Raw genomic sequence first — 111,671 nt, forward strand, 5'->3', positions numbered from 1 at the left:
CACGTCACAAGGGGAACAGGATGTGATGTTTTTAATTGATTGTGTGAAATGAATAAAACCAGAGGGGAAAATGGCTTGTAACAAAGAGGACCACAGGAGATTGTCACACAATGTCCCACACTCCTGCAAACATAGGACGGCAGAAGAGCGTGAATAATTAGCTACAATGAAAAAAGACCATACTGTGGTCTTGAAAAACAAATACATATGGTTAAGGCCTAACATTCAGGTTTTTTATGCAGTTTTTGAAGCCAAACCAGGTGTGGATAAAAAAACAATCTGTTTGGATTGTTTTGGTGGATATTCTCACGGCACCCCCGCTAATCAGCTGTTTGAAGAGAAGGCAGCGCTCATAAGAGTGCGGCCTTCTCTGCTCTGTTTTGCAATTGCTGTGGCGAGGAGGTGTAATTACAAGTATGGCGTCCCTATTTACTTCTATTGGACAGAGCTGTCATCAACAGTAACAAGTAGACAACCCCTTTAATGCTTTCTTCCTTTTTATGATCCACTTCAGATTTTGGCTTCAAAAACATGAACATATGGTCGTATCCTAAGGGCTCATACATATGATCTTATTTTGCATCCATGCCTAAGCTGCATTTTTTTTGCAGATTGTACATGGACCCATTTATTTCTATTGGTCCACAAAAATATACAATGTCTTTTATCTGTGCCTCCCTTTATGTATAGTGCCTCTTCTCTGTCCCCTCTTTATGTATAGTGCCTGTGCCCCCTTGATGTATAATGCCTCTTCTCTGTCACCTCTTTATTTATAGATTCTATTATCTATGCCCCTTTATATATAGTGCCACTTATTTGTGCCCCCTTGGTGCATAGTGCCTCTTCTCTGGGCCACCTTTTTGTATAGTGCCTCTTCTCTGTCCCCTCTTTATGTATAGTGCCTCTTACCTGTGCCCCCTTGATGTATAGTGCCTCTTCTCTGTCCCCTCTTTATGTATAGTGCCTATTATGTATGCCCCCTTCATATATAGTGCCACTTGTCTCTGCCCTCTTTATGCAAGGTGCCTCTTCTCCTGGCCCACGTTTTGTATAGTCCGTATTCTCTGTCCCCTCTTTATGTATAGTGCCTCTTCTCTGTGCCTCCTTTATGCATAGTGCCTCTTATCTGTGCCTCATTTATGTATAGTGCCTCTTCTCTGTGCCTCCTTTATGCATAGTGCCTCTTATCTGTGCCTCATTTATGTATAGTGCCTCTTCTCTGTGCCTCCTTTATGCATAGTGCCTCTTATCTGTGCCTCATTTATGTATAGTGCCTCTTCTCTGTGCCTCCTTTATGCATAGTGCCTCTTATCTGTGCCTCCTTTATGTATAGTGCCTCTTCTCTGTCACCTCTTTATGTATAGATCCTATTATGTGTGCCCCCTTTATATATAGTGCCATTTTGCATGCTGCCTCTTCTGTGGGCCCCCTTTTTTTCTTCTCTGTCCCCACTTTACGTATAGTGACTCTTCTCTGTCTCCTATGTATAGTGCCTCTTATTTGTGCCCCCTGGATGTATAGTACCTCTTATCTGTGCCCCCTTTATGTATATTGCCTCTTCTCTGTCCCCTCTTTATGTATAGTGCCTCTTATTTGTGCCCACTTAATGTATTGTGCCTCTTATCTGTGCCCCCTTGATGTATAGTGCCTCTTCTCTGTCACCTCTTTATGTATAGTGCCTATTATCTGTGCCTCCTTTATATATAGTGCAACTTATCTGTGCCCCTTTTGTATAATCTCTCTTCTCTGTCCCCTCTTTATGTATAGTGCCTCTTCTATGTCCCATCTTTATGTATAGTGCCTCTTATCTGTGTCTCCTTTATGCATAGTGCATCTTATATATGCGCCCTTTATGTATAGTGCCTCTTCCCTGTGCCCCCTGTATGTATACTATCTTTTTTCTGTACCCCCATCATGTATCATACCTCTTATCTGTGCCCTCTTTATGTATAGTGCCCTTTATCTGTGTCCCCTTTATATATATAGTGCCTCTTCTAATAGACTTCAATACTAATGCGTTGGAGTCTATGAGAGAAGCAATCTAATGATTGCTTGTTATAGTTCCCTAAGGAAACTATTAAAAATTGTAAAAATAAAAATAAAAAATTTAAATATTTTAAAAAATATATAAAAATTCAAATCATTCCTCTTTCCCCAAAATTAAAATTAAAATACATAACAACGAAACGGGGGGGGGAATCAAAAGTCGATTTGCTGTGTTTTGGTCACTTTGCCTCCCACAAAAAATTTAATGAAAAGTGATCAAAAAGTCATACACACCACAGAATCAATGAAAACTACAGATCAGCGCACAAAAAAATTAGCCCTCAAACAATTCCGTACACTTAAAATAAAAAATGTTATGGAGGTAAGTATATGGTGATGCAAATCAAAAATTCTTTTTTTTCCAGTATTAAAACAAAAGAAAAACTATACAAATGTGGTTGTACTGACCCGTAGAATAAAAGTAACAGTTCAGTTTTACCACATAGGAAATGCTGTAAAAACCAAACCCATAAAACTGTGGCAGAATTGTGTTTCTTTAATAATTCCACTCCATTTGGAATTTTTTTACCCTGCTTCCCACTACTCTATATGCAACCGTAAATGGAGTCATCAGAAATACAACTTGTCCTGCAAAAAACAAGTCATACATTTATTTGAATGGAAAAATAAAAAAAATGATGGCTTTCGGAAGGCTGGTAGTAAAAAATGTAAATGAAAAAATTTAAAATTGTTAGGTCTTATAGGGTTAAGCATATCCTCCACCAACACAAAGGGGAAACAAGACTGTCTTAAAAAGCCAGCCTTTGTAAATGACCCCCAATCGCTATTAGAATTTGGCTGGGGAGGTGATCAGCTGTTTGCCCCAGGTCCTGCTTCTGACAAACCCAGCAAGCAACTGGTTTTGCAGGGGAAAGCCATGACTGAGTGGCCATCCATGTAATGCAAGGATAGTTTAAGTCCACCAGAAGGCTAGCCTCTAATACTTACAGTATTTATAATAGAAAAAAGTTCACAAAGCCCAGCTTACAGAAATATAAAATCCAGCTTTTATTGTTCGAAGACGTAAAATCCAATTTGCAAAAGAAGTCTATGCGTTTCCGGTCAGACGGCGACCCTTAATCATGTTTTGCCGTGATTAAAGGTCGCTGTCTGACCCGAAAGGCATAGACTTTTTTTGCTATTTGGATTTTACATATTGGAACAATAAAAGCTGGATTTTATATTTCTGTAAGCTGGGCTTTGTGAACTTTTTTCTATTGGATCAGTGCTTCGTTCCTGGCACCGCCCGTGCTCTCAGTTTGGATTCAGGTGAGCGCAGCCTTCTTCTCTTAGGCTGGGTTCACACTTGAGCGTTGCGCAAACGCGCATTTTTATGCGCGTTTTTGTAATAGTAAACGCGCGTTTGACGCGCGTTTGTGTGATTCACTACAGTGTCCTATGGCCACAAACGCCCCAAAAGTCGCTCATGTACTTTTTGGAGCGTCAGGCGTTTTACAGCGCGATCGTACGCGCTGTAAAACGCCCAAGTGTGAACCATTCCCATAGGGAATCATTGGTTTCTCCTTGTTGAGCGTTTTACAGCGCGTAGGAACGCGCTGTAAAACGCTCAGGTGTGAACCCAGCCTTAGGCCACGTGCAGACGAGTGTTCCTCCCGCAGCGAGTCCGCATGCATCGCAGCACCCGGCCTGACCTCCCAGTACTGACAGGGTTCGCATAGCATTATATTGATTTATGATGATATGTAACCCTTACAGTTCTGGAATGTGTTGTTCTTGAACGCTCAGCATACATGTTGCATCTGAACTTCTGTAGTACCTCAAGTCCCAGCAGAAGCGCAACTACATTGACTATTGCTTGGTCACTATTTACAGAACCTTCAGCATACATGTTGCATTGGGATATACTACATTAGAAAGGAGGATACAATTAGAGACGATTTAGTGACTGCAATTTGCAGATCCACAATTTACAGACCGCAAAACACGGCACGTTCGTGTGAACAAGCCCTTTGTGAGCAAAAACCAGGAGTGGAGACTACTCAGAGATAAGGTATAATAGAAAGATCTGTACTTGTTCTGTTTTTCTGGCCCACACTTGATTTTGGGTCACAATAACCGATGATCAAACACTGATATGTGAAAAAGGCTTTAGGGAAACAAGTTCAGGTAAGATCCTGCCACCTGGTGGTAAAATATATGAAATGACTAGGTTTAGAAATTAACTAGTCCCTTATGAAAATGTTTGTAAATTGGTGCTATATAGCACCACCATGTGGTAAAGATGTGAAATTCAGGCTGCTGTACGCCATAAATAAAGGCATAAAAGTACAGTAAAAAATTATACTTATAAACAGTTCTACAAAAAAAAAAATCTCTCCGATAGAAGTCAATGCGGTCCCCTCCTGACCATTGTGTCTATAGACCATGTGACTGCCGTAAAGTGTATCTTGAACAATAGCTTGGGCAAGATAGCTGCATTCCACCCCCCCCCCCCCCCACCTAAATCATATCCAGGAAATAGAATTAAAAAATCTACAATCGGAAAATAAAAACAGATTACAAAAAAGGATAAGTGTCGCCATAAAAAACCTTAACCCATATGGAGAACGGCGTAACGGAAAAAAAATTGAAATGGCCAATTCCAAATTTTTTCATCAATTTACTTAATAAAAAAATTGAATAAAATTGATTTTAAAAAAATGATGCACTTCCAAAATGATATTAGCAACAATGAAAGATCGTCCCGCACAAAATGAGCCCCCACTCATATCTGTGAACCTAACTATAAAAAAGTTATGGGGTCACAATACAGTGATGACAACAAAAAATAATTTTTTTCACCATTTTTTTTTTTCAATATTAAAATGCCAGAAATATTATACATATGTGGTATTACCATAATTGTACTGACTTGGAGAATGAAGAGCATAACTCAGTTTTATGGCATAGTGAACGCTGTAAAAACAAAACCCCTACAACTGTGGTAGAATTGCATTTTTTTTTTTTTTAAATCCACCCCATTTGGATTTTTTTTCCTCTACTATAATGTAGGCAATATTAAATGGTGGTATTACAAAAGTACAACTTGGCCCGCAAAAAACAAGCCCTCAAACAGCTATGTCAGCAGAAAAATAAAAAAGCTCCGGGAAGGCTGGGAACGAAAAACAAAACAGGAAAATCGCTGCGTCAGGAAGGGGTTAAAAAACCTCTTTCATGCACAAAGATTTGATTTGTTACAGACTTTTTAGTGAAAAATCCATTATTTTCATCTGCTTGGAGTTGCACCTGCAGCAGTCCATGGATTTCATCACATCCCGTTCAATTCTGTAACATACACCTAAGGGCTCATTCACACGGCCATAGGTGGTCCCCAATGCATGGGCAACCTCCGTACGGCCCCCGGGATGAATCCAGACCTATTCAACTTGAATGGATCTGCATTCGTCCGTTCCGCAAAAAGATAGAGCAAGTTCTATCTTTTTGCGGAACGTAAGTACGGAACAGAACCTCACGGAAGCACTCCGCAGTGCTCCGTTCCATATCTCCGGACCCATTGAAGTGAATGGGTCCGCATCCGAGAAGCGGAATGCACACGGAACGGTGCCCGAGTATTGCGGATCCGCAAACGCGGGCCGCAATACGGCAATGGTCGTAAGGCTCCGCTCACACAGCATTATATTTTCACAGTAGTACCTGGAGTATTAAAGGGGTTTTCTGATACTGATGATCTACCCTGAGAACAAGCCATCAGCATTACACCTTACCTACAGCTGTGGGGAAACTACAACTCCCAGCATGCTCCATTCACGTCTATGATTGTTCTTAGAACAGCCAAGCCAGTGTGCATGCTGGGAGTCCTAGTTTCACCACACCTGGAGCGTACAGTGCAAAAGTCTAAGCACCAGGAACGCAGTTTAAGAGACAAAATGTTTTAATTTTATTAAGTCATAAAATAACACCGCTACAGGGCAAGGAGCCCCTCAGGAAGGGTAACAACATGGCCGCCTGAGTCTGGCCGTGGCCGAGCGCTCACACCGGCCGCCTCACCGAACTCAAGTTATTTCACCTTTCACACTGCGGGGGGCGGAGCAGCAGCAGAGTCACGTGGTGGCGCGACTTTAAATGGAGGGGGCGGAGCAAGCGGGAGGTCTGGAGAGAAGATGGATTTCCAGGGCGGGCCGGTGGAGGACCTGGAGCTGCGGGAGGCGCAGAGGGAGTACCTCGACTTCCTGGATGATGATGTGCGCGGCATTAGGCTTTAGTGAACTTGGCAGCGCCACCTGCTGGTGACTGCATGCTATTATCTAGCAGATGCTGCTGATACTGTCTGGTTCGTGCAGTCCTCGGTGTGGCAGCAGTGCACCGTTGCTGCACTGCTTTCAGCTCCAGGATAGACATGGACTGCCTGTGTATGCCTTCAGTTATCATACAGCTTTCCCAGGCTCCTGAATGGCATTAGGCTATGAGGCAGAGATGTATTTCTACATGAATGCTCCCTAGTTACAGAAGCTTCTTGGCTGTATCTTTCTAGGAGTTTAGTATGTAAATTAGGAACTATACATACGTTTCTATGGCCTGTCCTCGGGATAGGTCATTAAAGGGGTTGTTCAGGATTAGAAAAACATGGTGGCTTTCTTTGAGAAACCGCACCGGTCAGTCCATAGGTTGTGTCTGGTCTGAGCTGCAATACCACACACGACCTGTGGCCTAATGTAGTGCTGCTTTTGGAAGAAAACAGCCATGTTTCTCTAATCGCTGGGGTGTGTGACTCCCAGCACATCGGTCACCTGTATGTGTGCCGCTCCTTTCCATTCAAGGTAATGGCCTTAGGCTACATTCACGCTTGCGTTGCTGTTTTCTGGTATTGAGATTTGGCAGAGGATCTCAATATTTGTTTGGTCCTCATGCATTCTGAAAGGAAAGGGATCCGTTCAGGATGTCTACTGTTTCATCAGCTTTCCATTTTGTGACCGGACCTAAAACCGCTGCAAGCTGTGGTTTTGTCCAGTCCAAAAAACGGACCAGTCGTTGAAAACAATGTCCCAAAAATTTTTGGAGCCTGAAAAACCTGATCCATCACCCATTGACTTTCAATGTATTTAGTGACCTGTTTTTTGTTTTTTTTTTTCTTCCCAGTTTTGATTTCACACAACCGCATCCTAATGTGCAAAATCAAAAAGGATCTGTTTAACTCCGGTATTGAGATCCTCTGCTGAATCTCAATACCAGAATTAACAACACAAGTGTGAAGCAGGCTTGGGCTGCAATACTAGGCACAGCCTCTTTACAATGGATGGCGCTGTGCTTGGTAAGCCGTAGGGAAGCTACAGTACTCATCGGAGCTCCATGGGCTCTTCAAACAGCTGATCAGTGTGGGGGTGCTGGATGTTGGACCCCCACTGGTCAGATATTGATGAGCTATCCTGAGGATAGGTCATAAGTGTTCTGCGCCTGGAAGACCCCATGAAATCTCCAGCCTATCCCACACCACACATGGTCCTCTGCTGGTCCCAGGCTATACTGCTGCAATAAACACTTTTTTTTTTTAAAGCTGTAAATGCGCTTTAAAAGGATATTGCCACCTTAGGAGTGACCACAGGATTTGCCATACATTAAAGGGATTCTGTCACCTCTTTTTACCCTATAGCAGTGATGGTGAACCTATGGCACGGGTGCCAGAGGCGGCACTCAGAGCCCTCTCTGTTGGCACCCGCACTGTGAAAAGTCTATGGTGTACCAATATGCCTTAGACTTTTCCTGCCATTCATCAGCGCAGGGCGCACTATGAACAGCACAGGCAGCGCACTGAATGTAGGCAGGCTTTAATCACTAAATGATAAAGTACATGGAATATATACTATATTGAACTATAGTATTCAGGTTAAATTGCCGCGTTGGCACTTTACGATAAATAGGTGGGTTTTGGGTTGCAGTTTGGGCACTTGGCCTCTAAAAGGTTCGACATCAATGCCCTAAAGAGATGCGCGGCTAGATCTCCGCTAGCATGTCCGCAATATACCTGTCCCATAGCTCTGTGTGGTTTTATTGAGTGTAAAAAATGGTTTTATATATATGTAAATGACCCTGGTAAGGAGCCCAAGGGGCTGCACTAACCGTTCTGGAGCCCAGCCGCGCCCCCTGTGAAGGAGACGAGCACCACCTGTATCCACAAATCTCCTCCACGAAGTCAGATCGCCGTAATCTCGCAATGTGCAGTGACGGCATAGTGTCCTTCCCTGTGCTGACATCAGCCTCAGGGAAGGAACTGCGCATGCGCTGCGAGATTACGGCAATCTTACTGTTGGGGAAGATTCCTGGATACAGGGCGCGGTGCTGGGCTCCAGAACGGTTAGTGCAGCCCCTTGGGCTCCTTACCAGGCTGATTTACATATATATAAAATAATTTTTTACACTCAATAAAACCACTCCGATATAAGACAGGTGTATTGCGGAGATTTATCCGTGCTTGTCTGCATCTCTATAGGGTAAAAATAAGTGACAGAATCCCTTTAATGATGGATGCCCACCTCATGCTTGGGTGTTTTTTCGCGGTTCCCATAGAAGTGAATAGATAGTGCCGTGAACATGTGCGGTCACCTCCTCAATCTATTCCCCACCCGGATGTGGCGTCCTGCAGCCACCTCACCATGGTTATGGACATGCTGGACCCAGAGGTGGCAACCAATCCTAACGGACATTCATGGCATAACCTGTAGATATCTCGTACATGTGCTTGACAGGTGGTGGTGATAACTGTGACAACTATCGTGGTGACCAAATTGTGTATAATTTGATCATCTAAAAATGAAGTAATGGCTGAATCCAACTTGACAGCCGCAGATACTTCAAGGGCTTATGAGTTTGAAGTCTGCAGATATTCCATTGTGATTGCAGCCTTGCAGCTTCCGTGGGGTGTAATATTACTTTAGCTCACATGTGGTTACTGAATGCTACTCGTACATCAGACATAGCGTACCGTATGAGAAGGTTTCACCGGCTCGGGGGAGACAACTATTAACTAGGAAGCTGATAAAACTCTCGTCACAGCATATAGCAGCGTCAGTCTGGTGAACGTTCTGCTTCATTTTCTGAGACCAGTGGTAAGCTTTGTTCACATTTTGTCTTGTGTGAACGGATCTTAAAGGGGTTTTCCAAGACTCTTGCACTGGTGCCATCAGCATATGAGATTACCAGAACTTGATACTAAAGTCACAGTTTTACTGATAAGTGTGGCGCCATTTTATGATATGGCACCTGCAAACATTAGAGATCACAGGTTTAGACACTTTCCACACTGTAATGTAATCTATGACTCCGGAGCAAAACAAGCCCCCTCTGGGAGAAAAATAAAAAAATAATTAGATATAGATAGATCCAGCGCCACATATCCCAGCCACAAGAAACAGATAACTAGACTGAAGAAGGTCCATTTTGAACCGAAATGGCCGGTCAGCACGGTTATCAAAAGTGGCTACTGTATTGTACGATGTAACTGGATCATGATTCATATGATGTCACACTAATAAATTATATAAACTTCAAATGAAGAACCTGTGTGCCACAATCTTCTCTTCCCCCTTCCTATTCAGCCCTCGTATCATCAAGCCCCCATGGCAGCCATGCCTCATGACATAAAATATAAAATCCACTTACCTCTCCTGCTTCGAACGCCGCCGCTCACCTTGTGTTCTTCCTGCAGTCAGTTGTGCACAGCGAGAGGTCACAGAGCACCTTCACGCTGTGCACAGCTGACAGCAGAGGACCAGGAAGCGGCGAGTACAGAGCCCGGGGAGCGCTGCATTCACCGCTTCCCCATCCTCTGGTACCCTTATGGAAGCGCTCATTAGTATTCTCCACATAAGACACAGTAGCATTTTCCCCCACGTTGGGGGTGGGAAAGTGCATTTTATAGGGTGAAAACTACAGTGTGTGTAGGTAACTTACAAACAAGAATAATCTTCTTGGCTATTGTGCTTGCAGCAAGATCAAGGTGTTTACCATGGAAAAGTAAGGGACATGATCGGTGCGAGTGAGCATCGCTTAATTGTCAACCTGAATGACCTGAGGCGTAAGAATGAGCGCCGAGCTAATGTGTAAGTATTAATGTATGCAATATTTATGCAGCTTTCAGTTGTTTACATGTAAGCTTTTCCATTGTAGGCCCAATCTGTCTGTTAGGCTGCCTCTATAAACAGTATTTTAGGTTGATCTTGCAGTTATTTAAAGAGGTTTTCTGAGTTTTTTTTGAACTGATGACCTTTCCTCCAGGTCAGTCATCAGTATCTGATCGGTGGAGGTCTGACACCTGGGACCCCCGCTGATCAGTTTGAGGAGGCGCTAGCAGAAGCACCGTAGCCTTCTCTCAGCTCGCCAAGCACAGTGCAGTACATTGTATAGCGGCTGTGCTTGGTATCAGGCTGAGCCCCATTCACTTCAATGGGACTGAGCTGTGCCTAGGTCATAGGACTGAATGTGTCGTCACTGGTCTAGGAAAAGCTGAGAGGAGGCCACAGTGCTCACAGGAGTGCCGGTGCCTTCTCAAACAGCTGATTGACTGGGGTCCAACACCTAGGACCCTGCCAATCAGAAACTGATGACCTGTCCTGAGGAGAGATCATCAGTACATAAATCTCAGAAAACCCTTTAAAGGGGCTTTCCAGAAGTAGTCTGTGAATCGGTTAAATGAAGTCACTTGCCAGTGGTGACCTCACTCACTGATGCAGCCATTGTAAGAGCTTCATGTACTACTTCTACTTTTTTTTTTTTTTTTTTTTTTTACTTTTTGCCGAAGTCCCTTAAGAGTATGTTCTCATGCGGCAAGTCTGTTTTGGATTTTCCGCAGAAGAAAGTCTGCAGTGATCTTGCCCAAATCTGCACCAAATGATGTGCTCTTCTTGTGGATTTCATTGCAGAATCACTGCAGATTTGCCACAGACTTCACCCTCGGCATTGCAAGGGATGAAATCTTAAGCGGATGTCCACAGTATGTCAACTTAGTTTTTTTTCCCAGGAATTTTATTATGATTGCCTATCCTCGGGATATGTCATCAATATGAGATCGGTGGGGGTCTAACTCCTGGCACCCCATTAATCAGTTGTTTGAGGAAGCTAGAGGCCTGGTGAGGGCCGCAACATTCTTGCAGCTTACCATTGGATAGTGGCTGTGCTTGGTATTGTAGCTCAGCCCCATTCACATGACCACAACGTCACATGGCCTAGGAAGTGACAAAGTGCCACTGCCTCTTCATACAGTTGACATGCATGTGTACCCCCTCCGATCTCCTATTGATGACCTATCCTCAGGAAAGGCCATCAATAGGAAAATTTCGGAAAACCCATTCAAAATCTGCACCACATGTCAGGTTGTGTGCGGAGTCCACATTATTTTTTTAAACTCTCTTCTAATTCGTTGCCACTGTGCAATGCTGCAGATTTGCAGAGGCAAAACCCTCAGCGGACTCTCCACTTGTGAACATGCCTTGAATCCGTGGCCAACTTTACAGTAGGGATCCAATAGAAAGACTGTAATGAGACATTTCAACCACACAGCCAGTAAAATAGGAATGCGTTTCTAGAGTGTACTTCTCCCTTCATCAGGTCCAACAATTCATCTTACAGCAGTATACTACCATGGTTCTTTCAGACTGGAGAATTGCAGTAAGGCAAGGGCTACATGGCGACACTTGTTGCGGCCAGGATCGTTGAGCCGCGGAGATTCCATAGAAATGAATGGGATCGCCACGTCAGTCTCAAGAGATCCAGCTGTGTTGCCGTGGTCATCTTATTAAGTTCTATGGGATCACTGCTGCTCAGCGATCCTGGCCGCGACAGGTGTTGTGCAGCCAGTGTCGCCGTATAGGCCTTGCCTAGTGCTTCATAATGAATGGAGCTAACAGAGGACACTGCTTTCAGCAGCTTTGTGTGCATGGCGTTCCTAAAATCCTGTCTAACTTCTGACTGTGCTCATTGTCAGTTTTGACCCTGGGTTCACACCTGAGCGTTTTACAGCGAGTTCCTAAGCGCTGTAAAACGCTCAACAAGGAGAAACCAATGCTGCCCTATGGGCATGGTTCTCACCAGGGCGTTTTGCAGCGCATACGATCGCGCTGTAAAACGCCCGACGCCCCAAGAAGTACATGAGCTTCTTTGGGGCGTCTTGTCGCGCGTTCCCATACATAGACTTTCGGGAACGCGCGACAATGGGCGTTCGCTTGTCTCTGTATGCGCGATTGCAAACGTCGGTACAATCGCGCATACAGAGCGCTCCATCGCAAACGCTCAGGTGTGAACCCAGCGTGAGTGTTCAATGACTACATCAGCCAGACCTCAGAGAAGAGCGTACATCTGGTTACTAGCATGAAGATTGATGTTATCCGTTTCTGTGATACTTTGCAACTAACTGGTGTCCTCATTGCAGATTGCTGAGTAATGCCTTTTTGGAGGTCATTGCATTCCAAAAAGCCTTAAAGGATTTGGTAGCTTCCATTGATGCTACATATGCCAAGCAGTTTGAAGAGTTCAGCGTTGGATTTGAAGGCAGTTTTGGAGCTAAGCATGTCTCCCCTCGCACTCTGATCGCAGGTTTCTTGGGAAATCTGGTCTGTGTTGAAGGCATTGTTACAAAATGTAAATGCAGCTTATTTTACTATTTGGGTGACATTAGACCGTGTATTGACATTCATACTGTTAGTGATGGTGCCAGTAGAACATTCTACTCTTGTGTATATCCTTACATTGGAGCCACATTGTAATCTGACAGATGGTGAAGTATGTGGATCTGTATGAAAACCTAGTCACAGTTGGGAAGTTCACCCGACCATGTTGATTCAAAGGCTAAAAACGCCTTTGAGGTAGTTTCCATTTGCTAGATAACGGAGGAGAAATTGGTGCTGATTCTAGTATGGCCAATGGAGTAAATCCCTGTTTCGAAAGCGCTCCTCAAACAATCTTCTATAGGTCATCTGTAACATGTTGTAAAGAGCATGCAAGATGAAGCGATCCAGCACTCCAGCTTCTCGATAAAGTCCACAGGCTTCATTGAAGAGATAAAATGACACTATGTAGCGCAACAACGCATGTCTGACGGCCAGGCAATTCTGCATGGTGTCATTTTATCAGAAGCTAGTGCTGGATCGCTTACATGTTCACCTGCTCCACTCGGGATTTCCATGCACCTAGTGGTCTGGGTGAAGCAACATAGGTGAGCTGAACTTGTCTTTGGATTATCTCTTAAAGAGGACCTGTCACCTCTCCTGACATGTCTATTTTAGCAGCTACTTGCATCCCCATGTAATAACAATTCTGGAGCCTTTATTCTTATGACTCTATGATGTGCCATTCCTTTATTATTCCTTGTACAACTTATGATTAAATTGATAGCAGTTCTAAAGAAGGTCCAGATGGGTGTTACCAGTTGGGAGTGTCCCTGCACAATTTGACACTATCCAATCAGTGCTGCCATTGTTAGTGTGCAGGGACACACCACCAACTGGTAACATCCATCTGGATCTTCATTGCAAAATGCTGGCAATTCATTCATAACTTGCATAACATACAGTCATAAGAATAGATGCTCCAGAATTATTACAAGGGAGGCATAGTAGTTTCTAAAACAGACATGTCGGGAGAAGTAACAGGTCCTCTTGAAAAGTGAGCTCTAAAGAACTACTAAAATGAAATGTACTATGGTTTCGGTGTATGGGTCTCGGCACTTGGACCTCTGCTGATCATGGTTTTATAGTTCATGTGGAATACAAGTGTTTATTGGGAGAAACGCCTTTAAATTGTGAGGTGCGAAGCACTGACTGGGTCACATAACAGTATATTGATTTATAATGGTGTGTAAACCTTAGAGGTCTGGAATGTATGTCAGTGTTATCCATTACATTCCAGAACTGGAAGGGCTTTCACACGAGCGGATAATCTACTGTGTGAAAGAGCCAAGCCCCGTTCCAGACACCAGAGGCACAGGATTACCATGACTGATAATGCTCTTTGCCTCTCTGTGATCTTTTTACTACAAACGTTTTCATTGTGATTTGGTAGTAAAAAGGTCAGAGAGGCAAAGAACATTATTAATCATGTTAATGCTCCATGTCTCTGTTGTCCGGAACGGTGCTTGGCTCTTTCACGCAGCGGATTCCACGCACGGGATCTGCTTGTGTGAAAGAGCTCTAAGGGTTACATAGCATCATTAATCAATATAATGCTATGCAACCCTGTCAATGCTGGGAGGTCAGTATGGGACCTCTCCATGACGCACTCTGCGAGTCCAGTGTGTGGAACTTGCTCGTGTGAAACCAGCCTTAAAGTGCAAAAATATAACAAAAAATAAAAAAAATCAGATAACACTTTGAACGGTGAGTCTTTAGCACACATGGTTGGTTTATTTCTTAATTTTAAAATGCTTTTTACCGCTTTCCTTTATAGGTTCCTTGGTCCGACCTAAGGTAATGCGTAGTGTCCATTACTGTCCAGCTACAAAGAAGACCTTGGAAAGGAAATATACTGATCTCACAACGCTAGAGGCGTTTCCTTCCAGTGCAATTTACCCCACCAAGGTAAGTGTTGTAGTGTGCCCTGTATGCTGTACTGCTACTTTGTATTGTCACTGACGATTACTGTTCTAAACTGTCTCAGGATGAAGAAAACAATCCTCTTGAGACAGAATACGGGCTGAGCACGTACAAAGATCATCAAACTCTGAGCATACAAGAAATGCCTGAGAGAGCCCCCGCCGGACAGCTGCCTCGTTCTGTTGATATCATCGCAGATGATGATCTGGTAGACAAATGTAAACCTGGAGACAGAGTCCAGATAGTGGGGATATACCGCTGTTTACCATCTAAGCAGGGCGGATTCACATCTGGCACATTCAGGTATAAGAGGGATAAAGGTGTCTCTTGTTATGTTTGTGTACGTCAAGAAAGCTTCTGACCTGTGTGCTAGTCGTCTACATAGTAACTTTATCAGATGGAGGCTAAAGCAGCGTCCTTTGACCTCTGTCGTGTGTGTGTGTGTCTCGTGTATATATATTTTGTGCTGCTTTTGTCGTCAGGAGCAGTGAGAATGTGAACTTTTGTTCTGCTCCTTAAAGAGGTTCTCTGGGAATCCTTTAAAATGACTGCCAGCAACTTGTGTTAGGATGTGAGCAGGAATGGTTGCCTCCACTTAGTTCTGCCTAGGGGGTGAGGGGACAGAGGATCAATACCCAGTACAATAGATTATGATAATGTGATCCTACCTATATGCCATCATGGCTGAACAGCGGAGCAGGAAAGCTCACCAATGTGTAGTATATTTAAGTGCCAGAGCGTATGTGTAGCGAGGCCTCACCTCCCCCCCCCTTCCCTCCAGGCAGTTCTGCAAATGGAGGCAACTAGTCTGGCCCACATTATAAGACAGGTTGCTTTTAAATCATTCCTGGAGACCGCTTTTAAGTGCACTGGAGGTGGAAGTTCACTGTAAAGGGATCTTTGCATTGAGCTGCTTCACAGCCCCTCCCCTCTGCTGTGAGTGACAGCTGTAACATCCAGCCAGGAGGCAGCTACAGATGTCACTGAAAGCTAAGAGGGGCTGTGAAGAGCAGAGTACTGCACAACAGTGAAGAATCACCTCAGTGTACTGAGAACCTGGCAGAATGAAACTTCATATTCACTCTAATCCTGATCATGTAATATCCGCAAAAGGTATGTTTGTCCTCCACTCAGGAGTGCAATGTTGTGAATGGTCAAAACTGCTGATAGTCATATAATTTTGTAAAATGGGGACCTATGAATTTAATTGACTAGTCATAAGCTTTTTTCCTCGGCGCCTCCACAACGGCACTCACAGGAGGGTGTGCCCGCCTCCCCAGGACAGGAAACAACGTAGAAGCTCAGGTTTAAAAGGCCCTCTCCCTTTACCTGCTTCACTTGTTTCCGGTCCTCAAGGGATCGCGTGGAAGCCGCTCCTGCAGTGTTGGGAGTACAAGTGAAGTTTTGCACAGCCTGTCAGTTTGCCCCATTCGGGAGCGTCTGTGCAGGGGATGGGGATTGAAGAAGGCCTGGCGCCTCTGTCCCGTTCCTTTGGCGTAAGCCTGTCAGTGAAGACTGTCCTGGGCATCGGCTTCCCCAGTGACGGTACCTGGGGAAGTGAAGGATAGCGTGTGCATGCGCCTAACAGGCTGGAACTTCTGGGCAGAGTTCCCCTTCTCTGCTCGTCACTTCCGCCAGCACATGACTTCAGAGACCTGGCTTATATCGGAGGAATGTCGGGAGCAGGGAATGCAGTAGACGGTGTCCTACACATGCAGCATGTCCTCTATCTTGGAAGTTCCTGACATGTCCTGCAGACATGTGGATCCTTCTGCCACCCAGAGGCCGGTAAGCCTCCTAACAGTTATCTCACATGTTACCTCTATTTGGGGGAAGAGGGAGCACAGTTATATTGTTTCTCTCTTCCACTGGTGTTGGTGCTGGCCTTCATTTTTGGGCTGAACTAGCAAATAAGAATTTTTGCTAATTCAGCCCAAAAATGTATCTTGCTTTATAGGGCAGGGAGGCCAGGACTATAAAGACCTCTGGTGGAGATTCGGCGCAGAGAAAATGTGCAAAAAATCCCTGCTGTCTACGTCTAAAAGACGCTCTGTCCTATGTGTACAGACAAAGTAGTAACTGAAGCATCACCGTCCTTCCTAGAATCCATAAGAAATATGATCAAGGAGGAAGTAAACGAGGTGATAGATGCAAGATTGCCACCAGGTTCCCCCCCCCCCCCCCAACTGTTAACCTCACAGATCAGATAGCAGAATTCGCATGTGATTCGGATGAGGGTGAAAGATTTTCATAGGCAGAGTCCAAATCTTCTGAGGACTAATCAGGGAAGCCTTTTTGTATTCCCGAAGATGGGGAAAATGTATTAAAAACAATAAGAGCTACTATGAACATTGAGGACATAAAGGAATCTGTCAGTTCAGGATAAAATGTTTCAAGGATTGGGTGAAAAGGAAAGTCTTCCCCGTCCATAATAACATTAAAATGTTCATTGCTAAATGGAAGAATCCAGAAAAGTGAAATACAATTCTGAATACCTTTTAAAAGAAAATGCCCCTTTGCAGAATCAGACTCATCCTCGTGGGATAAAGTTCCCAAGATCGACGCTCCAGATGCCCACTTCTTTACCTATGGATAAGAAATGTGAGGGTCTTTTCAAGCGGGCATAGGAGACAAACACAGCTATGCTGAGGCCTAGTATAGTGGCTACCGGTACATCCAGATCATTCTCTGGTTAACCCAGCTGGAGGAACACCTGGCAGCAGGTACCCTGAAAGGAGATCCTGGCCTTTTTCCCCATTTTGAAGCGGGCCTGAAATTTTGTCAATGTCCTGGCTGCTCTAGTAAGGTTCTTGGCTAGGTCTGCTGCCTTATAAAATGCCACTCGTAGAGTTGTATGGCTCAGATCCTGTTCTGGGTATGCTACCTCGAAGAGTCGTCTGTGCTCCATTCCGTGTGAGGGGGGGTAAAGTTGTTTAGTTCAGCCTTAAACGACATTTTGGAGAAGGCATCAAATGGGGAAGAAAGGCTTCCCTTCAGACTGTCCTTTTCAGAACCAAAAAAGGACCAGATCAGAGGAGGAAAGACATCTCTGGAAGATGGCAATCCTCAAGTGGAAAGGTTTTTAGTTCACCCCAGAAACCACTGTAAAGTCTTCACAATGACTCCATATTTCAGGTAGGAGGCAGATTAAAAAGATTTGCCTCGGCCTGGGAAAACCTTTTTACTTCCCCTTGGGTAAGACATGCCATAAGAGAAGGTTACAAGCTAGAGTTCGCTACTCTTCCCTGAGGAAAAACAGCAGGCTCTGGAATCGCATATTATTGATGCTACAAAAACATGTCCTAACTCCGGTACCAAAAGATCAGGAGGGAACAGGGTTTTATTCTCCGGTCTTTTTAGTTTGAAAACCAAACAACTTTTACAGAGTAATAATAAACCTGAAAAGTTTGAACAAGACCATAGCCTACAAAAATTCAGGATGTAGAAAATCAGGTCAACAGTAAATCTCCTGACTCAAGACTCCTACATGGTAACTCTTGACCTTTCCAATGCATATTCACAAAAAAATCTCAGATTGGCGATATTTCTGAAAGGAGAGAAGTGTCACTTTCAGTTTCAGGCCCTTCCCTTCGGGTTGTCCTCAGCCCCCAGAATTTTTTCAAAGATCATGGCAGAAGTGACAAGTCGCCTTCAACTTCAGGGTATCTTAATCGTTCTGTATCTGGACAATTTTTTTTGATTGCATCTCCGTCCCTCCAAATTCTCCAGTTATATCTACAGATGTTTCAAAAGAAGTTGCCGGAATTGGGCTGGTTAATAAACAGAAAAGTCAGACTTAGTTGCTAGCAGAGAAAATATTTTTGGGGGTCAAGTTAAACTCGCACAATCTCATGTCATTTATTTTATTTTTTTCCCATCTAGAAAAACAGGATTTCTCCATCTTAAAAGGTCTGTTTTGCAAGTCCAGAACCGTATCCTTCAGAGACATGACGCTTTTAGGCCATTTGACGTCCACGATTCCAGCAGTGCGGTGTGCCCAACACCACACAAGGCCACTACAATAATTTCTCCTGGAGAACTGGGATGGAAATCAGAATACCCTAGACAAGAGGATAAAAATTCCTTTAAAGGTAAAGTCTCTCCTGTGGTGGAAAATAATAAAAAAATCTTCAGTCGGGAGTATTTTGGCGACACTCAAATCAAGTTATTTCTACTGACGCTGGCAATTGCAGATTGGGAGTCCACATCAAAGATCAGGTAATACAAGGTGTTTGGAGTCAAAAAATGGCAGAAGCATCATCAAATCTAAAAGAGCTAATGGCAGTCTTCAAAACACTCCTCTCTCTCAAATCAACTGTAAAATCCCAACATGTAAAAACTCTGTCCGACAATTCTACCGCTGTGGCCTATTTAAACCGGCAAAGAGGGACAAAGCAGAGCTCTGCGAAATCTGTTGGGGGAGATATTTCGCTCGGCAGAAAAGAACCTGAATACTTTAACGGTTGTCCATCTCAAAGGCAATGAAAACATAGTAGCGGACCATCTCAGCAGAGAGAATTTAAGAGGGAGAATGGTCATTAGACCCCGATATGTTTGATCAATTATCGAAAAAGTGGGGGACCCCTGTCATAGAGCTGTTTGCAAACCAAAAGAATAAATTAGTAGAAAAATTCCGCTCCCTCTCCTTAAAGGATCAGGAGTTGTTTGTGGACGCTCTATCCACCCCATGGCCAGAGGGCCTCCTCTCTGCATTTCCACCTTTCAGTTTAATACGAAGAGTGCTTAACACGTTATCTTGAGACAAAAGCCGTTAAAAAGCAATTGAAGGTGTTTGCTTAAATTAGATAACACAACCCAAATCTCAGAAAACAGAAGTGTTAACTCAACTCCATCCGTAATTATGTGATAATGTATTATCTGAATATTTAAACACACGTTTGCATTACTATTGAGTCCTATGTCATTAACAGAAGCAGGTAAAGGGAGGGGGCCTTTTAAACTTGAGCTTCTACGTTATTTCCTGTCCTGTGGAGGCGGGGACATCATCCTGTGAGTGCCGTTGTGGAGGCTATTGGAAAATCCAATTACTGGTAAGAGTAATTTAATAATGCCATTAGACCCTATGGATATCCGATGTGTTTAATAGATGCCTAAGAGCATTTGTCACCCATAGGCCATTATGGCAACTCTTAACCCCTTAGTGACCAAGCCTGTTTGGACCTTAATGACCAAGCCAGATTTTGGAAATCTGACGTGTCACTTTAGCAGAGAATAACTTTGTAAAAGTTTTGCACACCAAAGTAATTCTGACATTGTTTTCTCGTGACATATTGTACTTTGGTGGTAAAATTTTACCAATTAAAATATGCATATCTTTATTAAAAACTAAAGAATCTATGAAAATTTGTAAAAATTGGCCTATTTTCAACTGCAGTATTTTAAATACATAAATACTATTCAATATTTTTATCAGAAATATATTTCCACATCTTTACTTTATTTTGACTGCACTTACAAAAAACTTTATTTTTTTTTTTAAGAGACTTCCATTTTAACATGAATTCATATTTTTTTTTTCTGCAACAAGCTAAGTTTGTAGAGTCTGTGTCAGAATAATAACCCCCCCCCCCTTGCGTATTCATCGATGGGTGTACAGTTTGTTTTTGGCCCTCTAGTTTTTTAAAGAAATTTAATGCTAAGAATGAAAAAAAATAATTCTGAATTTACACAAGTGTCAATTTAAAGATATATTTTTTTTTTTTTTTTTTTTTTTTTACAAAGCATACGAAAAGTACACCCCAAAATGGATCACCCCATTCTGGCCCTAATCTTATGATTGAGACACGGCAGGGCCCAAACATAAAGGAGCACCTGGGGCCTTTCAGATAATAAACTGAAAATGGTTCAGGCCCCATTGATAATATATTTTTAGGTGGGTAACCCTGTTACCGTCTTAGAAATTTGCCACATTCTAATCTTTGTGGCGCATACAGATGAGAAGTGATGTTGTGAGCAGCGTTCTGGTCTGACCTATACGGTAATTACTTATTGCAGGAAAAAAAAAACTGAACTGTAGTGAAAAGCAACATGTCCAAGAAAACGGAGCAAAATGTCTCCAAATATGTTGCAAATTTCAGTTTGTTCACAAGATACAAGAACACTGATAGGGCTGTAATGATAAGCTGGCATTCAAGGACAGTGACTGGTCGTACAACGTCTCTTTTAACCCCATTAATCCCTATATGAGAGACAAACTTGCTAAGTGATGTGGTGCACCATAACAGGCCCCTGCCTGACAAGGTCGAAATCACCCCCCCCCAAAAAAATTGTAAGGGGTAAAATTGGTGATGTCCACATTAATTTGGGGAGTAGATAAAAATTGGGGTACTTGGGGGGTGGTGAGATGAAGTAGCAGGAACCCACGTAGTAGAAGGGACAGGAACAACTTCTGCCACCATAGTGCTATGGGGTCTGGGGATGGAAACGGAGCTAAAGTCCCCGCTATTAAAAAATAGTTCCGCCTCTGAAGTGGTGTCGGATTCAGAGTTTTTCAAAGCGTAGAAATTCACATGCCTGCTCTGCACTGAATAATCTTCGAGCCATTTTATTTACTAGAAAGCTCAAAGAAAACGGATATATCCATCTCCACCACCATAAAAATTAAGTTTTCACTAGCGTCTGTAGTGGTGTGTCCACTGACCGATAATTATGGACAGACCCTAACAGATACCCACTGACTAACAGATTGACTCTGACCGTCAGTAACAGATGGACACAGGGTCCCTAATCTAAGTAACTGACCATCCCTAATAGACTCCTAATGACGGACGCCCACTACCCTCCAGTTACGGATGGAAAGTTTATAAATAGATTTTTGTTTTTGGACAGTAAATCGCACATTCTCTCTAGAGAGGGAGACAGAGAAGCAAAGCTCATGTCCTGGCTGTGTTAGTAAATATAATGGATGTGATCTCCATGATAGGTTTATCATGGAGACCACATGATCAGGGACCATTATTATTGGTCCCTGATCATGGGTCCCTCATGTTACATGAGGAGGGAGAAATTTTACTGCTGGAAGTGGCGAGCTACCTCTGGTAGCTTCGGGCAGGGAGCTCCTGCGCTTTTTGTACTGCTAGCTTGGGCCAGTGTGAAGTGCCACCGTAAAAACTTGGTTAAAACATACTTTTGGTATCTTTTCCCGGTGTTTACATTAAAGGGTATGCCTGGGACTTCTATATTATTGGCCTATATTCAGCATAGGTCATCAATATCAGATTGGCAGGGGTTCAATGCCTGGCACCACTAAGCTGTTTGAGGTCATTGCACCCTGTGAGCAATGTGTCCTCCTCACACCTTACCTAGCACAGTGCCATCTGTTGGATAGTGGCTGTGCTTGGTATTGCAGCTCAGCCCCTTTCGCTAGAATGGGAGTAAGCTGTGCCTAGCCCTTGTGACAGTGGTGATGTCACTGGCCTAGGAAAAGGATACAGCGTTCACTGGCGTGCAGCTGCTTATTCAAGCAGTTGATGGAAGGGGTGCTGACTCAGACCCCTGCTGATCTCATATTGATGACCTATCTTGGGAGTAGACTATCAACATCAAAATCTCAGACAGCACCTTTAAACTGAGGACAAAAGAAAAATGTGAACATAGTAATATTTTTATTTAAAAAAAAAACATTGGCTGTTTGAGTGGAAAACACAAGTTTGTGAAACCTAACCCAGTGTATCAGCTTTGATTTACATTGAAAAGAGGCAGTATTTTCCATAGCCCTACTGGAATCCATTCTAGTGAGGTTACATTGTAATGAGTCACTTGTGTTCTGTTGAAAACACTTCAGTGACCAGTTCCATAGAGGGAACCAATGAACCTGCAGATAAAAGGTTTGCTCCTGGGAAAACCTGCGTTGAAGTAGATGGACTATATAGGAGGAAAAATATATATGTATACTTTCTTCAAATTTAGGACAATACTGTTGGCCAGTAATATCAAACGGATGAGCAAAGAAATTTCCCCAACGTTTTCTGCTGATGATGTTGCCAAAATCAAGAAATTTTGCAAAGTTCATAGTAAGGTAAGTTTTAATTGGATTGTTAAAATTAAGAACAGATGTTTTATCTGCATGTTGATTCTTTTTCCCTCTTCTATTAGGATATTTTTGAGCAGCTGAGCAAGTCATTAGCACCAACTATTCATGGTCATGATTATATTAAGAAAGCCATTTTATGCATGCTCCTTGGTGGTAATGAGAAGATCCTTGATAATGGAACTCGTATAAGAGGAGATATTAATCTTCTCCTAATAGGTAAAGACTATTTAAAAATTGTGTGTCAATTTCTCCATTTGGGTATAAATATTTTATATTTCCTTTTCCAGGAGACCCATCTGTCGCCAAGTCCCAACTGCTGCGCTATGTATTGCACACAGCTCCAAGAGCCATTACCACCACTGGTAGGGGGTCCTCTGGAGTTGGGTTAACAGCCGCTGTGACAACTGATCAAGAAACAGGCAAGTAAATCCTGTTGTGCACAATGGTGAAGCCAAGTTAACAGAATCTGATCCCTCCATGATCCATCGGCCCTGGGTTTAATGTACTGCAAATGCCTTATAATTTTTTTTAATTTTTTTCGATGCTAGGGGAGAGGCGTCTTGAGGCTGGTGCCATGGTACTTGCTGACAGAGGTGTTGTGTGTATTGATGAGTTTGACAAAATGTCTGACATGGACAGGACAGCTATACACGAAGTGATGGAACAAGGTCGTGTGACAATAGCGAAGGCTGGGATCCAAGCAAGATTAAATGCCCGGTGCAGTGTTTTAGCTGCAGCAAATCCTGTTTATGGAAGGGTATGTGTTAGGAAAATGTCTGAAACATGGTGTGTGTATATCGGTAGTACATACATGAAACCAATGCAACATGTGCCATATGGATTGTCTGTTAGTGATTCTAAGACATGACCCTTTGAAAATCTTTTATTGTCAGTAGTACTGAAGAATCCCTGGTTTGTCTTTTTTGCAAGTACATGTTATGTACCTAATCAGGTGTTTCTAAAATGTATGCATTCATGTAAAAATACTGTTCGCGTGGTTGTCTAGGGTCTTTTTTGCTGTTATTCCCCTGATGAAAAGCTGCAATATATTCTTCTACAGTGGCTAACTAGGAAATAAAGGCATGCTGACACATACCAGCTCGGTTTATGCCAAAATGACACCATTTTGGCATACACCAAATGAATGGGGTGCCCATGTATGCATTAGGAGGTCTTATTAGTACTTATTGAGTAAGTTCCAGTCAATGATTGTGTTTAACACTTTGCACAATCTGGCTTGCATTTCTCCCTATATTTTCAGTTTATTCTTTGGTGTAATTGGTGTAATATATGATGACAGTAACTTTCTTCCTGTTCTGCATTTTACAGTATGATCAGTATAGGACACCAATGGAAAATATCGGCTTACAAGACTCTCTGCTTTCAAGATTTGATTTGCTTTTTATTGTTTTGGATCAAACGGATGCAGACAGTGATCGTGAAATTGCAGACCATGTGTTGAGAATACACAGATATCGAACTCCTGGGGAGCAGGATGGCTATGGTATGCGGTGATGGCTGCATGCTTAGTGTTTCCTGTGTTAAGTATGGTGTGATTGTAACAGTAAGTCATGTTTAAAAGAAATATGTTAAAAATCTGTTAGTGTCCGGGTCAAGCGTGGCCAAATGTCATTGATGTGTGGTGAGCAAAGGGTATTGCTTGTCTGTTTCAAGCCCACAGGAGACACTGTACCACAGATTATCGAATAATGCTGACTACAATAGGTGTCCAAAAACCCAAGTGCAATGCTACTTTGCGCAGACCCACTGAATGCTCAGAGTGCCAATGCTGACCCCTGCCTGTTTTTGTAAGCACCTGCAATCTGCATGTGACCAGCAGAACCGGACCATGGAGCAATGGAAGCTGGCCTGGTCTGATGGCTAATGTGTCCATTTTACGTGGGTGTGTGTGTGGATAGCCAGGTGCATGTCTGTAGCTTACCTGGGGAAAAAGTGGCACTTGTGATCGCTTGGGGTACCGGTGGTTTGACTCCCACCAATCAGATACTTGTCCCCTAACCCCAGGATAATGATGGTTTTTATCTTGGCACAAACCCTTTAACTGCATTGTGTATTGCATTTAGCCAAATATGCCTGTTATTTCATGAGAGCCGGATACCAGAAGTGAAATCGGTTGACACTTGTAGCCATTGCCTTTGACTAAAATGCTCTTGACGTCTGTTTGCTTTTTTTTTTTTTTTTTTTTTTTTTTTTCCCTCTTTATATTCACAGCAATGCCTTTTGGATGCAGTGTTGAGATTTTTGCAACTGATGATCCGAATGCTACTGATGTCACTGATCAAGAGTTGCAGATTTATGAGAAACATGATAATCTCCTGCATGGACCACGGAAAAAGTTTGTAGCTTTATGTAATGCTTTTCTGTCTAGAATCTATGCTCCAGCATTGGGGAGACGCCTTGCAAACGTCATAATCTGTATACTTTTATGTAGTCTAAATATTAAGCTGTATTAAGGATATCTATACATTAAAATCCTTTTTTTTTTTTTTTTTTTTTTTTTCAAAGCAAATCTAAAATTGTAAGCATGCAATTCATACGAAAATATATCCATGTTGCTAAACTGATAAAGCCTACTCTAACTCAAGAAGCAGCTGATTACATCTGTCAGGAATATGCCAAAATACGGAGCCATGATGAGATGAACAATGATCGGGCTAGGGTATGTACATTTTTAATGACTAATACAATTGAGCTACATTATTATGACCACCAGCTGATATCCAGAGTAACTGCCGTTTGCAGCACAGACAACAGCTAGACGGGCTGGGAGTGGCTCAATAAGGTCCTGCTAGGTTGTCACAGATACCTGGAGCCATGCTGACTGGAGGGTACGGGGGGGATATATAGAGCGAACACAATGATTTGAGCTAGTCCCACAGATGCTCAATTGGGATCAAATCTGGGAAATTGGGGGCCAGACTAGTACTTGGAAGTCTTGGTCATGCTCTTCCAACCAATGTCGGACATTTCTAGCTGTGTGACATGTCGCTGGAAGGTCTCATCTGCCCTAGGGAAGACAATAGGCATGTATGGGATGCACATGATTTGCAAGGATTGATTTCATACCCAAATCAGTTGTGTGCCTTTTTATATGGATGAGTAGGCCCAGAGTGCCACAAACATTCCCCAGACCATGACCCTGCCACCATCAGCTTGTGTTCTTCCAGCAATGGTTTTGGGGTGTTTAAGCAGAGAATCAATAGAGGTCCAATTCCAATGCTGCAGTGAGAGTGGACATCTTTTCTGCTGATGCAGCTTGGTTAGCAGAGGTTAACTGGCCATCGTCTGCTTCAGCGCCCCATATGCAGAAGGGTTCACTGATCTGTTTTAGACACATCTGTTAGCTCCTTGGTTCATTTTGGTGGTGAGCTGCTCCGCTGTAGTCTGTCCGCCCTTGCGCACCTTCGTAACCCATGTTTACCTCAATCAGTGGCATGTGGTGCTCCGCAGTTTCCACAACTCTTATTCACAATGATGCCATTTGTCCACTCATGATACATGTTCACCGCAGCAGCAGAACAGCTTACTGCGCTGTTTCAGAAATACTGCCACCCTTGGCCGAAAGCCAATCATCCTTTCTTGCAACTCTGATAAATTACCCCTTTTACCTATGACCGCAACAAGATTGTGTGCAGACAGCCTATCGTACACTTTATACCCTCCAAGAAAACACACTACATGTGACTTCCATCAGGAGCTACACACTGCTGACTTATGAAGTGATCATATGTAATCTTCACAGTGGAGTCACATTAATACATACTGCGTTTTTTTTTTTTGTTTTTTTTTGATTTTCTGAACCAGTTTTTGGAAAGTTATAGGTGAAATGTTATGTAAAAAGTCCTTCTGGCAAGTTTGTACAATGATTTTCATTCATTTTGCAATGTTTGTAGCCTTTATAGGTTATTTTGACGCAGTGTTCTGGTCCAGTTTCAGATCAGGACTAAAATTTGAGCTGAAGTTTATCAGGAATAAGTTTAGGATAATGTAAATTTAGTTCTTGTCTAAGGATATGCATGTGCACATTTTACATTAGTTTTCTGATTGCACACAGGATCAGTTTGTACTGAAGCACTTATCAGTTAGTTCTGGAAGTTATCTTGCAGTTCTACCTTTGACTCCTGCTAAAAGAACAGATACAGTTGTCAAGTGTATTTAAATACTATGCCTCACGTTTACTAATGTAATTGTCAAGATTTTAACATGAACTGCATCAACGTTTGGCACGTTTCAGACCCATAATGCCATAATAAAGTTTTGGACCAACTTATGAAGTAAATGTGCCAAAAGAAAACCACTGCGTGGCTTGATAAGTGGACATGGCTTAAAGTCCATTTACACGGGACGATATTGCAGCATACTGTTCCTTCCCGACAATCTGCTGCTCACTAGCGAGGAGACCAGTGCATTTACATACAGCAATCTCCTCCAGCTGCCTCAGAGTATGGGGAGGAGCGATCGCTAATGCCATCGCTCTTTCCCATACAGACTTGTTGTTTCCCGGCAGCACGATCTGACACTGGGAAAGAAGGATTTCTCATTAATGGCATTGGGGGACACAGCACCATGGGTATATGCCAAGCTACCACGAAGAGGCAGGTGGGCTATATCCTCTCCACAGCACTAGGCTATTCAGTTTGACTAGTATTCCGTAGGAGGCAGACATGACCTACTCGGGTACCTCGCCGGTCACCCAGTCCCCATTGACTGCATCTGCAGTGGCATGCCGGCATTCCCACAGTCCCAGTGTTGAGTCTGCCGATGGGGTTACCCTGCTGCGCCCGAAGACATCGGACAGTGAGTATTTCCCCTATGTCACTGTCCCAGAGTTAGTGGGGGTCCTGGGTTCGGGGGTTCGGGGTGCTACCCCCCCCCCCCCCCCCTTTAACACCTTTTTCCCCCAGGCGGGGAGGTGTTTCTCCCTCTGGGAGAGGAAGGGGGGGGCCCTTTCTCTTTTTCCCCCTCCCTCCTTTCTTTTCCCCCTGGGGTCCTTTTCTCCTCTTCCTGGTCACCCCGCTTTCTTTGCGGCCTCTCCCTGGCCTCCATCTACTTTGGTCCCCGGGTTCTGCCGGGACTAGGCCGCGTTTTCTCTGGCCTGCCCCAGGTGCTCCTTTTGCCCTGCTTTTCCCCTCCCTGAGCGTCTCTCCTTCTCAGGAGCCCCCTCACCTGTTCTCTCCCACCCCCCTTCCCTCGCTTCCCGGGCTTTTGCTGGCCCCTCCCCACTCCTCTTGGCTTCTGGAGGGGTTCCCCTCCTCCTATGCCAGCCAAGCGCAGGCTTTAACCCTGTGGGTGCTGTGTTCTACAAGAAATGGCCTCCATCTTGCCAGCAGGGGGGTACTTTCTGAGATTCTGCAGCTGCTGCAGCACCTCTTTGGGGATTCGGCCCCTGGGATCCAGTAGACAGCCTTTGGCTGGCTGCTTTCTTTTTCAGGCTCCCTCTCAGGCCTAATGTCCTCTTTCTGAGGACTACCATTCCCAGCCCCTCACGGGTCGCATGTGTTTGGGTGCGCCCGTTGCGATAAATGGTTGCCACATGGTCAGCCTGTCCCTGTTTGTGCACAGTAGCTCCCAGGCCTTCTCAGGAAACCCTGACCTACTTCTGTCGGTCTCTCCTGACTGGGCCTCTTCCCTGTTCTAAGCCATGGGGAGTCCTGTCCGACTGCCTGACCAAAAATTGCGGCCACCTCTGCCCTCCCAGGGACCCTCGAGACTACCTCGAGTTGTCACAACTATTTCCCGCTCCACCTCGGCGTCCTCGGGTCACTCCCAGGACAAGTCTGAGACTGGTGACAAACCCTTCCCTGCCATTCCATCCGCTGCCTTGGGGGGCACTTCTGCTCAGATTTTCTCTCAGTAACAGAGCATCAGGCAGTCTTCCACCATACAGATTCTCTCTGGGTGGTTAAAGACAGATGTCCACTGAGGAACCTCTCCTTTCCAGGGTTGGCATCCCCTCTAGTGGACTTTCGGATGGCGCTCCCCTGGCTGCACAAGGGTCAGCCCGCTACGTGGTTAGCTTGCTGGCACACCTATGGGGTGTTCCAGGTACGTATGTCTTCCCCCCCCCCCCCCCCCTTAACCGGAGAGTGTTCCCTGTAGCCATATCCATGGCTCTGATCTGTGATAGGCAATCATGTGGGCCCCCCCCCCCCCCAAGTCACCTGGAGTGATGTTTTCATCTCCTGATGCTGTATTCATCACTCCCCTCCCCCCCGCTTTTTAGCATACATGGCATACCTGGTATCCTTAGGTCCCCCTCCCCCCCCCCCCCCCCCCCCCCTCCTGGGCGGAGTAAAGTTGCTTTTAGTTTCAGTATATTGCTGGCTTGTTCAGATCTGACACCAGCTGCAATTCCTCCTGAACCAGGCCCTCTAGTCTTCTCTTTGCCTCTGTACTAGGAATGAATTTTACTTCATTGCCTGACTCACTATTAAACAAGACTTCCAGTCCTGTTATGCACCAGACAACCGCTCTCCCTCCGTGGGCAGGTTGTTGGCTGGCATGCTAGGTTTGTTTTTTGTCAACCCTGTAAAGTACTACTGCATGCTGCACAGCCGCATTACCCCATTTCATGATGGAGTATTCATGTTATTACTGCTCCTCTTCTTTCTTTTCAGAGTTACATGGCACAGTCCTGGCAGAGTACCGGGATCACCACTGGATGTTCTATCCTGCAAGATTACCCAGTGTTGTTAGCACCATCCGCTACTGCAGTTTTGGGTCATCGCTGGATGTCCTCCACCATACAGAATCCTTCTGGGTGGTCGGACGAGAGTCTTCGCTGGACGTCCTCTCTGATATGGCTGTGACAGGACTGAGTGCCACACACCTGCCAGTGGGTGGACTTTTCCGCGGCTTGCTCTGGTATCTGACATGGTCTGGGTGTTCTTGGTACTCCCTTAGGTTTTCTGATTAGTTGTGCTACATGACAGAAGGGCCATTCCCTTGGGCCTGGCTGTTGTCTGCACCTGTCAGTTCCTTCCCTGGGGGGTTTCATTGTGCTCTGCTGGCAGCTGGTTTCTATATATCTGTGTAGTCTCTCCCAGCTTCCCCTGCTGACTTCTGTATCCTTTCTGACATATAGATACTTGTTGATTTTTTTTTATCAAATCCAGGCTGCTGTACTTGCCTCTTCTGGGACAGTGTTATACAGTTGGCTGGTCACTACATTTGGGATGGTTGGTCACCCATGGCCGATATTGTTTCCTTGGTTTTCTGGCTATTGTGGTCCGGTTCTTTGGACCCTTCTTGAGCCCCTGTCTGTGTAATCCTGCTTGGAGTCCCTGACCCCACGCTTTCTTAGACCATCTAGCTGGCCGCTGCCTTCTAGGGAAGCTACTCGTGGCATTTTGACTGCACATGCTCTGTATGACAGCTGCTTCTTTGGGCCTGGTTTGGGACTTTTTCCCTTCTGGGTCCTCATAGGTTGTTTCCTTCTTGGGTTTCTGACCTCTCTTCCCATCCCGCCAGGTCAAGTACCTGGTACCTAGTTGTTTAGTGCTATGGTTTGCAGTTTACATTGTATTGGTCACTTTTGGGACTGAGCTTTCCCTCGTTTGGAGAACTGTTCCTCCTTAGGCTGTTTGGAGTCCTCTCCTACTCCAATATCTCTCAGACCAGTGGGTCTCCGCTTGTAATACCAGGGCCTGCGACTGGTTACTCTTTTCCCTGTGACTTTATATGGCCAGGGATATTTCTGGTCTTGCATTTCACAGCAATATTATGTTTTTGAGAGGCTTGTTCCTCGCCTCCTCTGTATGGGAAGCAGGTCTTTACGTTCCCTTCTCCTGACCATTACCTAAGACCCCCCCCCCTTCCTCCGGGGGTTGGCTGTTTTCTCTGGCAGAAAGAGGTTTTCACCTTCTCATAGGGTTTCTCTTTCCCCCATTCCTTGCTGTGAATGGAGGCTCGCTCCCTTCCCTTGTGAGTTATGATTTCTCTCAAGCATTTAGCCTCCAGTGCTTCTTTGTTTCCTCTCTACCCTGGCCTTTTACATGTGGTTGGCCACGGACAGGCCATGTTTTGGTCTGAGGCGACTTAGTTTTAGTCTTTGGTTGAGGACTGCTTCCGTCCTTTTTTCCAGGCATTTTCTCCTGCCAGGCACCTTTTTATAGTCTATTTTGTCTTGTTGGGTCTGTCCTCTTAGGGCTTCTCCTCCTGGAGCTTCCTTGTATATGCAGAACACTAGGTTGTTATCAACTTATGTCTTTCCATATGCAGAGCGCTAGGTTGCTACCAACAGATGTTGCTGTGCTACTCTCCTGTTTCCTCAGAGGGAGCCCTGGTTCTTCTAGAACCTTCCTCGGGCTCTCTAGTGCACTCTTGGTCAACTCTTGATTCTCGCGCAGGACAACTCGCCCTTTCCCTTATCCTCTAGCGCTTTTATTTTTTATTTTTTCCCACCTTGGGTGGAGCTGGGTGTTTCCCTTTGTTCCTTCTTGCAGGCCTTGTTTCCCAGGCACCTGTCCTTGGGATCCTGTCTCCCATTTTATTTATTTATTTTTTCTTTTGGATCCATTTCATGCTAGGGTCTCTCCTGGTCCTGTTGGGTCACATGCTGCTTTTGCACCTGTGCACCCTTCTTTTTGCATGAGATTTCAATCCCACCCTTGAGGACTGCTTTAGGACCTCCTATGGTGCATTGTCCCCCAATGCCATTAATGAGAATTTTATTTTTGTGCTGACCGTAAAATCAGTTTCTCGTTCAATGCATTGGGGGATACAGATCCCACCCTCTGTTTTTACTTGCTCTCCCTGTCACCAGGCTGCTGCTCTTTTTCTTTCCTGGTCCAGGACATGTTGGTTCTTCGCTTTTATTTCTCTCTCCTACTGCTGTTGGTACAAACTGAATAGCCTAGTGCTGTGGAGAGGGTATAGCCCACCTGAGCGGAGACGACCTTTTTTTTTAATCTAGTGCCTCCTAGTGGTAGCTTGGCATATACCCATGGTGCGGTGTCCCCCAATGCATTGAATGAGAAACGGATTTTACGGTAAGTACAAAAATCTAAATGTTTTTTTTTTTTTTGGGGTGATACACAAACATTCCAGTTACCCGATGAATAAGCATGCAGCTCTTTCATCTGGTAATCAACTGCATTTACACTGCCAGATCATTGCTAACAAGCGTTACTATGAATGCTCATTAGCAATGATCTTTTCAATTCTCAGGGCTTTAGTGGGGGAGGGACGTGGTTTAGAGGGAATAGACATTGCCTGAGATACAATAAGGCATGCCAAATTTGGCCACAGTTTTTAGCACAGAGCCAACTAACAGTCTATCAATGCACCATATTTCTCATCCAGCTTGAGCCACTGAGATACATTTACCATCTAGTTACATGTTAAACAGGATTAGCAAGTCTGTACCCTGTGGGGGAACTTTTTGGCTCTTGTGCGTCCTTTTTCTGGCATGCAAAACATTACAATTTTGTGACTTATGTTAATTTTGCACCTTGCTTGACCCTTGTCAGTTGTGGGTGGTGCAGCACATATATTATAAAGTATGTAAATTATACCTGCAAACTATGCCAGTTCTGGTCCATGGGTGGCCTGACATGTGGCACAATTAAGAGGTGTGCTCCTCTTAATTGTCACATCTGACACCAGCAGAACAGATTAAAGGGGGTTCACCAGGCATTTAGTCTAATTGGTGAGGGGGGAGCTTTTACATAGGACTTGTGCCCTTGATGCTGCCTTCTGCACCATTATGCTCTGCAGGCTCTTCTGCCTGGCTCCTGACTGGATGTGCCTGCTTCTTTCCTGTTTGGCTGCATTATTGGCAACTTCCAATTAGTTTGAATAACCTTTTTTCTAATCTTCCTCTAGACTATGCCGGTGACTGCTAGAGCTCTGGAAACTATGATACGGCTGGCCACTGCCCATGCTAAAGTCAGAATGAGTAAAACCATTGATAGCCAGGATGCAGAAACTGCACTTGAACTTGTTCAGTTTGCATATTTTAAGAAGGTTAGTAGACTTCAGTTTGAGATGCAAAACAAATTTAATGCATTTAAACAGGTTGTCTGGGTTCAGAGCAGAACCTGGACATATCCCCCCCCCCCCTCCCCTTCTTCAACCAGGCAGCCCCTCTGAGATGAGCATTTGCGCATTTCATGCTGCATTGCTCTCCCTTACCCTGCTCTGAATCGTGCAGGACAGGGGCTTTTCCTGCAGATCTGGTGACTTACTGGGTCTCTGCTAGGTGGAGGCTTCTGCCGAGCAGTGTTCCCAGTGACTTCACCGGCGCTAATGGGTGGGCTTTAGCGCTGCCCTAGTCTGTAAAACTCTGCCTAGCAGTGTGACAGTGTAAACAGAAAAGCCCTTGCATTAAATGCTCATCAGAGAGGCAGCCTGGGTAAAAAGGGATCGACAACACCTTTTAAATGGGATATAATACTTAATATCAAGATTAATCCTTAGCAGTGATGGCCAGTTTGCAGTGTTCGCCCGCGGACACATGCGATCTGCCATCTTAACTGACAAGTCCGGCGAGGCACAGGTAAGTCCTTACCTGTGCCTGTGTGTGAGCCAGTCTGAAATGAAATGCTGTCTGCGGGAGCAGGCAGTTCCAAGAACTGCCCCTGGAGGCTGTTCTCGGAACTGCCTGTACCTGGAGACAGCATTTTATTTCAGACTGGCTCGCGCACAGGTAAGGACTTGCCTGTGCCTCGCCGGACTTGTCAGTTAAGATGGCAGATCGCATGTGTTCACGGGCGAACACTGTGAACTGGCCATCTCTAATCCTTAGACTTCCTGTCCTACCAAACACTGTGAAAGTCTATATAATATAATATTTACCTCTCTAGGGTATGATCACACAATGTAATATTTTTAGATGTGTATTTTCTGCAGTAAAAATATAATGCATATTTCCAGCTCATCCCTTATGACAGCACAACAGGAGGTTGTTACCCTTTTGACCTTCTTGGGACAGGAAACAGAGGTTAAAAGGTCTCGCACACCTCCACCCACTAAGTGTTCTTCCTGTCCCTACAGGGGATAGATGCAGAGAGGTTCCCTGCTCTAGGGTTGAAGAGATTCTACAAGAACTTTTGGGGCCTAAGGCTGGGACTAGGATCAGGGGGTGTCCGGCCTCTCCTTCCAGGTCTCGAATAGCCTTGCTAACGCCTCTCAGGGTAGAGGTACCTTAGCAGCCCGATTGTTGGGTTTATCCTCATCCTTCCTACCCTATAAGTGGCCGTGCCAGTACCTCTTGTGTGGAGGTCCCCTGGCTTGCTCCTAACCCTGATGAAGTGGGTAATGCAGCTGGTGGTTACCTCACTATGGATGGCTATGGGTTCATGGTGCTTAGAATCCGCTGTTCCTTAATGGAGTTTAGCAGGATCGTTCAAGTGCACTTGAAACAGTCAGCAGCTGGAATGGGGCCTTTTTTCTTTTCTCCTTACCAACGCTCCGTATGTAAGTGTTGGCAGAAGCTGCATGACATTATTGGTGCTTGCTTTGACAGCACATACTCCATGATTGGTAAGTAAACCATGCAAACTTTGTCAGGTAAGAAAACCATGCATGTGTTTAACCAGCTGGATTGCCTCAACAGTTCTAATTACTTTAATTGAGAATCTGTGTGTGGATCTAAATGGGAATAGAAGTATCACCTGTTTTCTTTAATGAGGACTGAATGTGGATTTACATTTTCAGATCTGGGCATGGGTCGGCTGACGCTTGCCGCCGGGCAGGGGTCATTTGGGGAGTGGAGAAGCCTACAGTGCCTATTCATGATCTACAGTTTAGCGCAAAGCTGTATTTGGAACCGCTTTCCTCTATGGACAATGTGGACAATATTAACGGAAATTGTATGTAATTCAAGGAGTGCAAGACATGTGTACCAGCCATTTGATTTATAGGGTATAGTATACTCTACAGCTGGAGATAGTATGGGTCAGCCTGAAGTTAAAGGCACATTACCAGACCAGAACACTGACATTATAGTAAAGATCCTACCTAGACCTGTGATAATGGGAGGCAGCACCATCCTGGCTGGGAATTCATCTTGTATGGGTTATAGCTATCCCTTCTATGGCAATAAATTGGTATCTACCTCAAGACAAGTGATTTTCAGTAAATGTCAACTTATGCCCAACTAAACTGTTCTGTTCTATCTATTTGCACCTAAGGGTGCTGATGTCATTGCACTTAATACCCATGACCTCAAGGGCACCTCTGTCGCCTCCGGGAAGGAGACTCCACTCACTGCACGCCAACCCAGAGAGCTACAAAACGGCAATAGAGACTGTGTGCATTTTTCTGTCCACATTCACCCTTACAGCCATGCTCACACATATATGCTGTGGCTATGTATGCTGCACAGGTCCTGTAACCTTTTGCCACTCCTCAGTCCCTGTGTATCCTGGCTACTGCCATGTAAAGATCTTGTGAAACCCTTAAGACTGCCTCTGACATTGAAACGATGCGGGCAGGTGGATTCTTGGTTGGCCTGGTTTTGTCGGCAAGGTTCTTTCTCCTTCTCCCTGGAGTTCATACCAACACCTCCTGGTATGGGATCCCAAGCTTGTCCTGGACCGGTATGAAGTTAATGGTACAGTTTGGTTACCTCATCGTTTATGTCCATGCCTGCCGTGTGCCAGTGCTGTCAGCTTGGCTAGGTTTCTTACATATACCTTGTAGACATTCCGGAGTTAGTTAATCATATTATGATTTAAGCTCTTGGGAATGAACTGCAATGGGGATCTACAGTAAATTTTTACTTTGTGTAGTGGTTATATATGTTAAAATATTTTATCTGGCTTTAGAGCGAATCGCTTTTACGCAATATTACTTACCATATAGACTAGGCTTAGAGGTAAAGGTATCTTTTTGATGGCCAATGTCTAATAAGACCATTTATTCCTCCTCTAAGTATTTAAGTCTATAAACTGAGGTAGGTCTGCTGATCAAGGATGCAGATTCAGACATTTCAGAGTTATGACTGGGTTCACAAATTCTGTCAAGATCTAGTTTTCTGGCAGAATCAAAAGTTTCTGTCTCAAGTTTATTCCTGATTCTATGAAATGGTATTTTTATCTACTGATAAATATCTGAGATGTTGTCCTTGGACTTGGTCCTCCCCTAAACTATAATTTGGTACATCTCCTGTTGTGCTGTCATGAGGGATGAGCTGAAAAATAGGAATTAGACTTACTGGTAATTTGGTTTCCAGAGATTCCCTCTTACTAACTACTAGGTAATTATTGCATGTAAGATTTTCTTATGATTTTAATAAATTGGTTGCATCCATCCTGGTGTAGTAATCTGGAAAAACACTGGTGGGTGGAGGTCGGAGGGACCTGCCCCAAGAAGGTCAAAGGGGAACAACCTCCTGTTGTGCTGTCATGAGGAAGTCTTTTTGAATTTGCAGTTTAGTGTGGCAGTGTTGGCCCTATTTGTCATTTAAAAATCACTGGCTAATTTAGTTTCTGCTTAATATTATGCCTCTTGCATTCTTTGTGGAATATCACTTGAATATATGTAAACAGTTGCAGAACCCCAATAATATGCATGGAATACTAATTGCACATGGATTTTGGTGCGGGAATTGCACCAAAATCCATGTGAAAATTTTACCATATGAACATGGACATTTGGCTATTAAGATTATTGCATAGCTGCACTAACTTATCTTCTATTGGAGCTCCCATCCTAGAACATGTAACATTTTACCCCCGTCCTATTAGACCTGTTTTAATATCTAAGGCATGACTGTTGACTCGCAAAGTATGTATGCGTTTCTAGAGTGGTTACATCTTAACACATTACTTCATAGGTATTGCCAAAGGAAAAGAGAGTGGAAAAAGATCCAGATTTAAGTCAAGAGACACCAAGCCAAGAAGGAATAAGGTACATATGTGAAGCACTGCTTATTCTCTTTGTAAGATGCCAAGGGCTGTCTGTAAAGTCCATGAAGAATGAATTTTGTTGCAATGTGATTTTTCAGAAAAAGACGTGCAGAGAAAATATCTGACACTCAAGATTCAGTGGATCCTTATGCTTTTAGCCAGGATGTCAGTCAGAATGAATGTAAGTACATGCTTCACATACTTGTATTACTAAAATGGTAAAACTGATGAACATGCTTTGCTCATGAAAACCAAGAATGTTTTCAGGCCATCATCGGTCCACTTGTATCTAATTATCTAATATATAAAGCTGTGTGTGTATGAATATGAAAAAATATATATATAATTAATTACTATCCGCTAAAGGAATCCGCACCGTCGCATTTACAATCGTGAAATTTGGCACACAGGTACACCAGGTGTCCGGGAAGGTTTTAGACTGGCTCTCTAGCACATACCATTCCTGAGAGTTTTCCAAAAAATGCATCAGCCAATAGAAGCTTGCAGGTCCTCCAGCCTCCACATACAGTTTTACTCCAGGATTCCATAACAACCCAGACATTTATCTTCACTGCTGTAGGAGAGCTTTAAAGGAAATCTGTCACCAGGATAATCTCTATTGAAGTAAAGCCATGGCCTAATAGCACTTAGTACCTTATTTCCAGATGCACCTTTGTTCCAGCAATAGATGTGTTTATCCTCTGAAAATCCAGTTTATTTGGTATGCAAATGAGCTAGTAAGGTGCACAGAGGCGTCACTCTTGCAGGAAGGAGCTCAGACACTGCCCCTGCCACAATGTGTCCACCCTCAAAAGACTTAAGGTACCTGGGGGCAGGGTTTTATCTGGTTAGGACATGGCACCCCCCCCCCCCCCCACTCCTGAGCCGACAGGGATTGAAAAAATGAAGTAAAAATCAACTTCTGTCAGCTGCAGGGGTGGGAAGGAGGGGGACTTTCTCCCTGCAGATCACACTCAGCCAGTACAGTCCCTCTGTCTTAGAGTGAGCTGTTCAAAAGGACACGCCCCTGATCCAGTAAAGGCCACTGTTAAGGGGGCGGGCGCCTGTGGAGGTCACTGTTAAGGGGGTGGTATGCTGTGAAAGTCACTGTTGAAGGGGAAGGCTGCTGTAACGGTCAAAGTTAAGGGGGTGGGCTGCTGTGGAGGTCCAATTTTAAGGGACAGGGCACAGGGGGGGTCAGTGTTGAGGGGTGGGGGGCTGTGGAGGTCACTGTTTTGGGGGCAGGGTGCTGTGGATGTCACTGTTATAGTGGATAGTGTTATCTTTTAACGACCCGCACAAACATTAAATGAAATAGATTAAATATACCTGTGCGAAGCCGGGTCCTTTAGCTAGTCTATAATAAATATGCTTACCTGCTCAATACAATGTATCAAAGGGGCTTGAATTCCTCTTTATTTAAACCATGTTGGACCAAGTTCATGGACTCTAACCATTTGGAAGAAGTTTGGATTTCATTACTCAAGCTTTTGAGATAAAAATGTGTGTTCATTTGAGGTGGTGCTATCAGCTTATAATTCTGCAGCCTCCATTCTTGTAGAGTGTGCGTGTGTATAGTTGGTATACAAATATTAAGTATTTAACACGTTCCCGACCTATGACGAGTATACTTGTCATGGAGCAATGCTACTTAGCGCTCCATGACGAGTATACACGTCATGGCATTAAACTGTCACCACAGCTGTTACACACAGCCAGGCACCTTGGGTCAATGCCGAGGCGGGTCCTGTGACCCCCCCCCCCCTGTATCAGCAATCTGTAGTTTTGGGGCGGGTGGTGCAGGGGGAAGTTGCAGGTGTTGCGGCAGGAGGGATCGCGATCCCCCGCCAGCCTCCTTGTGTGATTTCCCCCGCCCGTCTCCTTGAATATTCATTGGCGTCCAGTGGGTATACCAAAGTGTCAGCACATTGCTGACACTCTGATATAAACGGCTGACATCTGTGCTGTGATGTCAGCCGTTTAACCCTTTCCATACCGTGGTCCGTATGGACCGCTGTATGGAAAAGGTTAACTGTCAGGGAGCTCCCTCCCTCTCCCATTGGGGGGCTGCTGTCAGGATGGTGTCAGAGGGAGGGAGCCCCCCTCCTTTACCGTCTGCTCAGTTGTGGCAGACGGGGAAGGTTCCCATGGCAAGAGGATGCCTTCTCAGGCATCCTGCTGTCCATGGTGCTGAACAGATCTGTGCTAAAGGCATAGATCTGTTCAAAGTGTAAGTAAAATACAGTACAATACACTATATAGTGTACTGTATTATACAGACATCAGACCCACTGGATCTTCAAGAACCAAGTGGGTCTGGATCAAAAAAATGTAAAAAAAGATGAAAAAAACACTTATCACTGAATAAAAATTAAAATACACTACACATATTGGGTATCCATATTATCCGTAACGACCTGATCTATAAAACGGTCATGTTATTTTTTTTATTTTTATGGCGTTCACCATGCGGGAAAAGTAAGAACTATGATGAAATTGAAATTTTGCCCACCTTACTTCCAAAAAAAGATAAGTGATCAAAAAAGTCGCATGTACGCCAAAATGGTACCAATCAAACAGTCACCTCATCCCACAAAAAATGAGCCCCTCCATGAGACAATGGCCCAAAATAAACAACTATGGGTCTCAGACTATGGAGACCCTAAAACATATATTTTTTTAAAAATTTTTTCAAAAATGATATTGTGTAAAACTTTCATAAATAAAAGTATACATATTGGGTATCGCCGTGTCCGTATCGACCAGCTCTATAATATCACATGACCTAACCCCTCAGATGAACACCGTAAAAAAATAAAAACTGTGCTAAATAAACATTTTTTTTTTTGTCACCTTACATCACAAAGTGTAATAGCAAGCAATCAGTCATCATATGTACCCCAAAATGGTGCCAATCAAACAGTCATCTCATCCCGCAAAAATCATACCCTACCCAAGATAACCGCCCAAAAACTGAAAAAAACTATGGCTTAGACCAGGCATGTCTAAACTGCGGCCCTCCAGCTGTTGCAAAACTCCCAGCATGCAATAATATCTATAAGCTATCCAGGCATGCTGGGAGTTGTAGTTTTGCAAAAGCTGGAGGGCTGCAGTTTGGACATGCCTGGCTTAGACTATGGAGACACTAAAACATGACTTTTCATTTTTTAAACAAAAATAAAATAAAAATCAATCATTGTGTAAAACGTACATAAAAAAAATTGTATACATATTAGGTATCGCCGCGTCCGTGACAACCTGCTCTATAAAAACACCACATGATCTAACCTGTCAGATGAATTTTGTAAATAACAAAAAAGAAAGTGCCAAAAAGCTATTTCTTGTTCCTTGCCTCGCAAAAAGTGTAATATAGAGCAACCAAAAATCATATGTACTCTAAACTAGTACCAACAAAACTTCCACCCTATCCGATAGTTTCTAAAATGGGGTCACTTTTTTGGGAGTTTCTAGGGGTGCATCAGGGGGGCTTCAAATGGGACATGGTGTCCAAAAAAAGCAGTCTAGCAAAATCTGCCTTCCAAAAACCATATGGCATTCCTTTCCTTGTGTGCCCGTACAGCAGTTTACGACCACATATGGGGTGTTTCTGTAAACTATAGAATCGGTGACATAAATATTGAGTTTTGTTTGGCTGTTAACCCTTGCTTTGTAACTGGAAAATCTGCCAAAAAAGTGAAATTTTTAAATTGTATCTCTAGTTTCCATTAATTCTTGTGAAACACCTAAAGGGTTAACAACGTTTGTAAAATCAGTTTTGAATGCCCTGAGGGGTGTAGTTTCTAGAATGGGGTCATTTTTGTGTGGTTTCTATCATGTAATGTGACTTCAGACCTGAACTGGTCCTTTTTTAAAGTTGGTTTTTGAAAATTTCTGAGAAATTTTAAGATTTACTTCTAAGCCTTGTAACATCCCCCAAAAATAAAATGTAATTCCCAAAATGATCCTAACATGAAGACATATGGGAAATGTAAAGTAATACATATTAATACCTACAAAAACTGTTATTATAGAAGTAGAGAATTTGAAACTTGGAAATTTTGCACATTTTGTATTTTTTTTTAATAAATAAAATTATTATTATTATTTTTTTTTTATTTTTTTTTTACTCCATTTCACCAGTGTCCATGAAGTACAATATGTGAAGAAAAAACTATTTTCAGAATGGCCTGGTAAAGTTATCACCAAATAAAGTGACACTGGTCAGATTTGCTGAAAATGAGCCCGATCCTTAAGGGGTTAAAGGACTATTGTGTTTTTATAGGGCTGTTCCCGTTCAACAACAAATTCCTTTTTATTACAATCCAAAAAGCATATTTGGTTTTAGAGGGGCTTGATCACAAGACGTCCAGAAAGTTCTAATTTTGTTTATTTTTCACCCCATAGCTCTTTCTCAGAGAGTGAGAACTCCAAAGAAGACTTCTGAAAGTCAGGTTGAGATCGACACCAAGAGATCATTGAGTCAAAAGAGGTAGGAGACTTATTTTTATATATATATATTTTTTTTCTTCACTGAGCTAGTGTGTAGTGCCTCATGGCCAAAATAAATAGGAAAAGTATGTTTATCTGCAAACCATAGTTACTGAAAGCATTTAGGCTAGGGTTACATGGCGACCTGAAGATCTCAATGTCACATTTTAATATCTATTGTCTTAAATTATGGTTCCTAAAAAAATCGGGGTCTGATTTCAGTTTACTGATGCCAAATGTAATTTGTGTAGGAGAGGAGGAAATGAAGAATAAGTAAGCTTATACCAAAGGATATCAAACCTGATGCAATGGTCCATGAAACATTCAACAAAAAGAATAATCAATAAAGCCTTGATGGCTGAATTGAAAATATTTATGGATATACAGTGTTATATAACATAGCATTGGCTAAAATTAATTCCCTTCCTGACCAGGTGATCCTTATTTTAGAATCTTTGTATTTTTTTTATTTATTTTTTTACCGGGGGGGGGGGGGAATTTTTATAAAAGGGGGAAAAATGGTCAATTTTTCAATACAGAATGCCCAGGAGCAGAGCAGGAAGCAATGCACAATATCCATGCAGCTGCCAAGGAGATTCAGAAACATCCTTGCAGAGTTAAAGGGGTTGTCCGCTTTATTTATATTGATGACCTGTTCTCAGGATAGGTCCTCAATATTGGCGGTGGGTTGACTCCCGACACCCCCACCGATCAGCTGTTTGAAATAAAAGCAGCACTTGGCTGCAGGTTGGGCATCCCTGTTCTAAGTATTCTAGAACAGTGTTTCCCAACCAGTGTGCCTCCAGCACACTGGTTGGGAAAAGGCTGTCTGGGCATGCTGGGAGTTGTAGTTTTGCAACAGCTGGAGGCACACTGGTTGGGAAACACTGTTCTAGACTATGCCTCACTTACAATAATAAAGATGGAGTAGCACATGGAACTCATTATGCAGTAAGGGTCCTTCTTTCACATGCGCAGATTTCTGGTTGTAACTACTGGCCAAATTATTATATTGATGTTCATTTGAAAGACCTTTTTTATGTGGGCAGATAATGTCCTGAATGAAAGTAATTAGCTTGGCCAGTAATTTTGCCCGTGTACAAAAATTTTGACTTGCTATGCAGAACCCGCTTTTTGGCTTTCGGAGCAAGGCCTTTAACTGATGTGCAGTAATGGCACCACATGTTGGAACTACACTGTGTATCTCTTGCATTTTATTAATTTTTATGTTGCTATGGTGTTTTTAATGGGATATTTAAATCGCTCATACTAAAATATTTTTAATTTTTTTTTCTACTTTAACCTTGCCGAACAGGAGTCGTTCTGACAATGTTGGTTACAGTAATTACTTGATCAGCTTAAAGGTCCAGATAAACTTGGCATACAAAATGCAGTATTATATAAATTGCTCTTACAGACAAATATTATACTAATTAGAACTAAGGGGATTAAATTTTTTTTTTTTTTTTTCAGGGTTTAACGGTTACTTGTCACCTTTCCTGAGGATAGGTCATTTTCTGATGGAGGGTCTGACTATGGGCACCTATGGTGGATCAGCTGTTTGAAGAGCATGTGGCGCACTGATACATCACATGCCTAGGAAGAGGCTGCGACATAACTTTCATCGGTCACGTGACCATTGTGCAGCACACTTCCATTCAATTGGGGTGCCATACCAAACATAGCCACTATACATTGTATAGCACTGTGCTTGGTTGAGTATAAAGAGTCTGCAGCACTTCTCTAAGTGCTGAGGCCCCTTCAGATAGCTGATCGAGGGGGGTGACACGAGTATTGCTGACCAATCCTGAGGATAAATAATCAATATTTAAATCCTGTGCGTTAACTTTTTTTTAATTTTTTTTTTTATATAGGATAAAAGAATTTAAAGCCGCTCTATTAAAAGCATTTAAGGCAACACGCTCCCAGTCTGTTGCTGTTACTCAATTGCTTGAACTAATCAATAAAGGAAATCATGACCCATTTGAACTTTCAGAAGTAAAGGAAACTCTGGACTACATGCAAAATGACAACCAAGTCATGTTGGCAGATGATGTGGTCTTCTTGATTTAAACAAGTTCACATTTTGTGTAAGTCTCTTAAAACATGTTACTAATAAAACATTTTTGTTTGTAAATTTATATATTTGGTTTGTTCATGTATTTTGTATTAATAAAATGTGAATGCTGCTGATTAAGTATTTTGTGTTTACTACTCATTTGACAAGCTCTAAAATGCATGACAAAACAACAAAAATCGACCACATTTCTGCTCCTGATCCACATCAATTCTTCTAAGACCTTCCTCCGGTGGTTAGTCTTCCAAATGGCTCGTAATGTCTGCACACTTATCTTCCCCTATATGCCAAAGACATAACATAGCCTAACAGCTTTTTGTCAACACAGTGGATACCCTGGAAATCTGCAGTGGAAAAAACTCGCCAAATGGTGCATTTTTTGTTGCAGACTTTTTTTGAGATTCTGCTGATTTAATACAAATTTCACTCTTTGGATTGCAAAGGGTTAAAACTGCAATGAAAATCTGCAGTATTAATTATAAATATACATTTTCAGCTTTTTTTTTTTTTTCTGCATGTGTTGCTGTGGATTTTTCTTCTGTATAGCTGTACTGGTAGTTTAAAATATGTATTTGAAATCTGCAGTATGTCAACTTTACTGCAGATTTCACCCTTTGCAATGGAGAGGGTGAAATCCACAGCCATTTCCATAGCAAAAACGGCATGTAATACATGAGGTTTTTCCCATGGCTTTTGCTGCCTTTTACCTGCTGTGGCCAGTGAGTTGCTGAGCTATCATTTCCACATTGTTGAGGGAGTAGGAAGTAGAGACTATCAGGAGAACCAATAAGAGGCACGAGTGATCAACCAGATGAATATTATATTTAAAAAATTCAATTAAAAAACATTCTGAGCCTTTTTTTTTTTTTTTTTTTTTTTCTACTGGCTAAACAACCTATAAAAATTTTGAGTTCTCCAATATCTGGAAATCTAGTAAGCGTCTGTCCTCCTGTCTTCACCATCTTTGCCTATGTCATAGCAGTACATTGTTTTGTCAGTGAGTGCAAGATATGTGGCTGTGGGACCGGACTCCTACAGGCTGGGTTTCTCATGGACAAAATGTGCCACTGATTCAGCAGTGGAAGATGGGCGTTTTCCGCTGCATAATAAACACTCAAATTAAAAAGAAAACTGATTATGTTTTAAGTCAATGGGAAAGGCGAAAAAACCTCAACAATGTGCACACCTTGTTAGACAAAAAGTGCAATGCAACAGCTCACTGCAAACCAAATAAAGTACAAAATTGCATCATAATTGCAAATGCTATACTAATAAGTTAGAGATGCTTGGCAAATCGTTTTGTCCCAAATTATTTGAGCCAGTCTGCCACACGTCAAGGCAATCTCTAGTTAGACTGGTTCCTAACACTAAATTTTACCTGTTATGTGCCATGACGGCTATCATGTGCACACCTTGTGCTTGACAAAAAATGTTCAGCAGCTGATGAAAAATATTTGAACTGACATGTTACAACATTTGATTTGATGGTCTCTTTCAGTAGAAGTCAATAGAAAACGGTAGTACCTCACACAAACTCATTTTACAGGTGTTTTAAAAGTCACCAAATGACAAATCTGTTTTTGGCTATTGATCTGCATAAAAAAAACATGAATGTAAACCCTGTGTGTGTGTAATATATAACACACACACACACACACACACACACACACACACACACACACACACACACACACACACACACACACACACACACACACACACACACACACACACACAATATAAAGTCACCCCTGTTTAAAGAGGACCTTTCACTGATTATTACACTGTGAACTAAGTATACAGACATGTAGAGCAGCGCCCAGGGATATCACGGCACTTACTATTATCCCTGGGCGCAGCTCCGTTCTCCTGCTATTCCCTCCGGTATCTCCGCTCACTAAGTTAGAGTAGGCGGAGTCTGCCCTTGTTCTTCTGTAGCGCTGGCCAATCGCATTGCAGAGCTCACAGCTTGGGAGAAAATAACCTCCCAGGCTGTGAGCTCTGCACTGTGATTGGCCAGCGCTGGAGCAGAACAAGGGAAGACTCCGCCTACTATAACTTAGTGGCCGGAGATATCGGAGGGAATAGCAGGAGAATGGAGCGGCGTCCAGGCATAATAAGTGCAGGGAGATCCCCGGGCGCCGCTCTACATGTCTGTATACTTGGTTCACATTGTAATAATCGGTGAAAGGTCCTCTTTAAAATGTCATGTTTCTGTGCTGTAAAAAAAATGAGACAAAGATAAATCATTTCAGAACTTTTTCCACCTTTTTTTAATGTGACCTATAAACTGTACCATTTAATTGAAAAACAAACAAATCTTTTAGGTGGAGGGAAGAAAACAAAAACTAAAATGGTGTGGTTGCATAAGTGTGCACACCTTCGTATAACTGGGGATGTAGCTGTGTTCAGAATTAAGCAATCACATTCAAAATCATGTTAAATAGGAGTCGGCATACACCGGCCATCATTTAAAGTGCCTCTAATTAACCCCAAATAAAGTTCAGCTGCTCTAGTTGGTCTTTCCTGAAACTTTCTTGGTCACATCCCACAGCAAAAGCCATGGTCCACAGAGAGCTTCCAAAGCATCAGAGGGATCTCATTGTTAAAAGGTATCAGTCAGGAGAAGGGTACAAAAGAATTTCCAAGGCATTAGATATACCATGGAACACAGTGAAGACAGCCATCATCAAGTGGAGAAAATATGGCACAACAGTGACATTACCAAGAACTGGACATCCCTTAAATTGATAAAGACGAATAGAAAACTGGTCTGGAAGGCTACCAAGAGGCTTACAGCAACATTAAAGGAGCTTCAGGAATATCTGGCAAGTACTGGCTGTGTGGTACATGTGACAACCATCTCCCATATTCTTCATATGTCTGTGCTATGAGGTAGTGGCAAGACTAAAGCCTTTTCTTACGAAGAAAACATCCAAGCCAGGCTACATAAAAAAACACACATCTGAAGTCTCCCATGCATGTGGGAAAGGGTGTTCTGGTGTAACGGTCAGCAGAGGAAGAGACCGTAGAGCAGGACTCCAGTACAGTGCAGCAGACAAGGAGGCTGAAGTAGAAACCGGCTTTATTAAAAGAGAACTCTAACTGCCGGAGAAGCAGATTTACAATATGAACAGCTTGGGAATTCACAATAAAGATAATGGAAGTTTGCATAAAGAACACAAATGAATCACAAACACAAGTACAGACAATAGCAGGCTACTCTCTTCTAGGTAGTCCTATCTGTCCCCGCTACCCGGGGTGCACCTCTACGGTGCACTAAACTAAATCCTATTCCACTATGCCCTAGCTCAGGTTAGCATCAGTGCACTCACAGTTCGGTGTCCGCACATGCAGGCAGGTACAGTCTGGGTCCCGATCTGGTTGCTTGCTTGCTTCAGCGTGGCTCAGCTCTGGCCTCTCTTTGTAGTCTCTGTAACTCTGGTTAGAGATAATCAGCAGCTCTGGACGTGTAATCAGGCAGGGCCTGGAATTCACTCACAGTTCCTCTGGTAAGTGCCTCACACTACAGCAGTCTCTCTTCTACACCAGGACACATCAGCTCAGTCAGAGAGCAAACACACTCTAATGTCCCAGATACTGTGTCAGCAGGCAGGGAGCAATCACTCTAATCTTCCCTGTGGATCTCCCTCTCAGTGCACAGCGTCCTTCTTCCTGTGTACTCAGACACCTTCAGCCCAGGCTCTCTGCTCAGCCCGGGAAAAACACTTAACTCCTTGTCCTCTGGAAACAACTCCTCTCACTGTCCTACTCAGCCACAGTGGCCTCTGGTGGCTGGAGGGAAACATGACAGTCTGCTATATATATATGTGTTGGAAATGTTGCTGGATGATCAGGGCTGCCTCTTACATGCCTCCCCACTTAAAGGTGGCCGTCCTCGGCCTTGCTATATAGTCCATAGAAATAATGGTTAATGTAACTTTTTATACAGCAGTACAACATTGTCCACAATGCATACAGGTGGACCAAATGAACTCATCAGCAGCGTACCTGTTTGGTGGAACCCCTGCAGTAAGCCTACTGGATCTCCGGAGGTCCTGGCTATCTGTTACGACCTGACTCTCTCCACTAGGAACTGCCAGTCTGGATTCATCCACCACAATAGGAGGTTCGGTTGTGTCCGAGGGCCCCTCTCCATTACGGGCTGGCAATGGTTCTGTGACAGTGCCTTCATCACCTGTAACCTGGGAGGCTTCTTCAGTGCTGGGAGCAGTCCACCAGTCTTCACCATAATCTCCATCAGAGATAACAAGTTCTGAGTATGGGGCAGGAGGAGGTGTCCTCTGAACAGGTGCGGGATCTTTGGACCGGCATGGCCGTAACATATTCCTATGTAGAGTCCGTGAAGCAAATTCCTCATTCTCAACCTGCACTTCGTAGACCGGACCATTAGGGTACACTCTCTTGATCACTTTATACGGCTGTACTTCCCAACGCTCACTCAACTTGCCTCTGGGACGTTTCTCTCGTACCAGTACCCGATCCCCAGGCTGCAATGGAACCTCCTGAACTGGAGGACGGTCTGTATGAGCTCTCTCCTGTAACCGCTGACCTGCCAACCGGCGAATGGTCTGGAGACGCCGACGGTGTTCTTTCACCCATGAGGTGGTTGATCGCTCTATTAGGTCTTCTGGCTGTTCTAGGTTTAATTCCACGATCTCTCGACCAGCCCTACCGAACAGTAACATGTATGGGGTGTAACCGGTGGTGGTGTGGACACGATTATTGTAAGCCCAGACTAATTCTGGCAGGTAGTCAGGCCAGTGTGCCCTCTTGTCTTCCTCTAGTGTCCTCAGCATTTGCAGCAATGTGCGGTTAAAGCGCTCACAGGCTCCGTTTCCTTGGGGATGATAAGGAGTTGTCCTGGATTTTTCAATGCCGTACAGTCGATGTAGCTCTTCCATCACTTTTCCTTGAAAGCACGCCCCTTGATCTGAATGGATCCGCTTTGGACACCCATAGACCCGAATGAAGTCTTGACAAATGGCTCGTGCAGCGGACTCGGCCGTCTGGTCCCGAGTTGGGGTGACTACTGCAAACTTGGAGAAGTGGTCGATCATGACCAGGCAATACTGTGGACCTCTTGACGATTGTCCCACAAGAAGATAGTCTATCATCAACACTTCCAGCGGTTCTGTGGTCTGGATGGACTGTAGGGGTGCTCTCTGTTCTGTACTCTTCGTGAGTTCACACACTCGACACTGTCGGCAAACTTCTTCAACTGTGGCCTCCAGTCGCGGACAATACACATAACGCTGCAGCCACTGGTATGTCTTGACTGGCCCGAAGTGAGCTCCAAACTCATGAGCCTCTTTGGCTATCTCCCGTGCCATTCTTCTGGGTATCACTACCTGCCACCTCGCCTCTAGGTCGGCAGGCTGTTGCCACTTGCGGAACAAAACAGCTCCATGCACTTCCAGTCTGTCCCATTGATGTAGAACGGACTTCATCTCGGCATCCAGATCAGTCCTTTCTTCTTTGTTGGGTTTCCTGCACTGGGTTACCCAGCTTTTCATTTGCTGCAGTCCAATGTCTTCATCTTGCAATCTGCCCCATTCTTCATTAGTTCTCCCCAATGCTTTGGGTAGCTTACGGGCCTCCCCACTTGTCTGGGCCGCGACTGTTGGGGGAGCGAACTTGCGGAAGTCAGGAGTTTCATCTTCTTCCTTTTGTTCATCCATATCCCCTACTGGAGTTTCAAAAGTAACCCTCGAGAGAGACCATCAGCATTAGTGTTCTCTGTAGCGGAGCGGTAGCGAATTGAGAAGTCATACTTTGCGAGGCGAGCCGCCCAGCGTTGCTCCAGGGCTCCCAACTTGGCCGTACCCAGATGGGCCAGGGGATTGTTATCCGTCCGTACGAAGATCTTAGCTCCTGTCAGATATCCTGCAAATTTCTCCGTCATAGCCCACACCAGGGCAAGGAGTTCCAGCCGGAAGGAACTGTAGTTATGGGGGTTTCGCTCCGTATCTCGCAAGGATCTACTGGCATAAGCGATCACTCTCTCATGTCCATCCTGTACCTGCGACAGTACTGCCCCAAGTCCGTAGAGGCTGCCATCAGTAGCTAAGATGAATGGTTTATCAAAATCGGCATAAGCCAAGATGGGGGCCGATGTCAGGGCTTCTTTCAGGGCCTGGAAGGCCTCTTCCTGTTTCTGTCCCCAGGGGATACTTTGGCCCTTGGGTTGCCCAGCCGTTCCTCTCAACAACTCATTCAGAGGGCCCGCTATTTTTGCGTAGTCTTTGATGAACCGCCGGTAGTACCCAGTCAGTCCCAGGAAGGCCTTCAACTCACGCAGTGTTCTCGGCACTAGCCATTGTCGTATTGCAGCCACTTTGTCTTGGGACGGTAGCACTCCGTCTTGGGACACCCTATGGCCCAGGTACTCGATCTCCCTCTTGAAGAGATGACACTTCTTTGGCTTTACCTTCAGGCCATGGGATCGCAGTCGCTCGAGTACCTGCCCTAGCCGATTCAAGTGTTCTTGAAAAGTAGCAGAGTATACGATGATATCGTCTAGGTATATCAGAGTGGCTTCAAAATTCAGGTCTCCCAGGCATCTCTCCATCAGCCGCTGGAAGGTTCCAGGGGCATTAGTCAGTCCGAATGGCATCCTGTTGAATTCAAATAACCCCATGGGGAGTATGAATGCTGTCTTTGCCTTGTCCTGCTCAGCCACTGGTACTTGCCAGTACTCACTTGCTAGATCCAGGGTGGAGAAGTATTTGGCTCGTCCTAGAGCCGTCAGAGACTCCTCGATGCGTGGCAGAGGATATGAGTCTCGCGCAGTGCAAGCATTCAACCGCCGGTAATCCACACAAAATCGAATAGTGCCGTCCTTCTTCTTGACAAGCACCACTGGGGCTGCCCAAGGGCTCTGGCTTCCTCGCACCACTCCGGAATCTATCATCTGTTTCAATAGCGTCTTCACTTCCTGGTACAACTTGGGCGGAATCTGTCGATATCTCTCCCGAATTGGTGGAGTGTCCCCCGTCGGTATCTCATGTGTGATAGCATTCGTGCAGCCAAAGTCATCGGCGTGGCGGGCAAACGCAGCCCGATTCTCCCACAGCATGGTTTCAACTGCTCGCTGTTGGTCTAAACTGAGAGCCTTAACATCTATCTCCATTTGATCCAAGATGGTTCCCCCATTCCATTCTGGGGTCGGCGCCTCTTCTGCACTGGCAGTAACTGCCAGGGTCCAACCAGCATCCCCTACCGGAGCTAGAGTCACTTCTCTCTGACCCAGGATTTCTCCCTGATGTAGGTACACACGAGCCAGTTCCACCCCTGGCGTCAAGGGAACTTCTAGATATCCCACATTCACAGCTCTTATGGGTACTCGTCCATTCTGGACCACTCCCAGTGTCCGGGCCACCAGGACGTCCTGACCCAGCTCTCCTAGGCCTGTTGGTTCAACGAACACCTCCATGCCTTCAAGATTACGGAAAGTTCCCACGGGTAACGTCAGCACGGTCTCCCGACCAGGGGGAAGGGTGAAGGTAGCCTTTCCTGGCGCTCGGATCGTTCCCACCGCCTGGTGTGCTGGTACACTTTTCTGTGTTCCACAAAAACGGATTAGCCGTTGAAATGCTTTCTGGGTAGGTTTGTGCGGGGTGGCTTGTTTCCAGTAACCCGGCCCCCGTTTGGTGAACATGATCTGATCCAATTCTCGCAGGATATTCATGCCCATTATCACCGGCACATCTTCTTTGAACGTTTCTGGGACCAACAAGATACCTTTCCGCCCCACTTCCTGTCCACACAGCCGTACATTCATCCACACGACCCCTGTGACAGGAATCTGTTGTTGGTTAGCCGCTGTAACCCGGACCAGTGTCTCTCGTTCTGGCTTGGCCAGCGCTTGAAAGTAACGGTAGAAGAATGACTCGGGCATAGTTGTCACCTGAGACCCAGTATCCACTAAGCAGTCGACAGGAACACCTTCGAACTCAGCTCGTATAGTGGGGCACCCCGCGACCAGGTGTTCGGAGCTTTGCTGGGTAACTTGGCTCTCCACCTCCCCTGCAGTACGCCCCACTACTGCAGGGGTCGGTAGTTTAACGGCGGCTCTTGGCGTCCAGCTGGATTATTCCGACACTCTCTGGCGAAATGTCCTAGATCTCCACACCGCCAACACTGTGCCCCTTGACGGCCCACTTTTAGCCTGCGAGTGGGAGGTGCCCTCAGAGCTTGGCTGGATGGCCCCACTGAAGGGTAATGAGGGGCTTGATGGTATGGTAAACTAGCATAAGGGCATTCGGGTGTAGGAACCCACGGAGTCGCCTGATAGGTTTGTTGTCGGGCTGGATAGGCAGCCTCAGTAGTATGGCGCGACTCTATCCGTTTCTCCAGGTGTGTCAACTTTTCGTGCATGGCACTCAGGGAGCTCTGCAAGTCTTGTACCACTCTGACCAGGGCTTCCTCATTTCTTGTAACCCCGGGGGGTGTAACGGTCTGGGTCCGTATTACTCCAGAAGCATAGCCGTCTTCTTTGTTTCGCGTCACGGCCTCTGCCAAAATTTGTCGAAAGGTTAGGGTAGGGTCTACTCTGACTCGTTCCCGCAGAGCCTGTTTCAGGGGATTGCTGTAGAGCCCCAGAATAAATTGTTCCCGCAGTATCCGGTCTATGGGTCCCATGCCAGTAACCCCATCTGCCTCTTTTTTTTGTACCTCGGCCAACACTTCCTGTAGGGCTGTAGCGTACTGAGAGACACCTTCGTCTTCCCGTTGAATCCGGTAAAAAAACTTCGCCCGGAGGTGCCCTGCACTGGCTGTTTCCCCATATATTTGTTCCAGGAATCTCACCATCTCTTGCAATGTATTGCGCGTGGCTTCTGGTTGTAGGAGAACATTTCTTCGGGCCTCACCCTCGAGAGCGGCCAAAGCAATTTCTACTTGTAGTTCTGGGCTGACATTGTAAATCCTAACAGCACTCTGTAACCTTGTCACCCAGTCTGACAGGGTCATGTTCTGGCCATCAAATTTGGGTAGCAAGTTGAACAACGTGCCAATAGGAAGGGCCCTTGCAAGGGTTCCACCATTGCCTGAGGTACTCACATTAACATCATGCACATTGCCTTCAGCCGCCTCCATCTCTGTGACTGTACCCTGCTCGCAGCGCCACTTGTAACGGTCAGCAGAGGAAGAGACCGTAGAGCAGGACTCAAGTACAGTGCAGCAGACAAGGAGGCTGAAGTAGAAACCGGCTTTATTAAAAGAGAACTCTAACTGCCGGAGAAGCAGATTTACAATATGAACAGCTTGGGAATTCACAATAAAGATAATGGAAGTTTGCATAAAGAACACAAATGAATCACAAACACAAGTACAGACAATAGCAGGCTACTCTCTTCTAGGTAGTCCTATCTGTCCCCGCTACCCGGGGTGCACCTCTACGGTGCACTAAACTAAATCCTATTCCACTATGCCCTAGCTCAGGTTAGCATCAGTGCACTCACAGTTCGGTGTCCGCACATGCAGGCAGGTACAGTCTGGGTCCCGATCTGGTTGCTTGCTTGCTTGCTTGCTTCAGCGTGGCTCAGCTCTGGCCTCTCTTTGTAGTCTCTGTAACTCTGGTTAGAGATAATCAGCAGCTCTGGACGTGTAATCAGGCAGGGCCTGGAATTCACTCACAGTTCCTCTGGTAAGTGCCTCACACTACAGCAGTCTCTCTTCTACACCAGGACACATCAGCTCAGTCAGAGAGCAAACACACTCTAATGTCCCAGATACTGTGTCAGCAGGCAGGGAGCAATCACTCTAATCTTCCCTGTGGATCTCCCTCTCAGTGCACAGCGTCCTTCTTCCTGTGTACTCAGACACCTTCAGCCCAGGCTCTCTGCTCAGCCCGGGAAAAACACTTAACTCCTTGTCCTCTGGAAACAACTCCTCTCACTGTCCTACTCAGCCACAGTGGCCTCTGGTGGCTGGAGGGAAACATGACAGTCTGCTATATATATATGTGTTGGAAATGTTGCTGGATGATCAGGGCTGCCTCTTACACTGGTCTGATGAAACCAAGGTTGAACTTTTTGGCCATAATTCCAAAAGATATGTTTGGCACAAAAACAACACTGCACATCGCCAAAAGAACACCATACCCACAGTGAAGCATGGTGGCGGCATCATGCTTTGGGGCTGTTTTCTTCAGCTGGAACTGGGTCCTTAGTTAAGCTAGAGGGAATTATGAACAGTTCTAAATACCAGTCAATATTGGCACAAAACCTTCAGGCTTCTGCTAGAAAGCTGAACATGAAGAGGAACTTTACTTTCAGCATGACAATGACCTAAAGCATACATCCAAATCAACAAGGGAATGGCTTCACCAGAAGATTAAAGTTTTGGAATGGCCCAGCCAGAGCCCACACCTGAATCTTATTGAAATTCTGTGGGGTGATCTGAAGAGGGCTGTGCACAGGAGATGCCCTCGCAATCTGACAGATTTGGAGTGTCTTTGCAAAGAAGAGTGGGCAAATCTTGCCAAGTCAAAATGTGCCATGCTGATATACCCAAAAAAGACTGAGTCTGAGTGCTGTAATAAAATCAAAAGTTGCTTCAACAAAGTATTAGTTTAAGGGTGTGCACACTTATAAAAATAAAATAATTGTTGCATATTTTTTATTCCCTCTACCTAAGATTTTAGTTTGTTTTTCAATTGAGTTGTACAGTTTATAGGTCACATTAAAGATAGACAAAGATAAATCATTTCAGAACTTTTTTCCAATTTTTTTACATCATAGAAACCTGACATTTTAACAGGGGTGTGTAGACTTTTTATATCCACTGTATATTCCAAAAATGGCAGCACTGACAAAAAAGCTACAGCAGCGGGTGCCAAGCCCACCGAGCATAAGCAATTACCCAAAATACAAATGGAAAAAAGTGCAGCACTCCAAAAATAAAAATGAAATAACTTTTATTCACCCATGTGGTATAGCGACGTTTCAGCTCAACAAATCGAGCCTTTCTCGAGCTTGAGAGGCTCTATTGAGCTGAAATGTCGCTGTACCACATGGGTGAATACATTTATTTTTTATTTTTGGAGTGCTGCCCTTTTATATCTCTCGATCTCTCTATCTCTATATACAGTTGTAAGAAAAAGTATGTGAACCCTTTGGCATGATATGGATTTCTGCACAAATTGGTCATAAAATGTGATCTGATTTTCATCTAAGTCACAACAATAGACAATCACAGTCTGCTTAAACGAATAACACAAATAATTAAATGTTACCATCTTTACATGGTGTGTTCAATAAAAACATTCACAGTGCAGGTGAAAAAAGTATGTGAACCCTTAGATTTAATAACTGGTTGAACCTCCTTTGGCAGCAATAACGTCAACCAAACGTTTCCTGTAGTTGCAGATCAGACGTGCACAACGGTCAGGAGTAAGTCTTGACCATTCCTCTTTACAGAACTGTTTCAGTTCAGCAATATTCTTGGGATGTCTGGTGTAAATCGCTTTCTTGAGGTCATGCCACAGCATCTCAATCGGGTTAAGGTCAGGACTCTGGGCCACTCCAGAAGGCGTATTTTCTTCTGTTTAAGCCATTCTGTTGTTGATTTACTTCTATGCTTTGGGTCGTTGTCCTGTTGCAACACCCATCTTCTGTTGAGCTTTAGCTGGTGGACAGATGGCCTTAAGTTCTCCTGCAAAATGTCTTTATAAACTTGGGAATTCATTTTTCCTTCGATGATGGCAATCTGTCCAGGCCCTGACGCAGCAAAGCAGCCCCAAACCATGATGCCCCGACCACCATACTTCACAGTTGGGATGAGGTTTTGATGTTGGTGTGCCGTGCCTCTTTTTCTCCACACATAGGCCCCTTTCACACGGGCGAGTGCAATGAGTGAGTTGAACGCATTGCACCCGCACTGAATCCTGACCCATTCATTTCTATGGGGCTGTTCACATGAGCTGTGATTTTCACGCATCACTTGTGCGTTGCGTAAAAATCGCATCATGTTCTATATTGTGCATTTTCCACGCAATGCAGGCCCCATAGAAGTGAATGGGGCTGCGTGAAAATCGCAAGCATCCGCAAGCAAGTGCGGATGCGGTGCGATTTTCACGCTCGGTTGCAAGGAGACGATCCGGATGGAGACCCGATAATTTTATTATTTTCCCTTATAACATAGTGCTTGAGGGGTTAAAAAATAATAATAATTTAACTCTCCTTAATGCACTTGCTTGCACAGCTGGCACCTTTTCTGTCTTTCTTTGCTGATTGCAGTCAAAGGACCTGTGGTGATGTCACTCTGGTCATCACATGATCCATCACCATGGTAAAAGATCATGTGATGGACCATGTGATGACTGGAGTGCCGTCACCACAGGTCCTTTGACTGCAATCAGCAAAGAAAGACAGAAGAGATGCCAGCAACGCGAGCAACTGGATTTAGGGGAGTTTAAATAAAATAAAATAAAAATGTAACCCCTCCAGCGCTATTGTACTATACATTCTGTATTCAGAATGCTATTATTTTCCCTTATAACCATGTTATAAGGGAAAATAATACAATCTACAGAGCACTGATCCCAAGCCCGAACTTCTGTGAAGAAGTTCGGGTTTGGGTACCAAACATGCCGATTTTTCTCACACGTGTGCAAAACGCATTACAATGTCTTGCACTCGCGTGGAAAAATCTTGCATGTTCCTGCAACGCACCCGCAACGACCATGTGAAACCAGCCATAGTGTTGTGTGTTTCTTCCAAATAACTCAACTTTGGTTTCAACTGTCCACAGAATATTTTGCCAGTACTGCTGTGGAACATCCAGGTGCTCTTGTGCCAACTGCAATGATTTTTTTTTGGACGGCAGTGGCTTCCTCTGTGGTATCCTCCCTTGAAATCCATTCTTGTTTAGTGCTTTACGTATCGTATATTCGCCAACAGGGATGTCGGCATATGCCAGAGACTTTTGTAAGTCTTTAGCTGACACTCTAGGATTCTTCACCTCATTGAGCAGTCTGCGCTGTGTTCTTGCAGTCATCTTTACAGGATGGCCACTCCTAGGGAGATTAGCAGCAGTGCTGAACTTTCTCCATTTATAGACAATTTGTCCTACCGGGGACTGAACAGCAAGGCTTTTGGAGATACTTTTATAACCCTTTCCAGCTTTATGCAAGTCAACAATTCTTAAGCGTAGGTCTTCTGAAAGCTCTTTTGTGCAAGGCATCATTCACATCAGGCAATGCTTCTTGTGAAAAGCAAACCCAGAACTGGTGTGTTTTTTTTTTTTTTTTTTTTTTTTATAGGGCAGGGCAGCTGTAACCTACACCTCCAATCTCATCTCATTGATTGGACTCCAGTTGGCTGACACCTGACTCCAATTAGCTCTTGGAGATGTCATTAGTCTAGTGGTTCACATACTTTTCCCACCTGCACTGTGAATGTTTACATGGTGTGTTCAATAAAAACATGGTAACATTTAATTATTTGTGTGTTATTAGTTTAAGCAGACTGTGATTGTCTATTGTTGTGACTTAAATTAAGATCAGATCACATTTTTATGACCAATTTGTGCAGAAATCCGTATCATTCCAAAGGGTTCACATACTTTTTCTTGCAACTGTATATCTCTATCTATATATCATCTCTCATAATGTCCTCTATCTCTCGTATCATCTCATCTATATCTCTTATCTCCTCCTCTATATCTCTCTTATCTTATAGATAAGATGAGAGAGATATCTTAACTTTTATGGTGGCCATGGGTTACTTTAGCACATTCCTTGATTTTATGGTAGTTTATGCTAAAGTGCTTATTTCATTTTATTTTATTAATCTAAATTAAATTCAAATTTTCATTTTATAGCCTCTTAATTGGTGCATCAGCAACATAATCTGTTACCACCAGATTACCTTGACTTCACTAAGCAGTAAAACTCGGCAGTTGCCACTAGAGGGCGCTAACTGCATTTGGTTTTGTACAGCTCCTAGGGATCTCAATTCACTGCTCATACCTATCTGTTCCCAGTGTAAAAGAATGGATGTTGCTGAAGGACAGGAGTGGTCACATGACCCTCCAGCAGTCTTTGAGAGAGCAGCACCTGGAACAAGTAAGGGTGAGTTCACACTTAAATTATTGATCAGTTAATGTGACCCAAAACCAGCCATGAAGTCTACAGAGATCAGGTATAAGGACAAGATATGCACCTGTTCTGTGTTTTTGACACCTTGTTTTGGCTGTCAATAACAAATGAAAATAGATGACCAAATAACTAAAGTGTGAACTCGGCTTAAGCAGACCTGCATGTAAACATAAATTGGGCATATTAAACCATCAGACATCTGCACCAGCTGTTTAATAGTGCCTATTACTAGCTGCATGCATGTGCTGTTTCCAATACATGTGCAGCAAGTAATATATAGTGACCAACCCTTTTAAGGTTCTGCCTATTAAACATCCATTTGCAGGCTGGAGGAGGACTGGGAAAATCTGAAAAAGTGATGGCCGCTTCACTGTTATTTATGCACTAAATGACTGGTATTTGTGGTACATATTATGTACTATAGTAGACTTTCAGTATCATGCACATTATTGTAATAGGACACCATAGGCTTCCAAATTGCTGTATGGTATTTCAGGGATTTAGAGGATTTTTATTTCTAAATGGTTTTATATATTGCCTCCAACATGTGGTACCCAACTGGCCACGAACAGGTGACGTGGTCCCAGCAGTAATGTGACCCCAGGACATTGTTGTGCAGACTCCTGCATGTGTGGCCTTATTATTGTACAACCATGAATCTATCAATGTCTTGTTACATATCTATTCATAGTTACCGTATAATCTGAAACAAAGAAATGAACAAAGACAATATATGCAACCATGACATCAAAATCTGTTCTTTTAGAAAATCGTGTCAAGGGCGTTGGAGAGTGGGGGAAAAAAAAAATAGGTTATAAAAGGACCTTGATTATACCCATCCCTGGCCAACTCCAGAACAAGAGTTCACAGAAGGAAAATGCTCTTTCTCCTGCAAGTGAACGGTCTCCAGAGGACTGGCAGACAGACTGCTGGAGAGGGATCTATCATTTTTAATGTAATATGTAGTGCAAATTTTTCCCCATCAAAACAGAATCCTTTATGGAACTCCTATCGAAGATGTGAGCATAGCCTTAGAAAACCTGTGCAAATACTGCATTTTAACTGAGTCCTCGTTATCTGCTTATTTGTAGACCTTCTCTTGGCCATGGATGAATTTTATGGCTGATGTAGTCAAGAACAATATTTTAAAAACTACTGGTACATGAATAAGCATGGGAGACATTTATGATTCTAATGTTTATTTTATTGATGAACTAAGGATGCAGCAAAGTGGGACTGTTATGATTCCGATCCTTTGTTCAAAACTGGGATTTCTGTATGAGAGAAAGTAATAGAAATAGTCAGTACAAGATATTTGCACTATGTGCATCCTACAAGTATTATGTGTCAAGAACATCATTATGTTTTAGAGCCTTAGATTAAACCTTGTTTCACACCAGCGCTAAAATGTTCCGGCAGAGGAACAGCTTGCTGGAGTTCATCACAGCCAGAAACTGCCGCTGCACCGCCAGGCCCCATTGACTATAATGGGAACTAGCGGGCACCCAACCTGTTTCCGGCATTAGTGCCAAGATTAGGCCAGACAAATACTGCTTGAATTTCCAGCACTAATGCCAGAAACAGGCCGGATACCCAAAAGTCCCATTATAGTCAATGGGCTCCGGCAAGGAAAGGTAGCATCTAGCTATGCTGTATACAATGTACTCCAACAGGCTGTTCCTTTGCCATAACAGCCTGCCAGAACATTTTAGCACCCGCGTAATACTAGCCTTACTATTGTACTATTTCTTTTCATAAATCAATAGGACAAGCAAAGACCAGCTTTGCAGTATATCTTAGAGAAAAATACCTCTTTCTCCACTTATCAGACTCCTCTTCTAGATAAGACAAGGCAAGGAGACACAGAGACGCTGTTGCAGTATCTGTCTGGAAGCTGCTCTATCTTGCCTCAGAACTTGATTCACAGCTGTACTGCTATATAATGTGTTTCCTGCTGCTGCTTCCTAGGCAGTGCTACAGAAACTGAGAAGAGTAGGATATCCTCTTTCCTATGTGCGCTGTGCATTGGAGACTACATAGCAGCTAGTCTCCACCCACTCTGGTGCTGAGCTTAAGGAAAAATGGCAGAGATGGAACTTGCAGAGCGGGAAACTTTAAACCTATACTATTTTAAATGTACAGAATTTGATCTTATTTCAGCTACACCAGTTTTCTAGCACAACTGCAGTAAAATAAAACAGAGTTCAACATAAGGGTCCGTTCATGGACACGGTCATCTGAATGGATCCTACTACTGTATATTGTTATAGGTAAAGGGGGGGGGGGGTACATGCTGTGCTGTTTTATGTCATCATTGCCCAATAAACTAAGGCACAATAACCCATTCCTCATTTTTTTTTAAACTGGCTTTCCATTCCTTTAACATAATTAGGGTGGTATAACTGTCTGGCATGTGAATCCAGCCTATCATCCTGACACATTCACCAATCCGACAGTAAATATCCCTTTTTAAGCAAACTACAAGATCATTGTATCATCCGGAATTAATGAACCACATTTGTGTGGCGGAAAGCAACACTAAACATAAACTATACTGAACATGTAAAAACTATACGACAATTCTATTCTGCCAGTTTATAGTTGAGCCCCTGCATTAAGATGTTCACATTTGGATACTTACATTATTAGTAAAATTCATTTTATCGGAGGCATTTATTTGCTTTTTGTGCTTCTTCTTAAGGCAGAACACAGTAACAAGGGTGATTATTAACATTACTACAAAAATAGTCACTGATGATGATACGGCAATCACAACTGTGTCTTGGCTGGAAACTTTGGTTTCACAATTGTCTCCAACATACCACCAGTCTTTAGTTACTTTGCATCTATAGAGAGAGAGAATTTATTAATTATATTGCATTGTTTTAAAAATTTGTCATTATATCCATCACAGGTAGTTTAAAGAGAACTTGTCTAACAAGTTAGGCATTAACTACCGTAATTCCTTTTTATTCCACACAATACTGCCATACCTTGATTGAATCATATAGCTATATGGTGGCTTTGCAAGACTCATTTCAATCCACATTCTGAAAATCTGTTGTCCTGTATGGTTTTTTAAATATTTTTTTTTTTATTAAAGTACATTTTTCTGACAACTTTCATAGTTGTTGAAAGTAATATGTTCAGGGATAGAGAGGACTGTGAGTCTCAGATTGAACAGCTGCACAGTTTTCTCAATGATGATTTATAGTGTTTTCTGAGAACTCTGCACAGTAAGTAAGAGGAGCCTGAGGATTTATATAAGGGCCTTTGTCAGTTAAAGGGCTGGCAATCTGGTCAAATGCACCCCTTGCTTGTCCCCAGAAACAACTCTAGTATCCATTATTTATTGTGCAGCTTTTAGTATACAGAAAAACGGTACCTACTCTTAAAGGCTATAGACAACTTCTGGTCAATTTTATTTTTTTCTGATTGCATTTAAATTATTTTTGGTTAAAAATAATTTCTTAATTAGTCCTCATGAAAAATTTCTAGCAGTTTTTGCAAACTGTCCCTCTTGCATTAGTCAGAGGATCTTATGACCTCATAAACACGAATTATAGCTAAATTCTTATCAAACTGATGAATGAAAACGTATGAGTAAAATGCAATCATAAAAAAAAAAAAAAAAATTGCCCTGAAGAGACACTTCCATCAGACAGGGGAATTTTTTGTTAAACCCAATATTCATAGAAAACTTTCATTTCTTGACTTTTCTATTTTGATAAAAAAAATCAGTGAAAAATAATAATGCACCAAGATTAACATACTGTAGGTTTCATATTGCTGCAAAACTTGGTATGCAGTTACCAGTATGTCTTAGTTAGATATGTAAATAATGACAGATGTGGTCTGTTTGGACACTGGATCTGCCATGAGGGGTAAAATTACTTCCCACACAGCCCTATAAAAATCAGAGGCTACTTTTGGGTAGTGTACCTCTTGGGGAGATTGTTGACTGCTAAATATGCCTCTATGAGGCATTCAGAGACATTTTGCCCAGCTGATAGACTTTTAGAGGGGGCACCTCATTGGACTAAGAAAAACAGGATGGTCATTTCAACCAATTGTCCACCATCTAAGCTGTTCTGACCTAACTGTTAGGAGGTGTAGGGAGCAATGGCTACATGAGGGCAAATCAGACCAGAGGTAGCACCTTCATTACACACCCTTTTCTCTGCCTGGACCATTTCCAGGCGCTTAGCAGAAAGAACATTTGTGTTGCGTCGGCTATTACATGTCCTGCCATCGAGCAGTCATTGCCTTTGATTGCAGTGGTGTTGTGGATGAGAAATCTGAACTGCAATGGACTAGAACCATACCATCTTTAGCCACAAATTAAGGTTCTATTTGGGACCCAGCAACAGTCTCATTCAAGCATTTCATTTGTGCTTTTGCTGTGGAGCTTCACACTGCCCCAACCGATGGTGTGATGATCTGTGGAGCTATCACATATGACAGTCGGGCACCCTTAGTAGTGATATGAGGGACACTAACAGCTCAGAAATGTGCTGCCTTTCATGGAAGGGCTTCTAATTGGTATTTTTTTTTAAACAAAACAATGGCTGATCTTAGGGAGACCAGCTACAGAAAACACTGTGGGGCCTCATTTAAGAGTCTCGACATCCAAAGTGCAAAGCTCCCTGGGAAACAGTAATATGCAAAATAACTGTGGAGCCCCAGTTATGGGTCTTCAACGCAACATTCAATTGGTATTTTTTAGCAGGATAACGCTCAGCCACACACAAGGGTTTCCCAGGAATGTCTTGACCAGATTACAACACTTCCTTGGCCTGCCCAGTCACCATATTTATTACCAATCAAGCATTTATGGGACCAGCTGAGATGCCTGCTTTGGCAACCTACAAGCCCAGCTGCAACATCTGTGAGCAAAAGTGTCACAAGATACCATACAGAACCTGTAAGCCTCCATGCCCAACCATATGTCATCTTGTATCCAGGCTAAAGGCGGCCCATAAAGGTACTAGAGCCTCCTTTCAATTGTACAGTTTTCCCTAATAATCTTGTCCTTTTGCTCTAATATTGTAATAACTTACATAGATCATTGTCACATGCACACATAGAAAGTTTCTTTCAATTCCAGCATCTCCTTCTTGGTGCATTATTATTTTTTTTGTCAATGAGCGCACATGCAGAAAATACTTTAACTTTGTTGTACCTGCAAATTGGCTTATTTTCTTCGGTGACACAGACACCATCATTTTTACAGTCATGGTTAACACAGGGTTCAGTCCCTGGCTTAACTGTTGTCAATGTAATCCCTGATACCGTTATTGTGTTTGTCCTAGTTGTAGATGCTGTTGGGTTTGTCCCAGTTGTAGATGTTGTTGGGTTTGTCCCAGTTGTAGATGTTGTTGGGTTTGTCCCAGTTGTAGATGTTATTGGTGGAGAAGTGGCTGGAGGTATTGGCTGAGTGGTATTTAGATATGTGACATCTAGGGAAATATGAATACACATTATATATATTTGGTATTGCATACATAAAAATCAATAGTTCAGATCAACGTTTCAATATCATATTTTCTTACATTAGGCTAGATATGGAAAATGCCTTATGACATAGAAAACAAGCATAGTTGTAATCACAGGTTTTCTACAGATTTTATCCTGTGTAAACGAACATTGCCAGTGGTGTAACGATTGCAGGCGCAGGGGATGCAACTGTGACCAGGCGCAGGGGGAGGGGCATCCGGGCCTGCCCAGTTCTATTTTCAACTGTTTCCACAACTTCAAGACTGGCTGCCTTAGGCCTGGGGCTTATCAGATGACCAGAGGTTGAGCTCCCAGGGGGTTGGGAGCATGCAGAAGATGTCAGGTATCGCAATGTTGTCACTACATTGTTCCTTTTTTGCCAGGCAGTTCACAGCGAGCGAGAGGAAGTGGCTGCTCATAGTAGGAACAGGGATAGGTGAGTTTTTTTTATTTTTGCGAATAGCACACAGTGCGAGTCATTATTATATGACAGGGCACAGTGGGGTTCATTATTATATAACAGGTCACAGTTGCAGAGATTACTATATAACAGGACAAAGTGGGAATCATTACTATTATAACAGGGCACAGTGGGGGCATTACTAGTCTTACAGAGAACAGTGGTGGGCATTAACCTATTTAGGAGGACCTGGTGATTTTCCATCTTCACATTTTCATTTTTTACACTCAGCCTTCCCAAAGCCATATGAGGCTGTTTTGTACTTCCTAATGGCACTATTCAATGATGCATACAATGTAATCGGAAGCTGCCACAAATTCCAACTGGGTGGAATTGGAAAACCCCCCCACAATCTTGAATCTCTGAATCTCAGCGCGTGGGAAGTATTCTGGCCCCAGGAGCACAGGGTATCCATAGAAAGCTATCTCAGATGCCTTGGTAGCAATTGGCCATGGCATCTGAGGGGTTAAATGCCTGTGATCAGCATTATTGCCAATCACTGACATTAGCGCCAGGTGTCTGCTGTTTAAAACAGCAGAAACCACGTGGCTATGGTGCCCACTCAGCTTCTGAGCGGATGCCATGATTAAAATGTTACATGTACAGTGGAGGTTGGGAAGAGGATCAACTTTTAAATGTGATGTGAAGTTCAACTCACCTTCAAGTGATAACAACATAAATGCATCTCCCCCTTTGAGAAAATCTCTGCTTTGAACTCTGCCATGTGTGATATATGCTGAAGTTCCAAGTCCTGGTCCACGGTAATACTGTGTTCCATTAGGAAAGGTAACACGATTCCCAACAATCTCAGGTTTATCCCAGAAATATCTATCACCAGCTGTAATAACAAAAATACATATTGGGCATTTTTTCTGTTTCTGTCATACAGTAATATCTACATTAATAATGGTATAAATGTATCAACGTGTATTGTTTTAGAACCACATTTAAATGGTCAGTGTTGTTTTACACAACTTTGCATAATATATAGTATGGGTTAATATAAGAAAAGGTGTTGTATAGCTAAAAAAAAAAATGTCTTGTTACCAGCTTTCTCCCCCCTCACTTTCCCAAACTAACATTCTCTCTGAATTCTGTGAAAAGTCTATATTGTTAAAATCAGATCAGGCTGAAGGACTGAAGGATCAGATTACATCATCCTATAGAAGTCGGAGCAGGAGGTATAGAGGAGCACTGAACAGCAGAGTGAAAAAGAGAGACATACACCTGATTCAGCAACTAATAGTAAGTGTTATATCTCAATCCAAGTGCTTTATTATTATTTATCTATATTGCTCAGTACTTCTCTGTCTGTCCTATATGGTTTTTTTGGGTGATTCTGAGTGGGAGAAAATTATAGAGCAGAAGCTGTCTCTATGTGTAGTCTATGGGAAGACATGATAGCAACTAGTCTTTACCCACCAGCTCATGTCCAATTGGGAATTAGATATAAAGCCTACAGCCTGCAAAACTAAAAAAAAAAAAATGCCAGTTATAAGTCCTATATTGGTCAGATATGGTGATACTCATGGCAGCTTATTCTGAAGTAATCTGAAATTTCAAGTAAGCTTTAAAGACAATGTGTCACTAGTGACCTCCCTCTCAAACTGTTTGCATAGAAAAATAGCTGTGGTTCACCTGATTTAAACTCTAAACTCTGTTTTTCTTTTGTTGATCAGAGACTCTATTCCTGAGTTATGATACATTTTCCTAATATTCAAATTAGACCTTTGGTGCAATGAGGGTATCACCTTTGCTCTTGTTGTACCCAGGCTCCAGTTCTTTCTGTAGTCAGTCCATTTCTCACTTATTTGCCATTGCCTGGATCTGTCAAGAAAAGTAACCAGGGATGGCTAGGCCACAAAAATAGTGGAGCTTGGGTGCAACAAGAGCAATGGTGACACCCTCACCAAAGACCAAATTGAATATTAAGAAAAAGTATCATAACTCAGGAACAGAACCCCGGAACAACAAAAGAAAAACAGTGTTAGCATCAGGTGAAAAACAGCTATGTGCCCTTGCAAACAGTTGGATAGGGAAGCTGCTGGTGACAGATTGCTTTTAACATTCTGTTCACATCTGTGTTGGAGGTTCCATCAGAACCCTTCACCGCAGATCCCATGAAAAATGCTGGACAAAATAGCACACCATTATTTTGTCTATAAAACAACAGACACTGTGACGGACACCATTTATACTTAATGGTGGTGTGTCAGGCAACACTGGTGTTCATCATGAGATTTTTTCCTTCTATGACAAAGTAGAAATCCTGGGCCAACGCGCCCAAAACAGTGGTAAAAAGTGAACCGCCATTGTATCATTATTGTCTGTTATATGAGCATGAAGTCGTAGTGACCAATGCCTTAGATAAAAAAAAAAAAAGGCAAAATCGCTTGAACTTTGTAGTTATCACTTTCACCTATAGGTTCAGAATAAACCAGTAATGCTTCTTTTACTAGAACTTACTTGTGAGGCGATAGGGATCTGTTGTAATGCTCCTCAGATTTGACATGCGCTTTCGAATATCTGGGTTTTGATCCATGAGTGTCATTGTTGCCTGTCTGAGAGAACATGGCCATTGCAGTCTGTTGTCATTCTCCCCAGAGATAAGATGGAAATATATCCCTAGGTCATAGAGCAGGGCTCCTGAGCTGTTTGCTACAAGTTGTACTTGAAAGGCATAACCATCCTTGGAATAGTATGGTGGACTGAAAAGAACCTTATTTTCACTGTTCAGCTGGTTAGTGAAGTTTCTGATATGCCAGATATGATGTGGACACTTTGCCTCTGAGAAATTGATGTCATCGATTGAAATTCCTCCATTCGAGGTTCCAATGCCTTTGACTCCTTCAAAGACTACACGGAACTTGTTACTGGTTGATAAAGAGACATGATACAGCTGCCAGTAGTCGGCTGGCTGACCTGCAAAGAGGAATCAATCATTTAAAATAAATCTTAACCTATATAGCCATTTGGGCTAGCAGCACATGGCTGTATTATGACTCCATTCAGGTTGTATGGAGCCATAATGAATATATTGAAGTCTTTAATGCTATACAGTACAAATGTTCAAATAGAGACAGATATGAAATCGGTGAGAAGAAAAAATATGCTACTGTCTGTGCCATCAGATGCCAGATCATGAAGAAAATTGTGGAGGAATACAGTACCTTCATAATATGGTGCCATATAGAAGCACCACATGAAATTGAAGACAAACAGAGGTACAAAATAGCCCCACAGACTTTTAGAATTATTTTATATAGAACTGAAAGATGTTCATAAGCAAGGGGTTTTTCAAGAGTTAAAAATAAAACCTGCAAGCATGTAATAAAATTAAAAAGACACATTATGCACAGGTAAGTCACCGGCCACTGCTGTTTCATTTTCTTACACTAGGTGGTGGAGGTGCCCATGTTATTTTGCTATGGGGCCTTATGAATTATAATTACACCCTATGGTGTTGCAATCTTTATCCATTAAAGATTTGGCATAGTAAATGTTAAACTTACAGCAAATCTATGAAACATCATGCAACAGTTGATAAATTTGCCACAAATTATCGTAATGCAGACTTCTGCACAACTGACTTTAAAGGGGTTATGCAGGTAAATATAATGATTACCTATCCTCAGGATTAGGGTTGAGCGAATACATTTGTTTAAAACACTAACACGAACTCTGCCTAACGAAGCCAAGTTCAGTTTGTATTTTGATACAGTAATTTATGGCAATAAATGAAGCGAGTCTTGTGATATTTGCAGAAACTTCGCAAAGACCTCCGTGGAAGACATACATTTTACAGTATGACGGAGCCCATATTATTAAGGACCTATCCCTACTCAGGATAGGTCATCATTAATACATCGGCGGGGGTCTGAGTCCCAGCACCCCTGCCGATCTCTACCAGGTTGCCGCCACGCTAACAGCGCCATACAAAAAATTCCTAAAAAAACTGCACAAATATGTTCATGTGGTATGCAAAAAAAGCAAGCAGTTTTAATGTTGGGTTCTTTTAGCCGGCAAAAAGGCAGACAAAATTTGTCTGTGAAAAAAGCCTAATGCCGTCATGTGGAAGTGACTTAAAGGGGATGAGTCATTCTCATAGATTGTAAGCCTTCACCGGCAGAGCCCTCTCTTCTGTACCAGTCTGTAACTCGTCTTGTTCATGCTTAGTGCAATTGTCTGTATTATGTATGTGCACACTTATCATATGTACAGCGCCATGGAATTAATGGCCCTTTAAAGGGATTCTGTCACCACATTTGAGCATATTAGACTGATCAAATAGCGTTATATGTGCCACCGAGAACTTAAAAACTGTACCTTTGTTGTATCTAATGGAGTTTTCTTTCAGCCAAAAATGAACTTTTAAGATTCTGTAAATGCGCCCTCTCAAGTGCCCAGGGTGGCGTCTCAATCGTCCGAGCCCCAGGTAGCACCTCTTCAACGGCTCATAACCCCGCCCTCCGTGTGCTTTACTCTCCTCCTCTCTCCTTTTCCACTGCGCTCGCTACAAATTTGACCGCGCAGCCGCAGTGGAAAAGGAGAGAGGAGGAGAGTAAACGGGCGGGCAGAGGCCCATGGAGGGCGGGGTTATGAGCCGTTGAGGAGGTGCTGTCTGGGGCTCGGACAATTGAGACGCCGCCCTGGGCACTTGAGAGGGCGGATTTACAGAATCTTAAAAGTTAATTTTTGGCTGAAAGAAAACTCCATTAGATACAACAAAGGTACCGTTTTTAAGTTCTCGGTGGCACATATAACGCTATTTGATCAGTCTAATATGCTCAAATGTGGTGACAGACTCCCTTTAATAGTAAATAATAATCATCATCACAAAATGACCTATTATTCACATTTGTTATTATTCATTACAGGCAGAATTACAATGACAAGTAACACATCTATGTAGAGAACACAGAATCCACCGTTCACAGTTGGTGATATCACAGATTTATCTACTCATCCCTGACCTCTGCACAGGTCACAGAGCGTGCCTAGAAAAACGGGATCAGTCCTTGTCCATTGTGTCTATAGCCCATGTATCTGTTTTCAATAGACAGGAAGTCTTCACTAATTTTTGGCCTAGTGGGCAGTGCGAAAACTGCACGATTTTATGATTTAAAAAAAAATATAGATTGTGACATGGAAAATTAAAACAGAATTCACTGGAAATTTAAAAAAAAAATATGTTTAACATAAAAATGTAGTTCAAACAATAGGTCGTTTTCTGATGGAAACACAATGGGAGAGATTTATCAAGATTGGTGCAAAGGAAAAGTGACTTGGTTGCCCGTAGCAACCAATCAGATTGATTCTTTCATTTCATAAAGGAGTTCTGAAAAATGAAAGCTGGAATCTGACTGGTTAATATGGGCAACAAGCCATTTCTACTTTGCACCCGTTTTGATAATTCTCATTGCCTTTAAAAGGAGGTTAGGGCAGAAAAGCACATAAAATGCTGCACCAATTAATCTCCTTGAGCAACACAATTTAATGCTGCACCTTTGTAACCTTTGCTCTTGTCACATAACAGAGCTGCTCTATGTATGTGTTTACAGATGCCATACATTTTTAGGTGTAATAAACCGTTAAACAGTGAAAAAGTTCAGTGTCATTCTAGAACACTTAAGTGGATTTAGACGGGCAGATTTCCTGGAACAAACATTCCTGTGAACACTCATTTCCGACAATCTGCCCATCTAAAGGTGCCGCCAATCACCTGCGCCAATCACAACGCTTGTTTATCGGGTGGTCCTGTCGTTTGTGCAGGCACCTACATTATTGTTTCTGGGCAGCAGATCGTGCTGTCTAAACTGTGATCTGCTGCCCATAAGAACGAGGGATTGCAATAGCAGTGGAGGTGATCAATGCAGCCCATTGGCAACGCTTCCTTCCCAACCATTGGCTTCTCCTCTGCGCATGCGCCTTTAGCGGGTTGTCCAGAATTTTCAGATTGGTGACCTAGCCTCAGGATAGGCTGTTAATATCAGATTGGTGGGGGGGTTCAACCCTCTCATCCCCGCCAATTAGAGGTTATCCTGTAGCTCCAGCTTTGAAAATCAGCGCCAAAAATACATGGCTCCATCTATTGTGTAGTGGACTTTGCTGGTAACTGCTGTGCTCTTCCCATTCACTACAACTGGAGCAGTGCTGCTGTTACCAGCTCTGTCCACTACACAGGGCGACTTCCTGCACTGGAACTACAAGGTAAAAAATGATCGGTGGGTGTGAGGGGTGTCTGATGGCCTATCAATTTGAAAATCCTGGAAACCCCTTTAAAGGGATTGTATCATCAGAAAATGACTGGTTTAAATCAAGTTATTTATGTTAAACATATTTTGTTGGAGATTATTTCAATTTTTTTCATGTAACTATAATAAAGAAAAATATACATAAATGCCAATATAAAATATGTTACTATGTCGACGTCACTAACCATTAACAGTGGTGATGTATGTCAAAGTGCCATTTGGTGAGGTTTCTGTGTATTCACGGATCCAGATTTTGAGTTGGTCACTTTCATGCCCATTGTGGTAATAAAAGAATTCCAAGCACTGAAATCCTCTCTTTGGGTAAAAAAGTCGGCTTTCAAGCAATGCGCTACCCCCAGCATTCAGTGAGCTTGGATTAAAGTGCATAAAATGACCGCTATCTGTGGGAAAACAATTAAAACCGATAATTTATAGAAATATCAAATATCTTACTTTTTAGGCAAAAAATGTAAAACCTTTAAAACCAAGACTGGGTGAAACTCAAGAGTACTTGAATCCAAAAGTCCCTAATAGATGCTTAAAGAGGTTTTCTGAATTTTAATATTTATAGCATCTTTTTACAATGGGTAATTAATATCAGATTGGTGAAAGAACTACTCCCAGTACCCCCCAAAAACCAGATGGGAGTCCTACTCCCAGTCTCTCCACAGACCAGCTGTTTGAAGGGGCTGCGGTGCTTGGGCTTGTGCCCCTTCGTTGCTAGGCAAAGTGCCGTACATTCTGTAGTGGCTGTGCCTGGTACTGCACATACATTAGCCCTGTGCCACTCACTTGAATAGGATGGGGTGGCAAGAAACTGCAGAATCATGCACTGATGCTACAAAATGTGCAGCTCTGTGGTGCCCCAGCCTCTTCAAACAAATGATCTGCAGAGGTGGTGAGAGTCACTGATCTAATAATGATAGCCTATCCTAAGGGTAGGTCATCAATATTAAATCGCTTTCATTCCTTAAAGGGAACATGTCACCTGGATTTTGGGTATAGTGCTGAGGACATGGGCTGCTAAATGGCCGCTAGCACATCCGCAATACCCAGTCCCCATAGCTCTGTGTGCTTTTATTGTGTAAAAAACCCGATTTGATACATATGCAAATTAACCTGAGATGAGTCAGAGCTATGAAAATATGACTCTACTCTGGTCACACAAGTAAGATATGACTCTTTTATGTTAAGTTGCATAAAAGGCGGGAAGTACAAAAATGCATAGTATTTATTGAATTCGTCTTTTTTTAATTACATGTTTGTCTTTTACGCCCTATTTAGGTCCAAAATTCTATGCTGGAAGATGCTCCATTTTTTCTAATACAGAACTCCAAATAGACCGAGAGTTAAAAGATACTATTCTGCCTCCCTGCACTTACCACTAGAGGGAGCCTAAGAGCTTACTGTATATTCACTGAGCATCCATTCTTCTTAAAGGGAACCTGTCACCTGGATTTAGTGTATAGAGCTGAGGACATGGGATGCTAGATGGCTGCTAGCACATCCGCAATACCCAGTCCCCATAGCTCTGTGTGCTTTTATTGTGTAAAAAAAAACGATTTAATACATATGCAAATTAACCTGAGATGAGTCCTGTCCCTGACTCATCTCATGTACAGGACTCATCTCAGGTTAATTTGCATATGTATCAAATAGTTGTTTTTTTACACAATAAAAGCACACAGAGCTATGGGGACTGGGTATTGCAGATGTGCTAGCGGCCATCTAGCAACCCATGTCCTCAGCACTATACCCAAAATCCAGGTGACAGGTTCCCTTTAAGACCCCTTTACATGCCTGATGTATGGGAAGATTATTGCCAATGAGTGTTCTTACAAATGCTTGTTGGCAATAATCTGCCAGTGTAAAGGTGCTGCTGATTACCCGAACAAGCACCAGCAGATTATCGCTAATGAGCACTTGTAGAAACTTTGAAGTGGTCACCTAAATCATCGTTTGTCGGCAGCAGATCATGTGGTCTAAACAGCACTCTGCTGCAAGCAAACAATGATTCTGTATGGGAACAAGCGATGGCATTAGTGATCCCTATACTGTGGAGGAGATCGCTACATTCAAATGCAGAGGTCACTTCTACTGATGAGCAGGTGATTACCGTAAAGGAATGCCTCCATCCCAACAATCGTCTGTTCCATCGCTCCACTTAAAGGGACCGTAAAGTGGTTATCCAAACTACAAAACATGCCCCCCAATGCCTGGGCCCCTTATATAGGTTATACTTACCCCACTCCCTGGCACCTTGCATCTCCTTGTCGCGCGGGGGGTTTGCTCGGGTAGCCAATAGCAGGCTGCGAGCATCACCCTTTAAGTGCACAGTATAAACTGATCTAATCTAATCTTAATATTTATCCAATCTTCTTACTTAGTACAAACTGGAGTTTTATAAATGGTATTTCTATAAGAGCGGTTTATCAATAGAGTCATCAACTTTCTTCCTGTTTGGTGTAATGAACACAGTAGGCGTCAGGTTTAATTTGGTAGTTGCACTTCTGCAGGCTTGATGTGCATTGTCCTGAAGATAAACCCTATTGCCACCCTTTGAACCAATGACTGATATTATGACACCTGTGTATGTGTTTTGTGTAATTTGAGCACATCATATCCTTAAGTCAACCATAAAGTCAAATACTGCTGCAATAAAACATAGTAGATAAGAAGTTGCTTACCTTGGCAGTCCCCCATGTTTGTGTGATCAGAGCTAGGACCATTAGACACTTGAAGAACATGCTGCCAGTCACCATTATCTCCTGTACCTTGTATCATTCCACAGATGTTGTTATACTCAAAATCACATGTGTCCAAGAAACTGATGAAGTTAGCTAAAAAAGGAAGGTACAATAAAGTTAGTGCCGTGTCATGTCAGCCTTACAGATTTCGCTTCTATGTGTGTGCCAGGAGCTCAGCCACCCCCTATCCCCCAACTCCTTCTCACAATTCAGTGTCTGGCTGTGAGGCAAGTGTCTGCAGTAGGAGTTAAACCCCACGCAATGGCTAAACCTCAACCCTTTGCTGCCTGCCTGAAGACAATGGAAGGGATCAGGAGGAAATTAAAGGGGTTTCTATGATTTTAAATTGATAGCCTATTCTCAGGGTAGGTCATCAATATATGAATGGTAGGTGTCCAACTCCTGGTACATTGATGATCAGCTGGTGCTCTGGTGAGTGCCACTTCTTAGGCCAATGGCCTAGCTCCATCTCAGGCAAATGGGCCTCAGCTGCAACACCAGGCGCTGTAAAATGTACAGTGCTATGCTTTGTAAGCTGTGAGGAGCCCGCAGCATTCACAGGAGCGGGGTGGCCTCTTTAAACAGTTGATCGGAGATGGTGCCAGAGGATAGATCATCAGTATAGGAGTTCCCAGAAAACCCCTTTAAAGGGAATCTGTCAGTTTTTATGCCTCTTTTGTGCATCCTGAGAACGCAGTAGTTTTACACTACCTGCGGTACTATGGTAAACCACAGGTAAGCCTACTTTCACATCTGCGTGGTTAAAACTGGAATTAAACGGATCTGTGCCATTTAGTACCATCCATATGCATCAGTTTTGGTTGGATCCAGTTGTATTAAATCAAAAGTGAACAAACCGGATCAGGCACGAAAATCATTGTAAGTTGATGGGTGCCGAATCTGTTTTTTTCTCCCCCCCCCCCCAAAAAAAATGATCCTGCTGGTTTTGAGCTGTTCACCAGAGCATGTGCAGTAGTTAAAGCGATGCAGTGCCCACAATGGGCATCGCAGTGCGCATGCTCCGGCCCGGCGAGGCAGTGCACAGTCGTGGGATCTCGGCCAGACCTTAGGATGACGCAAGGGAATAGGAGGGCGGGCATATGCAGAGGCTGGGGCAGGGGGAACAATGAAAAAAGGCAGGGCAGCCTGGGCACCAACACACTGAGAGCCGCCCCTGGGCACTTGCGAGTTCTCATTTGCATATCAATCAAAGTTTGTTTTTCCAGCTTCTGCAAGTCTAAAGACAAAGACAAAGGTACCATAACATTCATGCATAGGTGTGCTATAGGGAAATGTAAGCACTGTATATGGCCATATGGAGGTGACAGACTCCCTTTAACTCGTTAACCATCAAGTTTAGCTCTTTTGTATCTGTACCATGAAATCATGATGATTTTTAATAGGTGCCAACCTCTGCTCAACTTTATTTGCAGTCCCTTTACAGGTTATTTTGTAGAGATATTCTATGCCCATAATCCTTAGACAATAGTGTAAGCCAGGATCCCTTCCTAGCTGGTCTGGACCTATGAAACAACCTGGATGTATCACTGATCAGAAATTAATTTAGGTAAGCAGAACTTTTAGACATGGTAGAATCTGTACTTGATTGTTACAGGCAATGGAAATTTGTGAAATAACTAAATAAAAAGCACAATGAATATTCACATAAATGATGGACTGCTGTGCTGTGTCTTGGAGTATTGTTACTACTACCAAAATGCACGTAAAGTAACAAGTATGCAATTTGCAATGTTTTGGATCCATAGTTGCCAAATCCAAGCCAAGTGGATAGCTAGAAACTTACAGCAGTTGTATAATCGATTAAGTTTTTCCAGATCGTAGTCACTGAAATCCATCCTTTGTCCAATCACGTCGCTGAATGCTTCTATGCGAGTTACAATGGTTGGCTCGTTACCAATCTGAAAGCCCGTCTTACTGTAGTGCATAACTGATGTGTAATCATATGGGACATTTAAGGAACTGGACCGTTTGTCGTCATATTTGTTGAAATTTCCCTGACTTCCTGTGAAAATAAAAGTAATAGACATTTGTTAAATGCATTATTATAGTTTCCAATGAATTTTAGAAATTGCAAATTCCAAATAAATGAAAAGAACCTTTTCACTGCGCAGCCCCATGGTCATCCAGTTTACTTCATTGAGTCTGAGAAGATGTTCTCTGCATAGCATCAGTGAACTTGCAGTCAGGCCCTCACCATTAGCATATTACAACATATCTGCTATTCCATCAATTGCCCTGAATGGAATTCTCTTGTAAAGGTGTTTTCCCATTATAGACATTAATGACCTATCCATGGATAGGTAATAAATGTCTGATAGATGCAGATCCTACTGTACCTCTGGGACCCGCATTGGAATTCACTTCTATCTCCAGTAAAGGGGTCCCCAACCCCCTTGGCACAGCTCTCCATTTACTTCTTTGTCAATTCAACTGAGCAGAGATGGATCGTGCATTTTTCAGACATTTATGCATATAGTCTGGAATGTCTAGTGTATGAAGTATGGAGATAACATTTTAGGAATGGGGCCGCAGCAACACATTTTTTACAATGAGAAAACATTGAATGAAAAGCATGTACTTACCAGCCTGTATCCTGTCCCACATTATAGTTACATAATCATCCCTGTCGCTACGTGACTGCTCATGCCAGAAACCCAGAGCATGGAGAAACTCATGCTGAATGGTAGCTATTCTGTCACAATTGGCTCCAAGAGAAAGTTGCTGCTTTCCTCTTCTTAAGTTTCCGACGTATGACCAACATCTACAGGTAAAAAGCAAAAGTCTTGAGACGGAGTCTCAATACTGAATTTTAGGTGAACAAGTGAAAATAATGCTTTGTTAAAAAAAAACCTCTGAATTAAATGGTCACACTCACTAACTTTTCACACAATTTTGCATAAATAAATAGTACAAGTGACCACAAGAAGCTTTGTAATATGTTTTATCAATGAGAAATGTCTTTCTCATGGTATCAGCTGTTTACCAGCTACCCCCATCCCCTGCTAATTGCTTTTCACTTTGAAAAATGCCTTCGCCCACCCGTCCATGCCAGGATCATCTGTGCAGGAAAATCATATTACATATTTCAATGCAAGTCTTTAGAAAGGAGGGGAGGAGTGAGCAGGAAATAAGTGATTCAGACACAGTCAGAGAGACTACACAGCTACATCCAAAGGTTATTATTGCTGATCGCAAGTGCTTTATTCACAGAAATACAGGTAAGTACTTCTCTGTAATGTCCTCGATTATCCTGAGGCTCATGACTGACTGTGAGACAGTTAGGAAGGAGATTCTCCTCTACTTTTTGTGTGTGCAATAGATGGAAGCTCGTCTCCACCCACAAAGTCTGAGAAGACTGAAAACTAATTGTTCAGCAAGCATAGTGGAAAACTGCTGAAAAAATGCCAGATACAAGTGATAGAATGGCCAGATATAGTGTTATTCCACATGTATGCACACTGTACTATTAATTAATGCAGAGTTTGTTGAAAGTTCAGTGACGCTTTAAGACCTGCGTTTCCTTGAAATCATACTTATAATTACAATCCTAGCAATAGAATTGTACTTTTTATTGTATTAGGGTTCTGTTGAAGGCAAACGCAAGATGAATTTAAGGCTAGTTTTTACACTAGCATTAAAAATCTTCTGGCAGCTCTTCTGACAGAGGAACATCCTGCCGGTGTTCATCGTATCTGGCATAGCCGGATACTGCCTGCACCTCTGGAGCCCATTGACTATAATGGGGCCTGGTGGGGATCAGGCCTATTTCTGGCATTAAGCAGGACAAAACTGGTGCTAGTCAATGGGGCCTGGTGGTGCTCCAGCCCTTTCCTGACATGTCGGATATGATGGACTCCGGCAGGCAGCTCCTCTGGCTAGCAGTGAGCCCTGGTGATCAGACACTTATCACTTATCTTGTGGATAGGTAAGTGTTCATAGGAAAACCCATCTGATTTGATTGAAAGGAGTATTCTAGTACTGATGTGGATAGCAATACTGAATTTCTATAATCTGGGTGTGGATCCTTGCACTAATCTGTTGTAGAAATATGAGTTTCTGCCTTGACATTTTGCATCAAAAGCCTTTTACAAAGTGCAGAGCATTGAGTATAGTAACTACACTGTAACAATGTTTCTTGCAGCTGGAAAACAATAAGGTGGAAATTCATTATTTCCCTTACACCTATCTTTGGTGTAGAAAAATCTAAAAATTCTGAATTTGTGACTCCTCAATGCCATTGTGACTTTTCTAGTCGTAATTGGCATTTTAACTCACCAATTTTACAAAAAGGAGGCATGGCAAAGTCAGAGTGTGGGCATGGCAATTAGCACCCTGCTCATTCATCAATTTTTATTCCTAGAAACGGCTGTAGATTTTATTCCAGTGCACGGACCGCCAAAGCAAACGTAATTTATGGCACAGCCTGTGCATCATCATAAATTACATGGCTCATTTGGCAGTGCCATCCCTATCAGGACTGGTATAGCAGACGCTAGTCTTGATGAATCAGGGCAGGGCCTAAATGTGCTCAATGATAGACTATCTGTAAGATAACATTATAACCCACACCCTTGTTTGTTCATGACAAGTATAGAATATTTCCTTACCCACTTTCCTTGAACACAGAGATGTAGTTCGGCTCTCCCTCCCAGGGTTTAAATTCAATGCAAGTTTTCAATCTGTAACGCTCAAAGGCTTCCAAGACAAGAGCTTTAGCGTTTATCTCTGAAAAAGAATTTAAGTTTTAAATATACAAATAATAACTGTGTTTGAACATGGAGGAATGTATTTCATAGTGCCAATGAGGAAAGACTTTAAAGGAGTTGTTGGTCAACCTCTCCTCACCTCAGACTCAACCAGTGATCAGCTAATCAATATGGTTCCAGCTGCTAAAATCCCCTGTGGTCAGCGGAAATCTTTGCATGCAGCCACATATCAAAGACCACCACCACTGACTCCATCATCCTAAACCATGTAATAGTAAACTATATAATATTAACCACTTAAAGGTGTTGTCCAAGACTAAAAAATTGATGACCTACGCTTCGACTCCAATCAGCTGTTGGAAGAGACTGTGGTACTTCTTCCTAGACCCGCAGCTCATTCTTATTCAAGTAAATAGGAGTGAGATTCAAAGCCAAGTATAGCTGCTATACAATGTGCGGTGGTGTTGTTGGTATAAAGTGAATAGGCCACATCACTTGTCAGAGGGTCACAGTTCCTTCATACAGCTGACCGGAAGGAGTATCAGGAGTTGGACCCCCACAGATAAGATATTGATGTCCTCTCATGAGGACAGGTCAGCACTATAGGTCTCCCAGACAACCCCTTGGATCACCCTTGGCCCCCAGAGATATTACATATCAGTCCAGACTCCATACCCATCCCAGACCAACATGGAAATGGGTTTCAATATTGCCCCTTTTATCATCCACACCACTAGAGAAAATAGATATTCAGCAATAAAGCATGGCATGCCACCAAAAATATTACAGGAATGCAATACCCCATGTAAAAATGTGTTATATAATACATGCAGAAAGTTTGCAAACTGAATATAATTGCAGCTGGCAACGCCCCTTTAAAAATCCTGAGTTTGTCCCTTGAAGTAATGCGTTATTGTCTCACATGTTTCTGGTGACAATTGCTTACTGTTTGTTCATTTCTATAACATCTGATTATACTACCAATATATGATTACTTGACTTCATGAAAATCATGAGACAAAGACATAGTGTTTGTAAACCTACCCAAACTATGCTCTAAGTAGTACGGAACTGGTATTGGCCATCGGTACTGGTCCCCGATAATTGAGTTCCTGTCATTTGGCTTCACAAAATATAAACAGAAATATGGTGTATACATTGTGCAACAATGAAAAACTTGCAGAATTAATATGATGAATGTACTTTATTACAATTATTGTGTTTAAAGCGAGTAAATAACTGATTTTGTGCCAATCAGAACTCTTTACTTACATGTTCTAGAATAATAATTATAGTAATAGTCTTACTATCTAGAACTGAATGACTCAAATGGGTTGGATTGTAGCTGAAAATGAACTGAAGCTGCAGAGTCTGGTTTAATTGCTCCAAGTATCTTATCAGATATACAGTATATTGAAATATTGTTATAAAGGACTACAGATTCACTTTAAACTCAGTGATAGGGGACTTAGTATTCTCAAAACCATATTCTAAGAATGTTATCTGTGAGCAAGTTATTTATTAATAGAGGTTAGATAGTGTGACGGAGCGCCTGGTACCCTGACTGGGTACCTCCTTCAAAAAACAGCTTCCCCTCTGCTGGAACCCGAATTCCAGTGTCCTCAGCCCAAAGCTGCCTAATAATTGGACAGAACGCTAAATTCCTCAATCATCAGGAAACACCAATGTTGAAGACTAAATCAAGAACTGACTTTATTGAAGACCAAATCAGTATATATACAGTTCAAGAAGTCTAACAACATAACTCAATTAAACATGAACAGCATGCAAACAGACATCCCCTCCCCAGTGTCTTAATGAAATAATAGGAGAGGAGACACATGCTTCGCTTGTGTTGGCAAAAATCCTTGCACTGGCCATGATCTTAATCCCATCACTAACACAAATGAACAAAGGGACAAATAAACTAACACATTCATTGGGAGTCTCAGTGCAGCATTAACCCTTTTTGTGTTGCAGGATTCACACCCTACACCTTTAACCTGTTGGGGACACATGACCTACCAGCACGTCGTGATGTCCCGGTACTTAAGGACACATGACGTACCGATACGTCATGTGTATTTACGATCACCGCCGTGCGGCAGGCGGTGATTGGAACTGGGTGCCCGCTGAAATCAATCAGCAAGCACCCTGGGACAATGCCAAGGGGGGTCCTGTGACCCCCCCGTATCAGCGTTTGTTCAATTCAGACCTGCGGTTTGCAGCGCTGTCAGAAGTTTCTGATCCCCCGGTCCATGATCCCCCGGTCCATGCCCCCTCTCATTTCCAGGATGGCCGAGCAGTTAGCAAGCGAGAGTGTCAGCACATTGCTGACACTCTGCTTGAAACGGCTGACATCTGTGCTGTGATGTCAGCTGTTTAACCCCTTCCATGCTGCAGTCCTTAGGGACCGCTGTATGGAAGGAGTTAACAGGGAGGGAGCTCCCTCTCCCATCGGGGGCTGCTGTGCCTTTACTTGATGCTGTTGTGGCAGCGGGTGATGGTTACCATGGCAACCGGACGCCTTCCCAGGCTTCCAGCCGTCCATGGTGCTGATCAGACTTATACTATATAATGTACTGTACTATACAGAAATCAGACCCACTGGATCTTGAAGAACCAAGTGGGCCTGGGTAAAAAAAAAAAAAAAAAAAAGTGAAAAAAAACATTTATCACTGATTAAAATTTTAAAAAATATTAGGTATAGCCGCGTCCGTAATAACCTGCTCTATAAAAATATCACATGACCTAACCCCTCAGGTGAATACCGTAAAAAAAACGGTGTAAAAAAAGCTATTTTTTGTCACCTTACATCACAAAAAGTGTAATAGCAAGCGATCAAAAAGTCATACGCACCCCAAAATAGTGCCAATCAAACCGTCATCTCATCCCGCAAAAATCATACCCTACCCAAGATAATCTCCCAAAAACTGAAAAACTATGGCTCTCGGACTATAGAGACACTAAAACATGATTTTTTTTTGTTTAAAAAATGAAATAATTGTGTAAAACTTACATAAATAAAAAAAAAGTAGACATATTAGGTATTCTTGTGGCATATCTAAAGGGTTAACAAAGTTTGTAAAATAAGTTTTGTATACCTGGCCTATAACTCCACACATAAATCAAGGTTAATAGTTCCTTGTAACCCCAAGAGGTCTCAGGGGAGTCTCCATAGTTATGGGTCCATAGTCCGTAGGAAGGAGGCTAGCCCTCAGGCTTCTCCAGAAGCCCCAGTGACGGTTCAGTCCGTCACAGATAGCTCATGTGCTATCTTCACCATGTTGTAAATTTCGGGGAAAGGAGACCTTCATACATAAACAAGTACCCATTTGCCCACTGCTGGATGGGGTAAAGTCTTTTTAGGATCTACCAGCTCAGGTCTCCATCTTTTCTGAATATTGTGCGTACCTCTACTCATTATCTAGTAACTGGGGTTCTAGTTTGTGACCAGGGTATTTTTGGCTTTAGATTTTTATTTTAAGTTATGCAAGCAATAATGTTTCTTCGTTATACCCTTTGCTTTATTTCTATAATTTTTTTCCAAATATGATTTAACTAAGAGCGCTATAGAAATTGAAAAAAAATCCTTGTCTCCCTTATTAAAGGGGGTTTCCAAGACTTTTATACTGATGACCTACCCTGTGGAAGCATAACATTTATATACAGCAGGGGCGGACTGGGCCGGGGGGCAGGGGGGCAATTGCCCCCCGGGCCTCCCTGGCTTGCTGTCCCGGCCGGCCGGCCGGCCGGGCCGGAATACACAGCCGCTTTATGCCAGGGACGCTTTATGCCAGGGACGAGCAGGGGAGCAGTGCGCCGGAGCGGCGCAGGCGGCGCAGGCGGCGCGATGACGTCATCGGCTGCGATGACGTCATCGCGCCACCTGCGCCGGTCCTGCGGCCGTAAAGTGATTGCATCTCTGTGCTGGCTGGAGGCGGGAGTCCAGAGAAGCAGGGAGGTAAGTATGTCTGACTGACTTTTTTTTTTTTTTTCTTTATTTCTGTCCCTATCTGGCTACTACTGGGCTGGCACTTTATGAGGGGGGTGGGGGGCAGGGGCACAATCTGGCTAGTGGTGGCTACTCCTGGCACATTACTGCCAGTAGTAGCCAGATTAGGGGGGGCCCCCCTATAATGTGCCAGGAGTAGCCACCACTAGCCAGATTGTGCCCCCTGCCCCCCACCCCCCTCATAAAGTGCCAGCCCAGTAGTCGCCAGATTAGGGGGGGGGGCCTATAATGTGCCAGGAGTAGCCACCACTAGCCAGATTGTGCCCCCGTGCCCCCCTGCCCCCACCCCCCTCATAAAGTGCCAGCCCAGTAGACTACTGGGCTGGCACTTTATGAGGGGGGTGGGGGGCAGGGGGCACAATCTGGCTAGTGGTGGCTACTCCTGGCACATTATAGGGGGGCCCCCCCCTAATCTGGCTACTACTGGGCTGGCACTTTATGAGGGGGGTGGGGGGCAGGGGGGCACAATCTGGCTACTCCTGGCACATTATAGAGGGGCCCCTATCTGGCTACTCCTGGCACATTAGTGGGGGGGCCCTATCTGGCTACTGGCACATTATGGGGGACCTATGGCTACTGGCAGATTACAGGGGGGGCTATGGCTACTGGCAGATTATAGGGGGGGCTATGGCTACTGGCAGATTATAGGGGGGGCTATGGCTACTGGCAGATTATAGGGGGGCTATGGCTACTGGCAGATTATAGGGGGGGCTATGGCTACTGGCAGATTATAGGGGGGGCTATGGCTACTGGCAGATTATAGGGGGGCTATGGCTACTGGCACATTATGGGGGGGCATATGGCTACAGGCACATTATAGGGGGGCCCTATGTGGCTACTGGCACATTATAGGGGGGCCCTATCTGGCTACTGGCACATTATAGGGGGGGCTATGGCTACTGGCAGATTATAGGGGGGCTATGGCTACTGGCAGATTATAGGGGACCTATGGCTACTGGCACATTATGGGGGACCTATGGCTACTGGCAGATTACAGGGGGGGCTATGGCTACTGGCAGATTATAGGGGGGGCTATGGCTACTGGCAGATTATAGGGGGGGCTATGGCTACTGGCAGATTATAGGGGGGCTATGGCTACTGGCAGATTATAGGGGGGCTATGGCTACTGGCAGATTATAGGGGGGGCTATGGCTACTGGCAGATTATAGGGGGGGCTATGGCTACTGGCAGATTATAGGGGGGCTATGGCTACTGGCACATTATGGGGGGGCATATGGCTACAGGCACATTATAGGGGGCCCTATGTGGCTACTGGCACATTATAGGGGGGCCCTATCTGGCTACTGGCACATTATAGGGGGCACTATGGGGACATTAGCTCAACTGGGGATATTACAATGGGGTATTTTGTGCACTGTCTATTATAAGGAGAATTATTTCTACTGGGGGGGTGGGGCATTATGGTGGGCTTTATTACTCCCCCATGGTATGACCCCCTAGTAGCAGCCCCAGCCTCTCCCTGCTCTGTGACCCCTCTGCCCCTTCTCCAAATCCTTATTATGAAATCTTTCTCATTAGGATAAAACACAACATCAGCTCCGCCGAGCCCCCGGCCAAAGCGTAGAAGTGGCGTCCGAGATCCCCAAGGGTCAAGTAACTGTAAGTTTTCAAATGAAATATGTTTATGTTATACACATATAGCCTACACTGTGCCACACAATATACAGTTTCTCCTGCAAAAGTCTTTAAGTGTCATGGGGGGGACACAGAGCAGCGCCCAGCGGGGAGGAGAGAATACACGGATGCAAGACTGTATCAGCCAGAAAATGACACTTTCGGCATTATACCAAAAATGCAATTTTCGGCTGATGTGTTTCGGCGGCCGATATATCGGAGCATGCCTAGTTTATTTTGTTTTACTGTGTTCTAATTTACATGGCTGACGGAAGTGGGGGGGGGGGGCTCAGTGGGCCTCTGGGTGTTACTTGCCCCCTGGGCCAAAAGTTGCCAGTCAGCCCCTGATATACAGATGGTTATCATGAAAGGTTTAATACACGTGCCCCGTGTACAGTATTTTGATGGAATGTATGAAGCTGGATCGCAAAACAATTGGGCCTTACTAGGTCTAGCTTTATAAACCCTGCTGCAGCCCCTCATGCTTTTCTGCTGCTGGGTGGAATGGCCAGCAATCAAATACATAGGAAGGTTCAATATGCCAGAGCTGCTTGTGAACTGTCTCATAGATGAGGTCTTGAAAATGGGTTGTCTTCATAAGATATCCCAATTAAAGGGAATGTGTTATCAGAAAATTACCAATTTTTTAAATCAAGTTTTTAAATTGCAGATTTAAAAAAAAAAAATCAATTTCACCGTCTAATTTAAAAAAACAAACAAACAAAAAACTAAAATGGGACATTTTTTCACTGGCCTGTGGGTCTAAGGTTTTGTCAAGACTTCCTGTTCTATAGAGATCACTTTTCACCTAATTGTAATAAAAGATAACACCTTAAATATTTCAAAGTTTGACTCATCAGTCCATAGCACCTGCTGCCATTTTTCTGCACCTCAGGTCCTTGTTTCCACTTCAAAGCTATGGCTTTTTGGCCACTATTCTACCATAAAGACCATTGGTCTGATGAGTAAAAATTTGAAATATTTGGCTGTAACAGAAGGCAACCCCCCTGATCAGCTGTTGAAAGAGGAGGCGGTGCTCACATGAGCGCTACTTTCTCTTCAAGATTACACCGTGCATCTTTTGAATTGCACATTGGGGCTGGTAAGTAAAAAAAAGAACATGGATATATGGGATTAGTAGGAATTTATTTGTTGCTAGATTAGTTTTTATTTAGAAAGTGAATGTCAAATCAAATTCCATCAGTCCTGGAATGGGAAAGAATAGGTAAAGTAGTCATGGAGTATGAAAAGGTTTATTATAAACATATGAACCGCGATGACAAATGGCAAAAATATTGGGGTAATTGGTAGAGAGTGGACAGATACCCTTTCATTATCAAGGGTGGTATTTAAAAATGTAATTTTTTTTCTTTAGTTCCCAGCTGACCAGAGGGAGGGTAGGTACGTTCAGGCAGAAAGGGTAATGTAATTCTGTAGATTTGTAATCTTTTATATAAGATAAATATCAGTAGTACAGATTTTTGCATCTTTTAACCAGAGGGAAAAAAAAGTCTCAAAATTGCAGACAATAGACCTCACCTGAAGTTTGATGTCCCCTTCAAAAAGGTTCAGGTCTAATTCTTAAGAAACAAAAAATAAGCATAAGTGCATATACAGTATGTAGAGTATTACAGTGAAAAATATTTGTAAATTTTTAAAACCTTCGTTGATGTCAAAAATGTCAATGTCTTTTCCACCATCCACATCAACTGCAAAAAGAGGAATGTAAATTGCCGGTTATTTATGTGTTATTGACCTGTTATTACCTTTTTGTGTCACATAAAAGACACAAACAGTCGACAAACACACACTGCCCTTACCTGTATGTTCCTGAAGAGGCTGAAAAATAAAACACATTCAGTCATTTACGTGCAGTTCAGAAGATCTTAAATGTGATTTCTGATTAAATGATCAGTGTACGATAATTACTGTGTGAGTTTACATATACTTTAGCCATATAGATTTTTTACAGTTCCTGACATTTAATCCTAGTGCACTTTCCCTCTCTAAGGTCAGTTTGGATCGCTACTATATTTCTAGAGTGTGTTTTATTTCAGCTTTTATTTCTTTCCTCACTTTCCCGGTGTCTCAGAAGCCTACATACACGTGGTTAGTAGCATTGCCAAATGCTAACTTGTCTAATTTGGGCCACACATTTTTTTATAACCTTCCACAAGCTTCTCACAATAATTTGCTGATATTTCAGCCCATTCCTCCTCACAGAACTGATGTTACTAAGCCAGGTTACTCGCACACGCTTTTTCAGTTCTGCTCATAAATTTTCTATGGAATTGATGTCAGGGCTTTGTGATGGTTACTCCATTACCTTCACGTTATTGTTTTTAAGCTATTTTAGATGTATGTTTAGGGTCATTTTAAAGAGCCATTTACACCCAAGATTTAACTTCCCACGAATGTCTTCACATACTTCCACACAATTTCCACATATTTTTATTTCCTCATAATGCCATCTATTTTTTGAAGTGCACCAGTCCCTCCTGCAGTGCTCCAACAACATGATGCTGCCACCCACATGCTTTACAGTTGGGATGATCTTCTTTGCTTGCAAACCTCCCCTTTTTTTCTCCATAAATAACGATAGTCTTTATGGCCAAACAGTTCCATTTTTGTTTCATGAGAAAGACCTTTGTCCTCATGTGGAGTTTCAAACAACTGTAGATGGTCTTTTTGTATGGCAGTTGCTTTTTCCTTACTGAGCAATCTTTCATGCTCATGTCAATATAGGACACAGTATACTGTTGATATAGATACTTTTGCACCTGTTTCCCCCAACATCTTTACAAGGTCTTTTAGTGTTGATCTTGGATCAATTTATATTTTTCACACAACAGTATGTTCATCAGTAGGGGACAGAACATGTCTTCCTGAATGGTATGATGGCTGTGTGGTTCTGTGGTGTTTAAACTTGCAAAATATTGTTTGGACATATGAACGTGGTACCTTCAGGCCTTTGAAAATTGCTCTCAAGTATGTACCAGACTTGTGGGGGTCTAGAACTAGAAATTCTACTCCAGTTTTCTATACCGCCCTCCTACTGAAGTGGCTTTGGGACTTTTTATGTGACTTCCAGTAATAAATCTGGATTGAAACTCTTGTACTATATGATATCTAATTTTTTTACATTATTCATGGGATAACCCCTTTAGGGTCTGATGATCGCCTAAACAGTGTTTTGTATGCCCATCAAACAAACCAGAAACAGCTTATTTGATGCTGATCACCTATTTTACGATGACAAAAAAAATCACCATTTCATGATCATGTCCGTAGTTTCTCATAATGGAAACTGTATATAAGAAGGGAATGAATAAACAATAGTAGAAACAATCTTTTGTTCAAAATGACCTCCACCCCCTTTAAAATGTAGTGAAAAGGTGTTGATCCCCTTGCTATATACTCATTCAGTGCTTGTTACAGGCAATTTATCTGCTAGTATAAAAGACTCTTGTTACACGGCCCGATGCAGGGCCAATAACAAGTGCCAACTGACCATATACAAGTTGATTGCCGTTGCTTAAAAGGCTATTCACGTGGACCATTGTAAGTAAAAGGAGAACGAACAATCGCTATTACGATCGCTTGTTCCCCATTCACGTTACATAATGTTGGCACATATTACCTGTTTGCACTAAGCTATGTTCACACAGTGATTTTGCATGCAATCCATGGCAGAAATCAAGAGCTGAAACTCGGATTTCTTCAACTAATTGGAAGGCAGATCCACACACAGATTAGCCCCTACTGAAGTTCGATTAAACTAATCTGTGTTTTTTCTGCTCTGAATCTGCATCAAATATGGAGCAGCTGAGTAGGGCATCAAGTATTCTACTCATGCATTTCCTGAGGAATTATTAAGAGCGTGTCCACGTTTAGCCATGGAATCTATGTCTGTGTCCTGACAGAATGCACAGTGTATGAATATTGTCTAAGCGGGTGTGTACAGTATTAGAATGTATTGGCTCCGATGAGCCGAAGTTATTACCTCGCAAAATCTCAAGAGACTTCGCATAATAATTTCAGAAATTGATTTATACTGTAAAAAAACATTTCTCGAACTCGGGTTCGGTTCCAAGAATTACCTTACGATGATGCCTTAGGGCTCTTTCACACTTGCGTTCTTTTCTTCCGGCATAGAGTTCCGTCGTCGGGGCTCTATGCCGGAAAAATCCTGATCAGGATTATCCCCATGCATTCTGAATGGAGTGAAATCCGTTCAGGATGCATCAGGATGTCTTCAGTTCCGGAACGGAACATTTTTTGGCCGGAGAAAATACCGCAGCATGCTGCGCTTTTTGCTCCAGGCCAAAAATCCTGAAGACTTGCCGCAAGGCCGGATCCGGAATTAATGCCCATTGAAAGGCATTGATCCGGATCCGGCCTTAAGCTAAACGTCGTTTCGGCGCATTGCACGTCATCCATGCGCATGGGGCGCTCTGACGTCACTCTGGAGCGCCCCGGGAGCCGCGCGGACTGTAAGTATACCGCTCCCCCGCTCCTACTATGGCAACCAGGACTTTAATAGCGTCCTGGGTGCGATAGTAACACTGAAAGCATTTTGAAGACGGATCCGTCTTCAAATGCTTTCAGTACACTTGCGTTTTTCCGGATCCGGCGAGTAATTCCGGCAAGTGGAGTACACGCCGGATCCGGACAACGCAAGTGTGAAAGAGGCCTTAATGGGCTTAACTGTAGATCATACTAGTGAGGCATTTATACTATCCTATGCTTTCTAATTTACAAACCATTACCAGATAAGACACATAATATGGAGTAAGACATAATAGACTCACGTGTGCAATGACCGACTGAAGTAGAAGAAGAACCAAAGGGAAGGAAACTAGGTCCATTGTACTTCTCTTCATCTTACAAGGATTACAATGCTGGTTAAGCTCATCCTTTTATGTATCTCTTTTTTTCTTATTTGTGCACTTTGTCCTGTTTTATAACTTGTCAGTTACAGTTTATCCAGTGTAGAAGACCCTTGGACCTCAACAGGCAATATACTTGTAGCACCAGTAATCTATGTTCTGGGTTATTAAAATTCATTTTAAAGAGGTTTTCCAGTTTACTGATATTGATGACCTCAGGATAGTTTATCTCTACAACCAATCAGATTTCACTTTTCATTTTCCATAGGAGTTCTGAAAAATTAAAGGTGGAATCTCATTGGTTGCTATAAGCAGCTTAGCCAGTTTTCTCTTCCACCAGTTTCTGATCAGGGCACACCTGCTCAGACACCTTTAGGGTCCATTCACACGTCCGTGTGTGTTTTGCGGACCGCACATCGCTGGCACTTAATAGAAAATGCCTAATCATGTAGAATAGGACATGTTCTATTTTTTTCGGGAATGGAATTGCGGACCCGGAAGTGCGGGTCCGCAATTCCGGATCCGGGCAGCACATCGTGCTGCCCCATAGAAATTAATAGGTCTGCAATTCTCTGGTCACTGCGCCTGTCTTTGGTCACTGCTAGAGATGAGCGAATCGAAGCTGACGAAGTGTAATTCGTTTAGTATCTCATGAAAAATTTGATTTGCAACAAATGCTAATTTCCTCGCGCTTTGTGCTAACGAATCACATTTTTTCCTAAAATGGCGGCTACACATGTGAGGACTGAGGACATGGGGCAAGGAACTCTGGGAAGGTGGGATCACCCAGATTGACAAGCCTGCATGTGGCCAATCAGCAGCCAGCCCTGTGATGTCACAGCCCTGTAAATACAGCGGCCATCTTAGTGTCAGACATTTTCCAGCGTTCAGTGTGCAGGGACAGATGTGGAAAAAAAGACTGAAAAAAACGATTGATAAGTGCAGGGAAAGAATAGGGAGGAATCATTTCACAGCATCTTAGTTATCTTAGTATCTTATATCAGTACTACAAGAAAAATATATACGCATTTCACTTCTGCAGTTATTTCTGGTGAAAGCGTACAGGGTCATATTTCAGTACAACAAGAAAAATATATTCTCTGTGCTTTTCTGCAGTTATTTCTGGTGAAAGCGTATAGGGGCGTATTTCAGTAAAAAAAGAAAAATATATACGCACTGCACTGTTGACGTTATTTCTGTTGAAAGCGTATAGGGGTGTATTTCAGTAACAAAAGGAAACATTTTTGAGAGGGGAAATTTAATGGGTGAATGTACACTTTCTTCTTTATGAACCGAATTCCATTATCCTTTCGGTGGTGAAATTTTATTGGGACAAGCCCATTTTTGGTAAAATTTGATGGGTGAATGTATACTTTCTTCTGTATGAACCGAATTCTGTTATCCTTTTATAGGTGAAATTTTTTATTTCCCCAAAAAAATTTCCGTTGATATTGATGGGTGACTGCAAAACTCCTTTTGCTGTATGAACCGAATGACGTCGTAGTGAATTTTTTTTTTTTCAAATTATATTTTTTTTTTTGTAAAAATGATGGGTGACTGAAAAACTTATTTTTCTGTATGGACCGAATGACGTCGTGTGAGGTCATGTGACGTTTGAAAGTTTGAGGAAAAGTACATGAAAACAGTGACAACCTCCTGTTGCTGCCGCCACCTCCAGACTCTGTTATTGTGCCACTCGGTGGCCTTCTCCTGATGCTGCTGCTGCATCCGCCACCTTCAGACTCTGTCATTGTGCCACTCTGTGGTCCCATCATACTGTCGCCACCTCCAGACTTTGTCATTGTGCCACTCGTTGGCCTTCTCATACTGACACCACCTCCAGACTCTGTCATTGTGCCACTCGGTGGCCTCCTCATACTGCTGCCATCTCCAAACTCTGTCATTGTGCCACTCGGTGGCCTCCTTATACTCCTGCCACCTCCAGACTATGTCATTTTGCCACTCGGTGGCTTCCTCATACTGCTGCCACCTCCACACTCTGTCATTGTGCCACTCGGTGGCCTTCTCCTGATGCTGCTGCATCCGCCACCTCCAGACTCTGTCATTGTGCCACTCGGGGCCTCCTTATACTGCCGCCACCTCCAGACTCTGTCATTGTTCCACTCTGCGGTCCCCCCATGCTGCTTCCACCTCACCACTATGTCATAGGGCCACTCTGTGGACTTCTCATGCTGTTTCCACCCTCCCCACTTCATGACTGGGCCAATACTGATGGATTACTGAGCAAATGCAGACCGAGTAAAGGCAGATGCTCCACAGACAGGATTAGTTTTTTGTGGGTTATTGTTCTGACGGATCAGAGGAAAGGCAAAATAATCAGTGACGTCAAAAAAACGTACTGCTGACACCCTCTCCACTCTGTCGGGGGGCTCTACTTGTATAATCGTTTAATAGAACATGTTCTGTAGACATCTATGTGGAATCAGCTGACGAGGGTGTAAAATTCACTCATCTCTAGTCACTGCGCTTCTCTTTGGTCACTACACTTCTTTCTGGTCCCTGCACTTCTCACACATACTGTAATAGGCAAGAGAAAAGTTTACATAGCAAGAAATAGAATCTTTGAATCTTATGAGGCAATATACATGGGATATAAAGGAATTAAAAATCTGAGAACTGAAAAATCTGGTTTATATTAGGGGTGGTCTTCTCAAAGAGTTAATCTTTTTGTGGAGAAGTGTATGACAAGGCATCTAGGTGTAAAATATCTTTCTAACACTAATGATAAAAGTAAAAAGTTTCTATATATAACCCTATTGATTTACAGGAGGGTCTGTCAGGTTTCGCATTGGTATTTGTCATTTTGATGGGCAAAATGATGTTTCCCGTCAAATGTGAGGAATGTGCTATGAAGTCTCCCGACAGAGTAACATGTCAATGGATTTGATCGGTGGTGGTAGTGGGTTCATGGAGACAAAATATTGTTTGTGATAAAACCATGTGTGGTTTATTAATATAGTGAACCCACATCAAATTATATATTTAGCCTAATCCTGGCTGGAACGGTGATACCTTAATGGGCTTAACTGTAGATCATACTAGTGAGGCATTTATAAAACAATACTATCCTATGCTTTCTAATTTACAAACCATTGCCAGATAAGACACATAATATGGAGTAAGACTTAATGGACTCACATGTGCAATGACAGACTGAAGTAGAAGAAGAATCAAAGGGAAGATAACTAGGTCCATTGTACTTCTCTTCATCTTACAAGGACTACAATGCTGGTTAATTTCATCCTTTTATGTATCTCTTTTTTTCTTATTTGTGCACTTTTTACTGTTATATGACTTGTCAGTTACAGTTTATTCGGTGTAGAAGACCCTTGGACCTCAACAGGCAATATACTTGTAGTACCAGTAATCTATGTTCTGGGTTATTAAAATTCATTTTTAAAGAGGTTTTCTCCAGTTTCCTGATATTAATGACCTCAGGATAGTTTATTAAAGGGGTTGTGTCACTTCAGCAAGTGGCATTTATCATGTAGAGAAAGTTAATACAAGGCACTTACTACTGTATTGTGAATGTCTATATTGCCTCCTTTGCTGGCTGTATTCATTTTTTCATCATATTATACACTGCTCGTTTCCATAGTTACGACCAGCTTGTAATCCACCCATGTGGCTGTGCTTGCACACTGTAGGAAAAGGTGCCGGTGGTATTTTTTTTATGTAGTGTGCAAGCATGGCCACCACTGCTGAATTGCAGTGTATAATGTGATGGAAAATTTAATCCAGTCAGCAAAGGAGGCAATATGGACAGTCACAATACAGTCGTGGCCAAAAGTTTTGAGAATGACACAAATATTAGTTTTCACAAAGTTTTCTGCTAAACTGCTTTTAGATCTTTGTTTCAGTTGTTTCTGTGATGTAGTGAAATATAATTACACACACTTCATACGTTTCAAAGGCTTTTATCGACAATTACATGACATTTATGCAAAGAGTCCGTGTTTGCAGTTTTGGCCCTTCTTTTTCAGGACCTCTGCAATTCGACTGGGCATGCTCCCAATCAACTTCTGGGCCAAGTCCTGACTGATAGCAACCCATTCTTTCATAATCACTTCTTAGAGTTTGTCAGAATTAGTGGGTTTTTGCTTGTCCACCTGCCTCTTGAGGATTGACCACAAGTTCTCAATGGGATTAAGATCTGGGGAGTTTCCAGGCCATGGACCCAAAATGTCAACGTTTTGGTCCCCGAGCCACTTAGTTATCACTTTTGCCTTATGGCACGGTGCTCCATTGTGCTGGAAAATGCATTGTTCGTCACCAAACTGTTGTTAGATTGTTGGAAGAAGTTGCTGTTGGAGGGTGTTTTGGTACCATTCTTTATTCATGGCTGTGTTTTTGGGCAAAATTGTGAGTGAGTCCACTCCCTTAGGATGAGAAGCAACCCCACACATGAATGGTCTCAGGATGCTTTACTGTTGTCATGACACAGGACTGATGGTAGCGCTCACCTTTTCTTCTCCGGACAAGCCTTTTTCCTGATGCCCCAAACAATCGGAAAGAGGCTTCATCGGAGAATATGACTTTGCCCCAGTTCTCAGCAGTCCATTCACCATATTTTCTGTAGAAGATCAATCTGTCCCTGATGTTTTTTTGGGAGAGAAGTTGCTTCTTTGCTGCCCTTCTTGACACCAGGCCATCTTCCAAAAGTCTTTGCCTAACTGTGTGTGCAAATGTGCTCACACCTGCCTGCTGCCATTCCTGAGCAAGCTCTGCACTGGTGGCACTCCGATCCCGCAGCTGAATCCTCTTTAGGAGACTATCCTGGCGCTTGCTGGACTTTCTTGGACGCCCTGAAGCCTTCTTAACAAGAATTGAACCTTTTTCCTTGAAGTTCTTGATAATCCTATAAATTGTTGATTGAGGTGCAATCTTAGTAGCCACAATATCCTTGCCTGTGGAGCCATTTTTATGCAACGCAATGATGGCTGCACGCGTTTCTTTGCAGGTCACCATGGTTAACAATGGAAGAACAATGATTTCAAGCATCACCCTCCTTTTAACAGGTCAAGTCTGCCATTTTAGCCCAATCAGCCTGACATAATGATCTCCAGCCTTGTGCTCGTCAACATTCTCACCTGAGTTAACAAGACGATTACTGAAATGATCTCAGCAGGTCCTTTAATGACAGCAATGAAATGCAGTGGAAAGGTTTTTTTGGGATTAAGTTAATTTTCATGGCAAAGAAGGACTATGCAATTCATCTGACCACTCTTCATAACATTCTGGAGTATATGCAAATTGCTATTATAAAAACTTAAGCAGCAACTTTTCCAATTTCCAATATTTATGTAATTCTCAAAACTTTTGGCCACGACTGTACAGTATATACTATAAATGTCTAGTTACCGTTCTAGGACTCCCATCAAATAGGAGAATACATGAACGATACATGTAAGAAGCCATAAGACATAGACCTACATGTCTTTTTTTACCAGATGTTTGGGGCCACACAGAATGGTATCGAGGGCCGCATGTGGCACACCCCTGGTCTATACAGTAATACTATTAACACTGTCCATCTGCAGTACTACTGAATTGTTCTATTGTCACAAAAAAAGAAAACTTTTACAAATAACAAAATCACATTTACATCTGCATTGGAGGTTTCATTAAAAGACCCCAATTTAGATATTCATAGTCAATGGGTCTGTCGGACACCATTGGTGTCCATTATGTTTCAGATATGTCACTACAATATTTTGGATTTTTTTCTGCTCCCAAGACAAAATAAAAAGATGGAAATACGGACGTAGATGTGAACAGAACCTTATATTCATACATGCCCCTTTAGGCCATCATTGGTTATTTATCACGCAGCCCATTGCAGATACTGGCCCTACTGGAAATTACCAGATGGGCAGTCCAGTCCTAGTTATGAGGTAAGGCTGGAGAAAGGAGCTGCATGGGCAGCATGCATTGTGCTACTCATACCTTTAGTGATGCAGTTTGTTTTATGGACTAGATATAGGCTGCGACCAATAGCTGCAGGTAGCAATGATTGAAACGACCTAAAAACTGGATACAAGGAAGGGTGTCTAATACAGTGTTTCCTGGTTTAAGACCTCGGTCACACAAGCATACTACAGATCCATGTCACACAGATCCGTCATCTGCTCATAGAAATCCCATTATGTGCTTTCGTATTTATTAAAAAATAATCATGGCACTTTTCCATCACATGCCATATTTTGGCACATAAGGAGGCCACTGGCTCCGAAAACAGGGATCATACGAACTCGCTGTGCCAAGCTTTGCAGTTTGCCTTAGGCCTTGGAATGGACCAATCATCTCCCCTGACACGTCTGTTATTCCTCAAACCCCCCAGTTCAGATGCATGTTTTCTTAGAACTCTACATTGTGCTACAATGTACTGCATGCACAAATAGACAGACCACCATCCCTCTTGTCAAACATGTCCCTACACAGCATCTACTTAGTCTTGACGGCTTCAGACTGTGTAGGGAACAAGGGGCATGGAGGAATAACAGAGGAACCGTACAATGTGAAGTTGTAAGAAACATTTGCTCCAGCGTAGTCCTTTGATGAGGAATCCAAGTATTTACATGTCAGGAGAGCTGACTAGTCCCCTCTAAATAACAGGGCCTTGTGGCTAGATATCTTTCTGCCAATTTCACCCACTAACTTAGACGTATTAGTGCATCTAGTACATATGGGGTTGTTACAATGTATCTTCTAGAATTAACATTTATACTCTCTATTGACGGACCATGCCACTTATTACCATACCTTCCATAGATAAAATAATAAAAGCATCCCCTCCTTTAAGGAAGTCTCTTCTATAAAGCCATTATTTTGCTGAAAACTGATATCTTCCATATCCTCCTGACTATCTGTATTTGGTTCCATTGGGGAATTCTCTGTTTCTTCCAACTACTGTAGGGTTATCCCAAGCCAGTGTATTATCTGTAAATTGACATCATTGTTAATAAAAAACAAAATCATCCAGACTATTTTCTTGTAAATTAGTTATCATTTTTAAGTTTTTAGCCTTTTTAAATGGGTCATGCAGGACTTTAAAGCTTGATGGACTATCCTTAGGATAGGCTATCAACATTAGATGGGTCATGGTCCGTCTCTTGCCACCCCTGCCGATCAGCTGCCCGAAAGGACCGCTAATGCCGTGTTCCTTCCTCTATTTTACAAGACACAGCTTTTATTCTTAATAGTGCCTGTGTCTGGCCTTACAGCTCAGTTCTAGTCACTTGAATTGGACAAAGTAGTTGTAAATGAGGCAAAGCCACTAGTGACAGTATTGTACAAAACTTTGTCTAGTAAAAAATGAAGGGGCGTGACACTTATTAAGTGCTACAACCCCTTCAAAAGGTGATTGATGGGGATGCTGAGAGTCAGACCCCCAACAACTTGATATCAATAACATATACTAAGGATAAACCATAATTGTAAAGTCCTGGATACTAATTACAGGCAATAACATTTATTATAGAATTATTATGAACATTTTATTAACCCCTTAAAGGGAATGACCTATTTTTTAAATCATATTTTATGTTCAATGTAACTTTTAAGAATTTTTTGTGATTTTTTTTTTTTTTACATCACAGAATGTATATTTAAAAAAATGTACATAACACTGCAATTTTCATACTGGCAACTAGGTTTAATAATAGGCCACCATTTCCTGTTCTGTACAGGAAGCCTCTCAGTAGCTGTTCTCATTATCACCATGGGCAGAATTACAATGACAAGTAACACCTCAATACAGATAACAGACAGTGGGTCCGCAATATGCTGTTCTGTACAGGAAGCTTGTCAGTAGCTGTTCTCATTATCACCATGGGCAGAATTACAATGACAAGTAACACCTCAATATAGATAACAGACAGTGGGTCCGCAATATGCGGGCAGCGGCCGTTTGCTCCCCGCATCACGAATGCGGACCCATTCACTTGAATGGGTCCGCAATCTGGAGCTGCGGTGCGAAACGGAGGCACAGAACCCCACAGAAGCACTATGGAGTGCTTCCGTGGTGCTTCTGTCTGTGCCTCTGTACCGCAAAAAAATAGAACATGTTCTATTTTTTGGCGGTGCGGACGGATCATGGATCCATTCAAGTTAAATGGGTCTCGATCCGTCCCGGCCGCCACACAGATGTTGCCCGTGCATTGGGGACCGCAAATTGCGGTCCCCAATGCAGAGAACGGCCACACGATGGCCATGTGCATGAGGCCTTGGTCTCTTGTTCATATGTGCTGGCATTAGCAAGAAAAATTATGTTTTAATATATGCAAATTAGCATTTAGGAGAAAATGGGGCATTGCTGTTTTTTTATCTCTGCAACTACCGCATCCTCTCCACAGGATCAGGTGTGATGACGTTTTCACTGCCTGGTGGAGAAGGCACAGCAGTTGCACAGAGAGCAGAGCCTGTAGGTGTAACGGTAACTCCCCGGTTGCTCCTAGAGGCTCATTTGCATATATGAAAATCAGCAATGCGGGCACATATGAACATGGGACTAACACAGATGCCTTTAGATGTCAAGTGCAGATGCAACAGGTCAGCCAGTTTCATAGGTAGAAATCTGCTGACAGATGCCCTTTATGTCACTAATTCCACTTCCCGAAGTAAAAACCCATGGCTACTGTATAAACATAGGGGACCATTTATAAAACACAAATACCCCTGTATTAGGTGTATTTCTAGCGCAGATTTGCCCTGCAATCTGCGACTTTTCACCGCTCACCCAAGGTCTCAAAAAGTGGGTGTGGTGGGGAAGGGGATGGTCTGGCAGGCCTGTCTCATTTACCATTTTCTATCCCTGTTTAAGGAGTAGAAAATGGTCTAAATGTAAGACAGTTTGGAATCGGTCTTACATTTAGAAGCGGAGGTGGATCCGCCGAAGTTATGTAGAGGCCGGCGCCTCTACATAACTCTGGCGGATCCAGCACAGGGCCTTATTAAGACCAGCATCTTAACAAATGTGCCCCATAAATTCTAAAAATGTTCTAATGTAAGTAAATTATTTTTGACACATAACCTGGGGAACGTAGGTTAGGATCAGTTGTCATACACCTCATATTTAACTTCCCCTGCTGGATATTTGGGTTTTGGTCCATTAACTCGATCGCAACTTGTCTCCATGGACATGGCCATTGAAGTGCATAGTCATTAGCTCCAGATATCAGATACAGATAAGCTGCAATGTTGAATGTTTTTTTTTTGTATGTATAAGTCATTGTGATTTTTCTACTATTGTATATCGGTTTTGTTAACTGAATATCCTTTCAGATCATGAAAATGCAGACTTGTGACTACTGTACAATTTCTCCTTTACCAATGGTTAAAGGGGTTGTCCCATTTTGACGTTTCCATGTAGTGAATGGGAGCTATGCAAACAGCTGTTTCCGCCTGGCTGCCATATTTATTCACAGTGAGTATTCTCACACCAATGTTCCCATGGCAGTAATAACAGGGCACATCTTGATGGTGGTTGGGGTATCTTTGATGTTGTGGAAGGGGAGGAGATGTAGGTGCAATGGCTGGCGTATGGTTCTGGAGTCAGTTACCAGCCCAGTTGTAGGATATAGACAGTCTCTATTTACTAAAGTATAGAGTTGTAGTACACCCAACAGTATTAAACACAGTTCCAAACAATTCGCAATGCAAATCTTCCCAGATAGAAATATATGGATGTAGGCCAGAATGGGGATTGTAGTACTTCTTTGATCTATATTTTCCAGAGATTGTCTATCTTTCTCTCTGCAGAATCTAAGGTTGACAATAAGATTCTTGCAAAGCTTGTCTGTAATTCCCAGCTGATGGGTACAGGATTAAGATATAGCTGGCCAGGACTTTGTGTGGTAGGGTGCAGTAAAGTCTCTTTCAGCCTTAAACAGCGAACACTTTACTGACTGTCTTACACAAGAATGTAACAGAAAAATTTGTGAAATTTATTAACCTGTCTACTTGGTAAAGCAGGGGTCTATGACAGAAAATAATTGTTTAATATCACCCGAAAATGTAAAACAAAAATTTGTGAAATTTATTAAGTTGTCAACTAGGTAGAGGAGGGGAATATTGCACCCAAATATTTATGAATTTCACCCAAATATGTAACAGACAAATTTGTGATTTTTTTTTTAACCTGTCTACTAGGAATAGCAGTTGTATATAACACCCAAAAATTTGTGAATTTCACCTGAAAATGTAACAGACAAATTTGTGAATTTTTTAACCTGTCTACTAGGTATAGCAGTGGTACATCACACCCAAAAATTGGTGAATTTCACCCAAAAATGTAACAGACGAAGTAGTGAAATTACATAAAATAAAATACGTACAAATAAAAATAAAAAAAGATTTATGAGGTGTAGGTCCATATGGAGTAGGAGTTTGAGGAGGCGGTGGATGTAGCAGTGTAGGTGGAAGCAGCGTTGGAGGAGGACGAGGCAGCCAACACAGTTTTTTTGTTTAATTTAATTAAATTTTTTTAAATTAGGGTACACTCCAAAAGAGTGTGAAATATCCAGAATACAAGAATGAGCAATTGCGCTGCAGTATAAGAATGGCTGGTTAAGGCCGGTATGCATGTCTATTCTGCACAAGGTACGGACAAGTCCTGTGGGATCCATGCTTGGTTCATTTTAATGAACATGAGCTTGTCCACATTGGCTGTGGACAGACGGCTGCGCTTGTCTGTGATGACGCCCCCTGTTGTGCTAAACACACGTTCAGATAATACACTGGCTGCAGGGATGGCCAGCACCTCCAAGGAGTAAAGGGCAAGCTCAGGCGATGTGCCCAATTTGGTGACTTAGAAGTTGAAGGGGGAAGACCCGTCATTCAGTACGTGTAGGTGTGTGCACACATACTGCTCCACCATGTTGGTGAAATGCTGCATCCTGCTAAGACGTTTCATATCAGCTGGTGGTGCTGGTTGTTGTGGCATGCTGACAAAGCTTTTCCACATTTCGGCAATGCTAACCCTGCCTTCTGAGGTGCTGGCGATGCCCCAGCTGCGTTGGCGACCTCTTCCTCATCCTCTGCCTCCGCCTTGTGCTTCCACTGTGCCCCCGCTGTCAGGTGGGAATGCCACCAGCAGCGCATCTACCAGCGTGCGCTTGTACTCACACATCTTACGATCACGCTCCAGTGAGGGAATTAAGGATGGTACGTTGTCCTTCTAACGGGGATCCAGCAGCGTGGCCACCCAGTAATCAGCACAAGTTAGAATGTGGGCAACTCGGTGGTCATTCAGAGACATTGCAGCATGTAATCGCTCATGTGTGCCAGGCTGCCCAGAGGCAATGAAAAGCTGTCCTCTGTGGGAGGTGTATTGTCTGTGTCCTCTGTATCCCACCATCCACGCACCAGTGATGGCCATGAGCTGGTCTGGGTGCTCAATGGAACATGGTTCCTTCTCCTCCATCTCCTCCTCCTCATCCTCCACCTCATCATCCTCCAGAATTGTGCCCTGGCTGGACAATAGTGTAACTGGCGTTTGTGGGTGCAGGAACCCACCCTTGGAGCCACTTGTGAATGACTGGTCGGAAACCCTACGAAATGATCCCTCTTCCTCCTTCTCCTCCTGTGCCACATCCTCTTCCATCATTGCCAGCAGCGTTTTTTCAAGGAGGCATAGAAGTGGGATAGTAACGCTGAGAATGGCGTTATCGGCACTGGCCATGTTGGTGGAGTACTCGAAACAGCACAACAAGGAACACAGATCTTGCATGGTGGCCCAGTCATTGGTGGCGAAGTGGTGCTGTTCCGCCGAGCGACTCACCCGTGCGTGCTGCAGCTGAAACTCCACTATCGCCTGCTGCTGCTCGCACAGTCTGGCCAGCATGTGCAAGGTGGAGTTCCACCTTGTGGGCATGTCGCATATGAGGCGGTGAGCGGGAAGGCAGAAGTTACGCTGCAGCACTGACAGGCGAGCAGCAGCAGGGTGAGAAAGCATGCACAGATGGCCCGCACTTTATGCAGCAGCTCTGACATATAGGGGTAAATTTTAAGGAATCTCTGCACCACCAAATTCAGCACATGAGCCAGGCAAAGGATGTGCCTCAAACCGGCTAGTCCCAGAGCTGCTACGAGATTTCGTCCCATTATCGCACACCACCAGGCCGGACTTAAGGCTCACTGGCACAAGCCACTCATCGGTCTGTTGATCAAGACCCGCCCACAGCTCCTGCGCGGTGTGGGGTTTGTCCCCACAACAGATAAGTTTTAAAACTGCCTGCTGTCGTTTACCCCTGGCTGTGCTGAAGTTGATGGTGAAGGTGTTACGCTGACAGGATGAGGAGTGGGTAGAGGAGGAGGAAGCGGAGTAGGAGGAGGAAGCAACAGGAGGCAAACTGAAGCGCCCTGCAATCCTCGGTGGTGGAAGAACATGCGCCAAACTGCTATCCACCTCAGGCACAGCAGCCACTGCATTTACCCAGTGTGCTGTTATGGAGATATAGTTTCCCTGACCGTGCTTACTGGTCCACGTATCCGTACTGAGGTGCACCTTGCCACAGATGGCGTTGCGCAGTGCACACCTGATTTTGTCCCCCACTTGGTTGTTCAGGGAGGGGGTGGCTCACCTGGAAAAGTAGTGGCGGCTGGGCACAACGTACTGTGTGACATTTACCGCCATAAGGCCTTTAAAACTATCCGTCTCTACCAGACGGAATGACAGCATTTTAAAGGCCAGTAATTTAGAAATGCTGGCATTCAGGGCTAGGGATCGTGGGTGGGTTGGGGGGTACTTCCTCTTCCTCTCCAGCGTTTGGGAGATGGAGAGCTAAACGCTTCCGTGGGACATTGTGGAGATGCTTGTTGACCCAGGTGGTGGTGTTGCTGGCAGATCCTCTGTTTGCGGGGTGGCAGGTGGCACTGTCACTCCAGAGGTGGATGATGAGGCTAAGACTGCAGCAGAAGAGGAAGCAGGAGGAGCCAGAGACCTTTCTTGGTTTTTGAGGTTTCTACTCCACTGCAGCTTGTGCTTTGCACTGAAATGCCTGGTCATGCAGGTTGTGCTCAGGTTGAGAACATTTATGCTCTGATTGCACAGTGTGCAAATCACTTGTGTCTTGTAGTCAGCACATTGTCTGAAGAACTGCCACGCCAGGGAACTCATTGGAGTTGGGTTTGGTGTGCTCGGTCCCTTGTTGCGGTGGGCAGTAGCAGGCATACTTTCTAGGGGGCGACTGCTCCACTTTTGCACCCTGCTCCCTCTTCTGCTGTGCTGGTGGCTCTGTGCAACCACCGACTCTTCCTCCGAACTACACAGGTCACTCGCATGACCTTGATTCCATGTGGGGCCGAGGACCTCATTGTCCTCCACATCATCTTCCACCAAGTCTTCACCCCTGCCCTCCTCGTCAGTCTGCACACTTTCAAAAGCCCCAGCAGTTGGCACCTGTGTTTCGTCATCATCCGAGAAGTGCTGCAATGGTGCTCCAATGTACTCATGTTGAAACATAAGTGGTTGGGCATCGGTGCACTCAATATCTTCCACTTCTGGGGCAGGGATAGGTGGATGGCCCTGGGAAACCTTGCTAACAGAGTTATCAAAAGGCAGAAGAGACTGCTGCATGACTTGGGGCTTAGACTGCTTGGCTGATTTGCAAGGGGGTGAGGTGAAAGACTGATGGACATCGGCTGCAGGTGCCAACTCTGATCTTTCAGCAGGAGACTGGGTGGGAGACAATGTGACAGAACTGGAGGCACTGTCAGCAATCCAATCTACTATCGCCTGTACTTGTTCTGGCCTCACCATTCGTACAGCCGCATTAGGCCCGACCAAATACCGCTGCAGGTTCTGTCGCCTACTCGCACCTGAAGAAGGGGTTTCACTTGTGCGTGTAGCTGGCACAGATCGACCATGTCCTCTCCCCGCAACAGGAGCTCCACCAGCAGCACCACGACCTGGGCCACGTCCCTTATTTGACGCTCTCCTCATATTTCTCAAATTTAGGATCTTGCCCTAAATGGGTGTTTAATTAATAGCAGAATAGAACAACAGTATGTAAAGGTTGTATCTCACACGTACAGATGCAGACTAGGCCGCATTTAAAGTTTTTTGCCCAAAAAAGGTGTCTTATTAACAGAAGAATATAACCACAGTATCTGAAATGTGTATCTCACAGGCACAGATCCAGACTAGGCCGCAATTAATGTTTTTTGCCCAAAATGACTGTTTTTCAAATAACTGAATAGAACCACAGTATGTAAAGGGTGTATATCACACGTACTGAGCCAGACTAGGCCGGAATTTAGGTTTTGGGCCCAAAATGGCTGTTTTTCCAAATAACTGAATAGTACCACAGACTGTAAAAGGTGTATCTCACACGTCTTGATCCAGACTAGGCCGGTATTTAAGTTTTGTGCACAAAATGGTTGTTTTTCAAATAACTGAATAGAAACACAGTATGTAAAGGTTGTATTTCCCACGTCCTGATTCAGATTAGGCTGCAATTAAAGTTTTTTGCCCAAAATGGCTGTTTTTCAAATAACTGAATAGAACCACAGTATCTAAAGTGTGTATCTCACAATGACATATGCAACAAAGGCTGCAAAATAAAGTTTTTGGCCCAAAACGGGTGTTTATTTAATAACTTAATATGACAGCAGTATATAACCCTTGAATTTTACACGTGCTGATGCTGCAAGGGCTGTAAAATTGTGTATTTTGCCAAAAAAAGGGTGTTTTATTAATAGAAGAATATAACCACAGTATCTAAAGGGTGTATCTCACACGTCCTGATCCAGACTAGGCCAGAATTTAAGTTTTTTTGCCCAAAATGGCAGTTTTGAAAAATATCTGAATAGAACCACAGTATCTAAAGGGTGTATCTCACACGTAGTGATCCAGACTAGGCCAGAATTTAAGTTTTGTGCACAATATGGCTGTTTTCCAAATAACTGAATAGAACCACAGTATCTAAAGTGTGTATCTCATAATGACATATGCAGCACAGGCTGCAAAATTAAGTTTTTGGCCAAAAAAGGGTGTTTTATTAATAGAAGAATATAACCACAGTATCTAAAGGGTGTATCTCACACGTCCTGATCCAGACTAGGCCGCAATTAAAGTTTTGGCCCCAAATGACTGTTTTTCAAATTATCAAATAGAACCACAGTATCTAAAGGATGTATCTCACACGTACTGATCCAGACTAGGCCGGAATTTAAGTTTTGTGCACAAAATGGCTGTTTTTCAAATAACTGAATAGAACCACAGTATGTAAAGGTTGCATTTCACACATCCTGATTCAGACTAGGCCGCAATTAAAGTTTTTTGCCCAAAATAGTTGTTTTTCCAAATAACTGAATATAACCACAGTATCTAAAGGGTGCATCTCACACGTTCTGATCCAGACTAGGCCGCAATTAAAGTTTTTGGCCCAAAATGGCTGTTTTTCAAATTATTGAATAGAACCACAGTATCTAAAGGGTGTATCTCACACATACTGATCCAGACTAGGCTGGAATTTAAGTTTTGTGCACAAAATGGCTGTTTTTCCAAATATCTGACTATAACCACAGTATCTAAAGTGTGTACAGTCATGTGAAAAAATTAGGACACCCTTTGAAAGCATGTGGTTTTTTGTAACATTTTTAATAAAAGGTTATTTCATCTCCGTTTCAACAATACAGAGAGATTAAAGTAATCCGACTAAACAAAGAAAACTGAAGAAAAGTCTTTTCAAGATCTTCTGTAAATGTCATTCTACAAAAATGCCTATTCTAACTGAGGAAAAAGATAGGACACCCTTGCCCCTAATAGCGAGTGTTACCTCCTTTGGCTGAAATAACTGCAGTGAGACGGTTCTTGTAGCCATCTACCAGTCTTCGACATCGGTCTGAGGAAATTTTACCCCACTCCTCAATGCAGAACTTTTTCAGCTGTGAGATGTTTGAGGGGTTTCTTGCACGTACAGCCCTTTTCAAGTCACCCCACAGCATCTCAATGGGATTCAAATCTGGACTTTGACTTGGCCATTCCAGGACTCTCCATTTCTTCTTTTTCAGCCAATCTTTGGTTGATTTACTAGTATGTTTTGGGTCATTGTCATGTTGCATGGTCCAGTTCCGCTTCAGCTTTAATTTTCTAACTGATGGTCTCACATGTTCTTCAAGCACCTTCTGATACACAGTAGAATTCATCGTGGATTCTATGATGGTGAGCTGACCAGGTCCTGCTGCAGCAAAGCAGCCCCAAACCATGACACTTCCACCTCCATGCTTCACAGTTGGTATGAGGTTCTTTTCTTGGAATGCTGTGTTTGGTTTACGCCAAACATGTCCTCTGCTGTTGTGTCCAAATAATTCAATTTTGGACTCATCTGTCCAAAGAACATTATTCCAGAAGTCCTGGTCTTTGTCAACTTTATCTCTGGCAAATGTCAGTCTGGCCTCGATGTTTCTCTTGGAAAGCAAAGGTTTCCTCCTTGCACACCTCCCATGCAAGTTAAACTTGTACAGTCTCTTTCTGATTGTAGAGGCATGTACTTCTACATCAACAGTAGCCAGAGCCTGCTGTAGTTCTCGAGATGACACTTTAGGGTTTTTGGAGACCTCTTTTAGCATCTTGCGGTCTGCTCTTGGGGTGAACTTGCTGGGGCGACCAGTCCTGGGCATGTTGGCAGTTGTTTTGAAAGCCCTCCACTTGTAGACTATCTTCCGGACAGTGGAATGGCTGATTTCAAAATCTTTTGAGATCTTTTTAAATCCCTTCCCAGACTCATAGGCTGCTACAATCTTTTTTCTGAAGTCCTCTGACAGCTCTTTTGCTCTCACCATGGTGCTCACTCTCACTTCAACAGTCAGGAGCACACCAAACTAAATGTCTGAGGTTTAAATAGGGCAAGCCTCATTCAACATGCAGAGTAACGATCTACTAATTATGTGCACCTGGTGTGATATACCTGTGTGAGATCTGAGCCAATTTAAGAGGGAATACATGTGAGGGTGTCCTATCTTTTTCCTCAGTTAGAATAGGCATTTTTGTAGAATGACATTTACAGAAGATCTTGAAAAGACTTTTCTTCAGTTTTCTTTGTTTAGTTGGATTACTTTAATCTCTCTGTATTGTTGAAACGGAGATGAAATAACCTTTTATTAAAAATGTTACAAAAAACCACATGCTTTCAAAGGGTGTCCTAATTTTTTCACATGACTGTATCTCACAATGACATATGCAGCAAAGGCTGCAAAATTGACTTTTTTGCCCAAAACAGGTGTTTGTTTAATATCTGAATATGACAGCAGTATATAACCCTTGAATTTCACACATGCTGATGCTGCAAGGGCTTTAAAATTGTGTATTTTGCTCAAAAAGGGTGTTTCTAAAAACCCAGAAAATTATGGCTGTATTTCTAGCTTAAATTGCACACTGATTAATCCAGATGTTGGATATTGCCAAATAAGTGTGTTTTTTTACTAACAGAATATAAAAAGCTGTATATAACGATTGAATTTCACACGTGCAGATGCAGCTAGGGCTGTAAAATAGTGTATTTAGCCCCAAAAGGGTGTTTGTAAAAACCCAGATAATTATGGCTCTATTTCTAGCTTAAATTGCACACTGACTAATCCAGATGTTGGATATTGCCCAAAAAGTGTGTTTTTTTACTAACAGAATATGAAATCTGTATGTAACGATTGAATTTCACACATGCAGGTCCAGATGCAGCTAGGGCTGTAAAATAGTGTATTTTGCACAAAAAGGGTGTTTGTAAAAACCCAGATAATTATGGCTATATTTCTAGCTTAAATTGCACACTGACTACAGTGGCGGATCCAGGGGGGGGGGGGGCAATGGGGCAATTGCCCCCCCGAGCTGGCGGCGGTGGCGGCGGAGCACAGGGAAATGAGCGCTTCCATTGTGGAAGCGCTCATCTCCAGTCACCTGTATCACCATCCTCAGGACAGCGATACAGATGGCTGTGCTGCGGCAGGGAAGGAAGAGGCGTGTCCCCTTCCCTTCCTCTGATAGGCTGCAGGCACTAAGCCGGCAGCCTATCAGAGGCTGGCGCAGGCGGCGCAATGACGTCATCGTGCCGCCTGAGCCATACAGCGCAGGACACAGGCCGGAATAGGCCTGCATCGCTGACATGGAGGTAAGTATGTGTTTTTTTCTTTAAATATATACAATACTTTTACTGGCACGGAGAGGGGGCTGTTAATACTGGCACAGGGGGGCCTATTAATACTGGCAAAGAGGGGCCTGTTAATACTGGCACAGGGGGGCCTGTTAATACTGGCACAGGGGGGCCTGTTAATACTGGCACAGGGGGGCTGTTAATACTGGCACAGGGGGGCCTGTTAATACTGGCACAGGGGGGCCTGTTAATACTGGCACAGGGGGGCTGTTAATACTGGCACAGCGGGGGCTGTTATTACTGGCGCAGGGTGGGTTGTTATTACTGGCACAGGGGGGCTGTTAATACTGGCACGGGGGCTGTTATTACAGGTACAGGAGGGGTTGTTATTACTGGCACGGGGGGGCTGTTATTACTGGCATGGGGGGCTGTTATTACTGGCACAGGGGGGCTTTTATTGCTGGCACAGGGGGGCTGTTATTGCTGGCACATGGGGGCTGTTATTGCTGGCACATGGGGGGGCTGTTATTGCTTGCACATGGGGGCTGTTATTACTGGCACATGGGGGGATGTTATTACTGGCACATGGAGGGGCTGTTATTATTACTGGCACATGGAGGGGCTGTTATTATTACTGGCACATGGGGGGCTGTTATTAATACTGGCACATGGGGGGCTGTTATTAAAACTGGCACATGGGGGATGCTATTAATACTGGTACATGGGGGGCTGTTATTAATACTAGCACATGTGGGGCTGTTAATGCTGGCACATGATTGGGGGCACTATAGGGGCATCTACTGAGGCCACAAAGAAGGGGTATTTTATATGGGTGCTCTGTACAGTACAATTTTATACTGGGACACATTATGGTGGGTACTATGGGGAAGAGGGGAGAGGAGTACTATGGGGTCATCTACGGGGGCACTAAGAAGTGGTATTTTATACTTGCAAATTATGGTGGACACTGAGGGCTCCTACTGGAGCATTTTAAACTGGTACATTATGGGGGCACTAGGAGGTAGGAGGGTGTGGAGCACTATGGGGGCATTTACTGGGTGCACTATATAGGGGTATTTATACTGGCACATTATGGGGACATTAGCTCAACTGGGGGCATTACAAGGGGGTATTTTTTGCACTGTCACATTATAATGAGAATTATTTCTATGGGGGGGAATTATGGTGGGCTTTATTACTCCCCCATGGTATGAGCCCCCTAGTAGCAGCACCAGCCTCTCCCTGCTCTGCTATTCCTCTGCCCCTTCTTCAAATCCTTATTATGAAATCTTTCTCATTAGGATAAAACACAACATCAGCTCCGCCGAGCCCCCGGCCAAAGTGTTGAAGTGGCGTCCGATAAGTTTTCTTGTGAAATACGTTTATGTTATACACATATAGCCTACACTGTGCCACACAATATACAGTATACCGCTACACTGTGTAGTCTGTTCTATAAAACCATTGTTTTGTGGAGGCGGACAGAAAATAATCTGAAAGTGCCCCTCCCGAGACCAGGCTCTGGATCCGCCACTGCTTAGTAATGCTGCAAGCTATAAATAGGCAAGCTAATACTATGTTGCTATATATACACACACACACACTCACACAAAGCTCTTTGCAAACAAAAAAAATTAACACCTTAATCACCCTATGCTCATTTGCAATAGCAAAAAACTGTCTAAAAAAACCTTACCTGTTTTGAAGCACAATGTCTGAGTAGCCACTAAAAACACAGCTGAAGTTCTGCTACAGTGAAAAAGATCAAAGTTAGTCTCCTGAATATCTCAAATACACTTAGTAATGTTGCTTTTAATAATGCTGCAAGCTATAATTAAGCAAGATAATACTATGTTACTATATATGTACACACTCTCACAAAAGCTCCTCCCCAACAACAAATTTAACACCTTAATTACCCAATGCTCATTTGCAATCAGACAATAACAAAAAACTGTCTAACAAATTCCTTACCTATTTTAAAGCATAGTTTCTGAGAAGCCACCAAAAACACAGCTGAAGTTTTGCTACAATGGAAAAGCTGAAAGTTAGTCTCCTGAATATCTCAAATGCACTTAGTAATGCTGCAAGCTATAAATAGGAAAGATAATACTATGTTGCTATATATACACACACTCCCACAAAAGCATTCCAAACAACAAATTTAACACCTTAATCACTCTATGCTCATTTGCATGCAGACAATAGCAAAACACAGTTTAACAAATTCCTTACCTGTTTTGAAGCACAGTGTCTGAGTAGCTACAAAAAACACAGCTGAAATTCTGCTACAATGGAAAAGCTAAAAGTTAGTCTCCTGAACATCTCAAATGCACTTAGTAATGCTGCACTTGAGAATGATGCAGGCTATAATAAGACAGGCTAATATAAATTTAACACCTTAATTTTCCAATGCTCATTTGCAAACAGATAATAGCAAAAAACTGTCCAACAAATTCCTTACCTATTTTGAAGCATAGTGTCGGAGTAGCCACCAAAAACACAGTTGAAGTTCTGCTACAGTGGAAAAGCTCAACGTTAGTCTCCTGAATATCTCAAATGCACTTAGTAATGCTGCAAGCTATAAATAGGCAAGCTAATGCTATGTTGCTATATATACACACACTCCCACAAAAGCTTTCCAAACAAAAAAACGTTAACACCTTAATCACCCTATGCTCATTTGAAATAATACAATAGCAAAAATCTGTCTAACAAATTCCTTACCTGTTTTGAAGCACAGCGTCTGAGTAGCTACCAAAAACATAGCTAAAGATCTGCTACAATGGAAAAGATCAAAGTTAGTCTCCTGAATATCTCAAATGCATTTAGGAATGCTGCACTTGAGAATGCTGCAGGCTATAATTAGGCAAGCTAATACAAATTTAAGACCTTAATTACCCTATGCTCATTTGCAATCAGACAATAGCAAAAAAAATCTAACAAATTCCTTACCTGTTTTGAAGCACAGTGTCTGAGAAGCCACCAAAAACACAGCTGAAGTTCTGCTACAATGGAAAAGCTGAAAGTTAGTCTCCTGAATATCTCAAATGCACTTAGTAATGCTGCAAGCTATAAATAGAAAAGATAATACTATGTTGCTATATATACACACACTCCCACAAAAGCTTTCCAAACAACAAATTTAACACCTTAATCACACTATGCTCATTTGCAAGCAGACAATAGCAAAAAACAGTTTAACAAATTCCTCACCTGTTTTGAAGCACAGTGTCTGAGTAGCTACAAAAAACACAGCTGAAATTCTGATACAATGGAAAAGCTCAAAGTTAGTATCCTGAACATCTCAAATGCACTTAGTAATGCTGCACTTGAGAATGCTGCAGGCTATAATTAGACAAGCTAATACAAATGTAACACCTTAATTTCCCAATGCTCATTTGCAAACAGATAATAGCAAAAAACTGTCCAACAAATTCCTTACCTATTTTGAAGCACAGTGTCTGAGTAGCCACCAAAAACACAGCTGAAATTCTGCTACAGTGGAAAAGCTCAAAGTAAGTCTCCTGAATATCTCAAATGCACTTAGGAATGCTGCACTTGAGAATGCTTGCAGGCTATAATTAGGCGCACTAATACAAATTTAGAACCTTAATTACCCTATGCTCATTTGCAAACAGACAATAGCAAAAAAACATCTAACAAATTCCTTACCTGATTTGAAGCACAGTGTCTGAGTAGCCAACAAAAACACAGCTGAAGTTCTGCTACAGTAGAAAAGCTCAAAGTTAGTCTCCTGAAAAACTCAGATGCACTTAGTAATGCTGCAAGCTATAAATAGGCAAGCTAATACTATGTTGCCATATATACACACAATCACACAAAGCTCTTTTAAAACAAAAAATGTAACACCTTAATCACCCTATGCTTATTTGCAATCAGACAATAGAAAAAAACTGGCTAAAAAAATCCTTACCTGTTTTAAAGCACAATGTCTGAGTAGCCACTAAAAACACAGTTGAAGTTCTGCTACAGTGAAAAAGATCAAAGTTAGTCTCCTGAATATCTCAAATACACATAGTAATGTTGCTTTTAATAATGCTGCAAGCTATATTTAAGCAAGCTAATACTATGTTACTATATATGCACACACTCCCACATAAGCTCCTCCCCAACAACAAATTTAACACCCTAGTTACCCAATGCTCATTTGCAATCAGACAATAGCAAAAAACTGTCTAACTAATTCCTTACCTGTTTTGAAGCAGTGTCTGAGTAGCCACCAAAAACACAGCTGAAGTTCTGCTACATTAGAAAAGCTCAAAGTTAGTCTCCAGAATATCTCAAATGCACTTAGTAATGCTGCAAGCTATAAATAGGCAAGATAATACTATGTTGCTATATATACACACACACTCCCACAAAAGCTTTCCAAATAACAAATTTAACACCTTAATCACCCTATGCTTATTTGAAAGCAGACAATAGTAAAAAACTGTTTAACAAATTCCTTACCTGTTTTGAAGCACAGTGTCTGAGTAGCTGCCAAAAACACAGCTGAAATTCTGCTACAATGGAAAAGCTCCTGAATATCTCAAATGCACTTAGTAATGCTGCAAGCTATAAATAGGCAAGCTAATACTATGTTGCTATATATATATATATATATATATATACACACACCCCCACAAAAGCTTTCCAAACAAAATAATTAACATCTTAATCACACTATGCTCATTTGCAATCAGACAATAGCAAAAAACAGTCTAACAAATTGTTTACCTGTTTTGAAGCACAGTGTCTGAGTAGCCATAAAAAAAACTGTCCAACAAATTTCTTACCTGTTTTGAAGCATAGTGTCTAAGTAACCACCAAAAACACAGCTGAAGTTCAGATACAGTGGAAAAGCTCAAAGTTAGTCTCCTGAATATCTCAAATGAACTTAGTAATGCTGCATGCTATAAATAGGCAAGCTAAAACTATGTTGCTAAATATACACACACTCCCACAAAAGCTTTCCAAACAAAAAATGTAACACCTTAATCACCCTATGCTCATTTGCAATCAGACAATAGCAAAAAACTGTCTAACAAATTCCTTACCTGTTTTGAAGCACAGTGTGAGTAGCCATCAAAAAACTGTCTAACAAATTCCTTACCCGTATTGAAGTACAGTGTCTGCGTAGCCATAAAAAAACTGTATAACAAATTCCTTACCTGTTTTGAAGCACAGTGTCTGAGTAGCTACAAAAAACACAGCTAAAATTCTGCTACAATGGAAAAGCTCAAAGTTAGTCTCCTGAACATCTCAAATGCACTTAGTAATGCTGCACTTGAGAATGCTGCAGGCTATAATAAGACAAGCTAATACAAATTTAACACCTTAATTTCCCAATGCTCATTTGCAAACAAATAGCAAAAAACTGTCCAACAAATTCCGTACCTATTTTGAAGCGCAGTGCCTGAGTAGCCACCAAAAATACAGCTGAAACTCTGCTACAGTGGAAAAGCTCAAAATTAGTCTCATGAATATCTCAAATGCACTTAGTAATGCTGCAAGCTATAAATAGGCAAGCTGCTAATACCATGTTGCCATATATACACACAAATCTCTTTTCAAAGAAAAAATGTAACACCTTAATCACCCTATGCTCTTTTGAAATCATACAATAACAAAATACTTACCTGTTTTGAATCACAGTGTGAGTAGCCATCAAAAAATCTGTCCAACAAATTCCTTACCTGTTTTGAAGCACAGTGTCTGAGTAGCTACCAAAAACATAGCTGAAGATCTGCTATAATGGAAAAGATCAAAGATAGTCTCCTGAATATCTCAAATGCACTTAGGAATGCTACACTTGAGAATGCTGCAGGCTATAATTAGTCAAGCTAATACAAATGTAACACCTTAATCACCCTATGCTCATTTGCAATCAGACAACAGCAAAAAACATCTAACAAATTCCTTACCTGTTTTGAAGCACAGTGTGAGTAGCCATCAAAAAACTGTCTAACAAATTCCTTACCTGTTTTGAAGCATAGTGTCTGAGTAGCCACCAAAAACACAGCTGAAGTTCTGCTACAATAGAAAAGCTGAAAGTTAGTCTCCTGAATATCTCAAATGCACTTAGTAATGCTGCAAGCTATAAATAGGCAAGCTAATTCTATGTTGCTATATATAT

At 43.0% G+C, this 111,671-nt stretch overlaps 2 protein-coding genes and 2 long non-coding RNA genes across 5 annotated transcripts; 1 reads left to right on the plus strand and 3 right to left on the minus strand.

Annotated features, from left to right (window-relative positions):
- Positions 1-6,103: 6,103 nt before the first annotated feature.
- Positions 6,104-43,097, plus strand: LOC122938418 (maternal DNA replication licensing factor mcm3). 2 transcript variants are annotated; one of them, XM_044293909.1, is made up of 17 exons: positions 6,104-6,248; positions 9,988-10,100; positions 12,425-12,633; positions 14,437-14,567; positions 14,647-14,885; positions 22,512-22,620; positions 22,698-22,851; positions 22,923-23,054; positions 23,184-23,392; positions 23,965-24,139; positions 24,868-24,991; positions 25,162-25,315; positions 32,482-32,622; positions 36,437-36,510; positions 36,608-36,690; positions 40,914-40,998; positions 42,872-43,097. In XM_044293909.1, the coding sequence occupies exons 1-17, from the start codon at positions 6,168-6,170 to the stop codon at positions 43,068-43,070; spliced, it is 2,412 nt and encodes an 803-aa protein (XP_044149844.1). In that variant the 5' UTR covers positions 6,104-6,167; the 3' UTR covers positions 43,071-43,097. The 2 variants fall into 2 exon arrangements, with proteins under 2 accessions (XP_044149844.1, XP_044149845.1); XM_044293910.1 differs by lacking the exons at positions 6,104-6,248; positions 9,988-10,100; positions 12,425-12,633; positions 14,437-14,567; positions 14,647-14,885 and adding exons at positions 15,825-16,370; positions 18,465-18,800.
- A 15,284-nt stretch (positions 43,098-58,381) lies between these two features.
- MEP1B (meprin A subunit beta) lies at positions 58,382-87,464 on the minus strand. Its single transcript, XM_044294707.1, has 15 exons — positions 87,345-87,464; positions 84,354-84,372; positions 84,195-84,242; positions 84,073-84,113; positions 77,928-78,006; positions 76,785-76,902; positions 74,760-74,938; positions 73,961-74,179; positions 72,097-72,249; positions 69,595-69,810; positions 65,622-66,077; positions 63,814-63,993; positions 62,382-62,658; positions 59,841-60,045; positions 58,382-58,473 (listed from the first exon to the last, which is right to left on the minus strand). The coding sequence occupies exons 1-15, from the start codon at positions 87,414-87,416 to the stop codon at positions 58,459-58,461; spliced, it is 2,277 nt and encodes a 758-aa protein (XP_044150642.1). The 5' UTR covers positions 87,417-87,464; the 3' UTR covers positions 58,382-58,458.
- Positions 87,465-94,216: 6,752 nt separating this feature from the next.
- LOC122937944 lies at positions 94,217-108,048 on the minus strand. The gene is made up of 5 exons (XR_006389951.1): positions 107,994-108,048; positions 107,765-107,817; positions 107,504-107,556; positions 107,226-107,278; positions 94,217-94,382 (listed from the first exon to the last, which is right to left on the minus strand). It is a non-coding gene; the product is annotated as an uncharacterized LOC122937944 (long non-coding RNA).
- A 1,189-nt stretch (positions 108,049-109,237) lies between these two features.
- On the minus strand, positions 109,238-109,899 carry LOC122937772. Its single transcript, XR_006389915.1, has 3 exons — positions 109,745-109,899; positions 109,467-109,519; positions 109,238-109,257 (listed from the first exon to the last, which is right to left on the minus strand). It is a non-coding gene; the product is annotated as an uncharacterized LOC122937772 (long non-coding RNA).
- Between the last annotated feature and the right edge of the window lie 1,772 nt (positions 109,900-111,671).

This window comes from Bufo gargarizans, chromosome 5 (assembly GCF_014858855.1).
Source record: "Bufo gargarizans isolate SCDJY-AF-19 chromosome 5, ASM1485885v1, whole genome shotgun sequence".
Taxonomy (NCBI): domain Eukaryota; kingdom Metazoa; phylum Chordata; class Amphibia; order Anura; family Bufonidae; genus Bufo; species Bufo gargarizans.

What these genes read in the sequence shown, in the direction of transcription:
- LOC122938418 (XM_044293909.1), top strand. Translation starts at nt 6,168, where the DNA reads ATGGATTTCCAGGGCGGGCCGGTGGAGGACCTGGAGCTGCGGGAGGCG. An exon ending in TTCACATCTGGCACATTCAG is followed by an intron (nt 14,886 to 22,511) that starts GTATAAGAGGGA and finishes CTTCAAATTTAG; the next exon opens with GACAATACTGTTGGCCAGTA. An exon ending in GGATGTCAGTCAGAATGAAT is followed by an intron (nt 36,691 to 40,913) that starts GTAAGTACATGC and finishes TTCACCCCATAG; the next exon opens with CTCTTTCTCAGAGAGTGAGA.
- MEP1B (XM_044294707.1), bottom strand. Translation starts at nt 87,416, where the DNA reads ATGAAGAGAAGTACAATGGACCTAGTTTCCTTCCCTTTGGTTCTTCTT. An exon ending in CATTTTTGACATCAACGAAG is followed by an intron (nt 84,114 to 84,194) that starts GTTTTAAAAATT and finishes TTGTTTCTTAAG; the next exon opens with AATTAGACCTGAACCTTTTT. An exon ending in CTACTTAGAGCATAGTTTGG is followed by an intron (nt 76,903 to 77,927) that starts GTAGGTTTACAA and finishes ATTCTTTTTCAG; the next exon opens with AGATAAACGCTAAAGCTCTT.